We start from the raw sequence: 142,083 nt of genomic DNA, 5'->3' as shown, positions 1-142,083 counted from the left end.
ACCGCTTTCACGTTGCATGTAATTTCTAAGTTGTTATGTCTGAATGCGAATCAAAAAATATCAGAAAAAGAGTCAAAAGATTATTATAGTCAGACGATTGACCCTAAAAAAATTTTGGAAAACACTTTTCACTTACAATAGTAGCGCCGTTACTACTACTATTTATTTATTTGTATAAACGCTATTTGGCTTTTACCACTATAAAATTACATGACATGGTAGTATTAGAAAAACAAAAAAATAAAATACTATTAAATTCAAAATCAACAATTGATGACTTCACTAAAAAATAGTTGCTCGAAAATCATTGGAAACCACCAATAGGCTACAATTTTCTTTATTCAAATCACACGAAAAATGGAACTCTCAGTAAACGATTTTTAAAACAAGAGCATTTAAATAAATATTTCTGGCTTGTTTTGTCACAAATAAACAGAATCAATAATCTCTTTTCCCTATCTTTCCCCGATAATCACTGTATCTATCTATCTAATTCTAGTTATTCAATAAAATTTGATCGAAAACAAAATTTTCGTAATTTTAGTTGTATACGCGACAGGATTGCAGTAGGTAGTGGCGTACTTACGGGGGGGGGGGGTCAAACCCCCCAAGAGCCAAAAAAAAAATTGTGAGTAAGTAATATATTTATTGTATAATTAAACTAAATAAAGAACTTTACGACTCTATTGCTAACTATTATTAAGGGGTTCGATATTGGTAATTATTATTTAAGTTAAAAATAAATGATAAAACAAATCCTAACAGACACTTGTTAGTGTTAATTATATTCATGAAATTTGTTCTGTCATACAGCAAAAAGCATTGTACCCCTTTTTTGGTCCGACTATGAGAACGAGACTTATACAAGAGGGTTAGGGGGCAACATTTATTTTGCATATCATTCCCTAGAAGAAAATTGTAATAGGTACTCTACTGGAATTTTTTTTTAAAATTTAATTTCAATAATTTAACTATAAATCGTCGGTGAAAAACTCTGAAAACCTAATACAAAATACACATATTATGCTAGTTTGCCTAACGAGTTGAGTATAAAGTAGAAAAGTAAGCACCACAGACTATATGAAATTTCATCTAGTCCGTGGTAAGCAGATTAAATAATATACTACTTTACTTGATATTTTAATTAATGGTAAGCGTGGTACCTATCATACAGAAAACATATGACGACAACAGTTATTATTATTGACAATACACTAGAGTTTACGGAACGATCAGCTGTCGGTGTGTTTATATTTTGTTTGCGTTCAGCAGTAGCCGGTTGTGCGCATGTGCAAAATAACATTTTATTATTGTGTGTGTTGATACTGCGCCGTTGTCAGCTCTCTTGTCACTCGCACAGCAATATAGTATGTAGGTAAATAGTAATCTCAAATCTGCAGTCTGTGCTCTAGTCTTTGTTCTTGTGTTGTGCCGTGGGGTCGTGTTGGATTGCAGTCCCCCCCGTAATACGTCTTGTGCTGACCGAAGAAAATACAATTATTTTTTTTTCTTGAACCACAGAGATCATATTAAGTAATTGTTGTCTTTAAAAAGCTAATAATGCCGTTTATATCAAAGGATTGGCGATCTCCGGGAGAAGTATGGGTTAAAACCGAAGAGGGCTGGGAAAAAAAGAAAATCCTGGAGTGCTGTAATTTTCTTCTCGGTCAACAGGAAAATATTTTGACCAGGTACCTATTTACTAATCTACGTTTAATCGAACCATCCAATGCTTATCTTTTTAATGCTTTATCTTTTATGCTTTGTGTTGAGATTTAAAAAAAAGGCACTTTATACCTCTTAAAATTACATAAAAAGTATAATAAATTATATTTTTTAATATCTATATAATATAGAATTATTAATATATTAAAATAAGTATTTATAAAGTTATAATAATGTAGTATATGTGTGTATTACTTTTTTTTATACAGATACTCGGATTCAGAAGACTCTGAAGATTGTGACGATAAAAAGCCAAATGACAATTGGTAAGCGTTTTTAAAATTTTACTTTTTCGGCAGGTACTATGTAAATTATTAACTATTAAAAGTGTATCTATCGTCTTTGAATTTAAATTCATAGCTCTATTTTAATTGGTATTCAATCTGTTGGATTAAAATTATTTTATATAGATTAAGATTTGATTATAAATTGTTAAAAACAAAAAATTACTACCATATTAGTATCCATTGTACTTGCTAATTATTTCTTGGGTATTACAGATTGTAATAAATTAATTAATTCTGCCTTATTTATTAGTTTAATTTGTGAATTTTAGATACATTTTTGTTTAAAACGTGTACATTGTGTACAAGGTATATTAATTAAATAAAAGGGTCTTTGTTTCACTACAATTTCCCATTTATCACTATTATCACTATCTTCTAGTTTTGTAGTTTAAGAAAACTATATAGTGTTTAAATCAAAAGGGCAAAAAAAAGAATTACTCGTGTTCGTTAACACCGTTACATCTTAATGAACCTAAAAGGACTGATTTTTATGTGATTATTCAACCAAATTGTTTAATCACACAGGCCAATATTTTTCTTTAGTCTGTCCTAATTTTTAATTATATATTCTTATATTTTAGTATCTAATATCATCATAGATTTTAATAACGCTACAAAAAAGTTAAATGCAATTGAATTAATTTATTGGCACCTTTTAAATTATTTCATAGGTTTTTTTGAATTCGCACAGTGTGCAGCAGTGCACGCTGCATTCCCTCTCGTTGCACACCGCATTATAGACTATGCTGTATTTTTTTTAGCAACTCATTTTACCAATGAACCTGAAACATGTATAGTTTATTACAGAGTGGAACCTAAAACGGTGCTGCCAAAAAAAACCTATATCTCTACTTTTAGTAAACAGTGGTACTTTCTAACTTATATGTGAACTGAAGCAACCTCTTCATACAATACTAGCGTTAGGGAAATTTTTTATAGAAAACAAGGTTGTTATGGTCATAAAGGTATTTATTACCTATTAATAAAAAGGTTAGGGGTTGGGTGGTTTTTTAATTTTGCTTTACTTAAAAGTATGAGACTAGGTCAAAAAAACTACTAACCCCTATGATAAATCTATTAGGACTAGGCTTCATCAATTTTTATGAGATTTGAACCTAAAATAATCTTAAGATATATCAATGTTCTTGGTTCAGGTCGACAAAATCTACTAAAAAAAACAGTAGCGTGTCAGAATTAAGACTAAAAATAAAAATACTGGTATCACAGCTAATTAAATTATTACTAAATTACTAGTCGCCAAATTTCAGCTAGTATTTTATAATCTTATTATTAAAAAATTATAGGGAATATAAAAAAATTATGATTTTACTTGCAAGACCAAGCTGATTCAAGGCCACTTATGAAGAAGTGCCACTATAGAGAAGACAAGTCTAATACACGGTAAAGTGTATTGTAGCTGAGTAATAAAATCAGTCTCATAAAATGTTTCAATGCGAATCTAGATTATAAAAAGTATTAAATACAGGCATTAAATATGTTAATATTAATAAATTATTATTTTGGGTTTCTTAAAAAAACATTTTTTTTTTAAATGAATTTAACTATATTTTGGAAAGTTATAGCATTGAGTATATTCAATGGTTATAGCGTGCCATAGTTTTTGAGTTAAAAAAAGATCATAATTTTTAGTGTGTCTTTCTTGATTTTAAAAGGAAAGGGATAAACTCTTCTATATATTTTAGCTGTTTTTTTATGCAACATTTTTTACATACATACATTCTTGTGTTTGAATTCTCTGAAATTGGTGAACCGATTTCTTTATGTTTATGTAGTATGATTTCTTCAAGTCTATAAATTAAAAATCGTACCTGAAAAGTAAAGTACTTTATTGGACATTCTAACATTTATTCTAACATTTTAGAAATTCACCCCTTCCCAACCAAATCGAGAAAAATACCCAAATATACTCTGCGCCACGAGAGAAGTAACCCGTTGCTCGACCGAAACGCGTCCAATTCCATATAGTTCACATATTTTTCAATTTAAATTTTAAGCGCTCTATTCATTTTTTAGAAACAGTCGATGAGTTAGCTCCAATTTTGTATGGAATATTTTTTAGTTATAGTACTATCAATAAACCGTCAAATCCATCTAGAAACCATCATTTCATTAGGCCTTTAAGCCCGTTAAGCTTAATGATGATTATCAATAAATGTCGACAACCAATAAAATATCAATAACCATTTCCTTTGAAAGAGTGGAACCTTTTTATTTATTTCACTTTTCTGATCATAGTTTTTGGACTTAAGGTTTGAAAAATTTGATTGAAGTTAGATCTAGAGTGCGGCTGTAACATGAACGATTTTCTCAAAGCTTTTTTCTTTACTAACGAAAAAATAATTAAAAAATGGGAGTAGTACATTTTCAGGTTGCTATTTGAAAACGGAATCAACAGTCAATAGGTACCTAAAATATATTTTCATTATATTGTTAATTGCAATATTATGTAATGAGTAACAACGGCATCAAATGATTAGGTATAGACTGACGATCAATCTCAATCGTGTCCACCATTCATAGTAAAATACAATTTTAAACATATTGTTGTCATTAAACTGCTTTTTTCGATATTTGTATTTCTATCATTAACGGTTCGCATGAATGCGTTTATTTTAAAGTGATAAGTAACTTTCTGTTGTTGCACTCCTATATGGCCTACTCGCTGTACTGGTTTTTTTTTTATAAATATAACAAAATAATTATACGATCGGTATGAAATGGGTTTAAATGAATTAAGTTTTAGAAATGTTTCTTTTAAAAGTGAAAACACATGAAAAGATTTTTTCCCCATCTGCAATCGACCATTTTCGCCGTAACAGCTGTGCAGATGTGACCGCGCCGTTAAGTCCCTTTCCGTTCCCATCATAGGACATAGTATAATGTAGTGTTGTGCGCGCTTTATCATCGGGTACTGTCGGTATCAAGTTCGGTAGTTTTCGGATCGTTTTACGTAAAGGTATAAGGTAAAGATATTAATTATTCAAAAACACGTATTTTTTTAAATCGATTACGGTTTTTCATTATTATCTTCCAACTTTTTTGTACAGATAAAATAATGCAGTCAAAATATTACCCGAGGCTTACGGTATACAAGTTGTTAGTGTTATAAAAATAACTGTATATAATTAGCCTCAATAGCACACTTTTAATGTTAATATTTAAACTGATATTTTTTGGTTGCGTTTTACCAGTTTTTGTATTTTTATTTGTCTAGTGAAAGGTGCTGTGTACAGGGCTGATGCATATTGAGATGTTATTCCAGTCTGGGAAAATATTATATAAGGGAGTAGATACTTTTTATCGGGTTTTTAATTTATAGTGCTTGTATGCAACAACACACTGAGGAAGTACGAACGACGATATACTACCATAAATATTATTTATTTTTGATATAAATGTATTTATGTTTCTGTTAATGTTGGAAATGCGTTATATTACATAGTTTGTGAGCACTATATTTTATTTGGACGGAAAAATAAGAGGTGTCTGGAATCGTTGTATTCGCTGTTAAGATTTCAGTGAAGGAAGGTCCTAATGCTCTAAACAGCTCCAGTGTAAAGAGACACGTTTTATTATTATCTAAAATTATAAATATATGCATTAGTAGTCCGTACTCCAGTACAAAATAAGTATTCTAAACTGTTGCCCGCGTTACAAATTGTGAGGTTCAACCAAACAGTTTTTTGGGGTCATTTAGAGTTGATACAAATACTTACGAGAGAAAACAAAATTGTAAAGTCGACCACCAAGTAAAAAAAATTCGCAATTATTGGTGTTATAATTTTTAATAACACAGTAAAACCAAGATTATTTTTAACACGCTTATATTTTGTATTTTTGAAACAAGGACCGAAATACTTCTAATTTTTTAGCTGAATTAGAATCTAGTTTTGGTTTTTCTTCTAGCACAAATAGATAAAAAAAACAAAAATTTTAAATCGCGTTCAAAGTTGTTCCAAATCAGTTGCAAAACATAATTCGTAATTCTCTAAAGTTTTTTTATTTGAAAAAAAATAGAAACTATAAAGATCACGCTGTAAGTAGGTACCACAAAACTGTGTTCTTTTTACAAACTTTGAAGATTAAAATGTTGATTAAAATTTACTATAACCGTTCAATTAGCAATATGATGTCAAATTTATGGGGTTTAATTAAATATTTTTATTTCCGGTCTTATTTAACTAAGTAGTATTAGTATGTTTAAATACTGTAACGAATACGTTACGTGTAATAAATTTCTGGTGCTTAAAAGGATGGTCTACTTTTTAAAATGATGGTGGTGTGAATATTCTCTATACGTAACGTTTTTATGTTATAACTAATTATAAGTAGGTATAATATTGAATATAATATGTTTTAAGTGCACGAGATGGTATTACTTTTGAATTCCACGTCGCAGAACATTATGTAGGCAGAGTTTGGTTTGTGTTTCTATTATGCAACATTCTACACGTTATACACGTTATGTATGTTGTGTATTTATATAATATAATATTGTAAACATTATATTTCTAACAAATTCGGTTTGTTTCTCGCTATATAGTTAAAACGCTGTAGAAAATTATATTTTAAACTATTTTTTGTTTTTAAACTCGGCCGATAGTATAAATCACAATTCGTTTAATCTACCATATTGTTATATTATGTTTAATATTAATAATTAAGGTACCTGTCGAGCAGTATTAAAAAGAAAATAATTATAATTATTGTAAGCAAACATATGTCAGAGGACTAGTACACAATCTCTAGGAATTGAACTTAAATGTGTTGTATCTTTGTACAGTCTGACAAAAATGTATAACAAGTTATTTTTATATTAAACAATTTCTTCCTTATGGGGTCTGGTACTGAGGCAGTTTTCGGGAACTTTCAGGGATCGTTTTTGATTACTTTTGTGTCTTAACGAACCAAAATTTTCTGATGGCTCGTTAGTAAGTAAGATAAAAATTCGATTTTGTTGTGCTTAACGCAAGAAACGCAATAGAAAAAGTATAAAAACATGCACGCTCCTTACATCGATTAAAAAAAACGAAAAATTATATAAAGTCTTCTTGCATACAGGGACACCAATATCTTTAAAAATTGTGGATATAATTTGAAATGGTTATATATATATATTTATAGGGTTATTCATTAAGGATAAAATACTTGGCACACGCTTAATAATGTATATTATACATAATACGGAATTGGTTTTATTTGTTTTAATAGTATATTAACTACCGGAGGTTAATGGCCATTGGCCGTTAGTTTGTCGCCGTTGCCGGTGCTTTCCTTATTTAAAAATAACTACCTATTCCAGTTGTATGTGTGCAGGTTATTTTTCGTATGGTTATACTTAAGACTATGTTTTTTTATTTGGCTTGAGTCCATTTGTCGAACTGCGGCGTTTTCGAAATGTAATGAAATTGTTGAACTACATCCAGATTTGGAACAAAGGCATGATTCGATATTATGAATCTATGCGAGGCTTTTTTTTGTTTAGGTACATTGTACGTATTTAAATATAGAACAATTTTAAAATCTGCGCATATAAATTTGTGTTTCTAAGAAGACGAATATAAAACACGTAAGAGTTATTTATTGCGTAGAGTTTTTATTAAAGTTTTTGTAAATAGTAATAATAATATGCTTAAAGAAGACAAAGAAAACGACATTCGTCATACTATTTGTGGGTTAATAAATATTCATAATATTTCTATTATTACTTTTTAATAAACGAGAACAGGTGTACAATACAATTAAATAAAAAAAATAACCGGAAATTCTAATTCCCATTTATTGCGTCCTAATTCTACGACTGAAAAAAATCATAAGTGTCATCATAAAAAAACGATTTAATGTAATACAATTGATTTACCTACTTTAATGTAGACGCATCAACTGTTTTTTTTTTTGGTTTGTTGGTCGACAAGATTTACTTTCTCCCACGTTGTTTTCCCACATCATTGACATAATTAGAATTTCGAATATACGCCGTAACGTGTAAAAAACTGTTTTTTTAATTATTTTACAGTATATTTTGTTAAAAAAATTGGACTGTAAAAATCTGTCAAGTTCACATCTAATGATATAATTGGTTGTATGATAGAAATCTAAATGCCACTGCAGCAGTGGGTAATACAATCGTTTAATAATGTTCATAATATTTATATTGCATCTATTAGAATATAGTAGATACAATGAATGATGATAATTAGATTATTCGACGGTATCTAGTAGAATAACTTGAAAAACAATCGTATTACACACTGCAAATATAGTGTGACACTATCGACTATCTATTATCTACAGTGAAAAAAACTATTTACTGTGGAGTTTAACACGCCAATAATTATAGGTCTTAATCATCGTTATCATCAAGCCGTACTTAAATAAAAATATGCGTAACGCAATTATTATGGAGAAAATGTTTTGTCTCTTTCTCTCGACCGTAAACATTTTTCTCTAGCTATCGATTTCTCTTCAACTCTCTTATTAAAGTGAATCAGAGCTTAGGAACATTTAATATTTTCCGTTGGCGTTCCAAATTCAAATAATAATATAGTATTGTACAAGGTTTTGGTAATATTGTCATGTCGGACAACAGAATTTAAACCATCGCTAGGGATCGTATTAAGTTTATTTGATTTTATACACATTTTAATTGCTCATAAAAAAAAATACATCGTTGAACGTTAAATTTGAAGTAGACATGCATAACAGTGCAGTGTACAGAGTACATACCAATTAAGAAGTACCGTATGTATGTACATCAACGGTACAATCATAATCTACTACATATCATATCATATTTACTTAGCAGTTTTATAAACTTATAGTTAGATTTAAATACAATATTCATACAATCGTATACTCTTTCTTTATCCAGAAAACATATTGTACATTGTGTATTCAAATAGTGTTAATTAGTATTGATGAAAAAAAAATACATACGATTCTGAAGTGTTTTTACAAGTACTTAAATACTTTCCAACGTATTATATATATTTTATAAACTGTTATAATATCCTACATAGTTATTTTTTTAAAAATATTTTTGTATCGTGATAACATTGATTTAAACATGTAAATGGTATATCTACTAAATTGATATTACTGAGTTATTTTGTTTATTCCTAGGAGCTTCTAGTTTTGACCCAAACACATGTGTTTTATTGGGTACTAAGCTAACTTAACTAGGTCAACTTCAATTAAAAAACAAAATCGCTGGTCTACCTAATACTTATTATTATAAATTACCCATTATTAACTAAATTCGTGTTTTATATATTATTACACATTTGACCAACAAACCACTAATCAATTACCGTAGAATTTCTGTTGTTACTCAAAATTTTCTATTTGTAAAATTATAAAATAGATAGCAATTGTTTTTATGAGGAAACTTATAAAAAACTATAGTTTATCATTAGACGTAAATTCTAGGTACCTATCAGTAATTGGCATACCTTAGTTTATGCACGGTATTAATTTTATTTAATATATGGTTTTTATAATAATTATATTTTATTTTTCGAATAATTATTTACGCAACATGTATGTTTTTCTTTTAAAGGGACGAAGAAAATGAAGATACTGGCAATAAAATTAAACACATCAGAATGAAATATCCCAGCGAAAGTCAATGTGAGTAATAAAAAAATAATTGTGAATGTGTCTAGTTCTAATGGTATAAATCTATTTTTCCAATATTTACGACTGTACCTATTAAAGGGAATCCCGCAAACATCAATTGATAACATAATAATATTAGGATATGATTATTATTTAAAAATAGTACAGAACATAATTTATTACCTCGCATTCAATTGGTTCCGAACAAAGCTTTTTAAGATAATGCACACACGTCTTATTATATGTTAACCATCTGTTTTACATGTTGTGCTAACACACAGAGTCATTAAGAAAATAGCCTAATTATCCTACAAACGTCCTTCCTTAGTAATTTTGATTTTGTATTGCTCAGACTTCTGTATAATTATATTTTCTTTTCATAAAAAAATTACCTTAATAGTATAATTATCGACTAAAAAAAAAAATTGCTATACAATTAATTGTGTATACTAAACATACCGATTTTTCAAGCAGATATCTGCTAATTAGTTTGTTAATTATGACCAAGCTAATATTATCTCCTACAACTCGATTATTGTTTTAACTTTGGTGGACTTTTTTTTTTTTGCGCCGAGATGAAAGATAACACCACTTTTGTTCTCTTTCAATCCTAAAAAATTTTTAGAGTATAGAAATATAATTAGATATTTATGTTTAGAGTTTAACTTCTAAAAAAATAGTCCAGTTATTTTCAAATTTGTATGGAATATATTATAGTATTATTGTTAAAATAATTACTGAAATCTATGACCTCCCCATCCCACTAAGCCCTGACCCTACTGTGTTCGCTTTTTTATTAAACTTTCTTGTATAGGTAAGTAAACAAAATTAAGTACAAAAGTGGCTATTTGAAAATTAGAAGTCAATGGAAATATAATTCATTTAAAAGGGGAATAATTCTGTATAAATTATTAAAAAATGGATTTATCTCAAAAAATAAATAATTAATAAATAATAATTAAATTATTTGATATAATATATTGTATTTATATACGTGTCGTTTTTCAGATGATGGTGTCATTCAACCACATTGTCATATCACAATTAAGTGTACCAAAGAGGTAAATTTGTTTTGTCCATAATATTATATGCCTTTAGATTTAATTTAATTTATTTACTACTGTTATTAAAAATATATAATAATTTAAATCTGGTATTTTTTAATTTTATTTTCCTTATTTTTTTTTAATACCTTTATCATAGTTTTGTTTTAGAATCTTATAAATCCTAGGATTATAACATTATCAAATATCCTAAAAATCTCTTTATTTCACACTTTTTTTTTACTTAGTTACTACCGCTTAAAGAAACCATAAGCATTAACTAGGTTCATTTCACTCACACAGGGAGTATATATATCTTAATTATATTTTCTGATATATTATTAATGCATACTAAATATCACATAATTTTAGTTTTACTACAAACCAGTGTGATGTTCTTTTTATTGTAACAATAATATGTTATTATATTTTCAAATGTTTCAGATTGCTGGTTTTAATGGTTTAAGCGAAGCGCTTAAACGTTTAGACTTCCGCTCTGCAGTGCACGATATTCGTCGTTTTCACTATATTATAAAACTGCTTGATTTACTCGTTTCGCACAGACTGAATGCGTTATCTGGTTGTGCTCAAAGAGTGCTTTTCAATATAATCGAAGAAGTGGCACGACAAGGTAAGCAAATAAAAAACTCTACCTCTAAAAAAAAAATTTTTTTTTAATATTATCTATTGGAAAATTTTATTTTATTACTATTGAATTTTATTGAACTTGGTTTAAAAAGAAAAATTATTTTTATTATTTAGTTTCGGAGAGTCAACAGAACAAACACATGTTGGATCGTCTACTGAGTCAACTTCGGGAAGTTGTGGAGTGTGCTTGTTGGGGCAGACCTTTAGGCTCGACTATCTTATGGGAACAGCATATGAATAGAATAAACCGTATACACGAAATAGCTGATCGTATTGAGATCAATCAGGTAATTATTATTTGTTATAATATCTTATTGTAAATGTTGGAGGAACCTATAAAATAACAAATTATGTTACGTAGTAAATTATCTTTTATACCTAAGGCAGTCGCAAAATTAGCGGGTAAGATGGAAAATCTTACCCTACTTGATTTGAGCTTGGTAGATTTTTCTGAAATTCTTTACACAAGATATTTTTTGATTTTTTCAATTTCTATTTCTATTGAACCATTTCATATACATCATGAAAATCACAATTTAGTTCTTAAAAACTGAAAAACATGTGGAAAAATAATTTTTTAATTTTTAACAAAATTACACACTATAAATAACATTTTTATCTTCACATGTTTTTTCGGTAAATTATGCACAGTTAATAAAAATTCTAAAATAAAATTGTCATTGACTTTTAAAAGATTAGAATAAAAGGAGCATTAAAAAAAGTAATCTTCTATCTGATTCTACTTTTTTTTTTCATTAAGCAAATAAAGCCACGACAATTAAATCTATAGCGTTAGGTCAGCAACTAGCTTACACCCTGATTAAAAAAAGGTACATATTCTTTTTTTTTTTAAAAAAGATACATATTATACATTGTTTTAATTCGTTTTAGCCTGGCGACAATGATGAACCTAAGTTTCAGCAGTTACCAGAGGAGTGTGTGCGCGAGGTGTTGCTACGGTTGGCAGATCATAGAGATTTAGAACGATCGGCACACGCTTGGGACGTGATGGCTCATTTAGTAGACGAGTTACGCATATGGCGCGAGTTGTGTCAATTTCACTTTAGCCCGCGCCAAATACAATCTGTGATCGACAGTTCACCTACTACCAGCCAAGATTGGCAATCTGTATACCATAAGTTAAGAAAGTGAGTAAAATTTGTGACATTTTTGTTTCGGGATTCGTTACAAATCATTGTCGTTTTATCAGGTGTTATGGATTACGTGAAGAATACGCAGAAATGATCCAATTGTGTCGAAATTGCCGTTGTTTGTTTTGGCACAGTATTGGACATCCTTGTTTCGCTGATTCAGATCCAAACTTTATGGAAAAACTCGAGGACGTAGATAAAAACTCGTTGTATGTACCGATACCGCCACAAGCTTTTCTTAAGTTTTTCTCACTTTAAATATAGTTTCTTGTATTTGACCAAACAAACTTTTCTTTGCAACCGATTGTGTAATTAGCAAGTTCGCAATAATATTAAAATTATAAAATCAAAACAAAAATCTTAAAAGATGTGGAAGGCCAGCTTATAATGTAAGCCTGTATACGTTTTACTCTTTATCTAGCATAAAATATATAATTTAAAAAAAGTCATGTCCATAAATCTCATTTTCTTATTTAATAATGATTTTCGACAATCTACATTGCTCATTTAAGGAAAACATTTCTTATTCTTTATTGTAATTAGCAGTTAAACTTTGAGCAAAAATAATAAAATTTAACTTTTTTGAGTTTCCTAATAATTTTTTATTTCTAGTCACCTCTAATGTGAGTTTATTTTTAATTTTATTAGTTGTACTATTTTAAATTGACCGGGTATTGCAATTTATTATTTTAATTTTTTATGTATGCTGAATAGTTTGTATATTATATCTGTTTTTAATGATGAGATGCATTATTTTGTTTTCAACATTTTGAAATTCAGATTCAACAAAAATACATAATATAATAATAATTAATCATTTCTTGCCATTTACAATTTTTTTTTCTACCAACATTGACGTTGGGCTTATGACAAATTTGAAATTAATAATTTTCAAAAATGTCTGTCGACATAAATATATATTTATACATATGTGTTATATTTGTGAATGAAATGTGATAAGTTTAAAATGACAAAAGAAAAAAAACAATCTTTTTAATATGAGCATACAATATATAATTAAAATAAAGTTTCTTAATTTAAAATATATTTTATGTAATAATTAATAGATTGTTAACATTGTGTATTGATATAATGGTTAAAAATTAAAAAAATTATAAGTATTTGTTTAATACTTTATATTGTGACTGGATTTTATTCGACGAATCAATATAAATAAAAAACAGTAATCTATTTTTGTAGATTAAAATGTAAATTTCTAAGAAATTGTATGTTATCAGATTATATTCTGTGGAAAAGTTCTACATTAAGTTAAGAAAATGCTAGTATTTTACTATAAATAAGTATAATTTGGTTTTCTTTGAATAAAACTTTTACGAACTATACAAAATAAAACAAAATATTATTCTTCAAAAAACTAGTTCATAGTCGTAACATAATTTTTTTATTAAAATTAACTACCAAGTATGTTAAGATATATTATAAATTGTATACCATTGCACATTTATGTCATGTGTAAAATAATAGTGTTCTATAATCATTACCTAAAACTCGTGACACTATGATTAAACATTAAATTAGTTTCCTAATAACACTACTTTTAAGTTGAACAGTTCTTAGGGAAAACTTATTTTCTAAACTAGTTTTAAGTAGATTTCAACGTGTAATAACGTAATAATATGATATATAAAGCAACTAAATATTTTTAGAAGCATAAAAATATATATGTGTTGAATCATAAATGTGCACTTAAATGTAAAAACAAAAAAAAATGTCTTGTTATTAATTTTAGAGTTTATGTTATTTGGGTACCGTTTTTTTTTAATTATTATTTGTTAAGTAATACACTAAAAGTGTTAGATTTTTTTATTTAACTTTACTATTGTGGTCTAAAATCAATTTTATTTTGTGAGTTACGCATTTGGTACCTATGTGATTTTATTTATAATTATTTACATTAACTTTTTTACTTATATCATTTATGTAAAACTGTTTGTTATCAGATATTGTTTTAAAACCATGCATTTTATTATTTGATTTGGTTCTTTTCTTAAAATCTATTAAATTTCTCTTTATTCGTGACTACTTCTGTGTAATTTTTATTCTACAAAAACTATATTATTATTATTAAATTGTTTGAGGATTTGAACGACTCAAATGAACTCATTGAAGGACGTGAAGTATTATACTTAACTAAGTCTTGGGAATGCTCCTTTTTAAAAAGACAACTTGTTCAAACGACAAACGTAAATACTTTATCACCACTCGAAAGAGCAACAAAACTCACTAAAACTGAACGTTTTGACTGGTCAGTTGGGAAATTTATACTTGGTAAAATTAACAAAAATTTAAAAAAAAAGTTTTGTGTTAAAGGGATTACCCTTTGTATGTGAATAGTTTGTTAAATATCAACAAAAATTGCAATGAGTAAAATATTTATTGACAGGTAATTGTGTAAAATTTTATTAGAATTATTTGTTCAGAATAGTATTTTTTAAGAAACTTTTCAAAAATAAAATTAATTTAAAAATAAAAAAATTAACTAATTTCACTAGTGATTTGAAATAATACATCTCTTGAAGAAAAGACGTGATGAACTATAAACAATATGTGCTCTATACCCCCCACCCTCCCTACACATTTGTCACTACCCCAACCGCATTCCTTTTTCTTATTTCTCTTTACCATTTTTTTCCCCTGTGCAACAAATAAGCGTCACCCAAAATGTTCGACAAATCCCCAGCTATATCTAAGTTTTGTCAAAAATTGTACGTGTAAAATATATTTTTTAAAATTACTTATACTTCTATAGTTAATAGTTCGCTTAATTTATGTATTTCACAAAAATATATCACCATCCCTTATGTGTTTTAACTTTATGAACTTAAGGTTTAAACATATTTTATAAACTTTTTAAATTAAGACCAATTTGGTTCCTAAAACATTTTTACTAGTCGATAATTTGTTTTTAATAATGACATTTAAAGTATAATTATTCAAAATTGGTTATCGACCAGGCAAAATTGTCTGCAAATTAATTAAGTTTATAAAGTTTAGATAATAATAGGCATACACGACACCGTTTAAAAATCTTAAGTTCATAGGATTTTTACTCGTAAGGGATGGGGTTATGTGTTTAAAAAATATAATATATTGAGTTCTGGCTGACTCAAGTTTATGAAAAAGTTTAATATATTTTAAGATATTGATACTGGGTCGTAGTTAACCAATCATTCTGTATATAGCCGTTAGGGTAAAATACACGACAAAATATTATTTCATATGTAATTAGCGATTTTGCTCTCAATTCTCAACAATCGCCGATAGTGTGCATACATTTTAGATTCGATCATTGTAAGTACGCAACATTATTAAATTAGTCATCGACATGTATTGAGGTCAGGTAATCCTATATAATATATACATACATAAAATATGAATGCATAATATAAATGCGGTATATGCACCAAAATTGCATATTCCTTTAGGTTGCAAGTTCATGCATTAGTATTAGTTTGTTCCATATAAGATAATCCATAATATATAACCATATCTATTCACAAGACTAGTTAAACGCAATAATAGATTCCTCTCGTATGTCATTTTTTATTTAGCTGTAATATTTATAACGACCTATATATTTTGTACGGTGCGATTAAAATTGAAAACTGGAAATTAATTATTAATATTTTATCGTTGCATTTATCAGTCGCAAATAAACGGTCAAACGTATGTACAGAATGTTATACGTAGTGAATTTTTCTTCGAAAATACAAAATTATGTTATTTCTGAAAATTAACAGTTATACTTAACTTAATATATATATTTTTTTCAACGAGTGAATTTACTGCAAAAACAAAAGACCGCGATTAATATAGTTTTATAATACGGTAAAATCATTCTACAAGTTTTAAATAAATTAACTGTATAACGACTGTGGCTAGGTCATCTCTTCTGTGCTGATTTTGTACAGAAAAAGTGGAATCGCTGGAAACTGTTATTTAAACCACTTTATTTCCGAGAATTTCATACAGAATTTGGCCATTTTTAATTAAACGATTATTATAATATATTGATTATTGATGGAACACCGGGTGTATAACATATTTTAATAGTGGCCTTGATAAGCACATGCACACCGTCGATACTTTGAATATTTTTTGAATGCGATTTGCATGAATTAAAATCAAGGCTGACTATTTTTGTAGAGTAGACCTATTATAAGTATTACGCGAACAGCTACTAGAGACAACTAGTTTTTTTCTGTTTTTTTCAATTCTTTGTTATCGCATCTGATCGTCATCATCTATATATACATAATATAGTATAGTAGTTGTTATAAGAGTCGTATACGTCCGCGTGTGATGCGTATCATGGTAAGATATTATATTTTGTGTCGTTGCTCTGTTTAATATTCTGTAGGTCTAATATTATTTAAATTATATTACATTAAAACGATGTTATTTACATTTTTTGAAATTTCGCGTACTTTTCGTTTTACGTTCCATGAAATTCGCCAGCATTTCTATGGATTCGTATAACCACAAAAGTTCGGCAGTCCCAGTTCGAAAATCAACACAATTATATTCCATCACAACCGAATCGATCGTTTTCCGAGTGATCTTAATTAGTTGTTTTATTGCAAGTCTTTCAGCTGTGAGTCTGTCTAAAATGTCCATTAACCCGGTGGTAATACCCACTTCCGTCAAGCAGACCGCTACCGTAAGTATTTTATCAACGTTTTTAATTATTGTTCATAATATCGCATCTACTTACCCGCGGTTGTAATTACTCGTAATAATTTATTAAGTCAGTCCGACTTGTCATAGTTTAATTTTTGCCGTTAAAGACGTATTAGAGTAAAACGTTAGATCAAAAATTTTACTGACCCGGATTCTACAAAAGCAATTAAACTCATTTTACAATTGTTATACTAATGGCTGGCCTATCACTACAAACTTGATACAAAATTCTGATCAAATTTACTTTACCACAAGTCCGCGCAGTCTTCTGCGACATTGATTTTGAAAGTACAACCGATTGACATGGCCTCGTCCGAACCCCCAACTGCAACACTAAATTGTTACAGTTAAATGTCACAGCTAATTCATAGGTTTGTCAAAATTCCATAATTAAATGGTTTGCTGTGCAAGTTTGCGACATTTTGCTGCAACACTACATTTGTATGTAAATTTGTATTAATTTTTTTAATTAAACCTGAGAATCCACAAGAGCGTTATAAAAAAAAAGGGCGATTTAATGAGAACTTTGACTACACAGTAACAATGGGTTGTAGCGGGTAATTAAGACGTCGCACGAATGGTATCTCTCGTGACTATGATTGCTTATGTAATGTTCAAGTAGCTATAACTTCTTCTAGACCAGTGGGGTTTGCAGATTTCTGATTTTAGATTTTTAATCAAGCTAAAAAACTATACATTGGTAAAAAAAGTGTGCATAAAAATAAATTTACACCACAAACGCGTGATGATGTTACTTGTTTTGAACAATATTCTACAGTTGAATTAAAAAACAAATGCCTTGTTAAATTATATTACAGCCAAATAATGTTAATGTTTGTTTATTTTTCAGGTCATATTTCTTCATGGTTTAGGCGATTCAGGGTCAGTATACTTAATTACAAAATTTTAATTCATTAATATACTTCTAAATAGAAATAAATAAATAAATATATACTGGTAAACCTATTTTACCTCTTTATATATAAATTGTGTCCATTTTATGAAACGTCTGAAAAGAGTTGCATGTAACGTAAAATTGTAGTGGACAGGGCAATTTGATAAGCTTTGCTAACTCAATATTGATTGTAGCCTAAGAAAATGTGTTAGTTCTTTTACAAAAAAATGTCCAATTATTTTATTAGCACCCAAGTCAAATCTGCTGAAATTTAAAGTTTAAACAAATATATTTGCATAAATAACATTTAGATAGGGTTGGGCTTACGGTTGGCTGCCTTCGTAAAGCTGACCTATTTTACTTTAGTTCACAGATTGTTTTGTTAACTTTTTTCTATATTTATCTACAATTTTTTGTTTGTTTGTTTTCATTAGCCTTTATTAGACAATGTTAAGGCTCATCAGCTGTAATCTTAAAATAATAAGGTTTTTTTAGTTGGAACCAACTTAAATTAATAAACCTAACTTGTTAATTTTTAATTTTAGAAATGGCTGGGCCGAAGCAATGACACAAATACGTCAGCCATACATGAAAGTGATATGCCCTTCAGCGTAAGAAAATATTTATAGTCATTTTATATATATATATGTATATTATGCTATACAACAGTTATTGACATTTTTAATTTAGGAGCCCGATGCCAGTATCACTTAACCAAGGATTTCGTATGCCATCGTGGTTTGATTTGTTCACGTTGGACGAGTCAGGTCCAGAAGACGAGAGTGGCATTAAAGAAGCGGCTAAAGTAGTGCACAAAATGATTGATCGTGAGATTGAAACTTCTAATGTTCCGTCATCTCGTATTGCTTTGGGTGGATTTTCCCAAGGCGGAGCTCTCGCTCTGTACTCTGCATTCACATACCCGAAACCGTTAGCTGGCATTATGGCCCTATCGTGTTGGGTACCACTTCATAAAACATTCCCAGCAGTAAGATTCGATTATTATTACATTTTAAAATGCCTGAATAAGTTTAATGATATTGAATTATTTTAAAGGCAGCTATAGGTAACAAAGACGTGCCGATTATTCAGTGTCACGGAGACTGTGATCCTATCGTGCCTCTAAAGTGGGGTCAACTGTCAGCGTCTATTCTCAAGTCGTTTGCGAAAAATATTGAGCTAAAAACGTACAGAGGGTTAATGCATAGTTCATCTGATACGGTATGAATGGAATTCATTTACTATATCTTTAAATTGTGTGTAGCTAAAAAAATGCTTAATTTTTTACTATATTAAACTGGTAATGGTAATAGATAGCAATCGATTAACCTTGCTCTATTCTTAAGTTAGCCACTTAATTTTTAAGTTATAGGATTGAACATCTAACACTTTGTATGTTTTTCAGATACTGTAAATTTCTCTGTGTATTATGTTGACATACTTAAAAAGAAGTTTTCACAGTATTTCTCATATTTCCATTAAAAAATATTACTTTTTTTCTACACTTCATTTCTTTGGCAAGATATGTGAATAGAAAAAAAATATGTGAATAAACCTTTATGTAACTTTTTATTCAGTCTTGTTGACTTTTACTGATAGTATAGAAAATTGAATAAATGTGTGAATAAATCAGCATATAATAGGTGTATGCTAATATTTCCATTATATTGTTAGTTATTATTATAACGGCTACAAATTATTATAGAAAACCCTAATCGTACCCACCCTAATACTTAAAACACAATTTTAAACACTTGTCGTTACAATGATTTTATCAATATTTTTTTATAAATCTACCGTGTACAGATTTGCATCAAAGCGTTTATTCAAAAGCCATTTGATCACTTTCAGTTAGGTATAATAATTCCTGTGAACCTCCCCAATATTGTGACCCCAACATGCTCTGTTCCCGTTCCCACTTTGCTGGCTTTTTATTTTTATATTTTGATTATTGGTTTATTAATAACTTGTTTTTGATATTTTTGCAGGAAATGAAGGACCTAAAGAAGTTCTTGGAAAAAGTGCTCCCTTTAATATGATTTTATCGAGAATAAATGTGGTTTGCTTTTAATGCACATAGCATTAGAGTCGTTTGTGTTATTTTTCTTTGTAGAATTACTGTTTTGTCTTGTTTTTATTTTATTTTTATTTTTAAGTGTAAATAATTATTGTAAAATCATGACTTATAGTGTTTGGAGATGCAAAATTTTTGTTTTATCTGCATACTAGAAACAATGGAAGTGTTAGATGTAATAGAAATATACAATATCATATATTATGAATACAATATTCGACTACTCGTCTGTAAATTATTATTTGATTAAAAAAAACCTATTATATTAATCTTAAGATTATAAATATTTTATTATGGAGTTGTAGTAAATATACAATTAAGTATACAAGTATACAAGTATACTTAATTTTGTTTTATTTTTGACTATAGATAGTAGACTAAGGAGAAATTTAGGGACGAGTAATTTTTTAACACAACATATATTAATATTTAGGGAGTATTAACTAGGTATATTATTATTACTTTAATCTATATGGTCAATATAAAAAATACTTAAATGATTTGCAAATCATAAATAATAGTTATAGAAAAAAAACCAATAAAAATTAGTATTGAATAAATCTGATTTATTTTTATTCGTTATGTAATATAATAATCTTTATATATATATATATAAAGGAATAAAAAATCGATGACTTGTTATATAATATATTTTTTAAACATCGTTGTGACTAATTGATGATGCTGTCATTAGTGAAAAATACACTAGCCCATTCGTTTGCAATCTGTGAAACAATAAAATGGCGCCTACAGATGTATACTACATACGCACTCCAAATGCACCCTTGCCAGTAGTTGGAACAATGAGGTAAATTATAAAACAAAGAGGTTTTTTTATTTGTTCATCAAAAAAATATATTTAATAAAGTATTATTCAAAGTAATTGTTTTTAAATATAAGGATTAGACAATTAACTAATTGCCTAAGCTAGAAAAACTTGGTTAAACCTGCAATACATTGAACTATTTTATCAGTTTTTTTTTTAAGTTAAGCATAATACATGTTGATTGTTAATTGACTTTCATTTACTACGGTCAAATTGAATTTTCCATTTTGACTATGGCCCGACCTCGCTGTGCTGTCTTTTTTTGTCATTTTACTTTAAAAAATGTTGTTTTTGAATTTTTTTCAAAGCCAAGCCGTTGCAGTAGGGGACAAAGTTTTCGTTTCTGGCGTGCTAGGCTTTACTCCGGGGTCGCTGGTGTTGATTTCTGACGATTTAAGAGAACAAACCGTGCAAACTTTTCAAAACGTCATTGCTATACTAGAAGCTGCTGGATCATCTTCAAAAAATGGTTAATATCTTGTGTCAAAAATGTCCATAGTAATATTATTGAATACGTTTGTGTCTAATTGTGTATAATACTATTTCTATATGCGGTTTATTGCAGTGGTTCAAGCAACGATATTCCTCACGGATATTAACGATTTGGAAATAGTAGACGACATATACAACCAAAGTATGTTTTCTCAATAAAATAATTAACTTAGTGTGTTTTGACTATTGTTCAGGGCGATTGGTTAACTGTGACCCAGTCGATATTGTATCTGATTTTCTATTTAGATATAAGTAAATAGTATTTACTTATAGCTAAATAGTATTTAGTAAATACTATAAGTTGTATAATTTACAGTGTTCGGTCCTAGAGTTGGAGCAAAAACTTACTTGCAGTCTACAAACACATACACGGTAATTATATACTTATAATAGGCACTTCTAAGTTCTATATTAAATAGCTTACTGTTTAAACAAGTAAATCGAGTGACACGACTGTTTTAAATGGAACGGTAACATATTTAAAATTACCATTACCTATTGTCAAAATTTAAAAATTATAATGAACAACAGTAAACATTGGAATGGACAAAATTAAATAAATTTAAAAAAAGAAATCAAACACATCCTGTTAAAAGTTAAATCTCATATTATATCTCAATACCATCAAGGATAAAACAATCATTTTGTCTTAAAATAATTACAATTTTGTAGCTTTTCTCTTTTTGAAAACATTTTTGTTTATGGTGATTTACAATATTGTAAAATAACTAAATATTTACAAACCACAATCAAATTAACCAAAATAATAGACTATAGCGGTACCTTTACACTAAGTGATGTACGTTTAAATGAATAATTCCTATGTACTCGTTTATACAGGGTTCGAAAATACATATGGAAACTGTGGCGATCACTGGTAATGTAGAAATAAAATATGTCGAATAAAATATGATGTTTATAATTTAAAATGATATTATAATAATAATAATAATATATTTTACGGTTGTTAGTATTTTATAATAACTCAGAGTTCGGTTAATATAAAAAATACTATGTAGTTTACCTTTTATGTGTTTTGTGAAATATATTTTTGTGCGTTTACATAATGTTTTTTTAAATAAAGACATTAATTAAAATAACGGTTCGATTATGTAAATTTATAAAATTGTTTGTAGGTTAACGTGAAACATTTGAAAAATATGCAAATTAATTCGATTTATGATAATAATAAGAATAATATATGTACTCCTCAATATCCTATAATAGGGTTTTTTTTGTAATTAAACGATTGGTTATACATAAATGTACTTTGATTTTAATTTGATTCGGGGTCAAATTTTTTGGCGTTTAGCCTTGACTCTTATTTTGGCTCCCGGTAGTCAAAACTCATATGTACACAGTACATAATATATGTATACAATTCAAATTTGAAAATATAAACAGTATTTAAATATTAAAGCACCTAAGTAAGTACTAGGAATTCAACAACGGCACAACATGACCTTCTTGATGTGATTCCCTGATCGATCGACTGGCAAAAGGTATAGGCAATATTTGATAAAATTAAGACATTTTGAATATGCCGACTAATTTGAAGGTAAATAAGTATTAAGTTTTACTAGTTACAAAAGCGTGTTAAAAGTTATTTTTTCTCCGGATAGGACTAAAGTGTCTACATTTATTAGATATATTGTGTTGTATAGTAGACCTAACCGCGCAAAAACCAAATGACACGCACTCATTATTTGCTTAAGACATATTATGTTAATATCAAAAGTCATTAATACGTCAAATTTTGAGAACGCCACGAATTTAATGTACCTACACTCAGGGATGGGCAAAATACAGTATCTTTTCGACTAAATACAAAATACAAGTATCTTAAACTAAAAGATACTAGATACAAAATACTTTTTCAAAATACAAAATCTGTAATAATTAATTTCCTAATTAATAATAATAAATAATTAAATTTAATAATTAATAATAACAAATAATTAATAACAAATAGTTAATATAATTAATTTTTTTTTTGTTATAAAACATTTTTATATTTGACCAACTTACATTACATGTTATAGTAGTACTTCGCATACTTGACACCAAGTAGGCTTATTCTTAAAAAAATATTGTAGTCTTAATATTTAATATAAAGTCAGTAATACAAATACAAATCTCCAACAAAGTAATAGCAATTAACAATAAAAAAATGATTTCCCACGTTTAGCGGTATAAAAAAATAGTGAAATATGTATTTTAGATACTTGTATCTTAGATACTGCCCATTCTTGCCTACACTTAACAATGTTTATGAGTAAATTTGTTATTAAGCTAAATATTAATATAAAAAAACACCCCAACCTCGATGGTGTTAAGCACAGTGAGATAAAGCATATATGAATAAGGTAGATTTCTTTGATTTTACGCATTTAATAAATATTGACTTTAAAAAAAGAACCAAAATTAAAATAAAAGCACATCGAAGCAAAATCAATACCTTAACAGTTTTATATCTAAGCCAAGATTTTTTTTTTTTGAGTACTATATACAGGGTGATCCACTTATATTTTGATGCTTGAAAAATATGCTTTTTAATATTGATAAAATTTTCAAATTTGATTTATTCAATTGGAAAAAAATTTTCAAATGAAAATCAATTTTTTACATAGTGTGTTTTTGCAATTGTGTGGGTTTTCTTTTTGGGGACACTATAGTCGACATGTTCAGTAGATTATTCTTAATCTTAAAAGTGAATAAAGTGAATGAAATGCATCGGTAACCGTTTCAAAAGTTGATAGAGTCGTGGAAAATAACTAAAAAAAGGAAATATTTAATAATTTCATAATATTGTAAAATAACATAAATAATATAATTTTCAAAAAGAAAAACTAAAAAACTGTTATCCCAGTAAATGAATGTAATACTATGGTATCCTTTAAATAAAAAATTAAAAAAATGCGTTAAACACATTCCGTAAGTGTAAAAATAACTGCGAACGTTTTATTGTCTTCGTAGTTCAATAAGTCACGTTTACAATAATAATTTATGTACTACATCAAATAATTTTTTTAGTCTCGGCTATTTTTTTTTGTGTAATATAAATTCGTCGTCTACGTCCTTCGAAATCACAAAAATCTATACATATCATATACGTACAGCTCGAATTACTACACTATTATTATAGTTGTATTTAAATTCAATTTCGAGAAGTTATTATCGCTTGTTTTGATTGGTATTTATTCTTATGGCTTTTTTTCATCTGTTTGTTCTTTATTTTCATTGTCTTTTTCCTCGACGGGAGAGTTCTCCAATGATTCTCCGCGGTCTTCAACTCTGATGTCTTCCATTTCCAACGGTTTCTTCCCTTCGTCGTCATCCGCCGTAGACCTCGGTATTATTATTGTTTCTTCGGTTATTAATATAAACCCGCCTATAGCAGGTGGTATGCTATACACAAGAAAAAAAATGAATTTGTCATTTATTAAAAAAAAAGTTATGTAATTAAGACAATGAAAGTTCAATCGAAAAAAAATTATATAATTTCAGGTCGTAAATTCATTTAGACTCGAGTACGTTTAAATTGTATGTACATCTAAGAAATCAGACACTTGTTTATAATTATAATTTAAAAAAATGAATATTGCGCTTACTCTGATCGCCTTGCAAATTTCGAAACGACACAGCGCTGTTTGGATTATTTTGTGAGATTCAATTATGATCTTATGTCGGACTCTACGAATGTCCATTGAAGGTTTAGCGAATTTTTAATTATTTTTATCGTTGTAGCGATCGGTTGAAAACACAGAAAATTAAGTCATTTCAATTTGAAAGTATGTAAAATTCCAAGAAAAACGGTATAGGCTACACGTTGCTACTCACATTGTTCATTATAATATGAGGAATTGAAAAAACAATCTTAATATCTCCCTAAAATAATAATGTTTTTTTTCTAGTAAGAATTTTTTAAAAGTAAAATGCGATTTGAGCAAAATTAAATGTAAAATGAAAAAAACTATTATTTTAGTACATGTTAAGACATTTAGAATTTAACATACTTCCAAGTTCCAAACTTAAATAACAGTTATTTAACTTATTTTTTGGGTTTTGAACTTCTTTATTAACGGACCGTTAACTTAATTTTATTTTTTATTTAAACGAGTAACTGAATTGAGTAAATGAGTAAACAAGAAACAATAAAATCACCGAAATGAGTGAACAATTTCAGTAAACGAGTAAATAAATCTAGTTAATGAATGGAATAACCGAGTAAATAATCTGACTACTACATCTGTAATAACTGTGAATAAGTGTGTAAGTCAAAATTTGGTAAACATTGACTAAGTACGCTAGGATGTAGTCCGAGGCATCTAGCACACCTTGAATAAATGTCTAACTCGTTGGACTTATTGACTAAGTTGCGATTTATGGCAGCTGTTCAAAGTGTAGAAACGCTCCCCTGTAAAATCACTAAAATCGACTTACACACTTATTCACAGTTGTTACAGAAATACAGTGATGCTAATAATGATGATTGCTAATATTTATTGGATATTTAACGATCGTTTACTCGATTCGCTTACTCGTTTCAATAATAATATCCTACATAAATCCGATTATCAAATGTTGTGTTTCTTTTACATTTTTACTCAAAGATTTATGTACTCAATTTGTTAACATAACAGCTATTTATGATTCATATGTTTCTCATCGAAGAGCAATTTTTTGTTGTTGTATTTTTGTACATTAAACTTATTATAGCCAACAGTATGTTATCAGAAGGTGTTTTAAGTGTATTATTTTATTCATTTTTTCTTTTGTGTGAAATCCGTAACGTCGCTTCAGTATTCTCATAACTATAAATATAATTTAATAATCATTTAAATTTTCTTATTTCGGTATGATGCTATTGCCTACTTAAATAATTCAAATCCCTAACACTGCGGTTAATGTGAAACAGAAATTGGCATGTAACCCTTTGCGGCTTTGAACTAGCGAGCTATTATATTATGTTTTTACATAATATGCTATTTTCAGAGTCCTTTTTATAGCTATTATTTCCCATTTTAACAGCCAAAATTATATAATTATTACACTAATCTAATTATAAATTTTCATTACAAAACTAATTATAATTTATAACAACATTTATACTAATTTTCAAATAATTTTAACATATACATTTACATTTATGTATACAAGAATACTAATATAGGCACGGTTAAATTTATAGGGAAAAAAACGACAACAAAACATAACTTTGTTTAATATTACCATAAGTTATTACGAAATATATATAATATATTTATATATATATTATATATAGATGTCTATCTTTTATGAATTACACAAAATACAAGCAGCGTTTATACATATTGTATTCAAAATAATAACTACACGGTTTTTAAATAATAATAATTTACACAAACGGAGTGTATATTAAATACAGATAAATTACTATACATCAAACTAAATAATTTATACATATTGTTATTATATTATTACATATACCGACGTGTACGTCTTTAGGTCATGCTATAAAAAAATACTGTTACAAACGTTATGTTTTATAAATTATATGTTATTAATTGAACATTTTGTGTATGCGTTAAGACTTTAGGAAAACAAAATACAGTTTTGCGTTATAGTTGATCCACACAACGTAGGGTATTATCCAGAATAATCAATCCAATTAATTTCTTTGTGGATATATGCATATATATATATATATATATAAATATATAATATATAAATTAGGTAATCTATACCTAATCATATATTACACCTTATAGGTATAAGGTATTGCCACTTACTCGGGCATAGGTGTCGAGACATGACCGTTCTCTTCGAATTCTTGTTCCAATTGCTCGACTTGTTCGTCTGCTTTGTCTACGGATTTACCAAAAAACGAACCTATTTTTCCTTGAGTCTCTTCCATTAGATTTTCCACGCTTCTAGTCACATCTGAAAATGTAAACATTCGTCTGTTAATTGTACAGTATCGTTCTATTATAATATATATATATATATATATAACATATGTATAAATATATGTATAATTTATCGTATAATATAATATTACAGTGGTAGGCATATTATACATAATAATAATAAAAATGCAGTGAATTATTCCAAATGATATTCCCAAGAAATTTCTAGTTAATTTTCAAGCTGCTGTTTACTAGATTAACAGCTACGACCCAGCCAATATTGTAGAACAAAATTGGACTTTCTAAAGTGTAATTTTTTTTTTATACTTTTGTATAACATATAAGGGATGAGGTTATATAGTTGTTGATTGCACCCTGTTCTATACGGTATTGTATTGTAATGTATTCGAGAACTTTCTCTTTCCATCTCTTTGTATTTGGCTTTGGCAAAAGGGCTCATCGATCATAAATCAAGTGAACTAAACGCCAAAGCTATTGTGTCTGTCCTCTTTGGCCCCACTTGTTTCTACAGCTCATTCGCTCCGGTTGTCGATGCAGCGATTGACCTACTTGACTGTTTTTAACAATATGTAAATATAATACCCTCCTCGTTTTCAGCGTGGCTACCGAGAGGGGTGGTAGGGCTAGCGGGGGTGGAGAGGGCGCCGGAGGGATGACGTGCGCGCTTGTGTCAATAGATTTCCGTTACGGAAAAACACCCTCATACAGTGACGGCTTGTTAAATAGCCGGCTCACACGGGAAAAGCATTATAAGGATATTTTATCGATTCCTATCGTGCCACAGCCATAACGTAATACGTAGTACTATATTATACACATAACTGTCCCAATATAATATGATAATGCTAATCGTTGACATTCGTTGTGTACACAGTACATATCTATTAGACGGGAGGAACCGGTCACTATTTTTTTTCGTGTCGTGTCACTGGGACAAACGAGTTGAATGAATATTAATCGTTAATTGTTATTAAACGGCGTACAATAGGGTTCTGTAGTATTTGTGTCGGCTATTATTCAGCACTTAACCCGCGTGGCACCAAGGTCGATCGTTTTTTTAATTGCGTATTGCGAATATTATATCACATGAGTGACTTTGGGTTAGTCGTGCAAACGGAGATGCTTCCCGAAAGTCCCTCCTTCCCCCACCCCCGCCTGCTCCGGATACTTGAGTGATTACCCGGGAAAACGCTAACAATTTTTATAGGTTTTAAAGGACTTTACTGGATCAAAAAGGGAAAACAATTTAACACTTTTCCCTTTTAAATTGAGAAAAAAATAAAAAAAAGTCTGCAAGTTTTTCGACTTACAAATACTGCAGAGCTCTAAAACTTAAAAAAAAAAAAAAAAAATAGTTTAATTAGTTACAAATTACAAAGACAAAATAAAAAAAAACCCTTATTTTTCAGTCAACAGGTATCTGAAAAATATAAAAACATTACATTCAAATTACCTAGTACTCTGTTTAGCGTTTCTCAAAGCGTCAGTGTTTTTTAAACTATTATTATTCCATTAGCGGAATAGGTTTTTGTTTGGCTTGCAAATGAGCCAATATGATTTTATTTTTTTTGTCAAAACTTTAATGTAAAGTAACTTGTTATTTAGCTTAGTGCAATAGAACGTTTTAAAAATAGGCTGACGGTTGTTAAGCTATTTGTTATATTTTGTAATTGAAAAAGAGAAAATCGCATGTCGTACAACTATTTGAACAATTGTTATTGTGTACATAACGTTATGTGGCAATGTAAAATAGGTTTTTGATTTGTATACAAAGTGATCTACTTTGGAAACTTAAACGGGAACGTACATTTTATTTTATTGAATTTTTAAAATGAGAAAACCAGTTTTGAATTTAAAAAAAAAACAATAAATGAGGATAACATTTTTGAGACAATGGCACGAAAAAAGGTTTTTACTATGTTAAGAAATTAAAAAATGCCCGTTTTCAACATAAAATATTAGGCTAAATAATTAGTACATTGTAAAAAGGATGTGTAATTTTCTCCTAAACGTTATCATCCTTCGGGCTTTGGAAAATAGTGAATAAATTTCCAAGAAAATCAGTGTGTTACTTTAAATGGATCATCCGGTACAACTGCGTATAAGTGTAACCTACATATTAAATTTGCACAGAGCACTCTGCACTAACTACCATATTGTATATTACTATACAAGCTATTGATTTTTGGATTAAATACATTCGTTTTTAATAATGCCACTGTATCGAGCAGTAATTAAAACTGTGTCACGATGATTATCGTAGGGGGTATGTGTTGGGTATTATATTATGTTTTTGAATGTTATTCAAATGTGATTTGAAGCTTTCTGTCGAATTGCAGATTTCGTGGGAGTGTTTTGCAATTACTAGAAAACCTAATAGGTAAAATAAATAAAAAATTAATAGGAACTTTAAGAGAGCACCGGCTGACTTTTGATTAACAATTTAAAAATGTCTTGTATTCTGTATATTTGTTTAAAAGTTATATTACAAACTATATAGAATATTTATCAGATTGCACTGATAAAATTTAAATTACCTAATCGTTGGAATTGGGGTGAGCTAGTTATTATAGTTTGGAATCCTTACCTGAACTAAAAGTCAAAATGCTTAGGCTAACATCTTATAGTTTAACAAGGCTGGAATTTGCTAGGCGCTGTTGAACACATCGTTTTTTTCAAGAGGTTATGTGACTACAGTTAAGGAATAGGAAAGAAGAATTCTGTATGTCCTTTACAAATATTTTTTTTCTGATAAAATATTATAGTAAGAATGCATAATATGTCCTGTGTGCTTTTAGATTAGATTTATATGATATAGAGAGGTATATGAATCCCCTGCGGATACGAAAATGGCTGATACCACTACCGAGAAAAAAATATCTCATAATAATTATTGGACTGAACTAAATTATTATACCGGTGATCCATTTAACGTAATTGTTATCTTTTAAAACAATTACAATTTTGAAGTTTTTCTTTTTAGAGACATATTTATCTATTGTCATCTACAGTACAATTAGGTAGGTATAATAAATACTGTTCACAATATTGCAATTTCTATCTATTATTAGGAAATTCTAGAGTTCTGCTGACTCTTGAAACTTTAATGGGCACGTTAGTATATATTTTATTAAATTTTTAAGTTAGGAATAATTTGCTAGTTTATTATTTAATTAAGTTTAAAGTTCAAGACGGAAGTTGGAGTGCGGAAGAGTAAAGTGCACAGTAAAAACAATACATATTACACTGCACACTTCTTCCCGTTTTACATTTTAAACTTTAATAACTTTAAAAATAATTATCCAAAACGGAATTTAATTTTCAACAAGTTAAAATTTAAAATTATTTTGATACTTAAGTTAACATTTATGTTTTAAAAGTTGTTAGGGCTCTTCTGGACTTAAGGCACATTCGAAATTCAATTGTTTATAATTTAATCTTAGTTTTAGGGGTTTGAATATGTTCCCTTCTCATCCCTACCCCTAAAAAAAAGGCCAATGTTAAACTTAAATATATACCTTGCCAGTTTTTCATCATTCCGTCCACGTCGGTCACTCTGTCGACGATCGAACGCGCCTTGCCCGAGCTTTCGTCGACAATACCGTCCGACATGCCACTCACTATCGGTTCTTCTCTGTTGGTCTGGCCGTTGGCCATGTCGGCCGACGACGGTACGGGTGTACTGCCGGAACATCCCATGGTCGGTCGACTCGGTGTTGTGCGTACAGGTGTGAGCTCGCCGCGTTCAGACCGCCAAGTCCGTCTGGTATAGCCGGAAAGAGTCCCACGGATATATATAATATGTATGTGGCATACAAATGCTCGCTTCAAAGGTAGCACGTCATGGACGGGCGCCGTGACAACCAAAATGTATTCTACCAAAACACAGCCCGTATACAGGGTGGTCAATCTGATGTAAGACACTCAGTTTCTTGGAAATATTTTGAAAATTACTTTTTGTCCTATACTCGTAGATACTACATTATTATTATGTATTTCACTACATTTCTCAATACTTTGAAAACTTCCATCTTCATCCCAAACAAGTATAGACCTTGAATTGGAATATGTGTTTTTAATTTCATAAATATGTAAACGGCGAAAAAAAACCGTTAACGTTTGACTTTTTTTGAATTTTCATTAATCGGTTCGTTGGTTAAGACTTTGTATAATTGTCATATTAGGTTTTCTAAATACCAATCTTGTAAATTTCATATTTTCGTTCGCATTTATGAAATAAAAAATATATGTTCTCATTTGAAGTCCATACTTGTTAGGAATGAAGATAGAAATGTTTTAAGTATTGACAAAATATAGTAATATATGTACATACGAGTATGAGACGAAATTATTTAACAAAATATTCATATTTTCTAAGAAAATGAGTATCTTACATCAGATTGATCACATTTTGTACAGATTTACATAATTTTTTAAACATTTTGAGCCTATTGATAGATATATCAAACGATGAAATCTGAATTTCACAAAAAAACATTATAACCTAATATATATATAGAAACAAGGTGATGATTTTATCGTGAACTCAGTGGTTCACAATATCTCAATTGGGATTATTTCACAATATTTCAATTAATAATTGAATGTTTTTTTCGTAGAGTTTTTATATAATGTGATTTTAATTTTCCACAAATTTGTATGCTCCTACCAAACTAATTATTTTTATATAAATTTTTGAAACTTAAATGGTGACGCATTCATTTCATTAAATTTTTAAATTGAGAATAATTTACTAAAAAAGTTTACTGATCGATAGCCAGTTTTGGATAGCTATTTTTGAAGTTTCAAGTTTAGGGCAGGAGGACCTTAATATGGTCTATGAGATGGTTCACGATAAAATGATAACCCTGTATGTATACTAAATTGTAAATAATATATTATGGTGGCACACGAGCTATTGCACGTAGGTGTTGGTTCTCATTGGCGAAGTGTCTGCCCAATAAATAACCTATTATTGTTATTTAAGTTGCAAATTTAACCGTTGAGAAAGTTAACCTTGCAAAGGCGGTACACGAGAAACAAACTCGTGCGAAAGTACTTGCCTTTGACGGTATGGTACGTGCAAAATCTAAATAATTTTTTAAATTAATATAAATCCAAATAAGTCCAAATAAAACTCCTTAAAAAGTCGGGATAGAATACAGTGCAATAGATCACTGTTATATATTAGGTTATTAGCCTACTATAATCTTATGTAGGTATTAAATTTGTTTTCATAATTTCAAAATTGTTTTATTTAGGTCAATTTTAGTGAGAATAATGTAATTTGTATGATTTTAAAGTTAAACGTTAAAATTAAGCAATTCGCTGTTCACTATAATAATTATAAATTATAGAATGTATTTTTACATTTTTTAAAATACTAAAAAAAAAAAGAATGCAACGTTATTTTATAAATTCTGTATAGTAAAAATAAACTAGCTAAGAATAAAGTAGACAATTAGAGATCAGTGAAAACTAGCACAGTTTAAACCAAAACAATATGGTTCAATGCATCTAGAACTAGTTCAGCATAAACAGGCAAAGTAGATATCAGTACAGTATAAAGTAAGGTTAGAAGGGTAAAGACAATTATTAAATTTCCATCAAATTAAATTTTTTTGTCGTGGTAGTGCGTCCTTGTGTAAATTTAAAAAAATATTAAATTTCATAAAAGACAACAACGTTACACATTACATGAAAGGTACGCATAATCGATTTCTGTTTACTGTACACGGGATATCATTAAAAGTTTAATATATTTTTTTTTTTGTCATCAAATAATTATTAATACTGCTATATCAAACGATATAGCAGTATTAAGCGTCATATTAACACATCTGTGTACATAAATCTTAAACAAATTATGTCTGATTCGAGAATACTGCCAACTTATGTTACATTACTAGTATATTCTTCGATTTTCTAAGCTTTTATATCAAATACTTTCACAAATACAAAAATAAACCAACTAATGTTACAAATTTAAATTGATTTAAAAACAGTAAATTAAAAAAGTAACAAATGTACAATCACCTAATAATGAATAAAAAAAAAAACCATAGTTGGTTCGGCTAATAACAATAATTAGTAGTTTTTTTTATTTGTCGATGAACAGCCATAATTCTTGCGAAAAATGGCCATTTCAATTTTTTAAAGTTTATAAAAATTATATTTATTATACAAATTTACCAATAAACAAAAAAAAGTTTAAAACGCGTTCCTTTTCCCAAAACATAATAATATTAAGGAAAATGATAACTTACAATGGTAATAGGTATATTTCCTATTTTTTATTTAGTCAATGCAGAATATTTTTAATTGAAAAATCATACCTATCGGTCATTTTTATATTTCACAATAACAAAATATTATCATAATAATTAAAAATTGTTCTAATTAACAGACACGACTGACAAATCGGGTTTTCTTTACATCAAAAGTCGTAAAATAATAAATAACTGACTAACATGTACAACTTTGTAGCTATTTCAATGTAATGTAATATATTATAAAATATGTAACTATTAACATAACGATATCATTTAACATGAGATAAAATTTCTTTCCAAAATAAGATAGCCAACGCTTTTTAATTAATTTTTGTTTAATAAATCTAAACCGAAGAGGTTATCTGATTGAATCAGTTCCACAAAGATACTTTATTTACTATATTAAAATTTAAGAGATGGGATTTTAAATGGACGAATTGTACATAACATCATCGTCAATTCTGAACCGAAAAATATTTCTACCTTTAAGCATTTACCGCTAGGTTTGAGTTTGTGATTTGAAAAAACCATTTTAAATACACTGCTTGTTATAAAATACTTGAAGATTACAATAGCGATAATAAGTGTTACAATATATATATATACTATATATACTGTATTGAACTTTCTTGTGTCAACAAAGATGCGGAAGTAAACCGGAAATCACCACTTCAAAATTCAACGTTACATCCTTCTCCAGAACACAACTCTGTTGTTGTATCCACCAAACGGTTTAAAAATATATATAACTTATGAATATTCGTCTACTTGTCACACTTATCTTTGTGTAGATAGAAGGAAATTCGTCAGCCGAAAAGTTTGTTTGAACGGAAATATAATTTATTTAATGCACATTAATCTTGTGATACAAAGTGTACTATTTAACTACAATTTTGTTCCATTCCATTAATTCGTAAATTTGAACCATACATATTAAATAAATTATAATATGAAAAAAAGTAGAATTTATTATAATATTATGTAACATTTGACGCATAGAGTACATTTTTTTGTAACTCAACCTAACAAGCTCCGTTTAATACATACAATTAATAGAAAATCATTATGACATGTACTAATGTAGTCATTAGTATACATCATTCTAGAAAATTGTATATTTTATAGTTGTATCTTTCCTTTGGCCAAATTTTCACACCTAAATCCCTAAAACTTTGCTTGAAAGAGTGAAATAAAGAAAAAATGTACAACCCTTCTAGGGGAAAGGGTTTATATAATCGTGTTGATAGCAAAAACAACACCTTTTCAGCTTATCACGCATAGAAGTTAAATAGTAAGTGTTGCTATTTGAAAATCAAAAGTTGCTATCAAATAAACTAATTTGGAAGTGGGGTAGGAACATAAAAATGCGTGGAAAATTAATATCACATTATATAAAAACACTATGTGAAAAAACAAAATTAAATTTAGTAAACCAAGTGAGATATTGAGTGGCTCGCCATAAAAAACATCCTGTATAATAATTGTTTTATATATATATATATATTATGGATATATATAATGACATAGACAATAATACAGTTCGTAACAATTCTTTAGTGTAAAATATTAGAAGACAATAGTCTGAATTTCACGCCAGTGTAATACAATTTTGTTATCATGTAAAAGAAGCCAGCTGCGCAAATAAATTGAAATAGGCACACTGCAAAACATATTTCGCTATTAGTTTTTCTGTAGAAATACAATAGTTCATAATCAAGACCCAAGAAAGTCACTTGAAAACAGTAAATAAACTTAACGAACTGATCTTTTTTTTATAAATTGTACGAATTCAATAATTTAGTATAGTAAGTTAAAAATGTTTAATTTATTAAGCTTAAAAATGTATAAGTACGCTTTTAATCAGATATCATAAATGAAAACTTTAAAACAAACTTATTTTAAATGTGTATTTATAATAGATTTTTAAAAGAAATAACACTTTTATAAAGCTACAAGGTATAAGAAATTACTTAGCCCTTCTAAAAACCCTTAAAAAAAATGAATACTGATTGTTAGTACACACAATTTTAAGTTGTTAATAAAACAAACTTATTTTTAATAAACCATTACACTTTTTTTTGTGTCTTGAAGAAACATTAAGTCTGTGTTATTTTAGATTTTTAAAAATTAGATTAGCCAAAAATAAAAGAATACTTAGGTATTTATAATTGATTTAAAAAAAAAATTGTAATAACACAGCATTAGTATAATCTACTGAGGTAAGCCTAATAAACTAACCTAAATAAGCCTAAACAGCCTAATAAAAACAAAACATTCTCAGCTCTGCACTGGTGGCAACTAATATAATTTTTTTTTCTATGTTTACAGGTAATAATGAAACTTTTTGGTTTTTTAATATCATTTTTCATTGTGAATGTTTCGACAAAACTAGGTAATTATTTTATTTTCACAATTACTTTTTTATGGTAGTAAAAAATTAAAAAAAAATCAATGTTTCACTTTTTACAGCCTTTTATAAGAAGATGGTTTTAGTTACAAGTCAGTAATCTTTTAGTTTAAGAAAAAAAAGAAATGTTTTTTATTTTTTAATTTTCATTGTTTTTAAATAAGAATTTTTGTACTATGTATTACAGACGAACACATAAAACTTGCTTCTGATAAGAACAATTTTACCATAGGACAGCAAAGGGTTGCAAGTAAGTATTATTCAAAATAAATATGCTATTATATGAATGTTTTGTTGTTTGTCTGACTGTCGATTATTTTTAAATTAAAAAAATATAATTTTCATAAACTGTTCAGAAAGGTGAATTTAGAACAGTGCTTTAAATTATTTTACTTACCATGATCCAGAAGGATTTTTTGACCTTATAAAAATGCATATTATATATATTAAATTGAAAGAAACTTAGGAAGTTTTTAAACATTTTTAAAGATATTTCGAATAAAACTAGAGTAGTAGATAAGATTAGACAATCGAAGCGCATAGACCAAAACAGCTAAACCATAAAAAGAAAAAGAAAATTCCGTTTTAGCATGATGATATGATATTTCAAAACTAATATGGCTCAACCGTCTCAAACAATTTACCTGTAGATGGCAGCACTTAATTTGTTTCGGCATTGATACTTAAATAATTGTATTTAATAGTGATGGGAAAATCCGGATATTGCGAAGTTCAAAAAACCGGAGTTTTAAACTTCGAAATTCGAAATCCGGAGTTGTAGTATTCGAACTTCGAAATCCGGATTTCGAAGATTTCGTTATAAATCCGAATTTCGAAGTTCTCGTTATAAATCCGGATTTCGAAGTTTTCATTATAAATCCGGATTTTGGAGTTTTCATTATAAATCCGTAGATTGGATTTCAATTTTTTTACAATAATAAATTAATTATATTAGTTAATTATTTAATATTATGTTTAACGTGTTTATGTACACAAAAATATTTAATTATTTAATTGGTAAATTAGGTATCTGTTTTTATAGTTATAAGAACATTATGTATAAACACGATTTACAAGTCTCAATGACACTTTTATAATAGATTAGAACAATAAGTTGTAATAATATGAAAAATACACAACACAGTAATACAACACAATATATATAATATATATTATTATTATATATATATATATTAATGAGGAAAAATAAAAAAATACAGCATACTTACTTTGTATTTAAACTAGATTACATATATGAAACTTAAAATTCATTAGAAACATATAACTTAGGGTAATTTAGTTGAAGGGGTCCGATAATAGCATTTCATAGAGGATTAAAAGTCAACTAGTTTGAACAATTTAGTCATCTTGTACTGCTGAATTAGTAATTACAAAATGGCTTTATGAATTTTTAAATTGGTAATTTGGCTTTTTATTTAAACCCAGGTTACGGTTTCTGAAATTCAAATTTTGAAATCTGGATTTGTCATTAACCCCGGATTCTTCGTGAAATCCGGATTCTTCGTAAAATCCGGATTTTTTTCATTGAACTTCGAAAACCGGATTTTACGGATTTTAAGAAAATCCGGATTTATTTCCCATCATTAGTATTTAATGACACAGTGTAGCTTAAGTTGGTTAATGTTTTACAGATGGTTTGAAAGTCACGGATTTATACATATTAAGAGGCATTTATTATTTTTTAGATTTAATAAAAATAAAAAAATGTTGCAAAATAGTAAAAACTTAATTGGCCGCCCTGAATAAATACACTTTTTGGGATTAAGTTGTTTTGGTTCTACATATATGCGCCTCAATCAAGAATAATGTTCATTGACTGCTCTTTTAAATATTTTCTTAGATATTTTATAAGTGTAAGCAAGTGTCACTGTACAGTATGGCTTTCTCCTGTACAGTCTAATAAATAAATATTAACCTAATCTAAAACACAAAAACTCTAATTAAAATAACGTTTGCATTTGAAAGTAATGATATCTGATATGATTTATAATTTTAAACCAATATGTATTTCTAGATGGTTTGGAACATGTAATTTTACAACTTGTCGATACCATAGATCCGAAAAATACGCATCGTGATTCAGGTAGTAATAATTTTAGGAAAATAAAATAAAAATTAACATAACCGTAACAAAGATATTAAAAAATTATTTACAAATTCCTGCTCTGTCAATCACGCCTAACTAATACATTTTTTTCTAATTGCCACATCATATTAATTTCAGCCATTTAAATTTGTATAAAGTTTCCAATTTACTTAACACAATCGAACCTATTTCTTCTGAGTTACTACTTACTAATGATAATATTACTTTTTGTACCTTGATCTTCATCGTCCAGTTTCTAGTAGAAAATTAAATACAATACCATTAATTTCATGTAATGTTAATAATTTCAGTTATTTTCATTTTGAACAACATGTTCGCTGTGCTGGGTAAAAATTGTCATTGCATATTATAGAAATATTTCCATACAGTATTGTTTAATATTCATTAAGTATCTAATATTGTTATTTTGATTTCAGTATGGGACTTCAAAGAAGATCTAGGCGGTAACAACATATTTATATTTCATAATTAAATAATAAAGGCTCTATTATAGGTTTTCACATAGGTATTATAAATTATATTTTAACAGCTTGCGTACATACGAGTCCGCAACACCACGGGATACATTTTTATGTATCTGATAGCTAGTAAACATATCAAGTCTCTGGCTAATATTTTAGTGTTTTCATAATATTTGGCCTAAAACAATTCATAGAGAATTTGGCCCCTTAAATTATTGAATTTATTATTCATTTCTATTTTGAACGTTGTGAATACAACATATATGCCTCAACCCCCATTGCCAACCATAACCCCAACACCATCCCTCATCTCTAATCTCCTATATACTATCACATAAATGTAACATCCCCATCCCCATTCCCACCCCCTTCCCAGTCCACTCCATCACCATTTCCATTCCCATTCTTATCCTTAAAAGAAGGACCGATAAAGATATAAGGATAAATTTTCGGTGTCGATTTTTTGTGTGTGGCAAAGCAAAGACATAAAAAAGTCAATAGTTTGAATTTGATCGGTTAATATTTAGAGATGACTCAATTCTATTTCGTCCATTTAGTTAACAAATGTGAAGTTGATATCTATTTTTTTTTTACTATACCTTTTTTAGTTTTGAAGCTAAAATATTCGAAGTCAGCTCGTTGGAAATTTTATGAAAAAAACGTCAAAAGACTATATGAGAAAAATATTTGATTTATTATTGGTTTGTTGATTAACTTGTTTAATAGTAGTGCTTATGTAGTAGTACTACCATACTACTACAAAATAATTCATTTAAAACCGAAAATTATGTTTTTTTGTGGTAATAAAGATTTTGGTCAACAAATCAATAATAAATCAGCTCATTTCAAATATTGTAGCTTTAAAATTAAAAAAATACAGTTAAAAATTAATCAAACGGACAAAATTTCTTTGAGTCACTTTCTTAATATTTTCCGATCAAGTTCACATTTTGTCATTTTTCTTCTTTAACCGAAAACTAAAGATTTTTCGTGTAAATAAACAACTTACAAATACTTTACACTTATTTATTATTTTTACATATATTGAGAATAACCATATGAATTTTTACATATTGGTTTCAGTCATAAGAAATAAGTACATTAAAATGTGTTTTGTTTTAATTTTCAGTACTTGCAGAACACCAACAAAGTATTCAATACAAAATAGAAAATTACTTAAGTAAGTTTAAAAACCTTAACAGTATTAAGCGAGCAATTTTCAAATTCATTAATTCCTTAGTTCTGGAGAAAAACGATAACAAAAAAATAGAATTTCAAAGTTCTAACGCTATATATTTTTTTTTTTGGCTTAAGTATTTCATGACCATTTAAAATATAACTCAAAGCGTAATTTCAAACGTTGCTATTAGAAATAATATTTATACAATATTTTCTATTAATTAATTGGTATAAGTTATCTCAGTTTCAGAGTGTCTGTTATGGATATAATAATAAAACTTGATTTTGTGGACAATATAATGATTTGATATTTGATATATTTGTTACAGAGATTGATATTCCTAAAGTTACAAACCAAGGTAATAACATACATAGATCATATATAAAGATACATTCTTTGAGTTTCAATACCCAAAGAATGACAAAATTGGTTATATTACAGTTTTTTTTTTGAAAAGTAGTGTAACCAATTACATTATGTACATTTCCATTATTTGTTATCAACACGGTTATTTAAACATGTTTCGCAGATTTTTACACATTAGATTTGGAGCAACTTGGAGAAGAGAGAAGAAGTTATACGAGAATAGCTTTAAACAATATTTTGAACCGGTTAATAGGTAAATATTAACAAAGAGTCAATATGATCCGTTCTCACTATATCCCAGCCTCAATGTAACGGCTCTGTTTATTATTATTATTTGTTATAGATTCTGAAAAAATTGCTAGTAATTTGACTAGTCGTATTGAAGAGAGAACAGTTAACCCTACAAAAGTAAAACAAAAACAAATCGCCCAGATAGTTGGTAAGTATTTACATAAAAATTGTAATGGCTTTTTAACCATTATATTATATAAAATATATTATATATATTCAATATATAATATTATTTGGACGGCCCTTAAATAAGACATTGGTTCTTTTCCTAACATTTATTGGAAACATTGTGATTAGAATTATTTGTCTTCGCTTAAATTATACAATAGACCCCATCCATATTATATTATTGTTTTTTGACTTTAATTTATAAGTAAGGTAGTTGTGTCTTTCGCTAAATTTTCTAGATTAAAAAAAATAATTTGTTTAATTTTTCAGATTCTAAACGGAAAGTACCTTTATTACTAATATGTCGTTTATTGGCAGTGTTCATCAGTACCAAATTCCCAAAATTACCTATAACAGTAGTTCACGACCAACCGGGTATTCAAGCTTGTTACCTATATGATAAATTTAAAACTTGCCAAGCATACAGGGATATTAATCGTGTATGGTGGATAGTCAATTGTGAGAACTTTAACGTCACAATTCGACCACTTAACTTAGAGCTGTTATGATAATTTAAATCATAAATAAATGGTATAACTCTTTTAAAATTATTTAGTACTTAAATTAATTAAGTATACTTTTGAAATTTGTAGTACTATTGCATTTAAATAATATTTGCATTTTGCACTTCAAGTTGTTAACTATTTAATGTATTTCATAATAAATCGTTTTACCAACTACTATAATAACATTTCTTTTTCTTATCTGTTGATTTTTTCCCCAGTTAGTCAAAGAGAGTTGGCTACTCAATGTTAGGTAATTATATAGGGTAAATATAAATGAAATAGTATACACGGATAATATCATAAAAACAAAACAGTAAAAGAAAACATTTAAATAGCAATAATTTTTGACAATATCAACTAAAGTGTTCTTGATGAGTATGTGGCAAAACTATTTTTTTTCTTCAAACTTTTAAGTATCTAATAATTGAAAAGCAAATTCAAAATTTTAGAAATTCTATCAAGTTTGTATACCAATCTTAAGGTCAAAAATTAATTTTTTTTTCTGACATGCGTGAATTTTTTTAATTTTATGAAAAATTAGGAATGATTAATATTATAATAAAAATATATATATATGCCGTTGTTATGCACTCAACTGATAAAAATCGTTTTGAAATTTGATAGTTCACTTATTTTTCTGATAGATGTAACAAAATAAATATTAACCATAATCAATAAATGATATCAATATAAATAACCTAATGCACATATGCACTTACACGCAGTGAAGGGTTCTTTAAGCTAATTTTTTTTTTTAAATTGGAAAGATTGTTTCGTTAAAAACTAAATTTATGCGATGTTTTAATTGACTTTTGAGGTGTTCAAAATAATCACTTATTGATTACGACATTATTTAATACCTAATGTTATGCAACTTGTATCCTATAATTCAAATTATCTATTTTATTATTGACACAAATATCGCTATGAGTTATACAAAACCGAAAACTGAATCAACTTTACTTAGTGTGTATGAAATATTCTCTGGACTACTGATAAACGTTGACAAACCACAAAATATCATAAATCATTTCCCCTTATTAGCTGGGGTGGCAACTTTTGCTTTACTTCACTTTTTTTAGTTAAGTTTTAAGGCATAAGATCTGAAAATTAGATTCACTATATTGGCTTTTCTTGTTTTAAAACATTTTTCAAAACGCATTATACCGTCAAGTGGATAACATATTACCTTTATGTATAATCACAAAATATGCTTTTAGTCATTAAACCAACATTAATTTCTAAGACAACGTGTACAAATTACACACATTGTACACGTCATGATTGTCTGTATTGAGCAAATCCTAAAATAGTGGGTCTGATTCGAGAATATTGTCAACTTATGATTTATTATGACCCTTAAGTGGTTCAACATACTAAGCTATATTAATATAGGGAGGTAACAGGTCTACAGGATTATTGATTATAAATGGAAGTGATAAAATAATATTTGTAAAAACGCTTCGATGCGAATCTGTAACTATTAGGTTCGAACCAGTACAGTCCAAACCAAACACAGTATAAACCATGCACAATAAGTAAATATTATACATAAGTGAGTAGTAGTAATAAGTAGTAGTATTAGTGGTATCTAGTAGTGACAAGTGAATAAGTAAGGCAGGTCCAGTCTTCAACTAATGGTGCTTGATTAGGGTTGATCGTCTGTCTAGAAATATGTATTGCCATCGTCACCCATGTATCCTAGTTGACAATAAAATGTAAATATTTTCATAACCTGTTGACTGTTGATTCACTCACACTAAGCAACCTGGAAATTGACTACGTCAAAGTGTAACTTTCTACTTTTTTTGGGTTTATGCTCAATAAAAACAAAGTTTGACTACGATTTTTTAAAAAAATTACATGTTATAGTTCCATTGTAGGGTTACCTTCGCTCTAATTTTCATACCTAAATCACTGAAACTTTGCTTGGGAAAGTGAAATCAAGAAAACATGTCTATCCCCTCTAGAGCAAACGGTTTATGATATTTTTTTGTTGTGTCAATGTTTATTGGTAGTACTGTGTTATGATATTCGGTACAGTCGCATAAAAAAAAAAAACATTATTGTAATAATAATTCATTCTCAGCTACGCGTCGAAGCTAAAAACATCTGTGCAAATAAATTAAATTCAGCGCTATGCAAAATGTTTGACTGCTTCGGTCGAAATATTAGTCCACCGATAAGACACAAGAGAGTCACTTCAAACCTGCAAGTTAAACAGGCTAATCAAACCGATTTTTTTCTTACAAATTGTATCAATCAAAAATGTAAGTAATACTATTAAGATTTTAATGGTTAAGTACATTTTTAAACAGATAATATAGAAAAACTTTAAAATAATTGTATATCAAATGCGCATATAAGATAAAAAATTGTATTTTATATTATGTGTCTTAAATACATATTAAGTCCATGTTATTTTATATTTTTAATAACAAATTGAGTAAAAATAAAATAATAGATAGATATTCATAATAGATTTTAAAATAAAAAACATTTTTATAAAGCTATAAGGTATAAGTAATTAGGTAAAAGCACTTCTAAATAACCTTAAGCTATTGTGTAAAAAAAAAAAATATCTATTGCTTGTAAGTACACACAATTTTAAGTTGTTAACAGAGACCAATTATTCTGGATTTTTGTCTATCTTTATTAGGATAGAAAAATTATATAATAATTTGGCTGACTAAATTACTTTTCAAGTTAAATTTCTACCTTATGATACATAAAAAAATTAATTTAGCGGCCTGAGAAAAATCATGGGTCTACTAATAAAAATAAATATTTATCAAATAAAAAAAACCAAAACAAACTCATATCTGCACCGGAGGCAGCTTAAACTAATATATAACTTGTTTTTTTATTAACAGATAAAAATGAAACTTTTCTGTTTTTTTATATCATTTGTCATTGTTAATGTATCGACACAACTAAGTAATTATTTAATTTTAACAATTACTTTTTGAGGGTGGTTGAATTATAAAAAAAAAAAATCAATTTTACACTTTTTTCAGCGAAGTATACAATGGAGGTTTTAATAACAAGTCAGTAACATTTTAATTTTCAAAAAAATTATATAAAAGGTTTTAAGTTTTACTGTTTTAATATGTTATATTGTTTGAATTATGTATTGCAGACGAACACATAAAACTTGCTTATAATAAGAAAAATATTACTGTTGAAAATATAATCTTCTCAAGTAAGACATATTTAAAATAAATATATTAGCATATAAATTTGTATGTTTGTCTGACTGTCAAGTTATGTATATAAATGAAAAAGCCAGTACAGTGGGGACGGGGCATAGTGGGGACGGGAAGATCACAGGTTTACAGGAATTTTTAAATCTGAAAGTGATAAAATCACTTTCGAAAAAACGCTTCAATGCAAATCGGTAGTTAGTATTTTCAAGCCAGTACAGTCCAAACCAATCACAGTATAAACCAGCAAAGTTAGGAAGTATTAAGTTGAGATTCTGTATTTACAAATAAGCATCAAAGCGTTAATTTGAAAGTGATTTTATACAAGAGGACTAGTACAGTAGAGTATAGGCATAATGGAATCAAAGCAACGAGGAGACGTAGAGGTCACAGGTCTACAGGAATTATTATAAATAAAAGTGATAAAATTCAATAAAATCACTTAAAATAAAAATAAAAATTGAATTTGTGTAAACTTAAAATCAAAAGTGGTACTTGAGCACAAAACTTAACAGTATCATTCTGCATAGATCTACATAAAGTTGTTTTAATGATTTGATAATTTTTTTTTTAAGATTTTGGGTGTTTTTGTTAAAATATACGCAATCTACGAAAACACAGTTTTCCAGCAATTAAAAAAACTGTTGTACCGAATTTAATTTCCTTGTAATATGTTATGTATACATATGAGTTCTAACTACTGACAAATTTTCAACTTAAAGGTCTTAAAATTACGGCTAAAAAACTAAAAAAACTAAATAACTTGAACCCCCTCTAGGGGGGTAGGAAATGGGTTTAATTTAAATTTGATACAGCTGACGTATGCGAGCATACCAAATAAATATTTCTTATAAATTTCAACTCGATCCGATTTTTTTTCTCGAAATTATAGCCAGTAAAAGTTCTAATTTAAAAACTCATACGGTTTTTTTTTTGTTTTTTCAAATTTCGTCTGTGAAGAAGTAAACTTTTTCAACTTTTACCCCCCAAAAGTACCAACTAGATGAAATTTGTGATTTATAGAGCTACTCGAAGGAATTGGTCCAGTATTAAAAAAGTTACAGTGTAACAGATAATACACACATCAGAGTAAAACCTATACCTTCTCGCTTTGCATTGAAGCTAAAATAATGTTTCTATAAATAGTTCAGAAAAGTGCACTAGGTATATAGAACTAATGTGCTGAACACAATTTTTAAATTAATATTTAAAGTAGCGGTTTTTATTTGAAGCATTTTTTTAGCTTAAACATTTATTTGTTTATTCTAGATGGATTCGAGTATGTAGTTTCAAATTTTGTTGATGATGAATTTGATCCTTATTTAGGTAGGTAAAATAAAATAATGATAATCACAAAAAATATATTTAAAAATCGTATAGAAATTCCATCACAAATTTATCATTATGCAATTTATTAGTGTTATAAATATGATTATTTTTTAAATTTAAATGTAATAATTATGAAAAAAGTGATGCTAGCTCTGTCAACCTCCTCTAATCATTGTATTTTATTCTTATTGCCTATTCTTATCTTCCGTGCCACCAATACACATTGCTTTTCTTCCTGTTTTTTAAAAAAAATGAAATATAATATCATTAATTTACGTAATGTTAATTTCAGGAATTTGGTATTATAACAATATCATCGCTGTTCCGGGTAATAATTTTTATTGCACATGATGGAATTATTTCCACACAGTTGTTTGATATTTATTAAGTACACAATGTTGTTTTTTTAATTTCAGAATTTTATACATTTAAATACCCTTATGACCTAGATGGTAACTATATATTTATACTTTATATTTACAAATGCTTTACACTTATTTATTATTTTTACATATTTGTGTCAATCATAAGAAAGATTGAAAAATGTGTATTCTTTTAATTTTCAGAATATGTACAATTCCAAAAAAATATGCAAGACAAAATAACAACTCTATTAGGTAAATACTTATATGTAAAAGCAATCAAATATGCCAACCGAAAATAAGGAAGTAATGTTCCTCGGTCCTGGTGATAACGAAAAACAATACCCCACCCAAGCCCTAATAACTTTTTATTATTGATAGATATTTTGCAATAATTAATTCGTCTAACAATAAGTGCTATATCAGTTTTATAGTGACTGTTAAATGATTTAATATTTGATATATTTGTTACAGAAATTCCTGTTCCAGCAATTACAGAACAAAGTAATTATGAATTTTCCCAAAGTTATAAATAGCCATTAAGATTGGTTTTAGAGTTGTAATTTTAACAAATATTTTATGTCAAACAATTATTTTAGTTAAATATTTAAACATTTAGTTGGAGAGAGAGAGGGAGTGCGTCCCCTTTACCCATTTACGGTTATATTTTTAATGTGGCTTAATAAACAATTTTTTTTTCATTCGAGAAGAGAATAAAAATAAAAATTTAACAAATTTTTAATTAATAAATGTACATAAATAAAGTCAAGGCGGTATTTTAATTGATGCTCTGTTTCATTATAAGCTATTCAACGGTGTTATTGACTGTCCAGAGTGGCTAATTAGTGCTGGGTTATGGACTCCCCTCGTATAATACATTCTGAATCTTTGGTCTTCTCATCAGCTTTAAGATGACTACAATGTTAATGTGTGTTAAGCATTTGAGTTTTAAGTATATTAAAAATACATTCTTTGAGTTTCAATACTAATTACTGGTTGTACATAATGGGAGTTAAATTAAAGTTATTCAAAATGTAATGCAACTAATTCATTTTGTATTTCTTTTTTTTGTTATCAATTCGGTTATTCTATAACTTTTGCAGGATTTAGTGATCCAGATACTTGGTTGAGACGACTTGGAGAAGAGAGAAGACGTTACACTGCTGAAGTTTTAAAAAGTATTATGAACCCGTACCTAGGTAAATATTAGCAAAAAGTTGTAATAGCTTTCAACCATATATATTTGAATAAAGTAAGAATACTTTCTTCGAGCTCCAATAGCAATGACAGGTTGTTGCAACTAAATCAGTGCTACGACAGTACTTTGGGATGTAATGCAGCTATATTTGTCATGAAAAACTAATTTATTATTTGTTTTTAAAAATTGTTTTGTTGCCAACACGGTATTTTATACATTTTTGCAGATTCAAAACATTTGACAGAACTTATTTTAGAGAGAGAAATTCATCCCACAAATGCTTTGAACAATAGAATCGCCCGTTTAGAATGTAAGTACTATTATGGAGTTCTCTTTTTAACCATGATTTATACATACACATCTATACATCATATACATCTAGACCATTACAACTCTGAAACTACTTTTCGTGTATGTGTTGAGTGAAAAACAGCAAAATTTAGAGTTGTGGCAAATCAAATGTAATACCATTTCATAGCTTGAACTCAATACTGCCATATTTCAGTATATAGTGGTCTTAACCCTTTGTAAGGTGACATTGGTCAGACGGTTCTAGACCAGTCGCACTTAGGTAAGAATTGTACACCAGTCACACTTTAGTTACAAAAGTAGTCATCGTAAAGGCAAATTATAGTGAAAACAGTCTTGCTTGTACTACATTAAAAAAATGTTGGTCACATGTACCTATTGCTGAATTAGCGTTAATAATGTTTAATTTATATTCTTATGACTATATTCTATTACATACTACAAAAGAAAATAAGTAACTAAATTTAATTTTTCAGATAAAGTCCCTATATTACGGATGTGTCGTTTAATAGCATTGGTCTTGGCTGTAAATATACCACCAGATTTCATGAGAACACTTCATAGAAATGACGAGGATAGACTTTGTATCCTAAGTAATTACAAATCACCAGACAAATTTGCATTCAGACAAATGGATGGCATATGGTGGCAAGTAGAATTCAAAAAACTTGATAATAAAATCCTAAAACTTAAGGAACACGTGTCGTTAATGAAATCAATGGTATAACTCGTCTTAAGTTATATACTACTATTGTCATTATATTTAAATACTATTTACATTTTTCACTTATATCCAAATTGTCAATTGATTCAATGTATTTTATAAGAACCCTTGATTATAATTACATTTGTTTGCTTTTTTTTAATACTATTTACCAATAAAATGATATAAAATAATTCGCATAGATAAATATACTGTTATCTACTTATTTTTAGTATTATAATATACATTTACTGCAATCGAACACAACCGACAAACGTGGATTAAATTAAACCACCCCAACAGTTTGTTATAGTAGGATCGTTGTACTTCGATAAAGTGAACAATAAATACAACGTTTTCGTTTCATTTAGTAAATAATATTATTATAACGGAAAAATACGTTACTAAAATTATTACAATTTTCAATAGGTTCACAACAACGAAAACTCCACGTCAGTAAAATGTGTATACCTGATCATATTAAAAGAACCAGGTTTTGTAAATAAATTAAAATTGGCACAGTGCAATAAACGAATATATTAAAAGACAACTTGTACAAAATACATACGTGGTGCACATAATCATTGTCTGTCCTTTTATTACACGTTTGACTAAAAATGTAATATATTTTGTCGGATGAATATTTTAAATAATACCTCTACCTCTAGTCACTGTGAACAAATCCTAAAATTGTGTGTCTGATTTGAGAATATTGTCCACTAATGATTTATTATAACCTTCAACATACTAAGTGCGCACACACTAAACCAAAAAAAAAAATAAAATTTGTGTTCTATGATTTTAAACATAGAAAAAACTAAAAATACACTTATTTCAAATAAGCAACGGACATTTGTAAATTATTTATTTATTTGATTAACTGAGGTAAAATACCTAATGATAAGTTTAAAAAGCCAACTCAGTGTAAACGAAGAAATGGCGCAAACTATTTAAAAAAAAATGTTTGTTAATATTTTTAATTTATATACATTATCATAGTTAACTGATAATGTAGCGAATCGGATGGTTATTTAATCACATTAATTGTCTAAAAGAATCAAATACATCATAATATTACGACCATTTATTATAATAATAAAATGTGACGATAAAATTGTAAAAAAAAATCGCTCACATAGTACATCACACACAGCACTCTAAAAATTGAATACGGTTAAAGTTAAATTTTCCCCATTTTTTGGATTTTCCTTAATAAGAAATTAAGTTTGATTACAGATTTTTGAGAAAATTGTCCATATTATAGTTCCACTCTAGATTTACTTAGGTTTAATTTTCAGACCTAAATCACTTAAACTTTACTTGAAGAAGTAAAATCAGAAAACATGTCTATCCATTCTAGAGGAAAGGGTTTATGATATTTTTTTGTTGTGTCAGTATTTTGTCTACACTTATTTATACATATATTGAGAATAGCCATATGAATTTGTTTATATTGGTTTCAATCATAAGTAACATGTAAATTAAAAAGTGTATTGTTTTTATTTTCCAGAATATGTAAAATTCCAAAAAAGTATGCAAAACAGAATAACAATTCAATTCTATTAGATAAATATATATATATCATGTATGTAAAAGCAATAAAACATGCCAACAGAAGAGGAAGTAATGCTCCTCGGACCTGACGATTTAGTAAACATTCTTGGCTTAAGCTTTTGATGATCATATGAATTATAATGTAAACCGTCAATTCAAACGTTGCTCTTAGTAATGATATGTAATGTTAACTCTATTTAAAGCAGTTACTCTCACTTAAATAGATTGACTGGACTGCCAACGTTTCAGAATACGTCTTAGACTACATGAAACCACAGTGCAAGCAACATTAAATGATATATTGATATATTTGTTACAGAAATTCGTGTTCCCACAATTACAGAACAAAGTAATTATGAATTTGTCGACAGTCATAAATAGCCTTTAAGACTGGTTTTAGAGTTGTAATATTTATAAATATTTTATGTCAAACAATTATTTTAATTAAATATTTAAATATTTAGTTGGAGAGAGAGAGAAAGAGAGAGAGAGAGTGTGTCTGAATTGCCCATTTACTGTTATATTTTTAACGTGGCTACTTAGTGTTGGGTTATGGACTCCCCTGGTAAATACACACTGAATCTTTGGCCTTCTCATTAACTTTAAGATGACTGCTATGTTAATGTGTGTTAAACTCTTTGAGTTTCAGTACTAATGGCTGGTTGTACATAATATTAGTTATATTGCAGTTCTTCATAATGTAATGCAACTAATTATTTTTTTAATTTTTATTCTTTGTTATCAATAACTTTCGCAGGATTTTATGACCCAGAGATTTGTTTGCCACAACTTGGAGTAGAGAGAAGACGTTTTACTGTAGAAGTTTTAAAATATAGTTTAAAAAAACTAAAAAACACGCTTAAATAGTAAAATAAACTAAAAAGTAGAAAATAATTTTCAATATAGAAATCAATTAATAAAAAATAAATAGTATTATTGTGAAAAAAGCGTGGGGTGCTACATATATCAGTTCTTGAAAAGCGCCCCACACTTTTTTCACAATAATACTATTTATTTTTTATTAATTGATTTCTTTATTGAAAATTATTTTCTACTTTTTAGTTTATTTTACTATTTAAGCGTGTTTTTTTAAACTATATTTATTTTCCACTTTTTAGTTCGATGTGCTTTAAAATCGTGTTTTTTTAATTCTAGTACATACGTGTCTCTATTACTTGAAAACTTCAGGTAAACAACAATGAATACACGCATGTACGTTCGATTGCCTATCTCTTTTAGTTACATAGTTACATACAAACAAACATACATACAAGTGAAGCTAATAAAGCGTCTTAAAAAAAAAAATAATGACCCGTACGTAGGTAAATATTAACAAAAAGTTTTAATAGCTTTTACTCACATTATATATTTGAATAAAGTAAGAATACTTCCCTCGAGCTTTAATACTAATGACAGATTATGAAAAAAAAATCATTATTATGATAGTACTTTGGGATGTAATGTAGCTATAATTATCATGAACAACTAATCTATTTTTTTTTTTAAAACTCTTTTTTGATGTCAACATGGTAAATGTCAACATTTATACATTTTTGCAGACTTTGAAAATTTGACCGATCTTGTTGAAGCGAGAAGAATTCATCCCAGAGCTTCGAATAATATAATCGCTCGTTCAGCAAGTAAGTATTAATATAGAGTTGTCCTTTTAAGCATGTTATATACAGGTGATTTTTTTTTATCGTGAGCCAGTCAGTATATCAATGGTTTTAATTAATGTTTACATTTTTTTCGTATAGTGTTTTTGTATAATGTGATCTGATTTTTCTAACAAATTTATATGCTCCTACCCCCTCCCAAAATAATGCTTAATTAATTTGCTTATGTTTTATTCCACTACATACTACAAAAAAAAATATGTAATCAGTATGCTAAATTTGTCAAATAAAAAAATAATAATATCATGTTTCAGAAAAAGTCCCTTTATTACGGATGTGTCGTTTAATAGCATTGTTATTGGCTACACCATTCCCACTATTATTTATGAGAATTCTTCATATAAAAGACGAGGATAGAATTTGTTTGCTAAATAATTAAATTTCTCCAACCTACACGTACAGAGAAATTAAAGACATATGGTGGCAAGTAAACTCTAAACACCTTGATGTTACAATACAACAACTTAAGGAACAGCTGTTGGTAATTTAGACTGGAAATGGTATAACTCGTCTAAAGTTTTAAATTACTATTGTTATTATATTTAAATAATGTTTGAATTTGTTCACTGACATTCAATTGTATTGTTTTTAATGCATATAACGAGTATCGTAATTAAAAACAAAAATTGTTTAAACCTTTAAATGTTTTACTTGGCAAAACAGCCATGACCTGCTTAGTCTATAGCTAAAACTATTATGTCTATAATATTAGATATGTGTGGTGTAGTAGACGACAATTCTCCATGCACAAACAAACCGACACGCACTCATTATTTGCTTAAGACATGTGTTAATATCAATCGTTACTAAAACGTCAATAGTTTTATACCAATTAAATGTAATAAAATAATAAAATACGAATTGTTGAAAAAAATTACAACCTTTTTTATGCAGACGCTTTATAACGTTAGATAAAGGAAAAAATAAAGTATGGTGCTAGGCTGAGAAGAAAATTATTTCTGGTGAAGCTTATGGCTGTTTATCTAAACAACAAAAAAAACCAACGACATGTGATAGTCAAAAAAAAATTAACACCAAAAAAAAAATCATAATTACTGAACTAATAATTACCTAACTCTTTAATAAATAGGAGTATGATGTCCCCTTAATGTGTCTATGTCACATGTGCGTTCATTGGTTAAGTTAAATATTAATTTCAGTTGATTGCTAGTATAGTATACTATATATTATTATAGTGCACTCGAGATCTAGTATTATGATATACATTGGCTGTTTTAAAGGACGACATAATAAGAGTATATTTAAATTATTATATGTTCTCCAATATTAAAATACACAATTAAATCAATTCATCAACGTACTAAGCAAAGAAGACAAAGCCAACAAGGCAAAAGGCCGTTCAGGTCATTTCTGAACCAATTAAAGGTACGTGCAGTTTAGACTACACTAGAGTAATTATACAATTATGAGAAAACAAGACACTACCAGTTACCATGGAGAATAAACCATATTCAATTACAACAACCCTATTCCCTACCCACAGATAATCTGTGTAATATTATCATCTCGACGCATCCTATTTTCGTGAATAAAGAAATAAAATACTATAGTTAAAACTATTTAGTTTAAAATTTTAAAAGCAAATAGTCTGAACTCCACGTATATTACAGTGTAATATAAATATGTGATCATATAAAAACCAGCTATTTAAATAAAATAAAATATGCACTCTGCAAAATATATGTTTTTTTTATTATTTACAGATTAAATTGAATCATTCTTGGATTTTAAGATCGTTTGTCTTTGTACACGTATCGCAAAATCAACTAAGTAATTATTTTCTTTTCATACTTACTTATTCAAAGCAGCTGATCATTTATGATTTATGAATAAAATAATATAGTTAAAATTATTTTATTTATAATATTTAATGCAAATAGTCTGAACTCCACGTGAGTGTTTTTTTTAAATATGTGATCATAATATAAAAACCAGCCATGTAAATAAATTAAAATAAGCATTCTGCAAAACTTACTTCGACTTTATTGATTCGATCGAAATAGAAATCAATAGACGAGACGCGATAAAGCCACTTCCAAGCAGTTGGTTAATCAAGTATAATCGAGCTGATTATTTTCTTAAAAATTGTATCAATTCAAACATTTAAGTAAGTATCACTATAAGACTTAAAAATGTTTCAATACGCTTTTAATCAGACGATAAAACAATAAAATTCATTTATTTTCAATAAACATTTAAATGTTCATTTTATTTTGTTTTAAGTCTAAGTTATTTTATATGATTACAGATTAATAGTTATTAATAGTTTTGGTAAAAATACAACTATAGATAGAAATATTTATAATAAATTTTAAAAATAAATATAATTTTTAAAATTTCTTGTTATATTACACAAGGTTTTTTAAATAGTTAACTATTTTGCCAATTTTTGATTTTTATCCATCTTCATTAGAGTGGACTAACTACTTGTGTTGTCCAAAAAATGCCTTTCCAGTTCGATTTCTATCTTACTGTATAAAAGAAATATATTAGCTGTCTAGGAATTATCGTGAGTCTTTAAATGATCTTTAAATGATTCAAATAAAAAACAGCTTTGTAAAACCAAAACCATCTTGTGTTCACATCGGAGGTAACTGTGTCCAATAAAAATTGTTTTATGTTTATTACTATTTACAGATAAAAATGAAACTTTTTTGTTTTTTAATATTATTTTTCTTTGTACACGTTTCGACAAATCGACTAAGTAATTATTTTATTTTCACTCTTACTTATTAATTAAAGTGGATGAAAATTAAAAAAAAAATCACTTTTTTTATAGCGGATTATAAAAGAGAAATTTGCATTACAAGTCAGTGACGTTTTTATTAAAATAAAAAATACTTTTTAAAGTTAAACATCTAATAGTATTATACTTATATATTTTAATTATATATTACAGACGCACAAATCAAGCTTGCTGGTGATATGGATATTAAAGTTGGTGATACAATTGCTGGATGTAAGACATATTTCAAATAGTCACAAATTTCATAGTCTCAAATTTAATTTATACCTATTAGCATCCCCAATCGCACCGTTTAGTTAAAAATTCGCCAGGATTCAGAACTTATATGTATCCATAATATATTAAACTAAGAAAAAATTCAGTTTTCTTTAAATATCGGAATACTGTGTTTTTCGCAGATTTTATATATTTTTACCTAAACACGTTAAATCTTAAAAAAAAATCATGACAATATTTTTATGGACATCTATGTATAGGGTGATCTCAGTAAGTTTTGAGTCCCAGTTTTAGGTTTTAATTAAATTATGTTTTTTTTTTTGGCTGAGTAAAACTGATATCAATTTGATATAAGCGACCCCAAAAAACATCTAAAAACTATTATCTTTAAATCACGCCCAAATCAGTATATTTATATGTGCAACATATTATTCTGATGATTAATCAGAAAGAAAATATATCTATTTTGATTTTACATGAAACGTTTTTTAAATTTCAACCCTTTATTTTTTCTAGATGGAGTGGAAAAAGTAATTAAAGAAATCGTTAATGTTGAAGATCATGTCATGCTTCGTGATTTAGATTTACAGCTTGCAGATTTTGCATTAATGAATATTATGATCGCTGTACCGGGTAATAATATGTTCATTAGATATTATGAAAATATTTCAACGAAGTTGTTTAATATTCATTAAGTACACAATATTGTTGTTTTAATTTCAGAATACTATGCATACTTTTACGACTTAGACGGTAAACGTACTTATACTTAATTAGCTGTGTGTAATATATTGAAATATAATCATATATATATATATATACTGACATATTGGATTTATTCAGAGAAAAATGTACATTAACATGTATTTCATTTTAATTTTCAGAAGCGATACATATCCAAAGAGCTATGCAAGATGAAATAAGTAGTAAATTAGGTAAATATATAAAAATTATCATTTTTAAGCGAATAGGTAAGTTTCCTCATTTTTTAATTCTTAGTTCTAATGAAAAACGATCACATTTCAATTGCACTTCAAAATTATAAATGTTTTTTTTATGCTTTTGATGATCAATCTAATTATCATTTAAAACGTTCATTCAAATATTGATATTAGAAATAACGTTTAATATTTTTCATTAATTATTGGTCTTTGTAATCTCTGTTTTAGAGTGACTGTTATACATAAAATCTTAAAATCTGGTTTTGATGACTATATAACGATTTGATATTTAATGTATTTCTTACAGGGATTGCTGTTCCTGAAGTTCCTGACCAAAGTAATTTTGATTTTTTTGATAATATTAAATAGCCTTTAAAACCAGTATTAGAGCTGTATATTTTAAAAATGTTTAGCAATAATACATTTTAACAAATACAATATTTTTTTTATGTCGGATGCTCTAATTTAAAGGTCACGCTCTAATTCATTTGGCTACTAAAGTTGACTGAAATGTTAATACATAATAGGCTCTTTGATTTTCAATATTAATGACTGGTTGTAAATAAAAATATTTCTATTACAGTTCTTTGAAAATGAATACTACTAATTTACTTTATCTTTTCGTTATTTGTTATCAACACGGTCGTTTAATTATTTTTGCAGATTTTGGAGAGTTAGTTTTGACACAACTTGGAGAAGAAAGAAGACGTTTTACTAAAAGAGCTTTACAATTATTGATTATAGATGCATTAGGTAAATATCAATAAAATGTTCTACTGGTCTTTAACAATATATATATTTGAATAAATTAAAAACACTTTCTTGGAGCTCAAATTAAAAAAGGAATTATTTTGATTTTTCAGGGAAAGTACAGGAGTTCTCAGTATTAGTGATGTGTCGTTTAATAGCATTGTTCATGAGTACAAAATTCCCGACATCATTTATAAAAAATATTAAGATTGGCAAAAAAAATACATGTTTCATACAGGATGATATTTCAGCATATAAAATATACAGAGACATTAACGGCAAATGGTGGCAAGTAAACGTCAACGACATTGAGAATAAACTAAATTCACTTGAGGGACAGCTAGTTACTCTTAGTTAACTCATTCAAAACGATATAGTACTATTATTATTATATTACAATAGTATTAGCATTTTGAACTAATATTTATTAATTATTTCAATGTATTTCATTAAACAGTTTTACTCAAGATTATATTCACATTTGTTCGCTTATTAAATTGGAAGCAGTTTTAAAAATAATAAATCACTTATCCTTTGAAACTATCTCCATCTGTCATTATTACTTATTTCTAGTAAGTTCTATGGGTCATTCAGCACTCCAGTTCATCTTACCACTTTTTGGACTGATGTGGGTTTTTTTTGTGCTTGTATTAACTGCAACTTTTTTAATACTGTACCAATTGCTTTGAGTAGCAACTACAAAAATTACAAATTTTATCTTATTGGTACTTTAGGGGGGGGGGGAGGAGGAAAAGTTGAAGAAGTTCACTCTTTCACCCTTAAAATTTGGAAAAAAATAACTATAACGAGTTTTAAATTTTCAACTTTTACTAGCTATAATTTCGAAAAAAGGGTTAAAGAAAACACTTATTTTTAATTGCCGGGAAAACTGTGTTTTTGGTAGATTTTTTATATTGTACACAAACACATTAAACTATTAAAACTTTTTTTATCAAATCATGACAACATTTTCAGAGTGATCCTATTAAGTTTTGAGTACTAAAATACCAGTTTTTGGTATTAATTTAATTTTTTTTCTTTATTTACGGTGCACCAGACGTGAGAAATGAAATCAATCTTTATTATTTTTTCAAGTCCCCCAAAAATCAATTTGTCACCATTTTGAAATTAATTAATTTAAGACAATTGGTAGACCATTGTTCATCACATTTTATCATTATATCACGTCCGCAAATTAGGTCATTTTTATTCCAGTTGTTTTACTGGGTAAAACTTATTTATATTTCTGTTAGTTAAAAAGATTATATTGTTGTTATAATAAGTATTGACGTCAATAAAACAAAGAAACTTAAGTGATAAATATTAGTAAGATCTAGTAAACAAGTTGTGTAAATAATTAGTAATCACTAAATATAAACCTCCACGTGCCACGATCATTACAGTACATAATTAGTAAACTAATACAATGCAGTGTGCTTTGTAATTGAACATATTGTAGTACTGGCAAAAAATTGAATAATTTAGGCAATTGTTTACAAGCCTGACTTCTCAAAAATCTTATATTGTTAAAATTATGATTAATCTTTTCATACAACGCTTTTACAATATTTCTAGATAGTGCTCAATTATAAAATTGAGATTAAATGTAACACCCTTAGATTTCTGCTATTTATCAACAGATTTCATTGTCTATTTAATTATACAAAAATAGGATAGTAATCTAGTGTCAGTTTCTTATAGCGAAATTCTAATCTTGATAGAAAAATATGATATATAATAACACATTTAGTAACCATAGCGTATAGGGTATAGTTCTTAGATCCCTTACTTACTGTAAAAAGTATCGATAACAGCCTACTCACAGTGTAATTGTTAGTCTAAAACATAAAAAAAAACAGACAGCTTTCAATTCCCAAAGGCTTTTAGCTCCCTACCCATATAAGATACAAGATATAATACATATATTAAACCAACCATTAATTATTAGTAGTAGATTAGGTTGTGTACAGATCAAAAATCGCTGCCAAATCAATGGCAAATCATTTTCTTAAGAGTCAAACCATAAACAAATATTATCAAAAAATTTAAGGTTTGACTGTTAGCAGCAAAAATAGTCATAACTTATAGAGTTATTGAGCTAGTGAGCTGACATTTCTTACATTTATGTCCAGTTCAGTCAAAAACATAAACAGTTACACGAATACAGAGGGAATCATTAATAATAAGACACTCAAGTTTTCTTAAAATACCTAATTGCAATTTTTTTTTTTTTGAGACACTTGTTTATGATATTTTAGAATACTAGACAGTATTAAATTGTTTATCTTTTTTAGTATATTTTAGTTCTATAAGCTTTTGAAACTTAAATGGTAATTTATATAATAAATTAAAAATGTGTAAATTAAAAATAATCTGCTGAAATTGTTGAACAGTCGACTACTAAAACTCCAGACCCAAGCACTTGATCTAAGCACTCCTAACTTAAATACATTTCCAAAACAGGTTATCGATGAGTCAACATTTTCAACACATTATTGTTAATTTTGAGTTAAATAAATATATAAGAGTTAGGTATGGTAATAATTTAAAAAGTTGAAAAACCATTGGATAATACTATAAAAGGTAAATATTAGGTAATTTTATAACATTGTACAATAAAATAAATACAAATGATTTCAAAAAGAAAAACTATAAAATTGTAATTATTTTTTGAGTATCATCCTGTATTTTATATTAATGTAGTATATTTTATAGCGTGAGCTTGATTTTTGTATGTATATCTGTAAAAATAATTACATTAAAAAACAAAATTATAATTTATAAAATATTACAATATTACTCAAATTCAGTAATATATTTGTTAAATAAATTACCGATTTTAACTATCACTCTACGGATGAGAGGATAAAAATTCCAAACGATTATTTACCAGCAATGTGATATGTTAATAATTATAAAGTTATTTATTATTTTTTGTACGAAACAAACCCGGTTAGGTTTCACAGCATAACGCGGAACGACCAAAGCGATTTCAACCACACTAACTTGGTACACATATACTGTTAAAATTAGATACCAAAATCTGGTTATCACGTTTAGCATATTATTTTCAATTTAAAAAGTTTTAAAAAAGGTACGTTTTTTTATGTATTTTCAACATTTCAACCAAGAAATTGATTTCGGTTTAGTGGGTGTCCCCTACTAAACAAATCAAACAAAACTAACGTTTTAGATGTATTACTAAAAAACTAATATAGCCAACCAATACTCTTGTAGTTTATAATTAATGCCAAAGCCTTTCCAACAAAATAAAAATAATAAAAACACGCTATGTTAATCGCTATCAATATAATATAACGTATTAACCTAGTTAACGACAAATAATATTTCATTGTATTGTTTTGTACTTATATAATATTTAATATGTACACAGTAAGTATTCTCTATATTGTAAAAGGTCAAAACATATAATAGTATATATATTATGTTATCTTTGTATGCATTATATTATCTCAGCTTATTGTACTTAAAACCCTTTGATAATTTATACATTTTACTGCTTCAATATGTTGATTTTGTATAAATAAATGGTATTTAGTACTTAGTTATTGCTAAAAAAAAGTTACAGTCTACTTAAAGCCTAACGGCTAAAATTCTAAAACATTTAAAAAAATGCAAAAACCCGTTTAAAAACACAAAACAAATTTGAGAGTAAAAAAAAATCCGTTGCTTATCCCGATTTAAAGACTAATGTAGTAAAATTTATCTACTTTTATCCCCACAAAGTACCATCTAGATAAAATTTGTGATTTTTTAAATTGCTACTCAAAAAATTTGGGGCCAGATTAAAAAGAGGTACAGAGGGTACAGTCACAAAAAAGCTCACATCGTTGAAAACCTATAGTCTCACAGCTGCGCGTGGAAGCTATTTAAGTTAAAATACAATTGTATAAATAATATTTTTTTATGAATAAAAAATTAAAATATTACAGTTAAAATTCATTAATTTAAAGTAGTAAAAGCAAATAGTCTGAACTCCACATTAGTGTAATATTACAGATAAATCATAGATGATCATAGAAAAACCAGCTATGTAAATAAAAATTGAAATGGGCACTAGCCAAAATATATTTCAACTATACAGTTTCGGTCGAAATATAAGTCCGAGACGAGACGCACATAAGCCACTTCAAAGCATTTGGTTGAATAAGTTAATGGAACTTATTATTTTCTTTAGAATTGTAGCAATTTAAATATTTCAGTCAGTACTACTACAAGACTCTTTGTATCTTTACAACACAACTAAATTGTTTTTTATTATTTACAGTTTAAAATGAATCTTTCCAGATTTTTATTATCATTTGTCTTTTTACACGTTTCGACAAATCATCTAAGTAATTATTTTTTTTTTCACATTTTACTTTTTCAAGGTAGTTGATATAAAAATAAATTTATATTTTTTTCTTTTTATAGCAGACTATAAGAGGGAGGTTTTAATTACAAGTAACATTTTTTTTTTAAAATGTTTTTTTAGGATTTTAGATTTTACTGTTCTTATACATATTTTTTAAATTATATATTACAGACGTACACATCGAGCTTGCTTACAATATGAATAATTTTACTGTAGGAAACAAAATTATCGCAAGTAAAATATATTCTAAATAAATTTGCTAACATATAAATGTTTTTTATGCTTGTCTAACTGTCAAATTAGAAATTTTATTTTCTATAGACAGTTTCGAAAAGAATACTAAGTATACAGAACGGAAAACAATGTAAATACAAATTATTTAAAAAATAAATAATTTAAGAGCATGTAATTTCAAAAATTGCCATCGATGTAGATTATGAAGCACGTATAATAGGTTTTTAACTATCAGAAATTGTATTCATAAATATTATGTTCGCTGTGCCGGGTAATAATTTTCATTGTTTATTATAAAAATATTTCCACAAAGTTGCTTCATATTCCTGAAGTGCACAATATTGTCGTTTTAATTTCAGAATACTATGCATACCTTTACATTTCACAAGGTAACTAAATATTTATATTACATAATTAAAATACTTGTTTATTTTTTTATAATTTATACACATTTATGAATAATTGTATTTATACTCACATATTGGTTTCATAAATTACACATAATATGTAAGTACATTTAATTTTAATTTTCAGAAGCTATAGAAATTCAAAAAGCTTTGCAAAGTATAATTACAACTGAATTAGGTAATTATTTAAAATGAATCATTTTTAAAGGACCAATTTAAAAAAAAAAAAATTACCCCACGCAGTTCTAATGGAAAAACGATAGAACTCAAAGTTTAAAGTTATAATGTTTTTTTTAAGGTTTTGATGGCCATTCTAATTATCATTTTAATCGTTCATTCAAATATTTATATTAGAAATGAAATGTAATATTTATACAATATTTTTCATCAATTAATTGGTCTTTGCAATCTCTGTTTCAGAGTGATTGTAATAGATAAAATATAAAAATATTGTTTTATTGACTGTATAATAATTTGATATTTGATGTATTTGTTACAGGGATTGGTGTTCCTGCAGTTCCTGACCAAAGTAATTGCGAATTTATTGATAATATTAAATAGCCTTTAAAACTACTATTAGAGATGTCATTTTTAAAAATGATTTTTATCGAACAATAATTTCTATATACAAACATTTAGTGTCCTTTAAGTCACCGCTAGGAAAATTTATGTTATTGTTAGTCCCATAAACTGGATGTTAAGGTATATTAATAATGTGCTAAAAAAATTTGGAATTTTTAATGATTCTATATTTACAGTTTTTGAAGAATTAGTTTTGACACAACTTGGAAAAGAGAGAAGACGTTTTACTGGGAAAGCTTTAAAAGATTTGATGAGCCATTTATTAAGTATATATGCCTTATGGTTTTTATTATATTTAACCTATATATAGAGTTTTATTTAAATAATAAACTTCCAATCATTTGTAAAGTATTACAACAGTGCTTTGCAATGTTATGCAACTATTTATCATGAACAACTAATATATTATTTACTTTTAATATTTTTATTTTTTGTCATCAACATGGTTATTTTTATATTTCAGCAAATGTTGATAATTTGACCGCACTTGTTGAAGTGAGAAGAATTAACCCTACAGTAGCGTTAAATAGAAGAATGGTCCGTTCATCAAGTAAGTATTTATGTAGAATTGTTTTTTAACTATAATATATATATATATATATATATAATATATAAATAATTCGGCATTCACACCTCTAGAATAAGACCACCCGAGAGTACCCAAAAACAATTTTAGAAGTGGTTTAGCACTTTAGTAAGCTTCCCATTTAAATAAAATTGAGTTGTAGCATATAATTTTTATTTTTATGAATAACACCTTAAATTTTTAAAAATTTATAAGAAAACAAATTAAAACAGACTTACATTAATTAGTATTATTGTCTGCTGTACACAAATATACCGAGTGATTGAAAGTGATTATATAATAAGAGAGTGTAAGGCAAAGCGAATCCCATTAAAACTCTTATTTTATATATATTTTTTATTTAGGAGACCATTTTTTACAACCAAGACGAACAAAGTAAAAGGGTCCAAGAAAGATAAAGAGAAGTAGCATTTTAAACTGAACCTATCAGCTTTGCAATAAAAAGTTTTCAAAGTTGATTGCTTTAAAATTGAAGGATTTTTTCATGAAAAATAAAAATTATACCTCTACTTAATAAACTTGTTAATGTGCAGAAACAACTCTAATTTTTAATTATATTTTTTAAAAATTTTTTTTATTTGATACTCTTTGTGATCATATAAACATGCCTTATGACTAAGCGTAAAAAAATGTTTTTTTTTATGGAAACAGCCTAATATATATTTATACAAAAGACTAGAAGTTTTTCTTAACATACAATTCATATTTATAGTTATGACTTTTCTTTAAATTAAGGTTAATTGAGTCTTGCCCCATAAAAAAAAGTATCAACAAAGTATTTAGTAAGCTAAATAATTTGCCAAATTGAAAAAGAAGATTCTAAATAATCATAACAAGTGATTAAAAGCTATTAATAAGTAACCTGTAACGGTGGGGCAAAGCTACTCTTTGTGGTCATGTAAATATGCCTTAGGACAGAAAGTGTGAAAAGTGTTTTTTTTTTCTTATCAAAACAGGCTAATATATATTTATGGTTGTTGTGTCTTGGTCCCATAAAAAAAAGTTGTAGCTAGTAAGTTAAATAATTTGCCAACAAGAAATTGTTTTGATTTTTTAGATAGCAGTAAACCGGAAGGCTCTTTATTATGGATGTGTCGTTTACTAGGATTGTTCACGAGTACAAAATTTCCAATATCATTTATAAAAAATATTAACACTGGCCATAAAAAAACTTGTTTCCTGGAGGACGAAATTACAGCCAATAAAATATACAGAGAAATTAACGGCGTATGGTGGCAAGTAAATGTCAATAACATTGAGGATAAACTACAACTACTAGAGAAACAGCTATGATAATTTAAGTCAGAAATATAATGATATAACCCTTCTAAAACTATGTAGAACCATTATTATTATTATATTACAATAGTATTACCATTCTGCACTAATATTTATTAATTATTTTCATGTATTTCAATAATCAGTCTTTTTTAAAATTATATTCACATTTGTTTGTTTATTTAATTGGAAGCATTATTAAAAATAAATAAGTATATAGATTGCGTACGAGTCCGCAACACAACGGGATACATTTTTATGTATCTAAGGTGGCTAGTAAACATATCAAGTTTCTGGCTAATATTTTAGTGTTTTCATAATATCTGGCCCAAACAGTTCATAGAGAATTTGACCCCTTCAATTATTGAATTTATTATTAATTTCTATTTTGAACGTTGTGAATACAACATATATGCCCCCCCCATTCCCACCTCAACCCCAACTCTCATATCTTACCCACTAGCTCTCACCCTCTATCTCTCATCCCCTAACTCTCACCCCTAACTCTCATCTCTATCTCTCAGCCCTGACTCTCATCTCCTAACTCTCACCCCATAACTCTCACCCCTATGTAATACCCCCTAACTCTCACCCCTTCCCTTATCTCATATCTTATAAATCAGCTGTTATTCTTCGTTATGATAACCGGTGTCATTATGATAAGCGGTGTCGGTGTCGGTTTTCCATGTGTGTGCTATAGCAAAGACATAAAAATGTCAACAAATGTATTCATCCTTTCCACCTATCTGTCTATTACTTATTTCTAAGAAGTTCTAGGTCCAACAATTCCAGTCAATTTTGACACTTTTTGGATCATTTGGTTATGGCCTGTCATAGGTTATGTCTTACTTAACTTATATTCCTGTTTATTATTGCTGTAACCGCTAAGTCTTTCCCCAATTAATCGGATGCTTTACTAAAACTCAAGGAGTTTTGGTGTGACTTTTAAATCCAGATATAGGTGTGAAAAAAATATATTAAAATAGTGTTAGACCTTCTTCACGATTAAACATAACGATGACCTCGCAGGTACATTTTATTTGGATACAATTATTTAAAATAAAACGCATAGTAGATTATATTATTATTTACCACTTTTGTCGGGTCTACCTAAGACTCTCTAATGGAAGTATATAATACATAAATATTAATTTTATTGAGAATAAGCGATTATAATTTAAACTATGGAGTACAAACGATTGAAACATGAATTGTCGACCATTCCAACAAAATTTAACAAGACATTGTATGTGTTATTTGGTCCACTACGTTTTTGCAAAAAAAAAAAAAAACCAGTACAGTGGGGTCGGGGCATAGTGGGGACGGGGAGGTTATAGATTTACAGGAATTTTTAAATCTGAAAGTGATAAAATCACTTTCGAAAAAACGCTTCGATACAAATCGGTAGTTACTATTTTCAAGCCAGTACAGTCCAAACCAAGCACAGTATAAACCAGTAAAGTTAGAAAGTTTGAAATTGAGGTTCTGTATTTACAAATAAGCATCAAAGCGTTAATTTGAAAGTGATTTTATCCGAGAGGACTAATACAGTAGAGTATAGGCATAATAGAATGAGGAAACGGAGAGGTCACAGGTCTACAGGAATTATTATAAATAAAAGTGATAAAATTGAATAAAATCACTTTCAAATAAACGCTTTGATGCTTATTTGTAAATACAGAACCTTAATTTAAAACTTTCTAACTTTACTGGTTTATACTGTGCTTGGTTTGGACAATCTTATGAGATATTTGATATTAATATATTACAATACATAATATGTACTATAGGATAGGATATATTTTAGGTTAATAAAAAAATATAAACTAAAACCGCAAAATAATTTAATGTTATGCCTACTTATATTTAAAATACAATTACTTAAACAATAATTGCTAATGAATAAAATAATACAGGGTGATCCAACTAACGTAAGACACTCATTTTCTATAAAAATATGAATTTTTTGAGAATTTTTTTTTTTTCCTAAACTTTTAGGTACATATTTCACTACATTTTTTAATATTTTGAACACGTTTATTACCAATCCTTATAAGCCAAAACATGGGATTTTTGTTTTTTTTTTAATAGCAACATGTGTTTTTAATTACATATATTTGTAGACAAAAAATAAAAAAATATTTTTGCGTTTGAATTTTGAATTTTCATTAATTTGTTCATTTGTTATGACTTTATAAATATTTGATTTTTTCCTGTACTTCTTAATATTTTCAATCGTTACTACAAAGACAGTAGTTTTATTACATTGCATGAAAATAATTTGACGTATTATCGTACCGTAGTACCGTACTCTGTATTATAATCAAATATAATAAATAATTTGTAATCTGTAGATAAGAACCGTTTATCTATCATTATTTTAGAATCGTTTATAGTGACTTCCTAGTTGTTAGAATGTTATCGCCAATAATTGGTCAATGCGAACATACATATGCATTTTATGTGCTACCGGTTTTGGAAAACCGAAGAAATATTTGATTATTAAGAGGAAATGTAGTATCTTTATTAAGTCATAGCCAATAAGAACAGATGGTTTTCCAGAACAGATAAATGAAAATAAAAAATTCAAACGCTAACATATTTTAAAATGTTTTGTCTACAAACTAATGTAATTAAAAACATGTGATGCCATTTAAAAAATCCCCCTTTTTGGCTTATAAGGATTGGTAATAAAAATGTTAAAAATATTGAAAAATGTAGTCAAATATGTACCTAAAAGTTTGTGGGAAAAAATTCTCAAAATATTCATATTTTCAGAGAAAACGAGTGTCTTACGTTAGTTGGATCACCCTGTATAGTTTCAATTATTTTATTTGTAATATTTAAAACAAATAGTCTGCACAAACAACAAGTCTTTAGACGAGACGCAACAATGCCACTTCTAAGCAGTTGGTTAAACAAGCTAATCGAAGTGATTTTTTCTTAAAAATTGTATCAATCCAATAATGTAAGTATTACTATAAGGCTTAAAAAATTGTAAATACGTTTTTAATTAAATGACATAGGAAAAAAATTAAAAGCATTCATTTTCAATGGGCATTTAGGATTAAAATTGAATTTCATTTTTTTTATCTCAAACATATATTGAGTCTGAGTTATTTTATATTATTTAATTATGTATAATAGATTTGGTAAAAACAAAATTGTAGATTAACAAAGATAAACTATAAACTTCTCATCTCCACATCGGAGGTAATTGTGACTAACATAAATTGTATTTATGTTTATTATTATTTACAGATAAAAATGAAAGTTTTCTGTTTTTTTATATCATTTGTCTTTGTACACGTTGCGACAGATGAACTAAGTAATTATTTTCTTTTCACTCTTACTTATTTAAGGCGGTTCTTTTTCTTTATCTTCGCCTAACATATGAGGAAGGTCATCCTAGTCTTAAACCTTCTTTAGAGCTCGGCCTTCAACAACATCTCGTTCAATCGCTCCAGCTATCCTTATATCACCCTCTATTCCGTCTATCCATCTTTTATTCGGTCTTACTCTTTCTCTCTCTCCATCTAAGTTCATCTTCATATCAACTATCATTGACTATCTTAATTAAGGTAGTCTAAAATTAAAAAAAATCAATATTTAACTTTTTACAGTGGATTATAAAAGGGAGGTTTTCATTACAAGTCAGTAACGTTTTTGTTATATAAAAAATACTTTTTACAGTTTAAAATTTACTTTTTTTTATACATATATTTTTAATGATGTATTGTAGATGCACACATCGAGCTCGCTTATAATATGAAAAAAATTACTGTAGGAAATAAAGTGATTGCAAGTAAGATATATTTTAAATAAGTATGCTTACATATATATATTTTTTACGCTTGTCTAACTGTCAAATAAGAAATTATATTTTCTATAAAAAGTTCCCAGAAGTACACTAGGTACAGAACCAGTGTACTAAACACTGTGTAAATACAAAAATTATAAAAAACAAATCATTTTTATTTTCATTTATTATTAAAGTAGCCGTTTCTATAATTTACAACGTCTATTTAAGCTAAAAGGTGGTGTAGCGCTAAGGTCCATACTCGATAGGCATCAGCCATAATTTAATACAAGGTGTAATCTTATTCTGATGATATATCTATTTTGATTTTATTTGAAACTTCTTTTAAAGCCCAAACATTTGTTTGATTATACTAGATGGATTGGAGCATGTAATTACAAAAATTGTTGATATTGAAGATCATGACATGCTTCGTGATTTAGACTTACAGCGTGCAGAAGTTGTTTTAATGAGCATTATGATCGCTGTTCCGGGTAAAAATTTTCATTGGATATTATTGAAATATATCGACAAAGTTGTTTAATATTCATTAGTACACAATATTGTCGTTTTGTTTTCAGAATACTATGCATATCTTTACGACCTAGATGGTAACCGTACTTGTACTTATTAGTTATTTATGTATAATTTATAATCATTCTTTTATCATGAGCTCGTAGGGTTTAATAAATTTTTTTTTTTTTTTCATATTTGTTTTTATACAATGTGTTCTTCATTTCAAAATTGAGGTCAAATTATACAAAAAAAGAATTCAATTTCTCATTAAGCCCTGAGATATTGAGTGACCCATGATAAATCACCTTATATGGCTATATATACTGACATATTGGATTCATTCAGAGAAAAATGTGCATTTATATGTATTTCGTTTTAATTTTTAGAAGCGATATATATCCAAAGAGCTATGCAAGATGAAATAAGTAGTAAATTAGGTAAATATATAAATTTTACCATTTTTAAGTGAATAATTTTCAATATATTTTAATTCTTAGTTCTAATAAAAAAATATCACACTTCAATTGCAGTTCAAAATTACAACGCTATTTGTTTTTTTAATCTTTTGATGGTCATTCTAATTATCATTTAAACCGTTCGTTCAAACATTGATATTATAAATAATGTTTATTATTTATACAATATTTTTTATTAATTAATTAGTCTTTGTAATCTCTGTTTTAGAGTGACTGATAAAATCTAAAAATCTGGTTTTGATGTTTAATGTATTTTTTACAGGTATTGCTGTTCCTGAAGTTACTGACCAAAGTAATTTTGAATTTTTTTACTAAATAAATAGGCTTTGAAACTTGTGTTAGAGCTATCATTATTAATAATGTTTTTTGGCAAACAACAATTTCTATTTACAAACATTTAGTTGAATAGAAAAAATGAGGCTTATTTAACTATTTACGGTGTTATTTTAAATGTCGTTGAAAATATAATAGTTTCTTGATTAGGAAACATTAACAAATAAAATATTTGTTTGATAAGTAATGGTACTTGCATTACTAATGAACGTAATATTGGTGAACAGTAATTGTTAGATGAGTGCATAAAATATATGAATTAGAAATTATATAGTATTAGGTGTATAACCACGAGGTTATAATAATTAAAAGTTAGAAAGATAGAACGATATAGTGATAAAAAATGAAAACATACTGCATATGTGTTTTTTTTACACTTATTTTATTAAAGTGATGAGGATTAATTAAGTTTAAATAGAGTAATAATGTATCTATAACTATAGGAACGAATAATGATGTATAAAGTATGTGATATAGGTAAAAATATATTTTTACAATAAAAAATTGGTTTCAAGGTATCACCGCTAGGAAAAATGATGTTCTTATTAAACCCATAAACCGGATATTAAGCTATAGTAATTACGTGCTAAATAAATTTGACATTTTTTAAGAATCTATTTTCGCAGTTTTCGAAAAATTAGTTTTGACACAACTTGGAGAAGACAGAAGGCGTTTTACTGGAAAAGCTTTAAAAGACATGATGAACAACGCAATAAGTAAATATGTCTAATGGTTTTTAACCAGGTGTATTCGAATAAATTAAGGATACTTTCTTCGAGCTCCAATATACAAATGGCATGTTAGCAATAACAACGTGTTTTTGTATAAACACAATTTTATTTGTGTCTCTACACAATCTTGTAACCTTGTAGGATAATATAAATAACATTTGAGCTAAGGGCACGTGGCTCATATTTTTATCTGCCAGTATTCTTAGTAAAAAGTGTTTTTGTCACACTAATATATTATGTTATATTATCAGCTATTATTGTTTTACATTTACTATATGTGTTTATTAATAGTACTGGGTTAATCTATTAATAAACTTGTATTGCGTTTTATTCAAATATCAAACTTCCACTCTTATGTATAGTATTACAACAGTTCTTTGCAATGTAATGCATCTATTTATCATGAACAACTAATTTATTATTTACTTTTAATTTTTTTTTTTTTTATCAACATGGTTATTTTTTATATTTTAGCAAATTATGGAAATTTGACCGGTCATGTTGAAGAGAGAAGAATTAATCCTACAAAAGCGTTGATTAGAAAAATGGTCCGTTCAGTATGTAAGTATTTTTATAAAATTATCCTAACTATATGTATAAATAATTCGCACTTTTAAAATACGACCACAAAAGAGTAATCAAAAACAATTTTAGAAGTGGTTCAGCACTTCAGTAAGCTTCCCATTTTAATAACATTGAGTAGTATCGTATTTTTTTATGAATAACACCTTCATATAAGTCATACCAAGTGATTTAAACCTATTAATAAGTAATGGTGGGGCAAAGCTACTCTTTGTAGTCATATAAAAATGCCTTAGGACAGACAGAGTGAAAGAAAGTTTTTTTTCTTATCGAAACAGACTAATATATATTTATGGTAGTTGTGTCTTGGTCCCATAAAAAAAAAGTTGTAACTAGTAAGCAATAATTTGCCAAATTAAAACAAGAAATTGTTTTGATTTTTTAGATAGCCGTAAACAGGATGACCCTTTATTATGGATGTGTCGTTTAATTGCATTGTTCATGAGTACAAAATTTCCAACATCATTTATAAAAAATATTAAGACTGGCGATAAAAAAACTTGTTTCCTGGAGGACGAAATTACAGCAAGTAAAACATACAGAGAAATTAACGGTGTATGGTGGCAAGTAAACGTCAATGACATTGAGGATAAACTGCAACTACTTAAGGAACAGTTATGATAATTTAGTCTAGACATATAATGGTATAACATTTCTAAAACTGTATAGTACTATTATCATTACATATTTTTAGTAGTACTGGATAAATTGAATAATTTAGGAAATTTTTTACACGCCTGACGTCATAAATCACAATAGATAAAATTTAATGTTTTCTGTTTAACTATGTGTATTCATTTAATTATTTGTATTATGATATGTGTATATTAAAAATCTTATATTAATGTAACATATAACATATTAATGTAAAAAAAACTTTAGCAACACTTGTGGTTGTATATTATAAAATATTAAAATAAATCCTTAATATCATTTACATAATATACATATTTCGGCAGCCATGTTACCATCATCAGTGTATACAACAGACTGAGGCGCAGCTATAGAATATTACATTATTTTTATACTTATAACAATATTACACTGAACTTTCTTCATTCATTTTCAAAAACATTGATTACTTCTTCCTGGTTAGGATAGGTTTAATTTTTTTTTTTTTAATTTTTATGATTTAAACCAATGTTTTTTTGACGTTAAATAATACCATGGAATAATTTGAATTTTCGCAGAAATTTCTATACAAAAATAAACGAGATGTTTCTAAAAATTAAACAAAATTTTGTTAAATTCTTTACTTGTTTTTTTTAGTTAAAATGTTACAATTTCTATTTAAATCGCCAAAAGCCGTGAGTAAAAAATAACTTATTTTATTCCTTGGAAAATTTTCTATAAAATATATGTAATTTTATTTTAAGAGTTGATAAGAGTTTTTTTTCAAATTATTCTTCAAAAACAAAGTCGACAGTCAAAATATAATAATTAATTTCCCTTATCAACATTCCATATATATATTTCATGGATGGACATAACAGTAAATAACAGTTGACTAACTAATAACAGTTGTTACTTAAACCATTGATTATAAATATAGATAGCCCACTGGCGTGTATTTTTTGCTGCGCGTAAATTGTTGCCGTTGTAGAGCGCTTTTTACTGTTTTTAGTTATGGCGGTTAGTACCGTGAGCGCTGACGAGCTCAAGACGGTCAAGACGAGCTCAAGTGCTGACGGTCTAAAGAGAAAAAATCAATTAACTTTCAATCATACTACTACTTAAATGCGTTTTGTTTGATTAATAGATTTCTTTAATCAAGCCTCTTTATAGAAGTTAATAGGCTTAAAGTCAGCTAAGCTTAAAAAAGCCGGCTCAAAGACTCAACCTTTCATCAATTTAGATTCATTCTGAATTTAAAGCCAAATAAACATTTTGCATACTCTAAGCTATCATTTTAATATAATCAATTGAATACAATGTGTTTTTAAGTTAGAAAATATTAGAACGATGGTTTAACGTACAGGTGTAATAAGTGTATTGATTATAATTTTACAGATGCTTGCAAAATGTAAGTCCATAATGCTTTACCATTTATTGAGTTTAAAAACATATTGATACGGCCTATATATGAATAAGCTTAACGGCCGGTCCCAATAACAAGACGTGTAACTATGTTTACTGATTGTTATTTTTGTTTCCATTGTATTACGTACTTTTGTTTTTGTAATTATTATTTTGTATAAGAAATAGCAAGTAGCTGGTATTTTTATTTCTAAAAGTCACATTCGTGACAGTTTAACAGGCGCTAGCATTGGTATTCACAAGAACGTCAGTCATTCGGGGAGGAAGTATTGTGCAAACCAGTCAGCTCCCAGGTTGGCGATTACTTGGAAAAAAAGGAACACCAACCACCATTGAAAACGCATTGCCATTTCGACGAGTCTTTAACAGGAGCTGAGAAGGTATTGTGTTTTTATTTTTCTGGACCCACGATACCTCCCAAATCCCTGAACCGATTTATTCGTGTAGCATCAGAAATCGTTCCTGAAAGACACTTTATTGGGCCAACAATTTTAAAAGTTCACCCCTTCCCTTTCAAAAAGGATAAACACCTAACAATTTTACACAGTTTAACGGCAGAACCGGTCCATCGATCGACAAAACAGTTTACAATATGTTAATATGTTGCCAAAACCTTAACAATAAGTAAAGGTTATTATTACTCACATAAATATATATATATTTTTAGATTTACTGTGAGCATGAGCCATGACAGTTGCTGTGTAAGTAAATATACAATACAGATGGACAAGTAACCAATATTATAGTATAGTTAAATATTAATAATTTAAAACAACCTATATAAGGATCTGGAATTAACTCCTGTCAAACTGTGGAATAACTTATAAACGTGCTTTTAACGGAATTCAAAGAGGTCCGGTTTTTTTTTAGCCAAAAACCGTCGATTGGTGATGGCGATTTCCACCGAACAGTTAACTCTGGACCCTACATTGCTTGATTTGATAAAAAACCGTTTTCTGAAAACTTATAAAATCGGCCCTTATTAAAAACACATTTTTTTAAATTAATTTAAACTAGTATTGATTGTTGTCTATTGATAATTATCACCCCCACCCGTTCCTACCAAGTCAAGTACTGCGTGGATTAGGTCTGTGTACGATGATGCCGTCATGTCCTCGCCTCATGAACTCAAATTGAAACTGTAACACTCATAGCTAATTCGGTTTACAAATGCATACATAAATCTCAAAAATACCTACATGCGCCTAAACTATATACTTACTAACTAACTATAACTTCCTCAAAGATCAATAGGCACAACACGACCGCGGTGTACTATTGCAAAATCTAATCTTGAACGTTTTGAATTTGACATTTAATAATAATTAAAGTTTTTTTCTATAATTTCGTACAAAAAAAATATTTCCACATTTCATGCCAGCGTATAAGGGTTATAGCTCGCAGGAGTCCCGGCTATGTTTGGGCGTGATTGAGCCGAAAGGTTCTCATGTTGACGTTAAGGGTAGCAGTACCTACTGCTACCCTCAACGTCAACATGAGAACCATGAGACCATGAGGAACCTTCGATATGACCATGTCGACTGCCCCAACGAAAAGAGTCGTATCTCGTTTTTTGTAACTTTCCAGGATGAACCAAACAAACATTCAAATTTAAATTATTATTCTGTTTTCAAACTGATATGTTAAAAACAGAATAAGAATTTAAATTTGAATGTTTGTTTGGTTCATCCTTAAAAGTTGCAAATAACGATGTACGACTCTTTTCGTTGGGGCAGTCGATGTATACTTTGCTCGGCTGGCTTCCGGGTTATAGAACCAAACTATGCTGGTACGCAGGCTCGGGACTGAGGGATTGAATATCCAGGCCCCGATTGTAGAAATCTTTCGGAGGTAGGAAACGAGCCTGGAATGGAATTTGGAGTATTCCGTACGAACACGTTGCTATGTCGACAAACAACGCTTTTATAATTTTTTTTTTATAACTTTTTGGAATAGTACACGTTTTTATACCTCATTTCCACCACAGAAGATACCTCCAACACACATTATATTTCCAATGGCTTTTTATTGGTAAATACAATTCGAAACATCATCGTACACGGAGATACCACGTCAAAAAAAAAACGAGCCAAGTACTCTACCTCACAGGTGGTTTGGAAACGAGTATGAATACCCTGATTATAGGCATATTATATTATGTTGTGCTCAAGCTGACTACATATTTTCAAGTTAAACGTATAATGATTTTCAAGAAGACCGCGTTTTGAAAGATAATTATTGAAAAATATAATTATTAGTTCATAATGCTATACTGTTTATTGCGTTTAAAAACATATAATATTGATACGACGGACGCCGCTTAACTTCAGCTGCCGAACGTCGCCTGGGGTAAGCACTACGTCAAACTATTCGCCCCCTCACGGCTCCCCCCCAAAAAAAAAAAAATTACACACTTAATTCCTAACCACAAAATTGTGTTTTAATTATAACATTACCAACGTCGAAAATGGCGCTGTACACTTTCAATACCACTGCGTGGTACATTTTCCAAGCTCGGCTCATACCATAGACGGCCTTTGCAGCCGTGCCCACCGACATGGGTTCCACTGTAGCCGCGGTAAAGCTTCCCAAGTACACAAGTGCGTCGGCGTGAACGATTTGCCTGTCCAAGTCGTCCACGTCTGAATTGAGGGAAAAGCGAAACAGCTTGTGCTTGACCATGGACTACCAATGTCGACCGCACACCGCTCTTCCAGTTGGCGACACTTGGTAATGCGTTGTTAAACGCAAAGCAACTCTCTGAAAGCTTACGCTTGAAAAAATGCACGGCATTTTGATGGTATGGTATAATTTTTCTCTCGCATTTAAGTTTTTTTTTTTAATAAAAATTATAATGTTGAATATTATTTAAATGAAAATGTTTTGTACTGTGAAATTATATATTCATCGTGTTAATCCAATAATATTAAACATCTTAAAAGGCGCAAAAAACGGGTCTTGCTAAACCAAATAAATATATTTTAATTTTGTTCAAACGCCATTTGATAGGTTATCGTCATTCTTTTTTAAGAGGGGAGTTTGTTATTATTTTTATATCAAACATTACAGTTTTAGTATTATTTTTCAAGAAAATATTTATTAAACACATTTGAAGCTTCACATATTATCGTTCATAACTTTTATCTTTAAAAACTCTTGTTATAATTTTCCTTTTATATTATCAAATTACAATTATCTGGTCATTTTATTTTCACGCCTTACACTTTTAATCCACTTCCTTTGTGTAATGTTATAAATTAAAAATATCACCCTGTATAAAATATATTGTGTTTTCATAACACATTGTGTTGGTTTTCTGAGATTAAACTATACCTATTAAATTGTTTCATGTAAAAAAGAATTACCCACATTTACGGTTGAAATAAAACAACTGCAGTTTGCGATATGCAGGTCATTTGGTTTTGTGGCCAAAAGTAGTTGAACGCCGGACAGATCTCCTTGCATCACCATGCATATGGCTCTTCTAGATGTTTTCCATGACGGCTTGTCATCAATTTGCGAAGACATGGTCCGAAGACAAAAGTGTTTCCAAAATAAACCAAAACCTGTATAGACCAATAGACAAATAGACATATTCATGGTCCAACGTTTTTCCTTCAAGGGAAAAACTAACGAGGTTTTTTATACTTGTTAATAATCAGTTTTAATATGTGTATATATTTCTCATGCTAACAGGTTTTAAAGTTTTAGATTATGTTAAAATAAGGAACATACTTCTATTTCTATGAATTATGATTTAAAAAAACGATTGTGTCTGTATTACAAATTCCAGATTAGCCTCTTCCCCTTCTCACTTTACATCATTTTTTAAACAGCGGCTGAAAATTCCCTATATAAATTCCCTATGGCTACTTTTCACATCACCAACCCTGGCGCATGAAAAAATCATTCGAACTTTGGTATTGCGCTTGGATGTGTAAAGTGCATTTTTTATCGTTTTACCGAAACAAAGTTTGAAAGTTCATAAATGTCATTCCGTACATTCTAACAACTTGACATGGCCTTTAATAGATGTGATATCTAATTAATAATACGGTTGTTGCTGTACTGTTAAGTTTATGGTGGACAATAAATTTGCACACTGAAGAACTACCCAATTAATATTTGTATAGGTACATTTAGATGTGTATAAAATATATAACATGTATAAAATCTTCTTACCATCTTGTATAGAATTCATCTTTGAAAACAGACTAAATTTTAATTTGTATTTTAACAAAACAAACAAAGCTGGTGTGAAAATAACGACAGTCATAAACTTTCACAATAATATAACATGGTTTTGGTAAACATCAAATGAAATAATTCTTGTAACCATAACTATCAGTGTGTTCATTTAACAAATATTTAATACTATACGGTAATTTTTTATTTTACTATGTTGCGTCTGTGTTTGTATATTAATGTTCCTATGTGGCAAGGTGAGGTTTTTAGGAAATTCAGATGGTTAAATTACTAAATTATATAGAGCATAACTTTCGATTATGATGGTATTATAACAATAGGAAGGGTTCAATATTTAATAAGTTTATGCAAAAGCATTGGAAGTAAGGAACCCCAAGTAGCAACACTGGGATACGGATAGCAAATATAGGGTAAAAGTTTTACTTTGTATTTTATCATTCGTAGTGTAGAAAGTATATTAATCAACTAATTAGTAGAAACCGTCTTCGATATATTAACACACGGTTTACGACTGTCCAGTAAAAGCTGCTGAAGAATCGTTTGTGGTAAAAATTCTTTTTTCTTTCAATAGACGAATCAGTATCACATTATACAGCTCGAACATCGACTGAATGTGGTGATCATCTCATACCTTTAACCAGTAATTATACATTGTGAGCCCAATACAATAAAATATATATCAGTGTACGGTTAACCTACCGTCTTACATAAATCACTCTTAAAATCAATCTTAATAGAAAAAAGTAATTTATTAAAACACATTTAGTTACCATAGAGTAGCTCTCAGATCCCATATATGTTGTAAAAAGTATCAAAACATTGGATAATACTATAAAAGGTACACGTTAGGTAATTTTATAACATTGTCAGTAAAATACATCTTTTATTACTCGTATATTTTGAGAATCACCCTGTATTTTATATAAATGTAATATATTTTATAGCGTGAGCATGATTTTTGTATGTTTATCTGTAAAAACAATTACATTAAAATAACAAAACTATATTTTCTACAATATCAAGTTTTACTCAAATTCGGTAGTATATTTAGTAAATAAATTACCGATTTTAACTATAACACTAACGTATGACCTTGCTACGTTAATAAGTACAAAGTCATTTACTATTTTTTGTACCAAACAAACCAGGTTAGGTTTTACAGCATAAAGTCTGGAACGATTTCAACCACACTTACTCGTTATACACATATGCTTACCTACGATCTGATCAACAGAACATTATTTTTATGTATTTTTTCGATACATTATTATTGAGACAAAAAAAAAGTTAAATAATACTTAAACTCCTTGATTTTGATCACATCCAAAAGCTAAGCACATCTAGTATAAAAATATTATGTGTATTATGTAAAGTTGAAAGGTATTTGGTTTTGTCGGACGAGAGAGAACAAAAAAAACAACGTTTCTAAAGTTTTTCAAAATTCTTCTATTTTTTAATAGCTAGTTGATATATTAAAAACAACTTTTTTTTTTTTAATATCACAATACACAAATTTACTACCAGAATATTAATATTGTTGAACACCTGATGCCGGTCAGGTTTAAATGGGTTGATTGAAGATGCTTAATGCGCCTGATGGCCACTTTCCGTAACACTCACAGAAATTCTCGACTCCTTGCACCGTTCCGCACCTACCGTGGGGCGGCGGAGTTTTGTAACCAAATTGACTTTTACACAGTCTTTCGCATTTGCCAGCGTCGCAAGAGTCCCAGGGTGTGACCGGATTCAAGTTCACCAAAAGCAACATTACAAAAATAAAAGCGTACATGGTTGGTTGGTAAATAAGAAAATAAAACGCGGACGGACAACACACGTCTTCTCGCAGTAACCGACTTGTGAGTATTCTTTAAGCCTTTACCGACGTGTGTGATCTATATATATATCGAAACACACAAAAGCGACTTATCTTGGTAAAGCCAGGCCTTTGTAAACTCGACGAGAAAGTCACCGTTATCGCGGTTAGGTTAAATAATAATACAGGGTGATCGATTATTTAACGTAAGACTTTCGTTTTCTTGGCACGGTAACGATTACAATATTGTTTGGTTTTTATTATTGAACAAAACTGTATTTCCGTTATTTTTCACATTACCACTACCAAATTCAAGACGGCAGATGGAGTGCGCAGATAAAAGCAAAATACTACTCTAAGAAAATGAGCGGTTACGTGTAATCGATCACCCTGTATTATATTTCCCAAAGATGTACTTCAATCGCAGAATGCAAAAATTAATGTTTTATCAACAGTAAGCAACATTTTGCACAATGGTTGCACATATTATTGCTGTCGGTCATATTTCCAATAGATTGGCTATGCGGGTTGCATTAACTTTCATTAAAGATTTAATTAATGAACGGATGCTAAGTGGTTGCACGTTCATAATTTGATTACAACGGTATAAATGTGTTTATCATCAAAGCGTATGGATCATAGTCCATAGAAAAAACATTTTGATACCGTTAATGAGAGGAGATCTTCACCTCACCTGCCGTCCTAAATTTTCAATCTTTAGCGACATTGAAAGTAAAATTAGACACCAAAATCTGGTTATCACTTTTAACATATTATTCTCAATTTAAAAAGTTTTAAAAAAAAATGTATGTTTTTGTTATCCATTTTCAACTAATAAATCAATTTCGGTTTTGTGGGTGTCCTAACTGAACAAATCATATAGCCAATAATATAGCCAACAATACTCTTGTAGCTTATAAATATTCCCAAATCCAACATAATGATAATAATAATAATAACAAAAACACGCAATGTTAATCGCTATATAGTGTTTAATACGTATTAACCTAGTTGACTATAAATAATATTTAATTGTACTGCATTGTACTTATATAATAATTAATAAGTACACAGTGAGTATTCGGTTTGTTGTAAAAGGTCAAAACATATAATAGTATATAATATATTATATTATGTTATTTCAGCATAATATTATATTTAGAAACCTTTGATAATTTATACATATTAAAATATGTACTAATAAAATACGCAGTAAGTATTCTCTTTATTAGAAAGTACCACCTAGATAAAATTTGTTATTTGTCATGTTGCTACTCGAAGAAGCTGGGGCCAGTCACAAAAAAAGCACACATCATTGTAAAGCCTATAGTCTCTCAGCTCCGCTTCGAAGCTAATTAAATTTAAAATACAATTGTATAAATAATCATTTTTTTATGAAAAAAAATCAAAATACTCTAGCTGTTAAAATGTATTAATTTAAAACCAGCTATGTAAGTAAAATAAAATAGGCACTCTGCAAAATACATGTTTTTTTTTATTATTTACAGATTAAATTATGACTCATTCCTGGTTTTTAATATCATTTGTCTTAGTATACGTTTCGAAAAATCAACTAGGTAATTATTTTCTTTTCACGCTTACTTATTCAAGGCAGTTGATCATTTATGATTTATGAATAAAAAAACAAAATAATATAGTTAAAATTCTTTTATTTATTATATTTAATGCAAATAGTCTTAGGAACTCCACGTGAGTGTTTTACAAATATATGATTGTATAAAAACCAGCTTTGTAAATAAATTTAAATAAGCACTCTGCAAAACATACTTCGATTTTACTGTGTCGTTCGATATAGAAAGCCACGATAAAGCCACTTCCGAGCAGTTGGTTAATCAAGCATAATCGAGCTGATTGTTTTCTTAAAAATTGTATCACTTCAAAAATTTAAGTAAGTATTACCATAAAGCTTAAAAATGTGTTAGAATTTGTTTTTAATCAAATTACATAGGAAAACAATAAAATTTGCTTTTATTTTCAATAGGCATAAGACTAAAATTGAATTTCATCTTTTGTGTTTTAAATACATATTGAACCCGACTTAATTTTTATTTTTAATAATAAATTAGGTAAAAATAAAATTGGAGATAGGTACTGATAAAAGATTTAAAAAAAAATTTTTAAAAATTGCTGGTTTTTTTACACAATGAATATTACATAGTTAACAGAGACAACATTTTTATTTTTATCCATCTAACCATTAGTGCTGTCCAATAAAGTATCTTTCAAGCTCGATTTCTACCTTGCTGTATAAAAAAAATCAATTTAGTGGACTAAGAATAATAATGGGACTAGTGCAACATATATTTATTTATCAAATAAAAAACAGCCTTGTAATACCAAAACCTTCTCAACTCCACATCGGAGGTAACTGTGACTAACATAAATTGCTTTTATGTTTATGATTATTTACAGATAACAATGAAAATTTTTTGTTTTTTATTATCATTTGTCTTTGTACACGTTACGACGACAGATGAACTAAGTAATTATTTTCTGTTCACTCTTACTTATTTAAGGCTGTTAAAAATGTAAAAAAAAATCAATATTTCACATTTTTACAGCGGATTATAAGAGGGAGGTTTTAATTACAAGTCAGTAACGTTTTTGTTTTATAATAAATACTTTTTAAAGTTTAAAATTTTACTTTTTTGTTAATTATGTATTACAGATGCACACATCGAGCTCGCTTATGATATGAAAAATGTTACTGTAGAAAATACAACTTTTACAAGTAAGATACACTGTTAAGAAGTATGCTAATATATAAATGGTTTTTACGCTTGTCTAACTGTCATATAAGAAATTATATTTTTTATAAAAAGTTTCGAGAAAACACTAGGTATAGAACCAGTGCACTAAACACTGTGTAAATACTAAAATTATAAAAAACAAATCCTTTTTTTTATATTTATATTTAAACTAGCCGTTTCTATAATTATTTTCAACGTCTATTTAAGCTAAATGGTAGTGAAGCGCTGAGTTCCATGGGCATCATTTAGGGCAAGGTGCAATTTTATTCTGATGTTTAATAATATATCTATTTTGATTTTATTTGAAACATCATTTTAAGCCCAGAAATTTGTTTGTTTATACTAGATGGATTGGAACAAGTAATTACAAAAATTGTTAATATTGAAATAAATGACTATAGACTTGATATTGACTATGATCGTCCTTTTTTTGATTTATGGCGAGCAGAAATTGCTATAATGAATATTATGATCGCTGTACCGGGTAATAATTTTCATTAGATATTATGAAAATATTTCAACGAAGTTGTTTAATATTCATTAAGTACACAATAATGATGTTTTTATTTCAGAATACTATGCATACTTTTACGACCTAGACGGTAACCGTACTTATACTTATTAGTTATTTATATATAATATATTTAAATATAATATATATATATATATACTGACATATTGGATTCTTTCAATGCAAAATGTACATTAACGTGTATTTCGTTTTAATTTTCAGAAGCGATAAATATCCAAAGAGGTATGCAAAATGAAATAAGAAGTGAATTAGGTAAATATATATGATTTGTCATTTTTAAGCGAATAATTGTTTACATTTTTTATTTCTTAGTTCTAATGAAAAACGATCACATTTCAATTAAAGTTAAAAATTATAACGGTTTTTTTAGCTTTTTATAATATCTCTAATTATCATTTAAACCGTTCATTCAAATATTGATATTAGAAATAACGTTTTATATTCTTACAATATTTTTCATTAATTAATTGGTATTTGTAATGTCAGTTTTAAAGTAAATATAAAAATTCGGTTTTATTGTAATTTGATATTTAATGTATTTGTTACAGGGATTGCTGTTCCTGCAGTTCCAGACCAAAGTAATTTCGAATTTTTTGATAATATTAAATAGCCTTAAAAACTAGTATTAGAGCTGTCATTTTTAAAAATGCTTTTTGTCAACCAATTAAGTTTGAACAAAGTAATAATGCATCTATTACTATAGGAATGAATAATGATGTTTAAAGCATGTGATATAGGTAAAAATATATTTTTACAATAAAAAATTGGTTTCAATTAGGTATCACCACTAGGAAAAATGATTTTCTTATAAGTCCCATAAACCGGATATTAGGCTATGGTAATAATGTGCTAAATAAATTTGAAATTTTTTCAAATTCTATTTTTGCAGTTTTCGAAGAGTTAGTTTTGACACAACTCGGAGAAGAGAGAAGACGTTTTACTGGAAAAGTTTTAAAAGATATGATGAGCAACGCATTAAGTAAATATGCTCAATAGTTTTTTACTTTTTTCGAGCTCCAATACTAATGACAGCGGTTGTGCAATAAAACAGTATTATGACAGTATTTTGTGATGTAATGCAACTATGTGGATCATGAACAACCATTTAAACATTTTTGCAGATTTAGAGATTTTGAGACCGGTCGGTCTTGTTGAAGAGAGAAGAATTAATCCTACAGTAGCTTTGAATAGAAGAATGGTCCGTTCAGTACGTAAGTATTTATACAAAATTTTCCTAATTATATACAGGCTGTAATGTAAAGTTCTACCGAGCTTCAAATGAGAAACATTTAGGATGCTCTATGAGTACAAAAAATAGTTTTCATTTTTCTTTCATTTTAAAACAAAAAATTCTGCCCCTACTCAATGAAACTTGGATACTCTTTGTGGTCGTATAAACATGCTTTAAGACGGACAGCGTGAAAAAGTGTTTTTTTTTTTAATCGAAACTGGCTAATATATATTTATGGTAATTGTGTCTTGGTCCCAAAAAAAAACAAAATGTGTAACTAGTAAGCTAAATAATTCGCCAAATTAAAACAAGAAATTGTTTTGATATTTTAGATAGCCGTTATCAGGATGACCCTTTATTATGGATGTGTCGTTTAATTGCATTGTGCTTGAGTACAAAATTTCCAACATCGTTTATAAAAAATATTTGTAAAGGCCGTGATAAAACTTGTTACCTGAGTGACGAAATTGAAAGGAATACATGGAAGGCGTACAGAGATTACAACGGCGTATGGTGGCAAGTATACTTCACTAACTTAATAAAGGCCTCTGATCGTAAACTACAGCTACTTGAGGAACAGCTACGATAATATTTAGGTCAGCAATATAATGGTATAACAATTCTACAAATGTATAGTACTATTATTTTTATATTTGAACAGTATTAGCATGGTCGATTATTTCAATGTATTTCATTAAACAGTGTTTTATTCAAGATTATAATCACATGTGTTTGTTTATTCAATTGGAAATATATTTTTATACAAAAATTCATTTATCCTTTGCAGCTATACCCATCTGTTGCTATTACTTATTTGTTTTGTCTTTTTGGTCGAGTCCAAAAAAGTAATGTCTATAAAGAACCTACACAAAATTTGTTTTATTTATATTATGAAGGTATGAAGACACTTGTATCAGCTGTACAGAATAATAATCTAATACGAATATTAAATATAAACGGTTTGTTGTGTCTCCAGTAATATTTACTTTTTGTGACATGTCTTCTTTTTTTTACTCAGTGATTCGGTTAGGTCCAGTTCGGGCAACAACATAATCAGCTACACATTAACAGGGTGATTTATTAATGATATGACACTCGTTTACTTTGAAATAATTGCATTTTGTCATTTTTTTTTCAAGGAACGCGTACAGCTACTTAAAGTCAGACGGTTTAAGGTCTCAGATCTCATACAGGTCACTTTTGTTGTCCCCCAAATAGGCCACTTATCTTCTGTTATTTGTTTAATTTGTAATTAAAATTAGGTTGTATCTATTTTTTTTAAATTTTATAAACCAAAATGTGCAATTTAAACCACACTAACAGTGTGTTATGGTGGATTTTCGATAACGTGAACAAAATATATAGTTTTTGTTTCGCTTAGCAAATAATATTAAAACAAACAAAAAAACATTAATATAGTCTAAAATGATTAATATTTTCAACAAGTGTATAATGACGTGAACTCCACGCCAGGAAAATATATCTGCAAATCATTTTCAAAAGAAAAACCAGCTAAGTAAATAAATTAAAACAGACACTATGCAATTATATTTCGACTTTAACACAGTTAGTTAAAAAAGCTAATCGCATTGATCTATTTCTTAAAAATTGTATTAATCCGATAATTCAGGTAAATATCACTATTAAGCTTAACATTTGTCAAGTAAGTTTATATTATCCGAAAACTATTAAATACATGTATTTTTTAAAAACGTGTTTAAGATACAATAATTGTATTTTATTTTTTGTAAAAAATAATGGCAATAACAGAGCATTAATACAATCTATATAGTTATAAGCAATTTTTCAGCTCACTAAAAAGCAGCTTTGTAAAACCAAAACCTTTTCATCTCTGTACCGGCTGCGACCGTGGCTCATATAAATTGCTATTATGTTTATTATTATTTACAGATAAATATGAAACTTTTCTGGTTTTTAACATCGATTGTCTTCGTGGACGTTTCAACAGACGACCTGAGTATTTTTTTCTGATCACACTTACTTACGTTTTAGGTAGATGAAAATTAAAAAAAAAATCAATATTTCACTTTTTTACAGCCGACTACAAGAGAGAGGTTATCATAACAAGTCAGTGACATTTTTGTTTTTTTAGTTTTCATTCACAATGTTTTAATTTTGTATTACAGACGCACACATCGAGCAGGCTTATTATAAGAATAATTTTACTGTAGGAGATAAAACTGATACAAGTAAGATATAATTTAAATAAGTATGCTAATATATTATAAATGGTTTTTTTTTTATATTTGCCTGACTGTGAAATTAGGCAGTGACTAAGCACTAATAGGGACAGTATCAAAGTTAAAATATGAGCATCGCTTAATAGATAATATGGTGTTATGTTGTTCTGATGATTTATATATTTTTTTTTATTTGATTTGAAACCTATTTGTATAGTCCAAAACTTGTTGAATGTTTCAGACGGATTGGAGCACGTTATTATAAACATTATCGATACCAAAGAATATGATACATGTTTTGCAGGTAATGAAAATTGTAAAATAACATTAAAAAATAATGTGATGACATTAGACAAAATATTTAAAACATTTTATTCAAATTCATCTCCATGCAATTTATGAGTGATGTTAATATGGAAATGTTCTCCATAGTCTAAATGGAATCATTATAAAAGTATACAACCTCGTCTAATCATTATATTTTGTTCAATTGTCACATCTGCTTCAGTTTAGCATTATATTTTCATAAAGTCTTAAATTTATGCAATGTCGATTTCAGGAATGATAATCATGAACATTATGATTGCTGTGCCGGGTAATAATTTCCAATCGCATACTTTTTGAAATACACAGTTGTGTATGATATTCATAGTTCACTAAGTACACAATTTTGTTGTTTTTATTTTCAGAACATTATGCATACATTAGCGACCTAGAGGGTAACCGACCACATGGGATATATGTTTATAAATTGATATTTATGTATTGTATAACCATATGTACATACTTACATATTGGTTTATATCAAAAGAAATAATATCTATAATAAAATGTGCTATGTTTTTATTTGCAGGAGCTAAAGATATCCAAATAGCTATGCAAAATGAAATAAAAAGTAAATTAGGTAAATTTATAAAATTGTTTCAGAAAATTAGAAATAAAATGTATACAATATTTTTCATTATTTATTGGTCTGAATAATATCAGTTTTAGAGTGAATTTGATGATTTCATATTTGATGCATTATATGTTACAGGGATTGATGTTCCCGAAGTTTCAGACCAAAGTAATTCAACTTTAATATCACAATTTCTTGATCAGTAGAATTTAATAAAGTTGTAAATACTATATTTGTCTAATCAATAATGTGATTTGCAATTTTGAAATTATATAGATTTCAGTTGAGGTAAAACTATTCTCATGCTATGAGAATATTTTTAGGCTCTCTGAGTCTCAAGCACAGAAAGAATACATTATTTTAGTTCAATACTAATGGCTGGTTGTGCACAAGAATTAGTTAAAATATAGTTCTTCAAAAAAAGGAATTCAACTAATTTATTTTCTATTTTTCATTATTAACACAGTCTGTTTAATAGCTTTAGCAAAATTCGATAACATAGATTTGGAACAACTCGGGGAAGAGAGAAGACGTTTAACTGGAAAAGCTTTAAAAAATATGATGATCCATGCATTAGGTAAATATTAACAAAGTATTGTAATGGTTTTTAAACATATTATATTATATTCTCATTAAGTAAGAACACTTCCTTCAAATCCCAATACTAATACAGTTTTCTGATTGAGCGATGAAATTACTATTATCACAGTTCTTGTAAAAGTATAATTGACTATTTGACATTAGCAACTTATTTACAAATTTTGCAGATTTTGAAAATATGACCGGTCTTATTGAAAAAAGAAAAATATTTCCTACAGAATTAGTAAAAAATAGAATAGTCCGGTACGCAGGTAATTATTATAATCAACTATAAGTAATTATATTAGTGTAGGTACACTTTCCTATTGTGAATAAAAACTTGAACTGCAAACTTCACGACTTAGGTGATGGAAAAAAAATCTGAAAAAATTAAGGAAAGATTTGCCAAATTAAAAAAGAAATTGTTTCGATTGTTTAGATAGCCGTATACAGGAAAGTCCTTTATTGCGGATGTGTCGTTTAATAGCGTTGTTTATGACTACTAAAACGCCAACAGCATTTATAAAATCTGTCCTGACCGGCTCGAAAAGAACTTGTTGCCTTACTGATGTACTTACAACGAGTAAAACATACAGAGAAATCGACGGCGTATGGTGGCAAGTAAGCACCAATGCCATTGATGACAGACTACAACTACTCAAAAAAGAGTTGTGATAATTATTTAGACCACAAATCGATGGTATATAATAACTTTTCTAAAAAATTTAATAGCACTATTATTGTTAAATTTTAAGTAATACTTGCATTTTGTACTAAATATCGAAGTTTTTAATTAATTTAATGTATTTCTTAATAAACAGTTTCACTCAAGATCATAAACGCGTTTGTTTATGTATGTATGTTGATTTTTAAATATATACTTTATACTTATGATACTACTTCTTACCGTGTTAAACAATTAGTGTAAGTAACACAGTGAAGAAACAATAAAAAAATAAAAACACAACATGTAGTATATTGTTTATAATATGTATAAGTTATTTATTTTAAAATATTACAAACGCGTCGATACACGTGTTAGGTATATTAAATTATTGTTTGTCTATAAAATTATGATTTAATAAAAATTAAAAAAATTAAAACACCGTTAAAAAAAGAGCGTCGCAAGCGTACTTTACTTTACATAGTAATATACGTGTGTTATGCATATATATATCATTTTTTTTAAGATATCGTTGTAAAATATCATTATAAATTGTTATTTATATTATACTACAATTATAGTGTACTATGCTAATATACTGCTAACTTATTATAATGTTCTAACACGAATACATTACATACAACATATTATTATCGTTGTTTTACATACATTAGACAAGCCCGATTTGACTTGAAACGATTAAATATTACTATACATAAATATATATTGTCCTCGTCGAGTTTTATCGATTGTTTTCGATAATAAATATATATTTTTTTAATAGCAGCTCATCTAAAAGTTCATATTAAAACCGCGGTAATGATTGCATGATTTGATAAAAAAATAAAAACATAAATTGACAATTAACGATATGAATTTGAACATCTTTTTAAGTACATTATTTGATTTGATTTCTAATCAACAAGTTAGTTTTTACCATTTTTTTACTGTGCTTGAAAATAAAAAAATTATCAAACGTGAAGCAAAATGAAGCAAAACCGGTGGTTCCTGTTGTTAATAAATTAACAAGAGCTGTTAAGTATTTTTAATTGTTTTTTTAATTAAAATTGAAACCTAAAAATTAGGTTGTATCTATCATTGTTTGTGTTTTGTCAGCAATAATAGCAAAATATGAACAAAACTGAGCAAATTAAACCACACGGGTACAGATACTTGATTATATTTGGTCTACATTTTAAGGGGACGTTTCGATATGTCGCTCTCATAATTTCTATACAAGGAGAAAATATACATAGTAGGCCGAACTAAATGTGTAGTTGCTTTAGCTAAATGTTTAGTTGGGCCAATTATGTATTTTTTCCTGCGTAGATTACAGGTAGGTACTATCAGTAAGGCTAGTGTTGAAAATAATATGTAAAATTCAAGATATGGATAGATATGGATTTGTCTCATTAAGTAGTAATACAAGGGATAACGTCGAGAAATATTAATTATAAATAGTTAAAATTATTATTCAAAGAAGAATGTATTACATTTATTTGTAAATTTAATTTTAACAGGAATACGTTTTATAACTAGGGATGAGTTCTGTCACGGAAGTGTATGATATGATATAAGGAAGGTTTTAATTGAACTTTTTTTAACCTAACCTACAAAACTACCTACTCCATAGTATGTGATATGTCTAAAGCTCAATTTTTTATAAAACTAACATTCTTATTTTAACAGTTTATACTTTACCGGAAACCAAACCTTTTCGATTTTAAAAAATTCTAATCAGAAATCATAATCAATCTTCACATCATAATACGCGTAAAACTAGGATTTACCCGTTCAAACAAACATGGAACTACTCTAAACTCCGGCACTCCCAACACGTCTAATTTAAAAGCTTGAAAGGGGAAACCCATTAAAGAATAACAAAAAAAATTATCACAAATAAATAAAATAAGGTTTTTTAAGCGAAGAATGAAAACAAACAATCTTATTGAACATTAACCTTACAATGTGGTGTAATCTATAATATCTAATGTCTAGTCTAAGTACATTTTGTGTGTGTCGATAATTTTAAGGGTCACCCGGATAAATACTAATGTAAAAAAAAAGAATATTAAAAAAAAAATTGAACACTTGATTTCGACCATAATATTATTATGTACTTATACACTGGCCAGCTGCGATAGAATACATCTGCGCAAAAACCAAAATGCGTTACTGTCGTATGCGCGTGCGCAGCCAAGAGTAACGCGTTTTTTTTTTACTGCGCCGGTGCGTTCACTCGCTGAACAGAGTAAACGATTGGCAAGTACAAAAATGTCAATTTTCGATAAAATCGTGACCTACGAAAACACATAGTATTGTTATTACAACAACGGCCGGTATTGTAATGAAACCAAAAACAAATTACAAAATATTACAACCCACAGCAGTTGTTGTGTAAACGAATATAATCGGCCTTAATCGTTACGAATTTGCTTACAACGCGAACACCTACAATTAACGTTATCGGCCGGTGTCGCCTAAGAACTACTGTAGTTGGTTTCTTCGAACGACTTGTCGATGGACAAAATGTCGGAACACGTTACGGACAGCGACAGTTTGCTGTCGGCCTTGTGACCGGCCGAACCCGCCCGGTGGATGGCCGGGTGTTCCGGACGCTGTGGCAACGCGACGGCCGAACCGGTGGTGGCACTCCTTGGCGGCGGCCACTCGCCGCTGCCGCCGGTCATTATTTCGTTGGACGACCGCCAACCGCCGCCGCAGCCGGGCGATCCGGAACGTCTGCGGGCCACTACTTCGGAACTGCTGGAGTTCTGCCGCCTTTTCCATTGCCGTGACTCGGCCACGTGCGGCACGTCACATGTGGCCGACCGCGTGCCCCACTTGGCCCTGTGCCGTTCGGCCGCGTACGCGATTATGGCGTCGTCCAGTTCCACCGGCGTCTGCCTGCGGAGCACGTGCCGACGGGCCGTGTCCGAGCGCCGACTCCTGTCCCGCACCCTCATCGTCACCGGACACTCGTTGGGCACGTGCAAGTCCAGCGCCATCGACCCCTGCGAGCCCCTCGCCGCCGCCCTCGGGTCGTTCATCGACTCCCGGCTGCCCCTGTTCAACAGCCCGGAACTGTTGTGCCGGGTCCGGGGCGGCGAGAAGAACGGGCTGTAGTCTTGGTTGTCCATCGACATGGCTTGCCGGCGCAACGTGTGCGGGCTGAGCAACGCGCGTCCTCCGGGCGACAGCAGCACGTGCACGGCCGGTTTGTGCCGGAGCGGCAACCGTCCGGGCGGCGGTCGCGAACCGGCCGCCAGGTTCGGTGCCGACGGGCTCTTGTTGATTTTGTGCCGGCCGCCGTCGCAAGGGTTCTGGTAACTGCTGCGGCCGCTGTCGCCGCGCGAAGGATACCCAACGGACGGCGTGTGTCGACTGTGCCGGTGTCCGGCGGCGGCCGCCATCCCGCTCCCGCCGCCGCCCATGATCTTCAACTGACTTGACATGAACTTGGCCGCCCGGTCACGCGCCTCGAACGTCATCACGCACGCCGCCACAACAATGAAACCTAAAACAGACAACACGTTTCTTTAATATAAGCATATAAATCAACGTGGATATAATTTTGAGCTGGAAGTCTATCTGACGTCTAGTGACATTGTAACGTTAGGTTAGATAAGGTCTGTGAGGGTAGAGGATATGAGAAGAGAAGGAGTAGGAAAGTATGTGCTGATAAGGGGCTAATGATAAGAAAAACAGCTGATAATGATTAACGTCATCGCGACACCGGAAAGTGAAAGTGAGAGGAGAATAAAGTAAAAGTGAGGGTAGGGGAGGGGCAGGAGAGATCCCCCGACATTGATTGATGAATTTTTCATTTTTCATTTCAACCCATCACATTCATGTTATTTAATATATTTTGTAATAATTTATCGATTATGTTATGCGTTATTAATTTTCCAATTATACATGATGTACCGTGAACGTTATCAATTGCAAACATTTTTATAGAAATCGAAAATGTTCGTGTAATACTATGATCGATTGTGGGTTAGAAATATTACATTTTTTTCGAACGAATAACAAACTTAATATTATGTAGGCGGACTAAAGAATGCGTCGGTGTTGTGAGTATGATAAATATAAAAATAATATATTCCAAGCAGCGCCTCCCCCTTCTGTCAAAACTGTTATACTGCTAATAAAACACCTAAAGTATATTTATACAAAACTCGTTATCGACCAGTCAACACCCTACTCTTATAACTAATACCTTTATTAAATAAAAATATTTGTTTAGCAAAAATATGTTTTAAATGGCTGTCGGGTCAGTTCAAAATTTGTGTAATATTTTTCGTGTGTTCTATTAAAAAAAAAAAAATTTATAGTAAAAATAATGCATGATGATAACAATAGTAAAAAATGTCAAGTATAATATTTTATCATCATCGTATAAGCTTAACGGTCCTTGAAGACCCAACACTGTCATTATGATACCATGGTGTAATATTATAATAGGGTAGGTATTATTAATTCATACTGTTATAAAGTAGATATTTATTATTTACACACCGCCAGACGGTTTAATTTTGAAATATTTTACAAACATTATTCAAGTATACATTCGGGGTTGGGTACAATTTAATTACTTAGGTTGTGCAATGCTCAGTTGAGCCGGTTTACACAGCGTTAAGTTCACTAATATAATTATACAAAGATACATATTTATTATATTATAATTTATAGACCAAGATCAATTTATAGACATTAAGGACCAGACACTCATTTTCTCGGAAAATAATTTAATAATTTTTTTATTTTTGAAAATATTTTTTGTTTATTTTATTTTACAACATTATAAAATTACCAAGTAGTTACCTTTTTTTTTAGTATTTTCCAAAACTATATCGACTTTTAAAACTTAAACGGTAATGTATCTAAATAATTAACTTTTTAAATACAAAATAATATGATGGCAATCTTGACTGTTCGATAACAATTAGTTGGATAATTAGGTACTTTTATAGTTAAGCTAGGCATTTGCAATTTTAAAGATTTCTTATTTGAAAATACTAAAAAAGGCTGTCGATTGAAGGGGAGGGGGAAGTAAAAAAAGTTTTTTTAGACACAGTCTAATATATTTAATATATACTCTACTTGTCTAACTCGCCAAGGAGACGGCAAGGTCGAACAAACTTATGTAACATGCCATTAATACTATGTTTGTTAGTTTAGAAATCCTTACACCATAATATGATTACCGTGTTTAGGAAATTACTATGTAAAGTCGTTTCGACTAACCTAACTCGACTTAAGCTCTGACCCATATTGCACCGCTCTCCCTCAAATGCGAACAATTTTAATTCTTATCTCATAAATCCCATTATAGCCAGTTTATAAAAGAACTTTGATTGTTTTCTTGTTATGTGATTTATTAGTTGAACTCTTTTTAAAAAACAATTAATCAAATGCTTATAAAAAAAAACTTTCTGAAATATCCAAACGATTTTTCTCTGAAACTTTTATGACCGTTAAAGCTCTGAATGGAAAACTTTTACCATTTATTTTATTGTTTAAAATTTTAGACTTTAAATTGAATGCTGTATCGAAATCGGTTCTAATTGCATGGCGTAATGACGTTAAAAATAAACTATTCACAACTATTAAGGGGAAAAAATAACAACTAAAAAACATTTTTGGATTTTATAACAATAATAATGCTGACTAATAGAGTTGCACCGCATAGAATTGTTTGAACCCATTCTAACTGTAAGTAAAATTTACAGTGGTGTGACTTATTTTGTTTTTTAGAAAATATTATCTTCTAAAGTTGGTATTTTAATTTTTGTACTTATTGAATCCAGTAAAAATCGGTTGATTTAACTGAGTTAAAAATATATTAGCAAGATTTTGAGCTAAAAAACTAGAATTGTAGAAGCATGACAGTGTTTTTAGGCTTTTTTATAAACTAATAAATCAAATAATCATTAAATGAGTAAGCAAATCTAGTAAACGAGTAGACATATATAATAAACGAGTAAATAAATAGAACGAACGAGCAAATAATTTACTAAACATATAAATAAATCAAGTAAATAGTAGTTAATCGAATAAACGAGTAGATAAATATGTTTAGTTAACAAATCGATTAAACGAGTCAATTTGTATAAATCAGCATGATAACATTTTTAAGCTTCGTTATAAATAAATAAATAGAGTAAACAAGTGAATAATTCCATTTAGCAAATAAAGTAAGCGAGTAAGCAAAACCTAGTAAACAAGTCAAATAAATAAATCAGCATGAGAATGATTTTAGGCTTAGTTATACACAAACGAAACAAATAGAGTAAATGAGCAAATAAACCAAGTAAGTGAGAAAATAAACGAGTAATAATTATGAAATTAAATATCTTACCAACTTTCACGGTTGACTAGGTAGCTAAAACCATATTTAAAAATAAACATTATATATTTAGCTACCGAATCAACTAGAGATGCGACTAAAATCCGTATTAATTTAATTGTTTCTTTTAATCCAAGTTAAATAATATGTTAACAATAACTTGCATAAAAAAGATGTGTTAAGATTGTTTTGTACGGATGTTATTTATATTCTAAGCTTACCGCCGTTATATCCAAGCGGATTATTAATATAATTGTAAGTTTTATTTTTTTTTGTGTTTACCATGTTTGGTCGCTCGTCACGTTTAAAGTTTGTTAAACACAAGACGCTAATAATTATTCCAAAGCGAGTCGCAGAATTAAGTAAAATAATTGAATTCACGGGACACACAAAATATGTGAAAAATCTAGTAAAAATTCCGCATTGGTAGTATGTATTATTCTCTATGTGGTGTACAATTGATAATTTGACATTTGCAATCACAATATTGCCAGGTTGTTTAAATTTGACACGAGAATCGATAATTTTGTATTCATTGCAACTTCATACACATTAGGTGTACTAAAAACGCCTTTTACAATCATTTTTGCAGGCAACCTAGTGAGGGTTGACTTAAAAAACGACTGATGTTCTCTTTTAAATTACTACAACATAAATCGATGGGTTTTAATTCACATTAAAGTGCTTTCGAGTGTCCCAATTACGGTATTGAACCTACATTTTTTATAGGCAGGTGCATCGCCTCACCTATATGTTCTATTAATTGTATTTCTATTCAAAATAACTCTAAAAAGAAAATGCTGTAATTATTATTTAGTTATGCACACTGACATAATTATAGATTTTGGCTCAATAAATAATTCATTTTTACCTAAACCCGTGCAAAAAACAAGACGTCAAACCATCAATTTATCGAGGAGTTGGGTATAGGTAATTTTTTTTTGGAAAATCTTAAGTTAGAGCTACGACCATAGTGTATACATGTTAATACAGTAATGAGGATTCTTTGTTGCTTGTTATATTTTGTCAGACTGTCACAGTCATTTCTAAAGCAAAAACTAAAATATTCTTTTCCATCAAACCATTTTTCTTAGTTCAAATACTGCAACATTTTTAAAATTGAACAAAAAGCCAAAAATACTTTCCCGCTAAAAAGACCACGATTTAAGTAATATTCATCTGCAAAGAACTTAACACCTTTCCAAGGTATACTATACTTATGCGTTCGAACAAATTTACAATATTATCAAACGAAGACAACCGAATAATATATAATATCGTAAAGGATATAATGCTATAAAGGCTTAGTTATTATTTGTATAAAACCCAGACATATTGCGGTGGTCTACACGGTGCATACAAATTTTAACCCCAACACGTCGAAATTACATTAAAGCGAATTCAATTGAGCACACAATGTGTGAAACACAATGCTGTTGTCGGCCATTGTTTTGCACTTATATTGTTTGACTATCACGATTGGAAATTCATGTTGCCATAATTAACACGTTGGCATAATAGGAAGCCCACGCAATGTCTTATTGTTTGGCATCATTAACCGAAAACCTCACACACTCGGCTAGTAAGTACTTTGTTTACATTTGATCAAGCCACGTGAAGTAAATCACTAACAAGCCGTGTCCGGAAACGAGTGCTCATCAATTATTTAAAATTTTTTTTAAAAAAATCATTATATTATGTTATTTAGTATTTTTCAAGTATACCCGCGTGACTACTATTCATTTTGTTTTACAGTTCAAGTACCAAATTATTTTGTCTGTCGCTTTTAGAGGTTTTTGGAGTATACAAAACCTGGCTCCTATCGCAGAAGGAGACAAGGTGCAATAATAAAGACAAATCATATAATGAAGGACACCGCAGTTCAAGACGACTCTACACTGCGGACAACCTTTACGAGTGTCTAATTATTTATTTTTAACTAGACCGTACATCAAATGAAATAATTCAAAATCGTACTTACCTCCCACGCCCATTACTATTGGCCCAGCATACGATAACTTATATATATGTGAAGATTTTTTGGTGCTCTTTGTCGCTGTCGTGCTCGAGTTTCCTCCATCGACGTTCGTAATGACGTCATCGGACGACAGCTGTTCCGCATAGTAACCTAATAACAAAATAAATACAATTTAGGTATTTACAGGTTGGCTTACACAAGCAATTTTTTTCAAAAAAAAACGACTCGGTACAAGTAGTTAAGTAGCGCCAAAGAACATAATATTATTGATTAGTTTGTTTTCCTCGAAGAGGAGCAAACGGTTTCTGGTTTCGCGAAGGTGGTGCAAAACTTATATAACTAATTGTTTTCTTTTCATTTATAGTTAATTAGTCAGGCGAATACGAGTAAGTATAACATGTAAAATCCATTAAAGCGAACCGACTACGTCCAATCAATATTATTAGGCAAGACGGCGCACCTTGAGTGAGTTAACCAAGTGATTATGTACGTGATGTAATTACAATGTGGGCCATATTTTGTGCGTGATCAGGGTAATGATGATTTAAAGATTTATACCTATTTTTAGCTCTTATGTAAAATTTTGCGTTACCGACTTAAGGTATGGAGGAGAAAAGGCTAATATCAATTTTACTATATAATTTACTATTACTAATATATATTTTACCGTGTACTTATGTACTTGATTTTGATTGGCAGCCCGTTATGCTGAAATATTTGTTTTTATCGTCGAATAACATTGCTGAAGAAGGGGCATAATATTATGTGCAATAATCTTGTATAATATATTTCAACCATGGCTAATACCAATATCCAAAAAGGATAACAATTTTCCTAAGGACACACCGCATAAACATTTCAGGTCTTTCAAAAAAGATTATACATTAGTAAAATTAATTGAATTTAATCGCTGTGCTTCGGTAAGTTGAATTTTTGACCATATACTAAACAGACATGCACAATCGGGTTGCAAACGGAGGAAAGTTTTGTTTGGGAATTTAGGTAAATTTTTTTTCCCCAATCACATAAAACACTATTTTAGTTTTGATATACAATAATTGTTAGTGTGTAGACCGAGGCCTTGTGGTAGTAGTTTTGCCTAACAATACATTTGTTTTATAAAACAAGATATGTTATAAAAAAAAAGTAAAAATAATCTATTTATTAATTTAATTACGGTTATTGAATGTAAAACATGTAAGAAGTATAGTTTTATTTTCCAAATAGCTAAACGAACAATACTTGATGAAAACTGGATGATTGTAATAACTTTATTATATTTGTACTTAGTACTGACAGATACTCTGTTATATTATATATAACACATATCGCACGTTTGCCCAAACAATATTTATGAAAGATAATATTTCAACCGTGAAATATGAATTGCTTCTCTATAGTAGATAATGAAATATCGTCAGAACGAGTTGAGAGAGCATAATTTTGCAAATTGCTTCGTACCTACATAAATTGTACAGCAGGTCGAGAAAATCGATGAGCTACCGACCACATCATTTATTTAGGTTTTCGTTCACACGGAGAAACGTGTCGGTAGGCATAATACATCAGGGGATGACTACATTAATATTGTCATGTTATCAGATTGGAATATAAAAACGGATGATCTGTTTTTGAAAATATAATCATGCAAATAACGCAGTCCGGGAGAAGTCACTGTCAGCTTAATAAATTAGTTTATGTAGAAAAAGGACGATTTGATTTTAGGGATTATAAATAGCAAGACGTTCCGCCTAATATTAGGAATTAAAGTTGTAATGTTAATGCAAAATAAGATATTTAAAATTCTGCTATATTATAATACTTATAACTTGCTAGAAAAATCACTAACGCCTGGATTTATCACGGCCTCTCTTAAAGTCCTCAATATGTTTATTTTAATTGGGTTTAAAATTCTATCTCAATAATAAAAATAATCTATTTCAATATGGCTCAAAAAATGTAAGTGAAATTAATATTGTTTTAGAAATTATAATTTTAGTATTGAATCCATACCAGATAGAAAAAAGTCTCATTGGTAATTAACAATGTACTCGTACGACAAAAAAAAAATGTCACTTAACCCATTTGGTTCTCATTACTTCAACTTTGGTAATTTTTTCCGTTAACTATGCCTTATTTATGTAACCGATTAAAATTATTATCAGAACGATAACAATTAAAAATAATAAAAGGAAAAAACTAAAATAGTAATTTGTTTTGTCCGCTTTGGTCCACCTTTGGGCCTACCACGCTGCCATTAATAATACTATATATTGAGTTAGTGTAATGGTCAGATCTCCTTGAGATACAATATTGACCATGGCACGTGTAAAACATTATTGCTTACTGTTGTTTTGGGTAGATTTTAATTAAGATGTAATACTTAGTTAGCATTTAAATGGTAATTAAACGGTAAATCTAATTCCTTTATTAAGGCATCAGCTAATTTTTTGATAGATAGTGGCGCGCAAATGAACATTATTAAAATAGACTCGCTAAAAGACGATCTTATCATAAACGAAGATGAAAAACGGCAACTACAGGGAATATCGGCAACGCGCGTAAACACAATCGGAACAGCAATTTTAGACATTCTGATTAATAACAGTACCTTAAAAATAAAGTTCAATGTAGTAGATAACGATTTTAAAATAAGTCAAGATGGCATTCTGGGTAATTCATTTTTAAGAGAAAACAAAGCCATTATTGATTTAAATCGCGACTTATTAATTATTCCTACGGGTACAGAAGAACTTAACTCGCCACATTTAATTATTCCACAGCGCTCTAATTGCCCAGTATGTATTAAAGTAGAAAAGCCAATTCAGGCTGATAACATTTACATTGAAAAAATAGAATTAGCGAAAGATGCACAACACAAAAGGGAGCTTCTTATCGACTCAATAAGTCATCAGATAGGAAACCGTAGGTCAGCGCCGTTCGAAGTACTGGGGCAAATTGCCTACAATCTATTTGGTGTCTGTGATGCATACTGCACACAAAAATATAATACGTAAATAAAATCATTAAAAGACCAACAGAAAAATACTTTAAAGTTAATTAATAAACAAACAAAAATTATCGAACTCTCACAGTATAGTAATACAATTCTAAAATCTTCACTCGAATTATTAAAAGGATCAGTTGATCGTATCACTGAAACAATAAAAGAAAGTTATTTAAATCAAATAATGGACGAGCATTTTAGTCACACCCGTATGTTAATTAATAGTTTTATGCACAATACCAGTATTATAGGAGACATTGTAGGATATGCAAAGATGGGATTTCTTCACCCTTATATTTTAAACAGACAAGATCTCGTTACCCACCTAAAGGATATAAAAGTATCACTTCCCACGGGGACAGATCTGCCAGTAGGGTTGAGTGAGATTGAAATAAACGAATTATTACAGTTATCGGACATAAGAGTTTATTACGCCAATGATAACATTGTTTATCTAATTAATTTACCGTTGGTATACCAAACACAGCTAACACTGTTTGCCGTACTAGCAAAACCGGTAAAATTAGACAATAATTTTTCTTATGTATATGTTAAACCAAATTTTAAATATCTAGCTATAAGTAAGACGAATGAGCACTATACGAGCTATTCGGATCTAGATTTGTTAAACTGCGAAATATCAAAAACTTTCCTGTTATGCCCTGAAATTCAAACCTTACATCCAACAAATATGAAACCTACATGTGAAGTCCAATTATTCCAAAATACTAGAACTTTCCCATCCAATTGTAATGTTCAATACCTAAATATATCATATTCTATTTTCCATAAACTAAAGTATAAAAATCAATGGATTTTTACAACTCCATTTGACACGTTGTTTCTCACGTGTGACAATATTAAAGAATCAATATCTTTTTCAATAGAAGGGGTAGGTGTTCTTTCTTTAAATGAGTCCTGTAAGGCATATGGAAAAAATGATATCCTTATTCCTTCCCCAATTTCTAAAGATAACATTTTCACAGATGTTATTCCAAATACTGACATATCTAGCTTAATAAATTCAACATTGTATAAATTTCCAATTACACATGTTACAGAATATGTTAATATCCATAATTTAAACGATATGGCTAATCTCAAAACAGAATTGTTATTACCTAAACATGAACAGTCATATGGTCTGTTTTTGTCTGTTCTTACTATATTACTAATTATTAATAAATTAATTTTTATTGTATTCATTATCATAAAAATTGTAAGTACAAGAGAGACCGTGCGTTCAGTTGAAGGACATACTGGTCGTAATTTCAACATAAACAATGAAACGGTTAATGTAAACAATGAAAATATTAATATACTTAACGAAAGTATTAGTGTAAATAATATTAACAATGAACCTCCATGTGTTCATACTGAACATTCATTTGTTAATAATGAGCGTCAAAATGTTCGGAACGAACATCTCAACAGTAATGTAGCAATACCATACCATACCATAACACGCCTCGTGCTACATTTCATATTCCAAACCGTTTTTACTCGGTTTATCCACGTTTATAAAATATAACCATTATATTTCTTATTATATTCATATTATATTCTTATTGGTACGAAAAACATCTGTGTACTTCGTCCACATATGTTTTTCATTTTATCGGGGGGATGTAAGGGTCAGATCTCCTTGAGATACAATATTGACCATGGCACGTGTAAAACATTATTGCTTACTGTTGTTTTGGGTAGATTTTAATTAAGATGTAATACTTAGTTAGCATTTAAGCATTTTATTATTGTACTCAATTCTATGTAAATGACGTTGTTAATACTTGTTTACCACAAGTATTAGGATATGCTAGCTTGCATTCTTGTACTATAAAACCCCAATGAAACAGCGAGTATGTATTCAATTGCTCTTATTTGTTTTACCCGTGCAAGTACTGTTTATAAAAGTGATATATTAAATTGAATCAAATCTATCTTGGCAGTTTATTTGTTTTACTAAAGTCTAAATCATTTAATTACTATATTTCCTATAATGTTAAGATAGTGTTTGTATTGGACTCTACAGTTCATTACATTAGTAAAACATATTACCTTAATACCTACTGCCTACACTATTATTTATTTTATTCCAGATAGGATTTAATTTATTGAATACAAATACTTGGCCATATTAATAATCCACATAAAGAGATTTATCGTTTTTGAACACAACAGGACGTTTGGAAAAACGGACCAATAACCTCTTGGAAGTAGCAATATTTTACAAAGGGACCGCGTGTATACGTATTGATGAATTATTATTTTTGAACGATAATTAATTATTTTTCATAGAAATATCTTCTATTTTAATTTTTATAGTGCAGTTCAAATCGGGCAACAGATGAGACAATCTCTTATCTGGAGGGTCATTATCAGCAGTTTCTTACCACCGTCATGAAAACGGTGTCGGGAAATTGATAACGAAATTACAGACGGACAGTGTTGAAAAATGGCTTTAAAAAACTAACAAACTATGGATTTTATCGAACAATTTTTCCTAAAAAAGTCGTTAGTTTTGTTGAGAACATTTTTTTTTTATTGTAGGCAAAAAATACACGATTTCCATTTTAGAAAAAAACATGTTTGTGACCGTAGGTCGGCCATTTTGAATTTTGGACCCCTTTAGTATTTTAAAGCGCCTGGTGTATTACTCTACGCAATCTAACGCTTACTAAAACTACAATTGTTTACACTGTTCAATGACTTAGAACCGGGCCTTGAAAGGTCTTAATCGGGGCTTTTCTATTGGCGATTCAGTGTTACATAACTATGCTTTATGTACAACAATAATAAACTTACCGATTATAGCCATGATGGCGCCAATAGCCATCAAGAACAGCCCGAAAGACAACGCCTTGCAAGCGTTCCAGAAACATTTGTCTGCGATTGCCTTACTAGCAGCACTCAGGATCTGAACATCGACGTTCGTTCGACGATCCAAACCAGACATCCGATACGACGAGCTACATTGCCGCATCACTAAAAACATATTAAAAAAAAATATATTCATGAGATTTAAGTAAAGCAGCTAGAAATAGAGAAACATACAAATGTTTTTAGGCGTTATTTTTCTAAACAAAAAGCCAGTACAGGTTGGAGCATATATTGGGGAGGTCACAGATCTAAAAAGAATTCATTTTCTAAGCAAAGTATTTTAATTCTTCTATAGACGTCAAAATCTTGTTTATATGATTAATATGTTCAGAGTTTTAGATAAAGGGCTAACCTTTGTTTTATCACAAATAATATAGTTTTAACTATTTCAAAAACTTGCTTTCGCCATCAATAAATCCCATGTTTATCAACTTCACAAATGTAAATAGATTGTGAAATTTCATGTCGATGTAATATTATTTTCAAATTAACTGTGGATCGCCTCTCCACATTTCATTTTGCTTATTCTTTTTGAAATAAGTGTTTAGTTTTTTAAACAGACTATATTTAGAAAACTCACCTCTTGGCTTTCATTTATTTCTCTTCTAACTTTCAAAAATCCTGTTAGTACTCATGAATTTCACCGGTCATATTCACAACTACCTTCTCCTTTTACATTTATAATTGACGTGCATTGCCTTAACTCGTTTCCAACTTATTGTACCCACACATGAAGATGGTACCTAAAATTGTGTATTATTTAAAAGGCATATTCCTAAGAACTTCACTTGACTTGACGATTGTATACGTTTTATTTTAATAGCATTTTTCAGCAATACATTTTGTGCATTCACTCTAATGGGAAATACATTGTACAATATTGAAATGTAACAATCCACAAAAACCAAACTAGTATGACATTTGAGTTTGTTAAGAGTATTACTACATACATTTCTTTTATATGAGATGTCAAACAGTATCGTTTTTGTGTCATGTTTCCAACCCCTTTTACATTGTTCAAACTTATCCAGACCAAATAGTACTTAAGACAGGATTGGCAGCTGACACCTCTAAGTTTAGAGGCGGATAGGTTTATCCATAGTTGCAATGAAAGAGAGACAAGTCGTGTATATAAGTCAAGTATTTTTTTTTTTTTTATAATGGAAGAAGCTTTGTAAAAGTTGTCTGCCGTCATTCAAGTATACGTCAAAGTCCAAAACTCTGCTATTATATCCTTTACACCTAATATATAATTGTATTTTTTGCTATTGTACATTCAATATTGTGTACATCGCTCTTATTAAAATATTATACTTATTGATTTATTATAAAATGGTCAATGAATAGTGTATAACATGATGAGAAGTGTTATAAGCAAGCTTTCCGCATTTGTGTTACTTAAAAAAGGTAGAAACTATAATTATTTTTGCGACTGGATTGATAAAGTTTTAATGAGATGCTGTTAAGAAGGTGTCGCACCGGTGATTTTCAGTGCTAAAAACATGTTTAAGCAGACTGAAAATAACTCGCTTAATTTTGGTTTTAGAGTAAAAGCACCCAATATAAAATTAAAAGAAAACAATATTCTGGAGGGCAAGACGGTGCGTTTTTAAAAAAAAATTAATTTTTTGAAAAGTTAGTCATTTAAAAATGTTAAAATAGTCGTTATTTCTAAACTATGTATTGAGCGTTTTACTTGGAATAATGAAAAAAACGCAGCGTCTTGCCCTCCGGCATATTGTTTTCTTTTAATTTTATAATGGGTGCTTTTACTCTAAAACCAAAATTAAGTGAGTTATTTTCAGTCTGCTTAAACATGTAGAGATGAGAAAACATTTTTAAAACGCTTTTAAGGATACTGTGATAGTCCAAAAAATAAATTAACTACCAAAATAGAGTCCTAGTTATTGAAATAATAATTACAGATCACAGTTTAACCTTTAATTTAAGATTTTATGAAAAGTTGCCTATACTTTACTCCTTAAAAATGGGCGGTGCGACGCTCTCTTAAGGGGATTGGAAGCTGGCGGTTTTTAAGGAGTTTTATGTAGGCAATATTTAAGAAAAAAATGGTTTTAATAAAATATGTCGACCGTCTCAATTTATTTTTGGCCTAAATCGTCCAAAAAACACACCGCTTTCAACTCCTAAGTTATTATAATACAACTAATAATCCAAACTCAGAGCTAAATTTTTTTCATAAACCTTAATTAAATAATTGTTAAAATACACAATTTTAACGCACTGAATCAATTAGGCATATGACCGCAATCCGGATACTTTTTTTTTTTAATCAAAGTTAAATTTTACAATATTACCGTTTCAAATTCTGTATAAATATCTACATTTATAATTTATAGCTATAATTTTATTTTTTAACTTGTAAAAAAAATCGTGAAATTTTAAGCTAAAACTAGACATGTAGAAGAGCATGATATTGTTTTTGAGATATGGTAGGTAAACAAGTCGAGTAAATAAATGAAGTAAACGATTAAACAAATAGAGTAAATTTTGATTCATATTACTGTGCTTGGTTTAAACTGTAATAATTACAAACTGAGCTGGTTTTACTGTACATTGTACTTAATTTCAAGGGTATATTTCAAATAAAAAATGTTTGGAACAAAAGGTAGTGATCCTTATTGGGCAGCGGGCTGGATACAAGAAATGACATGTCGCCATTTTCACGTTACAATATTCAAAAAAAGATAAGAGATTAGAGATAAGAGAAAATTGATAAGAGATAACATATCAATGATTTAATGTTTTTCCGTTGAGCGGAGTAAATAACTATCAATTAGGTTTTTTTCAAAAATAATATACAATTCGGTTATTAATTATTATAATGACTATTTGGGCTGAAAGGGTTAACACTAGTGTTGGGTAAGCTTTTTTTTAAATGCAGTCAAATTATAAATACAGAATACCTACTCGTATATTATTATTATTATTGCAAATAAATAGTGTCATTATATTTTTATTACCAAGGTTCATATTTGTAATAAACTTACTATATTTTTAAAAATAAAAAGTAAGACATTACTTGTTTTTAGTCACACGTCACATGAGTTCTATTAATTTCTGTAAAAAGAAATGCCCCTTTTACGTTAATGAGCATAAAATAATATCACATATTAAACATTTTGATACCTAAATTTTATTTGTATAAAAATTGCCAAAATATAAAAAGAGTAAGTTAAGCAACTTTATATTAGTACTGAATTGTATTATAAAAAATTGTACTGTAACCTAATGTATGTTTTTTATTATAGTTCAACTTTTCATAATCGAATAGTTTAATTAGGATTTTAAAAAGCCATTTTTTTAAAACAAAATAACAAAAATAGTATATAAAAACTTACTTTAAAAATAACTATAATTTCGATTAAAAATTAAGTCTTAAGATACAACTGTTTAATAAAAAAAAACACAAAGAAGTAAAAATTAGTCAACCGATATTGACTTGAAGCACTTAAGTGAAAAATATTAGTTTGAACCTTATATATTATATATTTGTCAGTCTTCGAAAATTGTATAGTCTTCATTGTCTGACGAATCTTCTTCGCTGGCATACGAGTCTGATACGTTTAACGGCTGACCAATAGCCATCATTTTATAGTTGCTCATTTTCTTGACCCACAAGTTTCGATTCAAACGTTCAGACACATGTTCGGTGTCGTAAGTAAGGTATTTATGTTTTTCCTGACATTTTGTTAGGCGAGGCCACTTGTAATGTGTTTCAATTAACTTTCGTGCTTTTATACAAATTCCGTCGAAACTTATGTTGCAAGTGAATAAATCCTCCTTTATAAAAGCATATAACTCGATTGTAAGACGATAGGTTACAGTATTTGTATCAACGGTAATCGATATCGAATCGATTGTATGATCTAGTTGATAATTGTTCACAGACAGAATGTTGAGCTTAAAATATATCCAGCTATTATCTTGATGCCAATAACACAGCGGAACAACCGGGGTCTGATTGCATTTTTGGCAGTATTTAAATTTATTTATGCTGATATCGTTTTTTTTAACTACTTGTTCTTTATTCGAACCATTGACAAGGGTATGCTCGTTATTCGTCGAAATCGGTTGTTCTAGGTCTTTTGGGCTTTCTTTAGCTTCTTCAGTGGATGTTTTAAATAAACTTTCCAATAGACGACATTGAGCATCAATATCGTCATCGTAATCGTCATCGTAGTCCTCGTCATCTATACTCTCAGGACACTGGAAGTCTGCATCTAAAATATTTTTTATTTGAACGTCGTCGATGTAATATTGAAAAACATTGGCCAATTCAACATTGACGTTTAGATTTTTATTAAACAATACGACTTCGTAATGGCTGCCGTTGGTCAATTTCGAATCTGTTGAATAAGAAAGGACTTTTAAATATATTTCATTATCAGTGATACTTAAGAAATGATTGATAATTTCCTCGTCGGCTGAGTTATTTTGAAAAACATTTTTAAAACCACTTAAACCGCATTCGATTACTTGAAATGGCAACTGAGAAATCAAATTCGTAGGTATAGCTAACAAAGTGTGAATGCTGATCAAACACAAATCGCCGTAGTCCAGGTACAGCACGGTAGCGTATTGATCGTTTACTTCTTTGATTAGAACACGATTGAAATGTTCACCCTCGGGGGCTCTGGCTAAACAAACCGTGCCCACTGCGACGTCGGTCAATTTTTCTGTTTTTTCTCCATCGATGAACTTATTTATATCTTCCTCTAGAATCTTAACTCTATCGATAAATTTACAGTTGCGCACTAGAAAGCATTTTGTATGTTCGACATAATTTCTGTCGACTGTATAAATTTCTCCGTCGGACAAGTGAGCCCATTGGGGTTGCGTTATTTCGCTGGTCGTGATTTTATCTTCAGTTGAAAATAATAAAGCTTTCTTTATGACGATAGTTTTTGAAGGTTGTTCTTGCCACATATCGGCAGCTTTACACAAACCTATCAGGTTATCGATGAGATCGGTATTGACTTCAGCTAAGTTACGGTCGATCAATTCTCGTGGCAGCAATATCGAGTTATTGTACAGTTTGCATGCAAAATGAGAACATTTTTTACATTTTTTTACCAACAGCCAGCTAATCCATAAGGTAGAGCCCATCACAAATTCCACTTTGCCGATAAACTCTAATTCTTCTAAGATAGCCGGTTCCAAAAGACTCCGAGTTAGGGCCGTCGTGGTAACTGGCCAATCGTCTGCGGCACCTATAGGTTTAACGGAAGACATGCATACTTCAAAAACTGCTGGACAGATATCTTTCAGGTGGTTAGGTAGTACAAATACTTTAGAGGTATGAACTTCGGCTACACTTCCTGTATCGATTAGTTTGACACTGAGTTTCTGAGAAAACCACCCGCTAATATCCAAAACAATCGCTCTGTACAGTTCTTCTTGATCGACCATAACCATGTCCCCGATTTTGGGATGACTACATAAAGTTTTACTATCTGAAGCGATGAGTTTTAGATCTTCTTTTACGGCGTTGAAGGTATTACACATTTCGACCCAATGACTTTCTTTGGTCGGATCATTGACAGTGCTGTATTTGGAAATTCTTCCACAAAAGTTAGATGCTGAGTTAACTTTCAATAGTTTCATAGTGACAAAACAACTATTTGGAATGTTAACCGAATTACTGTCGAGAACTTTGGACACTTCGTGACGATTACCACACGTTTTTTTACAATGACCGAGTAGTTTGATCTGGTTGCATAAAAATGGACTGTCGTTTCTGTTTTCAGAATTTATGAATGGTATTTTAATAAAACCAAACATGTTTAGTAATACAATTTGTCTTGCCTATTAAAAAAACAGAAAGAAATAATTAATTTTACATAGCTTTTAATACATTTGTATAAACACTTATTTGGTTTCATAACAGTTTATTATACTATTTTATTGTATAGATTATCTCTGGGTTTAGACATACTATTACAGAAAGCGACAAATTAAATACAAACAGTTTTTATTTTAATAATATATACTTGTAATTATTTGCAAATCATTTTTTTTTTTTTTAGAAATAACTTGTTATTTATAAATTCATAAAAAAGTTGATTTAAATACATTCTTAGATAATAGTTTGTTGTTCGAACAATAAAATAATATATTGTTATACAAATAATTTGTTTTAAGCAATTACATTATCATCGTTTGTATAATAATAGACAAAAAAATACACTCATTCAGTAGATAAATAGTTGTTGATTTTATTTTATTATTTGAGCAACTTATTTTAAAATAATCATTTGACTTTAAATAAGTATTTCCATCTTTTTTCCAAATAAAAAATGAGGAGTCAAAAATGAATTATTGATTTAAATAAAATAATAATTTGTTATTTAAATGCGCTGAATTAAAAATGAAATTGTATTTATTTCAATTATGTCTGGGCTTTACTGATAAGTTAAAAGGAATTTTCGAAATTCATTACAATAGAATGGTTTAAATGTTAGTTTTAGCTTTGATGCGGATTTGATTTAATTTTTCTTTAGCTTCGACCACCCTTAGCATTCTTGCGAATTATCTACCGACTAAAGTATAAGTATAAACCCAACATAATAGTTAAACAAAATATTGTAATATAATTAATAGAAAAATATAAGTATTTACTCACAAACGAAATGGGTAGGTTTTTAAATCCAACAGCCAATAAAACGTGTACAGAGTACACTAGAAAATAAAAAAATTAAACTTTTATACTGATTTTTAAAACAAAAATTCATAAAACGACAGCGATAATTTAATGCATTGTTGTTAAGTTACTTTAAAAGTTATTGTTTTTTAATAGGTAGGTACCGGTAAATACATTTACTAATGTTTTTAATTTTAAATATTTATTCTGTTAACAAACAGAACGTCATGCCGTCTACAGATAAGTTGTTATCACATATACCGGCTTTTACTTATTACCACGATTATATGGAACAGGTTAGGCATCGTTATCATATAGACCTTTTTTTTATATGTCTCGGTATGGCTATCAGCGGTGTCAGAATTCGTTACGGTCCGTGCAGTACCTCAAACCGCCGAGCGCTGCTAGTCAACCGTGTAATAGACATAGTCCCAATTATTAGACACTATTTACTTCACTATCGCATATACAAGCTAGTATAAAATAATGTTAGTTGATCTCATTATATTATTGCTCTATGCATAGACCAAATAAGATTGTGCATCTAACGCATGGTTTGCATAGTAGGTCTACGGTATTACATTTTTTGTGCAATCGAGTATTCACACAATAGACATAATAATATTATAATTATTTACATTTTATAATAGATTTGTTAATAATTGTCATTATAATAGTGATAATGACTCGGAATGTTCTATTATAATTTAACATTTATACCAAGGATAGGCATTTCAGCTATATTTTATTTTAAACATATTCTGCTAATGCAGCTATTTCTAGTTTAAAAAAAAAACAGTGAAAAATAGCAGCTATAGCTATTTTTTTTTTAAAAATAATTGATAGTCTTCTGATGCTATCATGAGTTTGCAATTTCTTATTTTATATGGGGCACGTGAAGAGGTTGAGTAGGTAACCGAACCCAAATATTTTCACAGAATTTGTTTATACCATAGAAAAAAATGGGGGGGGGGGACGATGGTTTCTTTAACCGCTCTAATATATTATAAGGGTCAAAATGGCTTTTCCTCTGGAAAAAATGATTTAAATTGAAAATAATACCTCGAAGCTTATACGAAATTTATTAAAACCTCTTTTTTTTTGCTTAACAATGGTCTACACAAAACTCCTTAAAAACTGACCGCATACAATCTATGCCTTAGTAAATAGGTGGGTAATTCAGCCCGAAAAAATGTATACCTACCAGTAAAAAATAAAATAAATCAGGTAAAACAGTGTAAAACCCAAAAAATAAAAAGGTCCTATCTTTCTTTAGGTCACGGCGTCAACAATATATTACAGAAACATCTGAAGTCAAATCCATTTATAAAGATAACTATCCAATTTCCTTTGGGCATCATGTCATAATAGATATTATTCTACCTTCATCAATTTCTCCAATCCTCCTACACCAAAGCTGTTGTCCGCACTGTCGTTAATATCATTTTTACCTCTGGTTTTTGAATTGAATTTAATGTACATTTTTTTCCCGGTCAACGCATTTGTTAGAGAAAATAATTTTACTTTCGACGCACAGCTGAGAAGACATTGTTTTAAAACAATAACAGTGTTTTCTTATTTGTATTTCCTTTATTTTTTATTATTTAAACCAACGATCCTATCTTCTAAACCGTCCAACCATGTAGCAGGTCTATAGATCAGAAATCCTACCTAATAGGCACTGTATTGGACAAACAACTTAAAAAGTTCACCTTTTACAAAAAAGTTAGCTAATACAACATTTGTGTGTGTGTGTTATAAATTGCTTATATATTACAAATGTATATTTATTATTAATTATATAATTAAAGTAATAACATGAAACGACATAAGTATGGGAATTTATTTTACAAACCATGTACACTTTTCGAGTTAAGTCGGGCACTGAGATAAGTTTGTAAATCTTAATCTACCGCATACGTGCCAAGGGAAAACTACCCTGACCGAAAAGTTTGCTTAGGATTTATAGGGAAAGTTACGCGGGTATAAGTTCATAAGTGCGATGGCACTTCCGAGTAAGTTTCATACTTTAAATTGAGGTAAATATAGTCTTCAAATGTGCACACCCATTGCATTGTACACTCTACATGCAACTACATTTGATATTTTTTTCAGATTTTTAACCTAATTATTTTTTTTAATTTATTTTTTGGCACTCACGCCTTAAAGCGGACTTATTCTCCTTTTCTACAATATGAGGAGTATATATATATATATATTTTTTTTTTTTAATGAAAATGTTCAAACCTTGTCTTATGCAAATGTTTATAACATATTTTACAATTTCCTTTTTTTCGTTTGTTTGTTTGTTGTATACAAAATTGTATTTTTCATTTTAAAAACATTCTACTTGGGTATAACATTTTTTATTAACGATATAAAAATCTATTAAAACGTCACCGCTGTAAAAATATTTCTTTCGCAATAAAAAAAAAATCGGTTATTAAAAACAAGCTATAAAAAAAAATCTCCGTTCATTAACATATAAAAAGGTTTTTTTTTTATCCGTTTTGTGTACAATGCTTCTTTTGGGGATATAATTATGCTAATAAATTCGGCCGAATTGTGCAAACATTATATTATCTTTGTACCAAATATAAAATAATATCGTTTTTTAATGTGTAATGCTTGTTTTACCGATATTATTTTTAACGTGAAAAATTAAATGGCCAAGTTTTTATAACATTTATTGTTTTTATTAAATAAAAAATATAATATGCAAATTATATACATAGAAAAATATAAAAAATCAATACATATAAATAAAAATCTGAATGACGGCAAACGACTATTTTGTATTTATCGTTCTGTGCGACCACTTAAAATGATTATACTTTAAATTTAACTGAATATATCCGAAGTTGATGTTGCCGAGTTTTAAAAGTACAATACTAATACTATGATTTTTATGGATCGTTTCTTTTTTCTAATGTATTTGCTTTTCAAAATTCGTACATTATTTATATTTACCGCTTATTTAATATATTATGCACTTATATAATATAATATAATAGTTAATATGTTTCTTAAACAAGGCGTAGTGTATAGGCAATTTTACTACATGCCTGCTATCGGTGCTGAAATAAATGTATTGTTTTTTTACAGCTTTTTGATTTTAATTAATTGTACATTTCGGTTTGTGTACAAATTTTGTCACAGACTAATTATCTTTTTTGTACCTTTAAAATTTAGGCTTTGACTGATGGCGTTTTCAGAGACTGAAACCGCTTGATAAAGTAGTTTCGTTTGTTGCCCAAGTTGAAACCAAATTGCCAATATTGTCAAGGTATAAAAAACAATTTCCAATATAATTACACAGTTTATCAGTCATTTCGTTATTTCTATAGAAAATATATGGAATTTGTTTTTACAACAAGCATTTTTTATACCTATCTACAATATAATATCAACAAGGACCTCTTTAGCTCTCATCTCAATTGCAACGCTGCTAATTCGTCGAATGTGTTTATTTTTATGTCAAGAGCGGAATGACGCGTTCGCAGCATACCTACCAAGATAGGTTCAAGTGACTATGCGCAGTCATAATTTAATGTAATGTACCCTTGCAAAGTCATAGCAAACAAACGGATTGATGTTATCTATATATATATTGGTATCTGATATCTGGTATTAAAATCACATTTGTTCCCATTTGAAGAAAAAAATAATATAATAATATAGTGATAATGATTGATACCTAGTTTAGTAATCGTTGGCACTCACCTGATGGCAATATCGTCGAATGAGCGTAATTTCTATCGTTGTCGGACTTAGGTAGGTCCGGTGGCGGAAGTGTTTCCGGATATCCGATTTCGGTACCGCGCTCACCACAACGGTTCGGACGAAGTGAACCCGAAAAACATTGCGCCCCCACACACAAACGCACGGCAGCTGTGTCCGGTCACTTGCCTGTTGGCATGTTGACTGAATATAATATAATGATCATATCGGTGCCGCCGCGCGTATGTTGTGTCGTCCCGACGGCCTTGCCGCGTTCGTCCCGCGGGTCACCATGGCGACGGCAGCAGCCAAAAGTGGTCCATGCGCCGTGTGCGAGTACCGCGAATGATATTGTACCGTAGCCGTACACACACATATACAGAGCGTTACAGTTTACACCGCCGCCGAGATGATCCCCAGACAGCGATAATTAAACTTAGGCTGCTGCCGGTGGGGGTGGGGGGAGGGGGTTGAAAAAAATAGCATATATAAATTATTTTCTCCAACCGATTATATTTAAGTATCCTATTTGAACGAATGTAGTAAGTAGAATATATTGTTATATTTAAACAACTTTATAATTTAGCTTGGCAAAAAGGCTGATACGGTTAAATCTTTTCGGGGCACCCCGTACACTATATATGTGTATACACTTAAGTACTATGTCAACGTTACAGTAGGCACCTTACAGGGTTGTATAAATATATAAATAATTTATTATGTCGGTGAGCGCATATACCTACGTTAACCAGCTAATGTCGAGTGTGCATGAAAATAAATATTATATTTTATATACCATTGCAATAGGTACCAATTTATATTACAATATTTGTCTTGTCCGTACAAAATTAATTTGCCTGTATTATATTTTTGATGTTTGACCAAAGTTCATTGAAACTATTAGATAAGCTGATCAATCAATATATATTATTCATATTCGGTTGTAATAATAAAGAACATTTCGGTGTCGATTGCAAGTGATTTATACCATCAATTTAACAAAACTTAATAGAATAGAAAAATAGTTTAATTTTTTTTTTTTTGTAAGTTGTGTAAGCTGCTTTGAACATTTTTTTTTATTAACTAAACCGCGAGAGAGAAATATTAAAATTTTTGTCATCTTCGGATCCGCTTTTTATTAGACTCAAGTTAAAACATAATATAATATTAAGAAGTAATATGCCACAACAGATGTGCTTGTCTTTTTCAATGATGAGTGTTTTGACCATTTAAAAAACTTGTCTTTTTTTTTTACAATGCAAAGTAAGTAGAAATACAAAACTCGAAACAATAGTTTAAATCGGATGAGTTATTCGACTTGAATGGGAACTTATATAATATTTGAAAAGGAACAACAACCCACCACCTCCTTACAATACGGTCGCTTCAATCACTTAATAACTAAATCATGAAAACAATTGCTGTATAAATCCGAGACGTTAATCTTCAAAACGGATTCCACTCCTTCCATCGTCGACAATGGTTTTGTAAAATAATATTTCTTGAAATGAATTATATATTACTATATTGTATAAAATATATCTAATTGTCTGTTCCACATCATCGTCTTGAATGGACCTCTACTCGTTCTATTGATTTTTATCCCGCACAAACTAGGCCGTTTTATAAGTATATACTCTAAATATATATATATATATCTCCTGTAAACCTATTTATTATGATATAGCACACAAGAAATAGTAACAATAATAGTATATGAAATATAAGGGACATAATATCATATTGAGGTGATTTTGGAACTCTAAAATACCTTTCTAGAAAAAAAATAAGCAACACTTGTATAATATTAAATATTAAAATAAAGCCTTAATCACAAAAATAGTACGTTTTTAATTGGAATGAAAATGTTTAGTAAATAATATATATATTATTATTATAACATTTAAGTTTCCAAGCTGATATAAAAATTATTCATTCATCCAAAAGTAAAAGTTGTTTAAAAAATTGAAATCCTGTTGTAGTAATATATTGATTTTCTACAAATCTTAAATTCTTTCATTTTCACAACAAATTTATTTTAAAATAAGCCGAATAGTAGATAGATATTTCTTAGCTACACAAGTTCTTATTAGATGACGATTGCTTAAACCATTACCCATCGAAGTACGTACTACAACTTCAGTCGTCTAGCGATTTACAACAACTCTGGCTTGTACGAAAATAATAACAAATCACACAACTACAAATGTTTTCAAGAATAAAAAACAACATAATATTTATTATTTTTGTATTAGCAGGAATTGAAATAGTTAAAAAAAAAAAAAAAAAAATAGATTAACATAATACATATTGTATTGAAAGATCAAAAAATATAAAATAAGTATGTACTCGACAAACTCGCATGACACTATTGTATTGTATTTAATCGATAGAGAGTTCACGACGAATTACGGTGTTCAAATAACGTTCCCGAATGGTGTTTAACAGCTTTGAATGGATGACTTCTGGTTCTGCCTCTAAAATAATAATACAAAACAAAATATTAATACATAGAGCTTGAATGAATAGCTATTTTTTTTGTAAATCTTAAAAAAAAAATTTTCAAATAGTTTCAATTACCTATTTGGTTTTTTTTTTTTTAATTACAACAATTCATTAATGCGACCTATGAAAACGAGACGACTTTTTTTAAAGTAGGTTAGGAGTTATAATTTTACAGTAGTTTATCAGAATATTCAGACATTTAAGGCGTATTTAATATTCAACAACAGTAATAATAATAATAATTTCAGTAAGACTCGATATTACAAATTACACAACTTTGTAATAGTTATTACTTACATGCGAGGCTTTGCACCCGTATACTTTAAATGTTAATTACCTTTTATATTAACGTTCATCTGTACGGCACGATTAAATATTAATCGATTATCAATCGTATCAGATTAGTGTAAAATATTTTAAAAAAACTAAGCGTTTTTACAATTACCTAATGTTGTATAGAACCGTTTTGGTTTTAGGGAAGTCTGCGTGGCCCCACGTCTCCATCATTACTTCGAAACATACGACAAGGCGGCCGATTATGTTTATCAGTAATTCATTGACGTCGTCGTCTTCACTTTGTTCGTTGAAAACGTTTATTTCTCTTTCCAGTTCCTAGACATACATTTAATACACATAATTATTGATCACAAAAAAAATTATTTGTCCAGGTATGTTCTTATAATTGGTTCCTTGTACCTAGACAGATTGCAATGAGAAATTGAGAAAATATTTTTTACATACTCGAATAGAGTTGTTGTTGGTCGAATTCAGTACGGACGTGCCTTCATTGTGAGTCGGCATGTTGAGTTGAAGAGCAAATACAGGAGTACTACTCGGGTAATCGCATTTAATAGCCATGACAACTGTCAAAGCCGCTGTAAATTAAAAATTGTACATGTATAAGGTTTTCATTTACTTATATAGATATATTTATAAGGATGGACCAAAAAAATTTGTTTTTCATGTGACAGTATCTTCTTTAGTGTTGAAAAAAAGTGTTGTAATTTTTTCAGGTTAATACGAGTTACTTTTTAAATAATAAACAAATAAATCTAGAGAAAAAATGATACGTCAATGTAAAAAATTGTTCCTTTCATTTACGCTAATAATTTTCAAGAAAACCACCTATTTTTTTAAAAGTATTTTTAAGTTAAAAACTTAAAATAATTACATTATTACATAAAAGCGCAATCTCTGAAAATTCTTTTAATCTGAAAATAATTCTTTTTACTCAAGAGAACATCAAGCTATCACAAGAACAGAAAAAAACAATTATTTTTTGGACCATCCTAACATAAATATGTGTGTATACATATGAATACATAACTTAGGTAGTATAAAATGTATTACCTGTTTTGTAGTTCACCACGCGTTTAAATAACAAATCTTGTTCGGACACTGATTCCGATTCGACGTGTGGTTTACAGTATGGCAGTTTATTGTAATTGTCCCACGTCATAGTGTTCCAAGGCGACAGAACGGAAGTCAAATTTACTCCGTTTATGCCGAATCTGCGTTCCAAGTCTAAAAACAAAATTACATTTTATTATTCGATACCATAGATGGAACTACGAGGTGACTAAAAGAATACATTTTTGTTATGAAAAAAAAAATAGTTTTGCCCACATCATTAAATTTTTCTTCGATAATGTGAAACCCTGGCTGTCTATGTCTGAACTCAAATATTTTACTTTATAGTTTTCTTACCGCCACAATCGAGTTGGGATATCAACGAGAGTCGAGTCTGTAGACGATTGTTAATGGCTTTCAACACCCGAGACACGTGATTTCTCGAAAGTATATAGTCCGGTTTATTGGGATTCAAAAAATTCAAACCGCATATGTTTTGAGCCCAAACGTAAGGTTTGCCTACGTCTAACGTGTTGAATTCCGATGTCATCTGTATTAAAAGTTTTAAACTATTAATTTATAAAACTCGAAAGCACAATAATTAAACTGTCACACCAACCTGATCTAACTGATGATAGTTGACTATGTTTGGACTTTCGGCTCCGTCATCGCCAGAAAACAATGAGTCGAGAATGGTTATCGGCGAGAGCAACTCTCGCGAATAAGACGATGAAAAGCCTGACCAAGACGACGTAACGACCACTGTGATGACGTTCAAATTGGCCAAGTAGAAAAATTCCACGACAAATTCCGTGTTGTTTTTCAAATTTAAAGTCAACTTGACGGACAGAGGATGTTTGGCGAGTACGCTGCGTTGTTGTACAGATTTAGAATCCGTTCGAGATTTTTTATGATGTCGTTTTTTCGGTTTCGGCACGTCTATTTCCTAAAAAAAAATACACTCGTAAAATACTAATGGTTTTTTATTGTCTACAACACCAAAAAATTACGATAGTGACTATTTTTATTTTTTATAAATAAATGATAAAACATGGAAAAGTTTACCTCATCAGAGTTAACTTCGTTAATCTGATTTTTATTTGTTTCGAATCGCCTGGCTTCTTCTTCATCGCCGTTTGTAGAAACAATAAAATGTTTATCTGAAAAATATGAACAGTAACGATTTTCGTTATAACTATAATATTCTTTAAGAAGATATTTAAAATTTCAACTCACTACTGGCTTCTCTGAATGCGTCCGCTTGTATGTACAAATAATATAACGGTTTCGGCAATAGGTTCACAACGTCTGGGTATGATTTGACTTGACAGGGCGGTAATCCAAAACTTTGTTGAAGAGGTAAAGAAGCCTTAAAAATACATTAAACATCTTTACTTATTGTTATATAAAGTATAATATCAGTCTGTTTGATACATTCGTCCAAATTTGAGAAAGGCCGTATGTTTTTCGTCAATGTGCTTTTCTCAATCACTATTTTCCAACAACTTACCGTACGTATATCTTTGAGCATAGGCAATATGCTTTGTAAAATTCTACTTTCTTCTTGTATTTCGGCAAGTATGATTTCTTTATTTTTTTCAACCTCTTCACATTGTTTTTGTTGAGTTTGTCTTTGTTCGAGTTCCCATTGCAAACGTTTCACGTGCAGTTCGTGTTCGTTCATTGTGCTATTTTGTATTTTTTCCTAAAATATATAATATATATATATATAAAAAGAAATCCAGTTTATAATAATATTTATAATCTGAGATCGAAAATCGTTAACAAATTTACACCAGAAACAAACTCGTTTTTGTTACTGCATGTATTTTTTGGTTAATTTTATAACTGTTTGCTAAAATATACATTGCGATCACGCACCTTATCTTCAACCGATATATTTGCTTCTCGACAAAACACGTCTACAGGAATAAGATCTATATCACTATCGCTCGACCTAAAACATATAAATATTTACGACATACATGTATTACAACTTTACATACGAAACAGCCACTTGAAAAATAATTTTTACTTGTACTGAAGACATTTGGAAATTTCTTTTTTCAGATAGAAAAGTTCGTTCAACAGGTTTTCTTGCTGTAAATGTTTACTGTCTATTTCTTGTTTTTTCTTGTTGAGTATATCTTTCTTTTGTTTCGACCGAATTTTATCCAATCTGTTTAATTTTTTTAATATTAAAAACAAATGAATTGCATTGTTTCTATATTCTTCGAGTTTTTCTTTCTAAAACAAAAAATAGATATAAAATATCTACACGTTTTCAGTTATACAGTATTTTAATAAATGTTTCACAAATTAAAACTAACTGAGGGGTTTTCTTTAGTTTTTAATTCATTGGTCCACTTCATTATATCTTGCCACTTGTGTAAAGTGTTAAAATAAATCGATGAATCTTTATTTTCATCACGATTACATGCTTGCTCTTCTTCGAATTTAGCGACATTCTAAAATAAATTAAACTCAGGTTAATAACATGTATTTACTATAGTAAACAAATCTAGTTAATAAAGTATATATTTTTTAATGTTTCTTCTTGCTTAATATTACCATATAGATATCGACTTCGGCATCTTTCGTCTTCACTGTCGCTTGACTGTTTTGTACGCTCTTTTCAGCCATTGCGAAGAACGTCTGTAAACAAGTATAGAAAGATTAAATTTGAACTCTCGAGGACAACTTTTGTTTTCCAAAATATGTAATTACGTTAAAAACGATGTCAAAGTAAAATTGGTCAATTCGGTAAGACGTTAGATAAAATTTGTATTCGCAATAATTTTTTTATTGTGAATATAACGTACAACGTTCGACTGATAATTAGTATTGTATTTTAAATTAAACTTTAAAGTTGTATATTTTTTATACGATTTTGACCGCACATCACTGACTTTTATGTCTGTTCTTCAGCTTAGAAACCACATCATTTTAACGTACATATTTTGGAAACAAAATGTTCGTGCTTAAACGGAAAAGCTAGAGAATAGAAAAATGCATACCCTTAAATTGTGATTTTTCGTAAAGCGCTTATTGAAAATTGTTCATTACGCGGTTTGTTTACATTTGTCGTCGGAAAAACTGATATGCCGATTTCTGAACCTCAAAAACGTATACCGGAAAAGTGGTCATTACCGTTAACTTGGTGACCGGTATCAAAATACAGATAAATTTATGAACTTTGGTGTATTGTTGATAACGAGTAGTGATAACGTATATTGATCGGTATTTCGTTGACAGCGACGCTGAGATCTGAGTTGTCGTTGAGGAGTGGAAAGTCGGATTATGTTATGGAAGACAAGGCAATACGTTTTTAAACAATAATCGCTGTAAGATTATTATTTCCGAATTCGAGTGGTACACGTCGACGTTGGCAGAAGAAACACAATCTTCGAGTTGTTAAAACACTAAAAATGAAGATGGCCGAACCAGTTAAAAAACTATTAAAACGCAATAAACCGGGCACAAAAGCCAAAGTGAGTCGGATATTTAATTAGCACCGCGCACTGGGTAGAAACCTTATTAAAAGTGGCCAAAAGCGTAATTGCTCAAAGCATTTTTTAAATTATATATTTTAGTTAAGCGCAAGCGTGAACGTTTGTTTATAAACAATTAGAATTTTTGGTCGCTTCCTTTGTCTAAAGAACACTGTTGAAAAATGTTCTTTATATTTAATAAAAAGAGAAAAATCAGAACTCTAGTTAATATGATTATCTTTGTTTAAATCGTAAACACTAAATACGTCACTGGTATTAAAATAATTATATCATTTTAGTTGTTCCGGAAATGGCCGGACGAGCCATTCGAAGAAATGGAAAGTACACTAGCCGTTCAAGAGTTCATACAACAACAGATCCGCAAAGATCCGAGCAACATAGATCTGATTTTGACTCCACCAGATTCGCAAGAAGAAGGCGTCTGGAAATACGAACACCTTCGGTAAGACGTCTGGATATTTGACTGTGGCATCAAAGCTTGTATTGTTATTGTTATTGTTTTGTAGGCAATTTTGTATGGAACTAAACGGATTGGCGGTCGAGTTACAAAATGAATGTCTGCCGGACACATGCAGCCAAATGACATCCACCGAACAATGGATTTTCTTATGTGCGGCCCACAAAACACCAAAAGAATGCCCGGCAATCGATTACACTCGACACACTCTCGACGGAGCAGCTTGTCTATTAAATAGTAACAAATATTTTCCCAGCAGGTTAGTATACATTATACAACAGTTATTACATACAGCCTGTATCTGAGAATAGTTGAATTTAAATTTAGACTTATCAAATTAATATAATAACTATATCTTGATAACCAGCTCATGATAGGGTGTTTTCAGTTGTTTAAAAAGTTACTCGTTTAGTCCAGATAAAAAAAGAATAGTTAAATTTATCATAAAACCGTTTTAGTGAATCAGTCCTTAAAAACAAAAACTTTTTATTTAAAACTCTATTTCATGTATAATTATTGATTTTTTTTCTTCACATGATCAATTTTAACACCAAATGCATATGATTTGGGTTTAAAAAACCTTGAAAAAACATAAAAAAATTAATTAGAGCGTGATATTTATGTCTAAAATACTATTAAGAAAAATTGTCAAAATTGACAAAAAAATTGCATTATTAAAATAAATCTTAATTTTAGACTTTTTATGGAAAATAACATTTCTTACATCAATTAAAGCCGTACGAAAATATGTATGTAAAACAAAAACAAATAAAAACGACATCGTTTTGAGTATCGAAAATATTAGTAAATTACAGTCTTGTAATAAATATGTATTATTTACATTATTGTTTGTAGTAAAAGTGTAAATGTATATAAAAAAAAAAATCACATACAGCAAATTATTTATTATATATAAATAGTTTACAACAGAAAAATTGTCCCAATTTTTCATCCTATTTTTTCTTATAGAATAGGTAAAATAAAAGAAACTTATACTACGACATATTTGTTTTTTTTCAATCTTATCAACTATAATGTGTTTTTTTTTTGAATCAACAAGAATTTAAATTTATCTTAATAACTAAATATATATATATTTTTTAAATGTAGGGTTAACATAAAAGAATCGTCGGTGGCAAAACTAGGATCCGTATGCCGCCGCGTGTACAGAATATTCTCGCACGCGTTCTACCACCATCAAGACGTTTACAACAAATTTGAGGTAAAGAATTAAAAAAAAAAAACAATAAAAATGTTATTATTATTGAAAGTATACATACATAAGAATACTTAATAGATAAATGCTAATCTAATATATAACAACAATTATTAATATTGTTATCTATTTTAAAATATATACAACGTTACAGAGTGAGACGTATTTGTGCCAGCGGTTCACCAAGTTTGTCATCAAGTACAATTTGATGGCCAAAGAAAATTTAATCGTACCCATGCCCGAAGCGGTTATGCAAGGTGGTCGAACTGAAGAGGACGGAACGACGTCGATCAAAGAGCCTTGATTCTGCTCTCCTTCGTGCCACGATATTCGCTCTTGTCGTAAGTCTTACGCGAAAGTGGCCTGTTGACGTGATCGGTTATCTTGTCGGCTCCTTGATACCTAAATAATTTTACAATAACAATAAAATATAATAAGTTAATATTTGATGTGAGATCACGAGATTTTGCGCGAAAGTCAAACAAATATATTTAATTATTAGAATACCCCATTTTATGTTTATATAAATCATTTTTTTTTTTTTGTATTACCACACCCAATAAAAAAAAATAAAAAACAACTATATGAGTTTATTATTGTACTATATTTACCCGGGTAATTCTGGATGAAGATGGTTTTTTGACAATAGGATGTGTATGGAAGGTAATCGGCGGGTTGTGATGCTTTGAGTGACTTCGCCGTTAACGATCTCGTCTTTGATCATTCTCACGCTGTAATCAAAATTGTTGCATCATTTAATCATACCAAAAGGGTTTTACATAATATGTTACGCAAAAACCATTAATACTAATATTATTATATTAGTAATAATATTATTATTACTAATTTGTAAATTGATCGAGAATAATCAATGATTTGAGAGTCGAGCATAATTTCTAGTAACATTTTTTTGCCAATCGATCAGGGTATTTAGAGCATAGTTAATAAAAAAGAACTACATCAATATTAATAGAAAAAAAAAAAACTGCAGATTGTCTTGGGTAAACAAACAACGTGTACCGGGGTTCAATTATCACCCTATTACATAAATTGTTTCATTAAATACAATAATATGTTTATTTTATGGAAATATTAAAATTCAACGAAAATCGCAACAGGTAACAATGTAAAAATTAATAAAAATTGTTGTGTTTAGAGTTATTAAATAAAGTGACCAAATGATATGATCAAAGTGTGACCTCTTACATTTTTTTTTGTAAATACAATAGTTTTTTTTTTTTATAACTATAATATGAATTATAAACTTGTTTTGTTTATGAAACTATTGGTTTTTTATTAAATATTAGTAATGTCAACTCTAAAGATAAAACTATAAAACCATCTCTCAAAAAGTAAGGCGTTGATATATATATATATATATATATATATATTATACAAATTGATACTAATTGCCGGTATATTGTCTTGAATCGGAGGAATGTATTAACCAAAAACATTTTTTTTTTTATGCCTGGATTAATTTTGTGTATTGAATTTAGGGTTGAAACACACGAAGTTCTTAACTTAAAGCATTTTGCGTTCATCTTACATTTTGTGAATAACAGAAAATTAATTATATTTTTTGTTAAATTTTAAACTTTTTCTTAATAGGTTCATACATTCTTCTCATCTTTAGTTGACATAGTTACTCAGTTAACTCAACGAAGAAGGTTATCTTAATAACAAAAAATATGTATATTTTCATTGGATTTCTCAAGATAACTATTAACTAATAATTTTGATTTAAGTGCGTTTCCTCAAATTTAATACCCAATAGCAGAAAATCTTATTGAAAAATTACCAAATATATAAACATTTTTAAGTTCTATAGTATTGTAATTAAAGCTCAGTGTTTGGGGTATATTATTTTTTTTTTTCGAGATGGGGTTGCTAGATTTTGCAGAGACTTATGCTTCTCGGTCCTCCTTCTAATTGAGCCTTTATAATATTATACTGTAATAAATGATTTTGAATTTAATAGTTTTTAAATTTAACCGATTTGCATAATATATGGGCTAAATATATTTTTAAAAAAAATGTTTGTGACAAATACGCGACTGACCACTTATCAAAGTGGTCGGATTTCAAACAAATGACTAAGAGTGATTCCACTTCCGATTAGGTACATACTTTCTGTATCCAATACCGGTAACTTGTCTTAATTCGGGCATTTGACGTTTCATGATTTCTGCACAAGTGACGGCTTTGTTGACGGACGGACCGCTGGCACTACACACTAAATGGTCAGAGTGTTCGAAACTTTTTAAAGCAAATCCGAGCATGTTACGGATCTTGGAATGGTTGTTGACTTGCAAATGAACAAAGTTGTCCGGTAGATTGTCAATGGTAATCATTGCTCGTGTCCAACGCTCCTCTTGGTATACACATTTCGGTTTGGAATGTTCCACTGAAAACATCATTAAGGTTATCTTAATAATGTAAAATTATTAAGTTATTTATACATAATATATATTAAAGTTAATAAAACTGAATAATTTTAAAAAGTATATCTTCTAAGGCATTGACTGGGGGGGGGGGGAAGTAATGCCCCACCAGGATGGTTGTTCTCCCCGGGTTTCTATGGATGCACGTGCATTAACCGAGTCAACTGTTAACCAATAAACAAAATACGACTTATCGAAACCAATAAATGTATTAATAATAAATAATTGTAGCCTTTGTATAGTTTTGAAATAAAATAATTGGTCGAATAATCGTTTACAATATAATTAATATGTAATAATAAACATTGAGCGGACAAATTAGCGGCAACACAGGTAATCTGGCGGCCAGCAATTATAATAGTCTATTTTTAAATAATATTAACATTAGGTCTTAAGTAAGTCGTTACTTGTTTTGGCGGCGTGTGCGTGGTGTGGGCAGCGGCTCGTCAACAAAACGCATTGAAGTCAACAAAAATACATATTTTTATTACCCACGTCACGCTAAGCGGTCAAGTACTTTATTTAAAGGCAATAATTGAAAGCGGTCTGGTTTTGTTTTTGTTTTTACTAGACCAAAGAGCCTGACGAACGAACCCCTCTGTTGACTGTTAAATGTTAATAGTATTAACAGTGAACATAAGGTCTGAATATTAGACTTAAGGATCTAAATCTGTTGTCAAATTTAAATAGGGAAACACCAAAAAATAAAAGGGGAAAATTACGCTTTGACCGTAGTAAATTTCCATATCACTATGACGTGTGAGTGAATCAACAGTCGACGGGTATCTAAACAATATTTGTATAATGATGTTGATTTTCCTACTGTTAACAGCGGCATCATAATATTAATAGACCAGACGAGATCCACCTTGACCGTATATCCACCCTAAAACTCAAAAGTAATACAATTTTAAGCGCATTACAGATTTTACAATGCTTTATCTTGTAAACTTATCAATGCCCTTTTTTCAAGCGCAACTTTAGGACTTGAAAGCTGAAAAGTAGATAAAAGGTAGATTTTAACAAAAAAAAAGTCAACAATTTTTTTTTTGTTATGAAAAACCCGACTTTGACAATCTCTTACTGCGCTGCTAAAGACAGGTAAATTATTAAACGAGGGACAGTCATTCTCAAGTTTATCGGAACTCTCTTGTTCAATGAACCAGGTTATGTTCAACAAATGATAAACATATACCGTTGGTTGGCTGGAGCATTTAAAATATATTAACAATTCAAACGACAATAATGCAATTGCACAGTAGTAGAGCTCCGCTAGCTAGCGTGGACGAGACAATCTTTAGCTGTTCATAGAAGTGTGAAAACGAATCAATAGTCTGAGGGATGTCGCCTCCGGTGCAGGTTATTGGGCCACGCGAATTATTATTTATATATCGAATAAAATGAAGAACATTCCAGCACAATCGTTGCACATTTCTGACATTCCATCCGTCTTCCGACTCGACAAATACCGATTTTAATGCCAGTTTTTCGCTGCTATATGTGTACGAAGAACTTCGAGCCGCCACATGTTGATAATTAATTCTTTATCGTTTTTTTTTCTATCTTATTTTATTCGTACCGCAGTAATAATTATTCGGCATTGTTTTCGACGTCTCATTTTCATTTTGTAATCATTTCCAAGACGTTGTCGCCGTCCCTATATAGCTTAACGACCCTTAAACGTCCCTTGAACCGCGGCGGCGTCGAGTACGGTTATATTTATATATAATGATGTACTATATGCATATGATATGACAAATTATTTGATAAAAATTCCTTCACGAACTGCCCGACAGACCTTGGCCTGTATATTATTATGTGTGTATGCGTTATGAATTCTAGCGTGTTCGAAGATTCCACCAGTTAACCCTTCAATGGCCGACTTTTCAGTTTTATAAAATAGAATTGTTTTTAAATAGATTCATTCATCGAGGAAGTAAAAAAGTGAATATTGTCTAAAAAAAATATACATTTTTATTACATGTGATAAATAGCAATATCTTTAATAACTATAGGGCGCCAACTAAATTATAGGTTTGATTTTTCTTAACACAACGTCTCTGTCTGGGAAACAGTGTTTTTCTATTATCAGTAAAAACGTATTTAATTAACTATAAATATGTACATATTTCCAAAAATTTAGGAACGGATCTAAAAATTTCAAATGAGGACCGTTTCGATAAAAATTAGTAATAAAAAAAAGTTACCTTCTCATCTTAACAGTTTCTTTTGGGATACCATATAAGTTGTACCCATTTTTATTTTTTAATCGAAAGGAACTATATTAGTTATAACATAACTAATGAACATAAAATAATGTTTAAGTATCGAGTTATATTATATTCACAACCGTTTGTAAAAACAACGTGGCAATGAGGGGGGGGGGGCTAAAGCTAAATATATTTTGTTATCTTAATATTACAGTAATCTAAAATCGAAACAAACATACCATCTTTGACTTTGTAATAATATTCCTAGAGACTAGTTTGGAAATCGGTAGAAAAAATCGTTTAACAAATCCAAATTTAAAAATTAAAACTATTTTTAGAATTTCTTTTTATCAATTCACCAAACGTTGAATATCCTTAACATCATAAATTACTAGTTTTTACAAATTTAGAAGTTATTTACAAAAACATAAAAAATCAAACAGTATGTACATCATGTATGTTTTTGTTTGCACAATTTTGATATACATAAATAAATCTGATGAATATGATAAATAAATCTGATGCATTTGATTAGAGTCGGCCCTTCCGCCTTACTTAGTGTATTTTAAATTAAATTAATGATACTGTACATAACATGTTTGGTGACTGAACGTGTCCGGAGTTAAAATGGAATTATACTAAATGAACACATTTTGCATGATATTTATTTACCTATAAGACGTGCAAATTCAATTTAAAGACCACACTACGATCTAATATAGAAACTGTTTGCTTAGCGCTTAATTATGTCGAACCCCTTTTAGTTCAAAAGTCAATATAATACAATACGATTACCATTGATCATACAATTATAAATTGATGATAAGGTTTGTATTTGTAAAAGCCAGCCAGCACTGGTTTAATCAATTTTCGGTTTAATTCAACTCATCTTATACTTAGACAATGCGTTTGACGCATGTTGGTGGTTTCCTATAGTATGGGGATTTCAATATAATAGTAGTGGCATTTTTACACGCCTCCAAACTTATCTCCATCGACACACACTCAAAAGAACCTGACTAAAATATTCCAAACAAAAATATATAAATATTTTTCAACTCAAAATTACAGCGCGCTAAAACTTTATTAAAAATAGACGAATTAGTTGCAGATTTGTATGGAATATTTATTAGACAAACGTTCAATGAATTAATCAACAAAAATATCAAAAACCCTCTCCCGTAGGAGGAAATCTTTCCTTTACAGGTGTAGCCTTAAGGATATCTATCTAGAGTGGTACTATCACATCTACAATTTTCTCAAAAATCTATGGTCAATTTTTTTTTATTAAAGAGAAGCCCTCCCAAAATTAGGCAAAAATTACACTTTATGCATAGTAAAAATTCTAGGTTGTTATGTGAGAATGAATCAATAGTTCACAGGTATCCGAATTTGTTTTTCTATTTTGGGCAACAACGACAAAAAAATAATCTAAGATGAACCGTATGCTATCACAATTTCGTCACAGCAAAAGCATTTTTTACTACCAAAATACTTGAAAATAATACCTGAAGCTCATGCAAATTAATCTGAAAATAAATTGATACGGTCGAAATTATTAAAACTACTTTTTTCTTAAATATTGCCTATGTAAAACTCCTTAAAAACCGCACGCTTGGAATCCCAAAGACCTAGAAATGTGTCGTTCGTTATAAAAGTGAATTATCTCCTTGTGATTAAATTATGAAATAACAAGCTTTTTGCAAACTAATGTATAATACAAGTATTCATTCAGTGTGTTCTATTTTTTAAATTTACTTCTGCATTTATTGGAGTTACTTATCTTTTATAATGAAAGATACGACTAAATGTGACTCCATTAAAAAAAAATGTGTATATTTAAAAAATGTGGAGTTACACCACTTTAAAATAAACGACCCAAATTTAGAAGCATGGTAATGTTATTAGGCTTTCTTATAAATAAATCAATCTAGTAAACGAACAATTTATGAGAAATGTAAATTATATGTCACTATTTTATCATACTTGTCATACTTTTTATGCATTTATGTAATAACTCTAAAATTTAGTTATTGATTAAAAAAGTCACTATAGAAAAATTTTTTTCTTAGTTAGAGGAAAGAAAACTTATTTCGGAATATAGCGTTTTTTAATAGCATACAAAATAGATAATTTTGAGACTAATTGCGGTTATTTTTCAAGGATTTAGAAAAGTTTTTATTATCAAAAGTTAAATAAAAAATTGGTTTTTTTTTCAAACAAAATCTGATCACGATAATAATGTATACTGTTTTGATCAAAATGTTGAGCAAAAGTTACTGAACACGTCTAGCCCCTTTTCGTTACAACATACCGATGTGTATATTATTATTAATAATTTATGAATTCTATAATAATATACAGCCGTCAATAAGTCATTCAATGAACAGTTCCAAGATAGTTTCCAAAGGGGCTTACGGGCCTCTTCTTACGCTGGTTTTCACAGTGAATTAACTCTGATAAACTTCACCATTATTACTTATATTGTATCCGCGTATTTCAAAGAAATAAAGGCTGCCTTCCTCCACCCGACCGTGGAGATGATAGATGAGAACTTCATACGAAACCATATCACTCTGCCGGACTTTAATGACTAAACAGCTACTTTATTTATTTATTTTTTTGCGAGGCGATAGATATTTCAACCCTAGGTTTTCTGTTAATTTTTACAACTCACATACAAAACGCTTTAAAATTGCATGATTTTTAAATGCCGAAAACTAATTCGACTAATAATGAAAATACTATAAAGTCAGCACAGTAGGGTCGGGGCAACTCCTCAAACAAGCTCAAAAATTGCAAACTAAATGTCAAAAAATGGAAATATCACTGATATTAAGTTAGAAGAGAGAAGAAGTAAAATTGTAAAAACTTCAAATATTGTACATACCTATCTCTAAACTGTAATTTGTAATTATTAGTATGAAGAAAAAGTGCTAAATTTTGAACTTAAATAACTTTATAAGTCAGTTAAGAAAATTATTCTTAGTAATATAAGTTACAGTTTAAAAATCTTAATGTGTATAGGGTTTTAACACATAAGAGAAGAGGTTATAGTTTTAAAAAATATATCAAAATTGAGCGAACTATTAACTATAAAAGAATAATTTCTAATAGTCTAATATCTTATCTGAGCTATTGACTGGGTCATAGCTAACCAATCACCCTGTATACAGGTTATGATTCATTAAAGACTAGACACTCATTTTCTTTTAAAATAAATGCAATTTTATACTTTTTATTTTTAGAAACTGTTGAGGTTCATTAACAATATTAGACATTACTCAACGTATTCATTTTTTCCCCAGCTTAAACGGTTCACATGGGGTGGCGTTATAGTTTTAAAAAATATATCAAAGGGACCGATTTAAAAACAAATATCTATATATACATATTATAATACCATAATATTGTTATGATATTATTAAGAAACGCTGACAGATCATATGTACCTATACACCCCGTATACGTCTCGCCGCAAAACTTAACGCTTGTCGCCACTGGATTCGCATCAGTGGAGTTCGGCAGCCCTTCGCAAAGTGCAAGTCACAACTGCACTGTCTCTTAACCGAATTGGACGCGTCAAACCGTTTTCTCATTACACCGAAAAGTAAGTACAAGGATTCGTTATACAAGAATAATGTTTTTACAGTTTGCGCTTTTATATTTTTAGCCAAGAATAAAAGTTTATTGTATTTTTCTTATTTCCAGAAATAGAATACCATAAGTAAATCGATTAAAAAAATACATACAAATATCTTAATAACTTAAAAATGTTATACGGACCTTTTTTTTTTTACGAACCGTTAAAATCGTTTTTGACTTTTGAAGAAGCCTTTTGAATGAAAACCATATGAGGTAAAACGATTCTATTTTTGAGATTTGTTAAGAAAATGATTTTCGCGTTGACACTCATTTTTTTATAAGGCGTGGACCGTCGTAAAATATAAGCAACAGATATTTGTACGTAAAAATCGAAAAAATACTTAGCTAATTATAACAAGAATTGTATTCAAGGGGCTTTTTAACTGAAAACTGTTTTTCAAATTATCCGTCTTACAAATTATTTTTTTCATATTAGCCTCGGTCATGTAGATTGTGAACTTCTTTAATTTTTTCGTTGAATAAACATAGTTTAAAATTCAAATAATATTATACACGCGATTGCAAATTAATTAATTTAAGTATGAAATAATAACAATTAGCATGTGGGACAATTGGGGATAATCGAATTGGACAAATGTTTTTTGTGTTTCATTTAATTTTATAATATTATTAAAAAAAATTAGTCAGTTAAATTTAAATAACTTTAAATTTATTTTAATGATTGCGTTTACTTTTGGCTTGTTTTCAAAGTAGTTTAATTAATTGCTTGATTATACTTGAATTATTAAAAAAAAAAAGAAATCACAATGGCATTTACTTTGTGTGTTTTCAAACTTGTATAGAAGTTCCGCCCGTTTTAAATATATTAAAATTTGATCGAAAACAACTTATAAAGAATCATTAATAAAATGCATTAAGCAGTAACTTAACTACTTAAATTACTTAGTTTAATATACTAATTAAAGGCGATTCAAAATCCATCAGTGATTTAAGAACGTTGTCCTTTGAATATTTAAATATTTTGTTCTTAAGGTATCAAAAAATTATTTATTCCAGTTAAATGATATATTTTTCTATGTTTGAATCGCCTTTTTCACATCAAAATAAAAATAAAATTTTCACCGAGTTTATTGAACTTCCGGAACAATCTTACATAAAAGTTCCGGAAATGGTAACTCGGAAAATTGTTTTCTTCTTTTAATAAGTGCAAAACGATTTAACCAATAAAAATAAACATATTATCATACTGGTATAAATATTTTTTTTGGTCCACGAGCAAGTGTATATATCTTGGCCAGAACGCGTTCGATGATTGGAGTTACATGTTTAAATGCTTGATTGCTTTAAATAAAACCGTTAATAATCATTTTTTGTCATATAGCCTTTAACGTGTATAATTAACAGATACATTTTTATATGGAGGCAAAATCCTACAATCGTTAGATTTAGTTATTTAATATCTCCTCATAATTTTTGCTCATATTTGGATTGTGCTATAGGTTCACATGAGTACCAAAATTTAACTCATTATGAACCTAAGACATTTGAATTGTTTGCAAAAAATTCCTTAGATAATAGAAATGTTGTACTATATACTTAAAACACAATATTACATAGTACATTCTATTACCTATGGTAAAAAACTAATAAGTCACCACAAACGCATAAAAAAAAAACATTTTGTTAAATCACTATAATAATTTATTTTAAATTTCGGATGTCATTATAAAATAATAAATAAACATACCTATTACTTCTTTTATGTTAAACAACTTTTTAGTAATTAAATACAGTGTTAAATGATTTTTAAAGGTTACTATTAACTTTAAACCTGCAATTAAACAAGACAATTTTTTTTATGAGAATAATAAATGGTCGAGTTTTAGTTCATTTAAGTTTAAGTAACACTCAAACAAAAGTTCGTAACGTACCATAATTTTTTTTTTTTTAAATGGATTCTTTAATTTTTTTTATAAAAAAGAAAATCATATACTAAATGGTCTAATTTATTAATTATATACTTTTTTCCAACATCCGAAGTAGATTTTATTATATTTTGTTGTTATTTCATCATGTACGTTTATTTTATACGTTTAGGTAAAAGAAGTAAAAAAAAATGCCATTGAATTTTATATTTACCAGCAGTCTGGTTTCTTTTTAATTTTTTAGACCAAAAAGCTTGAAAAATGTCGACTACTTAGGTCGTATTTTGATCATATAAAGACAAACGAGTTCTTAAGCTGCTTTACTAGGTTAAGTTGACACAGGTTTTTTCAGTTTTTCATATAAAATATATAAGATAACATAAATAAGTTATAATAAGTAGGTAGTACGTCTACATTAATTTAATATAAATAAGTGAATAATATTTTATTCAAATTCTATCGGCTATAAATGTGCTGAACTAGTTTCTTTGATTACTACAAACTTTCGACAAACAGATTTAAATATTTTAACAAAACTTTGCACCGAGTCTGGGAAAACGTATTTTAGAATACCGTACGGGGTAGTTGTGGGGGGGGGGGAGCATTCACGAGGAGACATCTATTAGGTGTTAACAGCGTGCAAATCGAAAAATATTCTGATGGTGGATTTAATTAAAAACGCACCCTTCAATTTTCCGCGGAAAAATACCTCTTGGAGGAAAATTGGAGAAACTCGGATGAATAAGAAGGCGGGAAAAATATTCTGTAGTTGACTTGGAGTGGTCGCTGCCAATCCGAATATTTTGATTCTTATGCGTATGACAACCCACGGTATTATTATACCTTAGGTCTTGGGTTGAGGATGGGGAGGGGGAGGGAAATAAATTAGCCGACCATTCTATACTCGAGGTCTGGCTTTTTTTCCCCGCACGAATATATTATAAAATAAAACAGCTTCGTCTCCCTACACCCCACCCACGTCCGTTAATAATTGGTTTTTATTTTACAATTAAGGTGAAAACCCGGTGATTTTTTTTCCCTGAAATGGACACGGAAGAGTTTCGTAAGTACGGCAAAGAGATGGTGGACTATATATGCGAGTATTTGGAGACGATAAAGGACAGACGAGTGACGCCCACGGTCAGCCCGGGTTGGTTGAAAACAAAAATTCCACTCGAAGCGCCCGTACAGCCAGAGTCGTTCAAAGACATAATGGACGACGTGGAAAGAGTCATTATGCCGGGGGTGAGCAATATAATAATAATGTATAATATAATATCATAAGAAACTTAAAATATATTGCAATAACACCGAAACATTATTAAACGTAGGTATTTTAACACCAAAGCGCGTTAAAAATAGTTTCATACACGGCCGTTGCGTTAAACTAAATGCAAACAAAAAGAGCTGGGAATGCTGAAATCTGTTTTTAAAAAAAATAAGGGTTTGACAAATAAGAAATGGGGTTATATTTTTAAAAATATTGGTCGAACTACTTACTATATAAGGATGTATATATATATATATAATTTTAAAAAGTCTGATTTCTTCTAAGACATTGACTAGGTTAACAGTATTAACCTATCATCCTGTATTTATAGGTTTCTTTTTATGACTGTAATATTAATTGTTTTTTAACTTTTTAATTTATGAAAATATTGGTTATTTGTTAAACGTACATCAATAAATAGCAAACTAAACATAAAACTATAAACCATCTCTCATTAAGCGAGGCTTTGCTTAGTTTGTATCAACTAAAAAAGCAGGCCTCCTGCTGGTTTTTACAGACTTAGAATAAAAAATTATAATTTACCTATCTTTTTTCACACAAAAAGCTTTTTTTACATTTAATTTTTTGTTACAGATAAATACGAAAAGATTTGACGGAGATATAGAAATATATATATATATTTTTTTTTTTGGAGGAAGGGGGAGCAAAGCTCATTTTTTTACTAGTTTTAAATTAAAATGTGTATGTATGTATGTATGTGTAAAAAAAATGTTCTATATCTACAAGTTTCACTGTATTATAATTATAATTTACACGAAAAATAACGGAATACGAATTATTTTATTGAGTCAATGTTGAAAATAACGATAATAGACAATATTGATAAATATTACTCACTTATATGGAAAACGCAGTTACATTTAATCACAATCAACGTCGATCCTTTGCAATGATAAATTTTCAATTATAGAATCTGAAAAAATACAAACAAATACAAATAATTAATATTATAATACAATATTAGCTATAGAAGTAAATTTTATGTTTTACAGGTAACTCATTGGCAACACCCGAGGTTTCACGCTTATTTTCCATCGGGCAATTCCTTTCCGTCTATCTTGGCCGATATGCTAACGAATTCTATCGCGTGCATAGGATTTTCGTGGGTAAGGAATTTTGATAATATTATAATATTATTACAACTGACCTTTTATATCACATACATACATGGGTCATTTCACCGAAAGTGCTACATGTGTATGCGTGGCAAATCATGAGTCATTATTTTTGGAATATTTCATAAGTGTCCATTTAAGGTGTATTCAGGTCAGCAAAACGGGTCAATTAGAATCGTTAGCTATGCTTTGATAATAAAGATGAAAAAAATAATTAATAGCCACTTCCTCACACCTCTGGCTAGTCCCGAATGGTTCAATCAACGGTAAACTATAAGGATCACAATTAAAGTGTATACATCATTGACACCTCACGCTTCTGTCTAGTTTTGAACTAGTTTTGAACGGGCCACCTCACAAACAAAACCATCACTGCGTCCATGGGAATTTTCACACCCCTGAAATTGGGCTTATGGGTTTATTGGGTAAATGACAAACAAAAATGTTACTACGACGACCTTTTTTTGACTTTGACCTTTAAAATGATAGAAAATAGGATTTTTTTTTTGTAAAATTTTAATCTTGAAATTGAACACTTTTCGCGAAATGACCTTGTAAATAACTCGAGTAAGCAAATGACCGATTTTAATCCGTTAAGGCCGCAAGTCCTTCGTGCACAGAACTAGAAACTATAGTTTTGGATTGGCTCGGCAAGGCTATCGGTTTGCCAGAAGAGTTTTTGATGTTCCCGGGCGAAACAACCAAATCCGTGCTGGACAATGCAATGCGTAACAACTGCGAAAGCGAGCCTGAAATGGTGCCCGACGGCAAAGGCGGAGGAGTGATCCAAGTAAACAATATAGACCGACTTGATGGCATAGTGCACAGATGCGTTTTTAACCATTTTACAGGATTTAACTTCTGGCAATTAACAGTAAAACTATTTGGTTCAGTCTTTCGATATGCGTGCACAATGTGTACTATGCTATAAGATATCCAAGTGCACTATGCTATCGAAATATCACACCACTGTTAATACAATATAATAATACTATTCATCATTGCTGCAGGGCTCGGCGAGTGAATGCATTTTCGTTTGCATGTTGGCCGCCCGAGCGCAAGCCATCAAGAGGTTGCGAAAAATATACCCATTCGTCGAAGAAGGAGTTTTGCTATCCAAACTGATGGCTTACTGTTCAAAGGAGGCGCATTCGTGTGTAGAAAAAGGCGCCATGATGGCATTTGTTAAGCTCCGTATTCTCGAAACCGATGAAAACAATAGTTTGAGGGGGGCTACATTGAGTCAAGTAAGTATGTTACCATAATCATGAGCTCCGTATTCGTTACCTCCATTTGATACCTAACTATTGTAGGGTTGTCCTAGGTAAAAACAGTTAATCGTAACCTTATACCTAAGACTACTTCTTTTTACATTCGTTGTAAATTGCCTCTTTCAATGCTTCATTGCCTTTTCCGATCTCTGCCAGAGTCACTGCTATGTTCACATTTTTCTTCTCTTTCACCTTCCCCCAAACTATTAAGGGACGGCCAACATTGTCCTAAACCTTTCCTCGACACAATCTTCCACATTATCTTTGCATACACCAGCAGTCCTCTTATCATTCTCAATCGCATCCAACCACCTTATTTAAGGTCTTCCTCTTGCCCTCTTTTCGCCTACGTCTATTTTCATTAACATTCTTACTGCTTTTGATTTTTTTCTCCTTATAACATGACTAAACCATGTAATGTTACCATGTAGCCTATGCTACCTTTTATGTAACCGTTCCTTATCCTATCTTGCCTAGCCATTCCACTCACTTAAGCATTCTTATCTCCGTTACACTTCTGAGTTCTATTTTCCTACCTACTGTCCAACACTGCAAACCATACAACGTAGTCGGTCTCCCACACTGGAGTAGAACCTACCTTTAAGAACACTTGACGTTTTTCTCCACTTGATCTAACCGCACTGAATCCTATGTTTCACATCTAAGTTCACATTACATACTCATTACTATGACGCATATTTCGCAGGTGATGGAACAAGACGGAGCCATGGGTCTGATACCGTTTTTTGTATCTACCACACTGGGAACGACTTCTTGCTGTTCGTTTGACAATATCGCGGAAATCAGTCAAGTGTGCCAGCAGTTCGACACCGTCTGGATGCACGTGGATGCGGCGTACGCGGGAAGCGCTTTTATCTGTCCGGAATTCCGCTACCTGATGAACGGCATACAGAACGCAGACTCTTTTAACCTCAACACCAACAAATGGATGTTGACCAACTTCGACTGTTCGTGTCTCTGGGTCAAAGACCGGTATAAACTAACGTGTGCATTGGTGGTGGATCCGTTGTATTTACAACACGGCTACGCCGGTACCATCGACTACAGACATTGGGGAGTGCCGTTGAGCAGACGGTTCAGGTATGTCGAAATCGCGTTATAATCGAATTCAGGAAACCGTGTGACGAATATTGTTTATTTCTCCCATTGCCACGTTATAGATCTCTAAAGCTCTGGTTTGTTTTGCGGACGTACGGTATTACGGGCATTCAACAGTACATCCGCCGGCACTGTCAGCTGGCAAAGCGATTCGAAGCACTAGTCAGAAGCGACAGCAAATACGAAATTTCCAACGACGTTAAGGTAACAGTCGATCTGGAAACCAGAAATAAGACCGTGCAACTTTTACTATTTGATTTATTTTTTTAACAGATGGGCTTAGTTTGTTTTCGCCTGAAAAACGATCCGTGCAACAAACTAAACAAAAAGCTCTTAGAAACCATTAATGAATCGGGAACGCTTCACATGGTGCCGGCTTTAGTGCGCGACAAGTACGTCATCAGGTTTTGTGTAGTGTCGGAGTATGCTACGGAAGACGATATCGGTAACTTTTTATTTAACTAAATCCACAATAAATTGTAGTACCTACTGATCATATACTTCCAATAAATAAAAAAGAAATAAGTAGAATAGGTAAAAACGTTAGGCATTTTATATAAATCGAATGGTCGTTTTTTTTAAAATATAATTATGGTTTTTTTAATGTAAAATAATCTAAATAATATTGTAACTGGAAATGACTACATTTTATATTAATAAATCAACAAAAATCAACTTAAAATAATAACCACCACGTATCTATAAAATGAAGTATAATAGGCCAACTTCATTTTTTGTAATTTTTACCTAATGAGCTTTTAAAGTTATTATTTTCCATTAAGTTCCGTGTTGAATTTTTTATATAACTTTTTCAACTTTTACAAAATCTATATTTTTTGTACAATAAAAAAATATGTTTTAATTTACACGTTTAGATGTCTCATTTTTAATTTTAGACCCAAAATATATTTATATGTACAAATATAATATATAAATAATCAACGAGTATCTTTATCCTCGCAACAAAATGTGTTATAGATACTGCTTGGAAAATTATAAGGGAAACCGTCGACACAACTCTGTACAATGAACTTCCTGACAATGAGAAACGTGAAGTAAGAATTTATGTAAAATTATATGTGTTATATATTTTATATATTTATTGTATTTCTAGTACAAACTACAAACAACGACGAAAGCTCGTCTATCAATACATGTAAACACAAAAATAGTAATTAGATAAATTGAAGAGTGAAAGTGTCAAACGTTCCAAGTGTCAAAGTATAAAAATTCAACTTTATAACTTGATTTGTATTTTATTCATTACCGGAAATACTTTAACATATTTTTGAGTTTTAAATATGATTGTTTTTTTTATAAATAACTATTCTTTACTTGAAAAATTTACAAAATTGTTTTCGGTAATGAATAAAATACAAATCAAATTTTAAAGTACAATTTTTATACTTTGGCACTTGGAACGTTTGACACTTACACTCTTTAATTATAATGATTAGGTATTTGTACTCCTAAATTTCTCACCCTAAACAGAAAATTTTTAAGTATTTTAGGCTTTAATAACAGATTTACAAATATTAGAGAATAAAACGCAATGAAAATCTTATGACATTTTAAAACATCGCCGCAAATTGGACTTTTCTAAAAACATAAGACGTTAAATTAACTTCTATCAGATTACCATCTTAAATTTTCATCTAAAAATTAATGTTAACACCCAACACTACAATAAACTGTATTAAGCGGTATATTGACAGTAAAGAAATTAGGAATATTGTATTTGCATCATATATATATATTAATTAGTGGCTACTGCAGTGTTCATATTGTAATGATAATAATATTTTAAATAATTTTACATTATGCTTAATAAGGAACAAGTAGATGAAGTATTTGAGTTGACCGATCGTAAGAAAAAAGATGATTTGGCTTATAGAAGATCGTTCTTTGTTCGCATGGTTAGCGATCCAAAGATATACAACCCAAAAATTGCTAGATCATCTCCAGGATCACGACGACCAACACATTTAAGTTCTATGGACGACGAAACATTGTCGATAACCCCTTGTGATGGAGACGATACAATAACGCAACCGCCGTAATTATAACCTAATTTTGAAAATGAATAACAATAATTTACCTATGTTTTAATATAATAAAATAAATAATAAATATATATATATATATATATTTTTTTTTTATAGCGGTTCATGGATAAGTTGGCCGTTAGCGTTTCTTTTTCAAAATGTATTTGACGATAAAGAAGGAAACGACGTGCCCATTAGGTAAATTTAATATTTATATAATTATGTGATTATTAAAAAAAAAATGTACACTAATAAATTGATTAAATTTATCGATAAAGGTTTAGACATATGGCAACGAAAATGCATTTCAAATCTAAAAGTAAATCGTCATCGCCCGAACATTTGAGTGCAGAAAGCAATAACAGTTCCCGTCGCACTTCTCCGATGCTTCCAAAAAAATTGAGTTTTGGTAACACAGACGACAGGGATTCAAACAAACAACAAGAATAACGATACCATACGTGATGCAGTTTTCTTAGCTCTTTTGTTAATTCCCATAAATTATTAATTATTTTTTCTTTTTCTTAATACAAATTTATCATAACGCATAAAAATGTAGGTATTTAATAATTTGATTAAATATTATGTACTGCGTATAAGAGAAGACGACGACACGGACATTCTAGGCGTTTATGAGATATCGGTCAATCTAGTCAAAAAAAGTTCTCCCTTAAATCCGTTTTGAATTTTTATTATTAAATCTTTCTCCGTAGGATAGCTTAGTACTCTCTTAAAAAATTATTTTTAGAATTGAGTCAGCCATTTTAAATATTACATGAAATATTGTACAGTTTAAAAATATTTATTAACATTTTCAATTAAATAACTAAAAAGTTTTCCTTTTACGTTATAGATTGTCGAAAAAATTTAGGAAATAGTTATTAGTATTATTATTATAGATATTTAAGTATTATAGTATGGCTAAAAGCAATTTGTTTTGATTAATAATGTGTATAGCTGACGACTGTAATTTAAATCCCAGTGTGCACAAAGCTCCGGTGCCAAGTTATAATACGAAATACTACTTTTCATAAGTAAATAGAAATAAATAATATGTCCTAAAAAATGTATGGAAAATTATCGCTTTTAAACACTATTTCCAGATGTTATCCATGAATGAATTTAAATATTAGATAGACCCGTTTGTGCAGACCGGGAATCTAGTATTAATAATTAATATAGGTATTATACATACTGTATCTTTAAAATATTTAAAAAAAAAATGAATTTCCTTCAATGGTTACAATAGTCTAATTATTATATATTTTGTGGCTATTTTTATTAGTTTTTACTATTAACTCCCCGTGTATGTTATTATTTATTTATTGTTATTTTAACCTCATTTAATGAAAAATTCTGTTATTTCCCCAATAACTTTTATGAAAGCTATTAAAAATGAATCAAGAAAATGTTAGAAAAATTGTTTCATCTCTTTATCGCAATACCTTCTAAGCATACCTATCTATATTACACATAGTATAATAATATTACTTTCTAAAAAATGAACAAAATAATTGCTGTAATAAATCATAAATCACAATATTATGTTGCCTTTGTGATTTCATTGCTGGTTCTGTGTACATAATAAATATCAATTTAAATAATGTTTATAATATTATACTAGCCTCAGCATATTTTACAATCGTTTTCAAACTGTTTTCATTATTGTCGGATTTTTTTTGTAGATGTTATATTGCAGTATATTATATTATGGTTAATAACATATTGTTAATCAGTTACTAGCTAATTTAAAGTGTTTTCATACATTCCAATGAAAAAATCTAAGTAGCAAATAAACTTAAAATTAAATAAATTTTAAAGTTTTTAAAAAATGACAACACACAATTTTACAATGAATGAGATAAGAAAATATGTTATTTTGTAGATAACATGTAGAATTATACAGCATTTGATGATATGGAAAAAAGCAAATTTAGCTGGCCGATCCCATTTGTACCGGATAAGGCTAAGAAAATCAGTCAAATGGCTCAGTTCATAATGAACGATCTATTCTATATAATATTATAGAAATCAGTGTCACCATTAATTAATGTTAACTGATAACTATTTTGAATAGAACAAAATGTATCGGTGTTCTCCAATAGTATAATGATGGAATCCTTCGATAAACGTTTATTAATTCATCTCGCCTTTAACTCACTGCGGTCTGCAACTTGGGTCAATGATGGTTGTTATTATATTCATATTATATACATGTTTACTCTATAATGATCATAGACACTGCAGATAAAATAATTTCCGATAGTAAGTGGTTTCTACCTCTTAGGTTGTTTGATAATTTCAATATAATTTATATTATGTTACTTTATATATTAATAAATAAAACATGACGACTTACTTGAATCGAATAACTAATGAACGAATAAGATTTAAATAATGACACTGTACTCAGTACTTATAAATTCAACTTGTGTACTTAATACTTATAAGTTATAGATAACATTAAACGAAATTGTGAATAAAAATGTATGCGGTTTAACAAAATTTCAAAATTTGCCAATAACACCACCATAATATTGGACTCATGACATAACCTCACTTTCTCAGATATCCTTATCACTTATCAATGATGATAACGTGTACGGCCTTTGGAGATATTTTAAAGGTTAGGAATTTAATTAATAATGTAATACACACCGCCGAATGCTATTTAAAATCATTGAAAATTTTGTACATTATGTCACATTGAAATACTACTTTTTGCACTATTTCTCAGTGTTCTTAGTTATTATAACTATATTTTGTTCTTAGCTTTATATTTGTCGCTGTATTAAATAGAAAGTTTTAAAAATATCTGACAAAAATGTTTTTTTTTGGATTTATTAAACACAAATAAATATCAGTACTTGCTACTTCTAAATCGAAATTTTAATAGAGAAGTAATTGGTAGCTATTACAAATAAAAAACTTTTAATTTTAATGGTTAATTTGTGAGGAATTTTTTATCAAAAAATTGCTTCAACAACTTTTTAAAATATTAAATTTACTTATTTTATTCATACACAACGTAAAATAATTACTTATAAGATATTTACAATGCAATTCTTAAGCACTTCAATTTAGTTGGCAATAATTATAAATGATAACACATTAACTCTATAAAATATTCATTAATTAGATACACTTGCCGAAAATATATATTATACATAGATAAATGTGAATTAACAACTTACAATTAAGATATACTAGGTATTCCGTATTAACAATTTACATACATTGTTTCATTAATACAGGTTGATTATTTAAAAAAAATTCTTAAACCATTTTTTGTATTAATATTTATAATAAAAAAATCAAAATATCTATTTTTATTGTACAGTGTAGATTTTTTTCGTGGAACTAATGAAGTAAAACCAAATACATATAATTACAAAGAAACATTTTTTTACCAACTTTATTTTGGCGCGCATTTGCACTAAAAGCAACATTTTTTTTTTTTAAATGGAAATCTCCTTTTTTGACACTGGATGTGGAAAGGCATATTATTTTTAAACAACTTTTCCCAAACAATTATTTTCTTACTTAAAAATTGACTGAATTAAAAAGAGTTTAAAATTAAAAACGGAAGGAAGGGTACAGTGTAGTATTATTTTTATCTGCGCGCATTATACAACCGCAGTTCACCACCCATTCTATATTTTAAACTCTAATAACTTTAAAATCAATGATTCAAAACTGATTATTGACTAGTCTGAATTTTCAGCTAACTATCCGTCAAACAAAATACTTAAATGTATACATTAGGTAACATTTCAGTAAATCATAAAAAATTGAGGTGTTACATGTAATTCTGAACACCCCATTTGTAACATATAGAAAATAATAATAATATATTATACTATTTATGATACATAAAAAACCTGAAATAAGGCTATCCAATTTAACGTATTTAAGATGATGATATTTTCTTAAAAATAATATGTACAGCTTGAGCCTTGAAAGGTTTTTTCTGTACTTAAGCCACTCCATATTATTTAATATTTTACCGTAGACACCAATAGAGCGCGCATCTGTAATATTTAGAAAAATGAGAATGAATTAAATAAAAAAAATGTTTTATTGAGATCTGAATGTATATATTTCAGTGATCTTTTCATATTATTTTATAAATATAATTAAACAACAAAAATTAGTTTTATAGTATAAATATATTATTTTTTAATTTAGTTTGGATAGGTAAGTTTGTTGAAGACAATTGTAAATATTTATTTTAATTTTTTTATACAAAAATAAAACAAAGATTGGTAAGTATACTACTAAATAAAGTTTAACAAACATAGTATACGCCATGAAAACAAAGTCGTCAGAAATTATAGTTAAAAAAAAAACAAAATTTTCATTAAATTTTTAATATAGCACGCTGCAATATATTATGTGCACATTTTTAA

At 29.1% G+C, this 142,083-nt stretch overlaps 16 protein-coding genes and 2 long non-coding RNA genes across 39 annotated transcripts in view; 13 read left to right on the top strand and 5 right to left on the bottom strand.

Moving 5' to 3' along the window:
- The window catches only part of LOC126847172 (uncharacterized), a 1,572-nt gene extending 341 nt beyond the window's left edge, over window positions 1-1,231 (bottom strand). The window contains exon 1 of the long non-coding RNA XR_007686993.1: window positions 1,133-1,231. This is a non-coding gene — a long non-coding RNA (uncharacterized LOC126847172). The remainder of the gene's footprint in view (window positions 1-1,132) is intronic.
- Window positions 1,232-1,356: 125 nt separating this feature from the next.
- Window positions 1,357-13,240, top strand: LOC126839929 (F-box only protein 32). Its single transcript, XM_050575392.1, has 8 exons — window positions 1,357-1,691; window positions 1,935-1,991; window positions 9,592-9,662; window positions 10,659-10,711; window positions 11,138-11,324; window positions 11,456-11,628; window positions 12,233-12,489; window positions 12,552-13,240. The coding sequence occupies exons 1-8, from the start codon at window positions 1,561-1,563 to the stop codon at window positions 12,748-12,750; spliced, it is 1,128 nt and encodes a 375-aa protein (XP_050431349.1). The 5' UTR covers window positions 1,357-1,560; the 3' UTR covers window positions 12,751-13,240.
- Window positions 13,241-16,711: 3,471 nt separating this feature from the next.
- Window positions 16,712-20,431, top strand: LOC126846117 (acyl-protein thioesterase 1). 2 transcript variants are annotated; one of them, XM_050585296.1, is made up of 7 exons: window positions 16,712-16,827; window positions 16,972-17,173; window positions 18,044-18,075; window positions 18,634-18,699; window positions 18,779-19,076; window positions 19,145-19,309; window positions 20,077-20,431. In XM_050585296.1, exons 2-7 carry the CDS (start codon window positions 16,979-16,981, stop codon window positions 20,125-20,127), a joined length of 807 nt encoding a protein of 268 aa, XP_050441253.1. In that variant the 5' UTR covers window positions 16,712-16,827; window positions 16,972-16,978; the 3' UTR covers window positions 20,128-20,431. The 2 variants fall into 2 exon arrangements, with proteins under 2 accessions (XP_050441253.1, XP_050441245.1); XM_050585288.1 differs by having other exon boundaries at window positions 16,742-17,173.
- Window positions 20,432-20,837: 406 nt separating this feature from the next.
- Window positions 20,838-22,597, top strand: LOC126845568 (2-iminobutanoate/2-iminopropanoate deaminase-like). The gene is made up of 5 exons (XM_050584282.1): window positions 20,838-20,970; window positions 21,297-21,457; window positions 21,554-21,622; window positions 21,797-21,852; window positions 22,321-22,597. The coding sequence occupies exons 1-5, from the start codon at window positions 20,903-20,905 to the stop codon at window positions 22,384-22,386; spliced, it is 420 nt and encodes a 139-aa protein (XP_050440239.1). The 5' UTR covers window positions 20,838-20,902; the 3' UTR covers window positions 22,387-22,597.
- Window positions 22,598-22,900: 303 nt separating this feature from the next.
- Window positions 22,901-41,216, top strand: LOC126842659 (uncharacterized). Of its 6 annotated transcripts, XM_050579742.1 has the most exons (13): window positions 35,359-35,466; window positions 35,778-35,880; window positions 35,990-36,053; window positions 36,131-36,160; window positions 36,256-36,318; window positions 38,104-38,172; window positions 38,487-38,522; window positions 38,613-38,639; window positions 39,787-39,837; window positions 40,166-40,195; window positions 40,367-40,456; window positions 40,547-40,642; window positions 40,933-41,216. In XM_050579742.1, the coding sequence occupies exons 3-13, from the start codon at window positions 35,996-35,998 to the stop codon at window positions 41,169-41,171; spliced, it is 789 nt and encodes a 262-aa protein (XP_050435699.1). In that variant the 5' UTR covers window positions 35,359-35,466; window positions 35,778-35,880; window positions 35,990-35,995; the 3' UTR covers window positions 41,172-41,216. The 6 variants fall into 6 exon arrangements, with proteins under 6 accessions (XP_050435679.1, XP_050435715.1, XP_050435724.1 ...); XM_050579722.1 differs by lacking the exons at window positions 35,359-35,466; window positions 35,778-35,880 and adding an exon at window positions 22,901-23,038; XM_050579749.1 differs by lacking the exons at window positions 35,359-35,466; window positions 35,778-35,880 and adding an exon at window positions 22,912-22,982.
- On the bottom strand, window positions 23,690-31,165 carry LOC126842688 (uncharacterized). Its single transcript, XM_050579779.1, has 3 exons — window positions 30,908-31,165; window positions 27,252-27,402; window positions 23,690-24,888 (listed from the first exon to the last, which is right to left on the bottom strand). Exons 1-3 carry the CDS (start codon window positions 31,086-31,088, stop codon window positions 24,684-24,686), a joined length of 537 nt encoding a protein of 178 aa, XP_050435736.1. The 5' UTR covers window positions 31,089-31,165; the 3' UTR covers window positions 23,690-24,683.
- A 2,023-nt stretch (window positions 41,217-43,239) lies between the features above and the next one.
- LOC126841392 (uncharacterized) lies at window positions 43,240-48,449 on the top strand. 6 transcript variants are annotated; one of them, XM_050577870.1, is made up of 12 exons: window positions 43,323-43,438; window positions 44,042-44,105; window positions 44,186-44,215; window positions 44,308-44,370; window positions 45,641-45,697; window positions 45,993-46,028; window positions 46,117-46,152; window positions 46,267-46,317; window positions 46,537-46,566; window positions 47,166-47,261; window positions 47,487-47,570; window positions 48,046-48,446. In XM_050577870.1, exons 2-12 carry the CDS (start codon window positions 44,048-44,050, stop codon window positions 48,294-48,296), a joined length of 792 nt encoding a protein of 263 aa, XP_050433827.1. In that variant the 5' UTR covers window positions 43,323-43,438; window positions 44,042-44,047; the 3' UTR covers window positions 48,297-48,446. The 6 variants fall into 6 exon arrangements, with proteins under 6 accessions (XP_050433802.1, XP_050433819.1, XP_050433812.1 ...); XM_050577845.1 differs by lacking the exon at window positions 44,042-44,105 and having other exon boundaries at window positions 43,240-43,438; window positions 48,046-48,449; XM_050577887.1 differs by lacking the exon at window positions 45,641-45,697 and having other exon boundaries at window positions 48,046-48,445.
- Window positions 48,450-49,788: 1,339 nt separating this feature from the next.
- Window positions 49,789-52,063, top strand: LOC126846385 (uncharacterized). Its single transcript, XR_007686879.1, has 4 exons — window positions 49,789-49,968; window positions 50,051-50,175; window positions 51,386-51,466; window positions 51,757-52,063. It is a non-coding gene; the product is annotated as an uncharacterized LOC126846385 (long non-coding RNA).
- A 1,412-nt stretch (window positions 52,064-53,475) lies between these two features.
- Window positions 53,476-56,716, top strand: LOC126847457 (uncharacterized). Of its 2 annotated transcripts, XM_050587692.1 has the most exons (11): window positions 53,476-53,630; window positions 54,161-54,227; window positions 54,303-54,332; window positions 54,423-54,482; window positions 55,002-55,118; window positions 55,209-55,238; window positions 55,370-55,420; window positions 55,734-55,763; window positions 56,090-56,179; window positions 56,290-56,552; window positions 56,634-56,716. In XM_050587692.1, the coding sequence occupies exons 2-10, from the start codon at window positions 54,167-54,169 to the stop codon at window positions 56,532-56,534; spliced, it is 714 nt and encodes a 237-aa protein (XP_050443649.1). In that variant the 5' UTR covers window positions 53,476-53,630; window positions 54,161-54,166; the 3' UTR covers window positions 56,535-56,552; window positions 56,634-56,716. The 2 variants fall into 2 exon arrangements, with proteins under 2 accessions (XP_050443649.1, XP_050443648.1); XM_050587691.1 differs by having other exon boundaries at window positions 56,290-56,716.
- A 3,582-nt stretch (window positions 56,717-60,298) lies between these two features.
- Window positions 60,299-63,780, top strand: LOC126847458 (uncharacterized). 3 transcript variants are annotated; one of them, XM_050587693.1, is made up of 10 exons: window positions 60,299-60,398; window positions 60,465-60,531; window positions 60,611-60,640; window positions 60,723-60,785; window positions 61,145-61,174; window positions 61,320-61,370; window positions 61,692-61,721; window positions 61,951-62,040; window positions 62,238-62,324; window positions 63,418-63,780. In XM_050587693.1, exons 2-10 carry the CDS (start codon window positions 60,471-60,473, stop codon window positions 63,651-63,653), a joined length of 678 nt encoding a protein of 225 aa, XP_050443650.1. In that variant the 5' UTR covers window positions 60,299-60,398; window positions 60,465-60,470; the 3' UTR covers window positions 63,654-63,780. The 3 variants fall into 3 exon arrangements, with proteins under 3 accessions (XP_050443650.1, XP_050443651.1, XP_050443652.1); XM_050587694.1 differs by lacking the exon at window positions 60,299-60,398 and having other exon boundaries at window positions 60,412-60,531; window positions 60,614-60,640; XM_050587695.1 differs by lacking the exons at window positions 60,299-60,398; window positions 60,465-60,531; window positions 60,611-60,640 and adding an exon at window positions 60,873-61,056 and having other exon boundaries at window positions 60,724-60,785.
- Window positions 63,781-66,501: 2,721 nt separating this feature from the next.
- Window positions 66,502-71,241, top strand: LOC126847455 (uncharacterized). The gene is made up of 11 exons (XM_050587685.1): window positions 66,502-66,606; window positions 66,900-66,966; window positions 67,262-67,291; window positions 67,381-67,443; window positions 67,815-67,931; window positions 68,019-68,048; window positions 68,340-68,390; window positions 68,692-68,721; window positions 69,389-69,478; window positions 69,968-70,054; window positions 70,461-71,241. Exons 2-11 carry the CDS (start codon window positions 66,906-66,908, stop codon window positions 70,694-70,696), a joined length of 795 nt encoding a protein of 264 aa, XP_050443642.1. The 5' UTR covers window positions 66,502-66,606; window positions 66,900-66,905; the 3' UTR covers window positions 70,697-71,241.
- An 8,573-nt stretch (window positions 71,242-79,814) lies between these two features.
- Window positions 79,815-83,019, top strand: LOC126847459 (uncharacterized). Its single transcript, XM_050587696.1, has 11 exons — window positions 79,815-80,040; window positions 80,565-80,634; window positions 80,714-80,743; window positions 80,821-80,883; window positions 81,249-81,386; window positions 81,475-81,504; window positions 81,636-81,686; window positions 81,983-82,012; window positions 82,324-82,484; window positions 82,556-82,645; window positions 82,998-83,019. The coding sequence occupies exons 2-9, from the start codon at window positions 80,571-80,573 to the stop codon at window positions 82,428-82,430; spliced, it is 513 nt and encodes a 170-aa protein (XP_050443653.1). The 5' UTR covers window positions 79,815-80,040; window positions 80,565-80,570; the 3' UTR covers window positions 82,431-82,484; window positions 82,556-82,645; window positions 82,998-83,019.
- Window positions 83,020-83,428: 409 nt separating this feature from the next.
- Window positions 83,429-87,235, top strand: LOC126847456 (uncharacterized). 4 transcript variants are annotated; one of them, XM_050587689.1, is made up of 12 exons: window positions 83,429-83,737; window positions 84,577-84,643; window positions 84,724-84,753; window positions 84,813-84,875; window positions 85,108-85,170; window positions 85,426-85,461; window positions 85,556-85,585; window positions 85,720-85,770; window positions 85,903-85,932; window positions 86,243-86,341; window positions 86,532-86,615; window positions 86,783-87,235. In XM_050587689.1, exons 2-12 carry the CDS (start codon window positions 84,583-84,585, stop codon window positions 87,016-87,018), a joined length of 783 nt encoding a protein of 260 aa, XP_050443646.1. In that variant the 5' UTR covers window positions 83,429-83,737; window positions 84,577-84,582; the 3' UTR covers window positions 87,019-87,235. The 4 variants fall into 4 exon arrangements, with proteins under 4 accessions (XP_050443646.1, XP_050443647.1, XP_050443644.1 ...); XM_050587690.1 differs by lacking the exon at window positions 83,429-83,737 and adding an exon at window positions 83,744-84,295 and having other exon boundaries at window positions 85,720-85,761; XM_050587687.1 differs by lacking the exon at window positions 83,429-83,737 and adding an exon at window positions 83,746-84,328.
- A 17,249-nt stretch (window positions 87,236-104,484) lies between these two features.
- On the bottom strand, window positions 104,485-111,802 carry LOC126847454 (putative ATP-dependent RNA helicase TDRD12). Of its 2 annotated transcripts, none has more exons than XM_050587684.1 (2): window positions 111,612-111,802; window positions 104,485-107,053 (listed from the first exon to the last, which is right to left on the bottom strand). In XM_050587684.1, exon 2 carries the CDS (start codon window positions 107,027-107,029, stop codon window positions 104,741-104,743), a length of 2,289 nt encoding a protein of 762 aa, XP_050443641.1. In that variant the 5' UTR covers window positions 107,030-107,053; window positions 111,612-111,802; the 3' UTR covers window positions 104,485-104,740. The 2 variants fall into 2 exon arrangements, with proteins under 2 accessions (XP_050443641.1, XP_050443640.1); XM_050587683.1 differs by lacking the exon at window positions 111,612-111,802 and adding an exon at window positions 107,871-108,063.
- A 2,115-nt stretch (window positions 111,803-113,917) lies between these two features.
- Window positions 113,918-118,590, bottom strand: LOC126841649 (THO complex subunit 5 homolog A). Of its 3 annotated transcripts, none has more exons than XM_050578234.1 (14): window positions 118,481-118,590; window positions 118,035-118,118; window positions 117,794-117,931; window positions 117,499-117,710; window positions 117,330-117,420; window positions 116,974-117,168; window positions 116,700-116,832; window positions 116,529-116,623; window positions 116,083-116,409; window positions 115,821-116,013; window positions 115,464-115,637; window positions 114,855-114,988; window positions 114,559-114,725; window positions 113,918-114,085 (listed from the first exon to the last, which is right to left on the bottom strand). In XM_050578234.1, the coding sequence occupies exons 2-14, from the start codon at window positions 118,104-118,106 to the stop codon at window positions 114,007-114,009; spliced, it is 2,010 nt and encodes a 669-aa protein (XP_050434191.1). In that variant the 5' UTR covers window positions 118,107-118,118; window positions 118,481-118,590; the 3' UTR covers window positions 113,918-114,006. The 3 variants fall into 3 exon arrangements, with proteins under 3 accessions (XP_050434191.1, XP_050434199.1, XP_050434207.1); XM_050578242.1 differs by lacking the exon at window positions 118,481-118,590 and adding an exon at window positions 118,191-118,454; XM_050578250.1 differs by having other exon boundaries at window positions 113,919-114,085; window positions 117,345-117,420.
- Window positions 118,591-118,691: 101 nt separating this feature from the next.
- On the top strand, window positions 118,692-121,229 carry LOC126847437 (MOB kinase activator-like 4). The gene is made up of 5 exons (XM_050587655.1): window positions 118,692-118,954; window positions 119,254-119,417; window positions 119,482-119,691; window positions 120,543-120,654; window positions 120,803-121,229. Exons 1-5 carry the CDS (start codon window positions 118,892-118,894, stop codon window positions 120,950-120,952), a joined length of 699 nt encoding a protein of 232 aa, XP_050443612.1. The 5' UTR covers window positions 118,692-118,891; the 3' UTR covers window positions 120,953-121,229.
- On the bottom strand, window positions 120,339-140,206 carry LOC126847438 (ribonuclease P protein subunit p25). 2 transcript variants are annotated; one of them, XM_050587657.1, is made up of 5 exons: window positions 140,034-140,206; window positions 132,958-133,037; window positions 122,779-123,055; window positions 121,260-121,379; window positions 120,339-121,050 (listed from the first exon to the last, which is right to left on the bottom strand). In XM_050587657.1, coding segments are annotated over exons 2-5 (510 nt in total). In that variant the 5' UTR covers window positions 132,959-133,037; window positions 140,034-140,206; the 3' UTR covers window positions 120,339-120,938. The 2 variants fall into 2 exon arrangements, with proteins under 2 accessions (XP_050443614.1, XP_050443613.1); XM_050587656.1 differs by having other exon boundaries at window positions 120,345-121,050; window positions 132,962-133,037; window positions 140,034-140,204.
- On the top strand, window positions 128,848-138,971 carry LOC126847434 (aromatic-L-amino-acid decarboxylase). Its single transcript, XM_050587649.1, has 12 exons — window positions 128,848-128,912; window positions 131,848-132,078; window positions 133,117-133,230; window positions 133,838-134,029; window positions 134,250-134,486; window positions 135,217-135,611; window positions 135,692-135,833; window positions 135,903-136,074; window positions 136,608-136,684; window positions 137,462-137,685; window positions 137,792-137,872; window positions 137,953-138,971. The coding sequence occupies exons 2-12, from the start codon at window positions 131,878-131,880 to the stop codon at window positions 138,122-138,124; spliced, it is 2,007 nt and encodes a 668-aa protein (XP_050443606.1). The 5' UTR covers window positions 128,848-128,912; window positions 131,848-131,877; the 3' UTR covers window positions 138,125-138,971.
- Window positions 140,207-142,083: the final 1,877 nt, after the last annotated feature.

This window comes from Adelges cooleyi, unplaced genomic scaffold (assembly GCF_023614345.1).
Source record: "Adelges cooleyi isolate 19-005CV unplaced genomic scaffold, UGA_ACOO_1.1 ACOO_flye_CR_arks_rails_tigmint_CR_PRNA_108, whole genome shotgun sequence".
NCBI classification, from domain to species: Eukaryota; Metazoa; Arthropoda; class Insecta; order Hemiptera; family Adelgidae; genus Adelges; species Adelges cooleyi.
This window is presented reverse-complemented; position numbering and strand designations above follow the sequence as displayed.

Coding starts and splice junctions, on each gene's coding strand:
- LOC126839929 (XM_050575392.1), top strand. CDS start 1,561: ATGCCGTTTATATCAAAGGATTGGCGATCTCCGGGAGAAGTATGGGTT. Junction 1,692..1,934: donor CAGGAAAATATTTTGACCAG/GTACCTATTTAC, acceptor TTTTTTATACAG/ATACTCGGATTCAGAAGACT. Junction 11,629..12,232: donor ATCGTATTGAGATCAATCAG/GTAATTATTATT, acceptor AATTCGTTTTAG/CCTGGCGACAATGATGAACC.
- LOC126846117 (XM_050585288.1), top strand. CDS start 16,958: ATGAAATTCGCCAGCATTTCTATGGATTCGTATAACCACAAAAGTTCG. Junction 17,174..18,043: donor CCGTCAAGCAGACCGCTACC/GTAAGTATTTTA, acceptor TTTATTTTTCAG/GTCATATTTCTTCATGGTTT. Junction 19,077..19,144: donor TTCATAAAACATTCCCAGCA/GTAAGATTCGAT, acceptor ATTATTTTAAAG/GCAGCTATAGGTAACAAAGA.
- LOC126845568 (XM_050584282.1), top strand. CDS start 20,903: ATGGCGCCTACAGATGTATACTACATACGCACTCCAAATGCACCCTTG. Junction 20,971..21,296: donor CCAGTAGTTGGAACAATGAG/GTAAATTATAAA, acceptor TTTTTTTCAAAG/CCAAGCCGTTGCAGTAGGGG. Junction 21,853..22,320: donor AGTCTACAAACACATACACG/GTAATTATATAC, acceptor TCGTTTATACAG/GGTTCGAAAATACATATGGA.
- LOC126842659 (XM_050579722.1), top strand. Junction 40,457..40,546: donor TATTTTGAACCGGTTAATAG/GTAAATATTAAC, acceptor TATTTGTTATAG/ATTCTGAAAAAATTGCTAGT. Junction 40,643..40,932: donor ACAAATCGCCCAGATAGTTG/GTAAGTATTTAC, acceptor TTAATTTTTCAG/ATTCTAAACGGAAAGTACCT.
- LOC126842688 (XM_050579779.1), bottom strand. CDS start 31,088: ATGGGATGTTCCGGCAGTACACCCGTACCGTCGTCGGCCGACATGGCC. Junction 27,403..30,907: donor AATGATGAAAAACTGGCAAG/GTATATATTTAA, acceptor TTACATTTTCAG/ATGTGACTAGAAGCGTGGAA. Junction 24,889..27,251: donor GTCTCGACACCTATGCCCGA/GTAAGTGGCAAT, acceptor TCTTGTGTATAG/CATACCACCTGCTATAGGCG.
- LOC126841392 (XM_050577845.1), top strand. CDS start 43,315: ATGTTTGACTGCTTCGGTCGAAATATTAGTCCACCGATAAGACACAAG. Junction 43,439..44,185: donor AAATTGTATCAATCAAAAAT/GTAAGTAATACT, acceptor CACTTTTTTCAG/CGAAGTATACAATGGAGGTT. Junction 46,029..46,116: donor CAATATCATCGCTGTTCCGG/GTAATAATTTTT, acceptor TTTTAATTTCAG/AATTTTATACATTTAAATAC.
- LOC126847457 (XM_050587692.1), top strand. CDS start 54,167: ATGAAACTTTTTTGTTTTTTAATATTATTTTTCTTTGTACACGTTTCG. Junction 55,119..55,208: donor TATTATGATCGCTGTACCGG/GTAATAATATGT, acceptor TTTTAATTTCAG/AATACTATGCATACTTTTAC. Junction 55,421..55,733: donor TGAAATAAGTAGTAAATTAG/GTAAATATATAA, acceptor TATTTCTTACAG/GGATTGCTGTTCCTGAAGTT.
- LOC126847458 (XM_050587693.1), top strand. CDS start 60,471: ATGAATCTTTCCAGATTTTTATTATCATTTGTCTTTTTACACGTTTCG. Junction 60,532..60,610: donor CGTTTCGACAAATCATCTAA/GTAATTATTTTT, acceptor TTCTTTTTATAG/CAGACTATAAGAGGGAGGTT. Junction 61,175..61,319: donor ATACCTTTACATTTCACAAG/GTAACTAAATAT, acceptor TTTAATTTTCAG/AAGCTATAGAAATTCAAAAA.
- LOC126847455 (XM_050587685.1), top strand. CDS start 66,906: ATGAAAGTTTTCTGTTTTTTTATATCATTTGTCTTTGTACACGTTGCG. Junction 67,292..67,380: donor AAGGGAGGTTTTCATTACAA/GTCAGTAACGTT, acceptor GATGTATTGTAG/ATGCACACATCGAGCTCGCT. Junction 68,391..68,691: donor TGAAATAAGTAGTAAATTAG/GTAAATATATAA, acceptor TATTTTTTACAG/GTATTGCTGTTCCTGAAGTT.
- LOC126847459 (XM_050587696.1), top strand. CDS start 80,571: ATGAAAATTTTTTGTTTTTTATTATCATTTGTCTTTGTACACGTTACG. Junction 80,744..80,820: donor GAGGGAGGTTTTAATTACAA/GTCAGTAACGTT, acceptor TATGTATTACAG/ATGCACACATCGAGCTCGCT. Junction 80,884..81,248: donor AGAAAATACAACTTTTACAA/GTAAGATACACT, acceptor TGTTTATACTAG/ATGGATTGGAACAAGTAATT.
- LOC126847456 (XM_050587689.1), top strand. CDS start 84,583: ATGAAACTTTTCTGGTTTTTAACATCGATTGTCTTCGTGGACGTTTCA. Junction 85,586..85,719: donor ATACATTAGCGACCTAGAGG/GTAACCGACCAC, acceptor TTTTATTTGCAG/GAGCTAAAGATATCCAAATA. Junction 85,933..86,242: donor TCCCGAAGTTTCAGACCAAA/GTAATTCAACTT, acceptor TCTGTTTAATAG/CTTTAGCAAAATTCGATAAC.
- LOC126847454 (XM_050587684.1), bottom strand. CDS start 107,029: ATGTTTGGTTTTATTAAAATACCATTCATAAATTCTGAAAACAGAAAC.
- LOC126841649 (XM_050578234.1), bottom strand. CDS start 118,106: ATGGCTGAAAAGAGCGTACAAAACAGTCAAGCGACAGTGAAGACGAAA. Junction 116,410..116,528: donor ACGAAGTTAACTCTGATGAG/GTAAACTTTTCC, acceptor ATTTTTTTTTAG/GAAATAGACGTGCCGAAACC. Junction 115,638..115,820: donor ATCCCAACTCGATTGTGGCG/GTAAGAAAACTA, acceptor TTTTGTTTTTAG/ACTTGGAACGCAGATTCGGC.
- LOC126847437 (XM_050587655.1), top strand. CDS start 118,892: ATGAAGATGGCCGAACCAGTTAAAAAACTATTAAAACGCAATAAACCG. Junction 119,418..119,481: donor TGGAAATACGAACACCTTCG/GTAAGACGTCTG, acceptor ATTGTTTTGTAG/GCAATTTTGTATGGAACTAA. Junction 119,692..120,542: donor AACAAATATTTTCCCAGCAG/GTTAGTATACAT, acceptor TTTTAAATGTAG/GGTTAACATAAAAGAATCGT.
- LOC126847434 (XM_050587649.1), top strand. CDS start 131,878: ATGGACACGGAAGAGTTTCGTAAGTACGGCAAAGAGATGGTGGACTAT. Junction 135,834..135,902: donor AAATTTCCAACGACGTTAAG/GTAACAGTCGAT, acceptor TTTTTTTAACAG/ATGGGCTTAGTTTGTTTTCG. Junction 137,873..137,952: donor GGAAACGACGTGCCCATTAG/GTAAATTTAATA, acceptor TTATCGATAAAG/GTTTAGACATATGGCAACGA.
- LOC126847438 (XM_050587657.1), bottom strand. Junction 121,380..122,778: donor ACCGGTATTGGATACAGAAA/GTATGTACCTAA, acceptor TTTTGATTACAG/CGTGAGAATGATCAAAGACG. Junction 121,051..121,259: donor CTTCATCCAGAATTACCCGG/GTAAATATAGTA, acceptor AAAATTATTTAG/GTATCAAGGAGCCGACAAGA.